Raw genomic sequence first — 144,179 nt, 5'->3', positions numbered from 1 at the left:
CCATTTCACCAAATTATGCATTACTTCTAAACAGGAAATAATTATGCTCTCTAATAGTCTAATACTGCTATACCATAAAACAATCTGCTGCTAGGATCCCTGATGACATGTCATGTTTAAAAAATTTGTCCAAAACCACTGACCACTTGCTTTGATCTCAAAATGAGTTTTCTAAGTCCATTCCTGTATTGACCTCATTTTTAGAAACTTTTTCATCATTCTGGTGTGATACTTGGCCACAAGGAAGTGTGGTCTCCTGCTAGCATTGTTTGTCTTACTCAGAGCTGATCTGAGAACATCGAATCAACATCTAATTGAGCAGACAAGCTGTCTCTATTTGACCCTTTATACCCATTTGTGGTTTTCCATCCCCTTGTAGAGACTTTCTCATAATAAGCCTCTCGTTAGATTGCAAGCTCTTTAGGTCAGGTATTGTCTACAAACTGTGTGTACAGATCAGCTTTAAAAAGATCTCAAAACTTGTTTGGTCAGTTCTGTGATGCCAACAGATGACAAGTTTATCCAGCACCTGACTTTCAGTACTCCTTTTTTCTGCCTGCAACATACTACTGCTGCATTTCTCTCTACTGTAATTGCTTTCTCCTGCTTATACCTAGTGAATAATATATGTTCACATTAGAGTGTTTGTCCCCGTGGGAGGACCTTTCAGTCACCTCAGTGTTTTTTCAAACATCTGACTGTGCGTGACACTATGAGATAAAGAAAGTAAACAATCAGATTGCAGCCTGAATGGCTGCCACAGCTCAGATCTAAAAACATCTAAATAGAATAAAATATCCTTTCTGGTTAGCACTGTATATATGATAATTGGAACAGTACCTTGCACTTTGAGTCTTTTGATTTAAGGAATTCATAAGATAATGAAATCAGGAATATTAATGTTCTCTAGGTATTTTGCACATGAGCAAAGCAAGGTCTTATGAGGTAAGATGACTCATTCAAGGTCACATAACAAAACTGTAGTAAAATAGGAAGTAGATTTTGGATTGCATTTCTATCTAGATCTAGCTATACAATACAGATGAAATTCCAGTGAAGTCAATAGCACCAAGATTTTACTTGCAGAGCATGTTACAAAACATCTGCCATTTTGTCAAAGTGTAACACCTTTTAAAAAAAATAGGTGGAATGACTACATGCTGCCTATGAAGGAAGAAATGCATGCTTAGGCCTAGAAGAATGAAGACTCACGATTGCTAATACTCAGAACACAGAGTGTGTGGCACTTAGGTGAGCAACTTTCCCTTCTGTCATGCACAGTATTTGCCCATCACCGGAGGAAATACACCCAAGGACAAAGAGAGCAATGAGTAAGCCACTTGGAAATCTTACCATGTAGCTTCTGCAAAATATTTCCTGCAGTGCAGGATTGTTCAAAGTTACACATGCTGTGTGTTGCTTGCTGAGCAAGAAAACTAGCTGCTGCTCACGGAGATAGATAGAAAAGTGGATGAAACTTGGTGACCTGCTAACAGACGTGCTGTGCGTGGTCTCTCCTGACTTTAAGTCAATATATTAGTGATCAAACATATCCTTTTCAAAAAAAGATGCTATTTACATTTTTACTGATTAGTGCAACGGTTTTTAAATGTTTCCCAGTAGCAAGTGACTCCTGCACGTACCAACATGAATGATTTTCTTCCTGTTTTATTCCCTCTTTTCGTTCTTCACAGTGAAAGTACATAAACATTCAGATAATTAAACCAAATGCAGTACTCCAGCCAGTTTTTGGTTTTATTTTTTTTTTTTTTGTTTTTACCTCCAATGCTATAAATAATGAAACTTAAATTTGAACTTAAGATTATTTTTGTCAGATATATAGCACCTCATATCCCTTAAACTGCCTAGATTTTTGATTGTACTGAAAAATATTGTTTCCACTAAAATTAGGTTGGATACAATAGAACTGTGCTCTCTCTACAACTTCTAAAAATAGAAAATCACAAACACAAACCTCTAGAAAAAAAAAAAATCAAAAACAAAAACCTGGAGCTGGTACTTTACTCAGGCACACACTCTGAGACCATCCAAGAGAATTACAAAGGATCACAAGAAATATCCACCTGTAGACCTGTTATTAGGACCTCAACTTACTAGTGCTTGGTTTTCTTATCAGTCTGAAAGGCTATCAGAGAATACAATGATGTGTGCAAAGTGCTGTTGGCTACGCTACAGAAATATCTTCAGAGTAATAGCTAGAGAAAATACTTCACTGCCTCAAAGATTTATTTTGGTCCTTTTTTGTTTCAATTTGGACAGTTGTTTAAGTGGAAAAATAAACTAAATTTTAAAATGGAAATATAAAAAAAACTAACTGGGACATTGTAGATTGACAAAAAATATTTTTTAGCAGTAGATTAAATGCATTTCTAAATTATTAAAATATATAGTTCAGTGAATATAGAGAAAACAATGGATTAAAGGATACATTTTGAACAGAAAGATATATCACTGTCTATTTTTTCGATGCAAAGAAGTCACACAAAATACCTGGCAATATGTCATGAAGTGCCAGCTACAATTGTACAAAAAGCACCAAGAAAAGCACAAACAAGACGGCTTTTTGATATATGACATCAGTACAAAAACTTAGAGCCATCTGTCTTTCCTCTCCAAATTACAAGGATCTCACACTTTAAATACTCTTCATATTTTTTATGGCAGAAGCAACTCTGGTTGCTTGGGGAAGACAGCACAGCACAGTATGAAAAATAACATCCTGTGACATGCTAATGGAGAGTACATTTAGCATTTATACCTTTATTAATGAGCCATAGTCGTTTCCTGTTTTGCTCATTTCAATGTCGCATCATAGAATTTTATGAATGTTTTTCATAAAATAATGTGGGGCATTTTTGATATTTTTAATAATAGTGTGCTGAATTTGGATAGTTTCATTTGCAATTTAAGTAATGCTTTGTTCTGATGAGATCTCTGGAGGTGGTTTTGACATTTAAAAGTGATGTGAAGAGATTCAAAGTGATTAAAGCTGTCAAATGTTACCCTAATTGTGTAACTGCAATCTTTTCAGCCTCTTTCAATGAGTGTATACATTATACACGCTGCACGGCACTTCTGTTTAGATTGAGGTTTTTTATTAATACCATCCTGATTGACAGAAATTATTGCAAGATCACAAGTGGAACTAAATTAGTTTGCCACTGCATTCAAGCAACATGCATAGCCATGAACTTTCAAGATGCAGTTATCTACTTAACATAGTCCTTCTTCCTTCCTCCACTCCTACCCCCCCAGTAAATGTTACGGCACAGACACATTATATCCTTCGCATTTATACAAAGCCATACTTGCTTATAAGAATAGGTTTTGCCTATATTAGAAATATTGTGATGTTCAGTTTATGTTTAAAATTATGCTTGACAAGTCACATTTTTTTTTAAGGTTTTAACTATGAAAAGTATAAATTAATGGTGAATAAATCAGATTTTCATCAATGATTTTATTAATGCTTTGCCATATATACATAGAAGCTACAACACTTGTTGATACCATTTTTTCTATTGGAAATAAGAAAGCTTCTAAATCATGGAAGTCCTCAGATACTCATGTCATAGCTATCTGGATAGGAGAAATGGGAGTGGAAATACTCCTAATTTTTGGGAGTTTAGTGTTGAGTATCATGTATTTTGTTTTTTTGTTGCCGTTGTTTTTAATTTTCTCTTTTTAGAGTAACCTTGTTCAAATTCAGTGCTGTCTTCATAGATATGTCTCCATGCACTCACAGGAATAAAGGATATAAATGAGGGAATAAGGAATAAAGTCTGTCCTCAAATGAAAATGCCTAATGATTTTTTTTCTCTTGCAGAACAGTTAACAGTGTTATTGGTGTAGTTTTAAAAAGAACATGTAAATTTGAACAAACAGAATAAAAATGCACTGTACTTGCACACATCAAAATGGTCTGTAAAACAGAGCAAAACTTAGATAGCTATGAAGATAATTAGAAGTTTTCTTGTTAGATACACTGCAATGGTAGTTATGTTTACAATTTTTAGACAAGGAATGAAACATCTGCTAGCTCCCAGATTTCAAATGGCCACACAAATCGCGGAAGCTCAGATCTCAAATAGCCTGATTAGACATGCTGCTAGAAGAGCTAAGCAAACATGTGGATTCAAAAAGAAATCAAACTGAACCTTAATACTGATGATGACAGTGGCAATTACTGTGACAAGATTATCTCAGCTGAAAATACAGTAGAAGGTGCATCAAACTATGGAGAAGACTTTAACGACCTCCAAACTCTAGATCAAACACTTACAGTAAGGAAACAGCAATGTTTGTTAATACCACAAAAAAGAAAGAAATTAAATATGAGAACAAGTACTGCAGAAGAAAGATGCAAAGATGCAAATACATCTACCCTAGATAAACACTCAGTTTTACTTATGAAGAGTTAAAGGAAATTAGGCTGCACTTCAAACGAGCACTTTCTAGTAGGTAGGATGACCATAATGAACACGTGTAAAGGTCATCATCTCTCTCTTTTTTTTTTTAATTATTTCTTTTTTCATTTAAAAAGACCAGATAGATCATTATGTAGTGTTATCCTCAGTAGCACTAATTCATAAGCTAAATAACATTTTAAAAATTGCCCAACAACTGCTACAAAGAGATAGGAGGTAAATTCTCCAAAGAAACTGTTTTTCCCTTGTGTTGCCCAGTTAGATTTGCTTGCAGCTTTCTCAAGCTACGTGAATCATTGTTATCAGGGCTGTGGAGAATAAATGAATTAACATTTGAAATGTTAATTGTTTTAGTAGCAAATTACTATATTTCTCACCCATTGTCAATGATTTATTTTCAGCCTATTTTAAAGCCTTGTTTTGCATTGAGGGAATTATTTGTGTTACTGATACTTTTGGAATATCACACACTTTTTAGTCATGTAGCAGTCTCTTGACAACAGTGTTAAGAATTAATTATAATTCATAATTATAATGGTTAACAATAAAGCTCAAGTTTTGATGGCTTTAATGCCTGATGAGGCTAAGTAATAGAGTTGGGTGAATAATTCATAGTCAATAATTTATTCAGTGAATTTGCCAAATCATGTCTGCAAATAATTCCTCAGCTTGTTTGCAAGCAGTTCATTGTGAGTATTCCCATATTTGAAATCGAGCTCATTAAAATGGACACACGGTCTTTATGATGTTCTTCTGCTCACTGGTAGTAAGTCTAGATTACAGTTTTCTCATTTACAGAACTCATCATTTGCTTTTTATAAAATGTTATAAAATGTTTCGCCATTAAAATAAAAAAAAAACAACAAAAACATTAAAAGAGAAGTAATAGAGAAGTAATGTGATATTAATGTGATCAGTATTTTCAGACTGCATTTTTTTTTTCTTGTTTAAGTGTTAGAGAATTACTCTGGGTTTTTCAAAGCACAGTTTACTCAGATAGTTCTACTTTACAGTAGACAATAAAATTGTTTTTGGCTGCATTTAACTTCAACTGTGGTTGCAAGCAATATCAGAAAATTTTCAAAATTGATCATTCATCTGCTAGATTTTATTGCATTGTATAGAACACAAATCAGACCAATAATCCAATGTGATTCAGCTAAACTCACACAAACGGTGTCTTTGACCAATATTTAAGTAAACTCTTCACTCAGCTGCTTGTTATGGTGGCCATCCTTTCACATTATTTCATGCTATTGTGGCAAATAACTTGTGTTACCCTTGCATATGCTAATTTATTTCTGTCACTCAGCCTGCAGCACTGCCATTATGTTATTTGTTCCAAAGTGACTTTTGAACTCAGCTCGTATGCAGGTGATGGATGCTGTGCACAAACAAAGCTGTACACAGCTCTCCTGAGGAAGAAGCTGCCTAGCAGTTTCATAGCAGAAACTTATATTTGGTGGCCAGGGGCAGGAGTGAGAGATGGACGGTGAGAAATCCTCAGATTTTCCCTCAATTTTCTTTTAAATGAACATATATCCACAGTGGAGTTCTATGTAACTCTGCAGTGACAGATCTTGTGTTTACCAGACACAGAAAAATGTAAGAACTACACTGTGTCAGATCAAAGGTCCACCTTGCTTAACATTCTGTCCTAAACAACACTAATAGCAGATATTCAGGGAAGAATATAGAAAACGTAAGTACAAACAAATTAATCCCTTCTCTCATAAATCATCTTCTTCCACAATTTCCTGAGCTGAAAGTCCACTGAAAACTGCCATTTCATAATTATTTTATTAAATAATTTCCCAGTCTGCCAAATGACACATTTATGCAGTGACAACTGTTCAGTGTTCAATGAAATTACATCCTCTCTCAAGTTTACAAATCACTAAAATTGGTTAAGTATTTTTCACTCATATATGTCTGTTGCAGATCACAGAATCATAAAATCATAGAATGGCTTGGATTGTAAGGGACCTTAAAGATCAGCTCATACCAAGCCCCTGCTGCAGGCAGGGTTGCCAACCAATAAATCAGGCACTAGATTAGGTTGCCTGGCCACAAACAACTTCAGGAACTGGGCATCACAACTTTTCCATGCATTTTACAATGCATTTACTTGGAACACGAAGTCAATGAACACAGAACAAACTCACAGGACTTTGCTAAAGTAGAAACAGCATGTTTAAGTTTTGGGAGCATCCTTCAAAAGAGAAATGAGAACATTAAAAGTTCAACTTTTGTCAGTCATTGAGAGATATTCAGATTTTAGCATTGTCCATCACATAGAAGTTTAACATATCTTATATTGTGCTCTTTCTAAAGAAGAGAAGATCCATCAAATAAAACACTAGTGTGGGCTGAAACCTGACTTGGGAAAAAAAAAAAAAAAAAAGGAAAAAAAGAGTCTATATACTTCAAAGCATAATGCCTTGGAAAAATGAGAAAGGAATAACTGAACAATGACCAATAAAGTCCTTTTAATCTACCCAGAATTACATAGAAAATTTGATTTTTTCTAATAAGGAACTAGCATAGCCCCTTGTCACTCACAGCACAGATGGCTTCAAGAATGTGAAATCTATTAATTTGTACATTTAAAGCCAAATCACTTCATTATAACCATACCACAGAAAAGGGGAAGAAAGCATATACTGTATATTAAACTACTCTTTCCCAGAAATATTGTGTTTCTCTGCAAAAAAAAACCCAGTTAAGTCTCAGATTATCTGAATACTTAGACATCTTTAAATTCTAGCTTGTTTAAAAATGATAGCATTTTTTGTGTATCTCACAGAGATCTTCTCTTAACTCTTCTACTGCAATGAACCAGCCCTTTCCAAAATCTTTGGGGAGAAGAATTTTCTTATACTTTAAGCAAGAATCTAATATTTGGGAGCAGTAAATTGTTCCCAAAGTTACTTTAACGATTAACATAATTTTTAAAATGAGATATTCTCTGTGACTCTCAACTATCAAAATGTGTGATTTAAATAAATAACATTTAACCTAGACTCAACTTGACACATGAATTTTCATGGCTGGAGGTTACACAAGGCCTTAGCCTTCATTAGCATCTCCCCGACTATTACCTGCTTTGTCAATTTCTTTTTGTTACCTGTGCCTTTCTTCAGCTCTGCTTCACATGTCACTCTCACATACCTTGGCTCACTCCTTCTGGCAAGTAACAGAATTATTCTCTCCTGCACGGACTGGGAAATGGTTGAGGATGCTGCTCTCTATCTCTCAGTCCTCTTTAGATTCTATTCACAAGAGGAAGTTGTGAGCAGGAAAAGGGCAATGATAGGTATGACGATTAAGGCACTGAGTGTCTTAGAATCTCTTAAGATAAGGTTTTCAAGATATTCTTGCAGATAGGGAAGAGGCAATGATCTTAGGCTCTTTCTTTTCAAAGGAAGGAGATAGTAGCTTCTCATGATAAGGATCATGAAGAGAGCGAATGGACTCTAAAAAACAAAGATTTGTGCTGTAAGTCTCCAGTAACTCTGAGGAAGGATCCAGATTGAATGCAACAGTATTATTTCTGCTTATTTAGTGGTAGAAAAGCAGTCTGTTAGCCTGGGATGAACATATGTACAAAGCCAGGCTCACAGGTAACTATGAGTCAGCCTTGCGGTGTAGAGTAGGTGTTTTTCAGATTAATTTTGTGATAGTGGGAAGGAAAGCTTTGGAAAGGAATTATTTTTGGGGGAGTCTTTGTTAACAAATCACAGTCTAAAAAAAAAAGAAAGAAAATTAAATATTTCTCAAAACAACAGATTTTGCATCTTGTCAAAAGTAAACTCACTGCAGGTGGGAATCTTGGTATGCTGTCCAGGTATGCCCCAAATACATACTCCAAAGTTAGAGTAATACAAAGAGAAAAAATAAGAATAGGCTGTAAGGCTGGAGGAGGAGAACAAGTCAGTGAAAATATACCTAAAACTTACAGGCAGCGTTTCACTTTCAATGCACTTCACAAATTTTGACTGATTAATAAATAATCTCACAGCAGTACGCTAAGGCAGGTAGTATTTCCCCTTCCTATTATTATCCCCAGTAGAAAGCAGGGAATGTATACAACTAAATGGTAATGGAGAGGACACACTGAAAGCTGTTTGAATCCTCAGTAGCATCCCATAGGATTTTTTCCTTATTATTTTGATTTAAGCAAATTCAAGCTTTTAAAATAAGGGTCCAGAGAGTGCCTTATTAACAACACTTTGTTGACAGCACTTCCATTTTTTCATTTCCAATTACATGGCAACAAGTGATTTCTTTGTGTACAACAGACATGCCAGTCATCCAAGGTTGCAATATATCTGTTGTTGTTTCTGCTGGTGGGGATAAGGAAAGAGGCACTGAGAATGGCAGTGAGTGGTGTGCTCCCAGCAGCTGTCACTGCTGTCAATTACTTGGTTTTCATTTATAAAAGGCAATATGGGATCTTTAGCTTTTATAGTACCCAAGGAAGGCAGGTTGGTGATTATTGATTTTGTTTAGTCCAGGGGAGCTGCTCACACACAGACTATAGTAAGTTGTGCGCTTCCTGCTGCTGGCTCTCTTGCCACTTATTGTTTTCAATTATTTATAAAATCCAAGTCACATCACAGAGCAGTTCAGCACAATCTCTGAGACAAGCTGCTATTACAGTGCTCCATCCGTGTGCCTACCACTTTTATAACAGGAATTGACATGAGCAAATTGCCCTAACGAGGTCTGATGCATTATGAAGGCCTGGACAGTCAAAAACTATACAAAAACTAGTGTAACCATCATAAACTGCAAATGCTATAGTCATCACTTTCCCCAGTTACCACCACTATGTCACTTGCTATCAGCTATTTAATGTGCTGTTCTGCAAATGACCACATCCATTTTCTGTTTGTCCTAGCTTCTGTAAGTGCCTTGTGTGGATAACTATATGAATAGACTTGTTTTCTTCAGTGAGAGAGACTACTTTGAGTCTCCTTGCTAAAAATGGCACAGAAAAGTAAAGAAACACTGCCTGCCTCCACTCAAAAGATCCATGAAAAAAATGCTAGTAAAGGCTTCAGAAGTAACTTAATTTTAGGCATATACTAGAAGGGGAGGTGGAGCAGGAAGTGCTTATGAGGGAAAAGAATAAGAAGGCATTCTTGGTCATAACTGTTAATCACTCAAAATAGATTAGAATTCTCATATTACTACCACCACATGTACATTCTAATATTCTAATAAGATTCTAATATATCACATTTAGCAGTGATAATGCTGAAAAGTGAGCACAATATGTTTTTCTCACGTGATACTACTAAAATGTCTTCTTAAAGTATATGACAAATAACTTTTTTTTGTTTTGTATTTTGTCAGAATTGTAATGTAATAACATAATTTAATTCCCAGAAATGTATATAGCCAAGTGCTTAACTATTTTTCTCCCCAAAGTTTGCACTTTGATTAATATAGATTTATTAATTTAAACACTATTTCTACTTTTTTGCCTTAGTATTTCTGTATCAGAAGTAATGCAACATTTAACTACGTTTATATGAAAATTTCTGGAATTTTGTTTAAATGATATTTTTTTGCCTGTCAATTGGAAGTTAGTTTTTCTCTTTCCACTTTCAGGATAGCCTCTGTGGCTTTTGTGAAGATTCACACCTAATAAGCATGGTCAAACTGATGCCAGGAGATCTGATAAGTAAGGTTTTCTTTAAGCAATCTCCTGTTCTGTACAGGTAGACCGTACATTTAATTTTTACCTTTATCTTCATAGACTGAATAAAATTTAAACAATCAGCTTCATGTCAAATTTACCACTTTTCCAAAATACTTAAAAACATACGAAGACCAAAAGCTGCAGTTCTATTAGAAGCATAAGAGAGTGGCCATAAAACGAGGGCTGAGAACAAACAGAAAATGCTCTACATTTCTATGTGTGATTTTTATTTGTATAGTATTTGGGTTATTGTGTTTGAGATAATAATCTTACAGGACATAAGGGATTTTTTTTGATCCATTTTATAGCACTTGTAGCAAGTGAGTCAGTCAAAATATCTGTTTCGTATTGCAGTTTACTATTACTTCAGCTTCTATAGCTGGATATGTGATTCATAAAGTAAATAATTTCTTTATTTTTCCCATAGTGCACTAGTACACTTAAAAAAGATAAAGTAAAATGATTCTTTTCCTTTGAAGAATGGTTTGAGCACAGGGACATATAATATTGCAAATGTTTTGAGGCTAAAATAAAAATGAAGTAAAGGAAATATAAAATCATTTGAGAATAATTAATAAAAATAGCTTCAGTCATTAGCACATTTGTGCACTGCAACACACACATATTCTCATTAGCACAAGCACAGAAGACTCAACCATGAATGCACTACACAGAGCCACATGTACTTGTGGGGATTCAGCTGTAAACTGTAGTCTATCTACAAGATAGATGCAACAACATGCACAGAACAAACACAAAGTTTTAGGCACAATGGAAAATGGAAGCGATGCACTTTCTACTAATAAAGAAATACAGTAGTGAAAACATTTCCCACCCCAACAAACAATCTTTCAGCCTAATGTTTACTTGATCTTCTTCTAGACATTCAGAAAATGTTTTCCACTCCATTTAGGCTTATTTCTTGTACAATCAACAAACCCACAGTTAGCAGAGCAGCGTGGTTTTGACAGTATTTTACAGGTTGCATAAGGAAAAAGACTATAGTGGTGGAAAGAAATAATCAAAGATAAACAAAATACTCACCCATACCCTAGGCTTACAGTAGAAAACTCCAAAAGAAGCAATCTCCAGAAAGAGATTCCTCCCCCATGGCAGTCAGCCTTTAAGTGGGGGTCTAGGAGAGGTGCAGCCAAGCTCCACCCTTTCTGGTTACAGAGGTGAATTGCCTTCACCTGTGCTCCTGAAGCTGACTCAGTGCTTGCCTCAGGTGATCAATCAGTGGTTCAGACCTTGACTCAACAGTTCCCATACACTTCTTTACTCCTAACATATAATCAGAGAATCCAGAGGAATTCTCTGTATATCAGCAAAATTTATGTAGAGATTTCATGTAGACGTAGAAAAATAATACTTGGATGGCAGCCAAGTTTTTTAATAGTGTTCTAGAAGTAGTTTTAGAAGAATCAACCTAGACATCTATGATACTTAGACATCATAAAGTTAGTCGTCCTTGATGAGCAAAAATGCCCTATTATCTGATTTTAGAGTACACTGAGTACATTAAAAATGAAATTCTTATCCTGTCAAAGTCGATGGGAAAGTCATTGAACAAAGATTTCATCCTAATAACTGAATCTGTGTCACATTAAGCTATTACATGAGAAAGATATTTTATCTGAGTTTTTCACTGAGACAAGAACGTGAGCCATACAAATGCCTTGGTCATTTGGAAAGTGCTTTTTCCATATTATAGAGGTGAAAGCTTATTTTGATAACTCTGTTTTTGTTTTCACCCTGAATTCAATCAAATTATCATTTCCAAACATCTTGAACGTGATTAGTCTTTGACCATAAAATTGACCACACTTTCATGCTCAGGCCCATAATCGAATAATACCTGCAGAACCTATATTTAATTCAGTATGTATGGTTTCTTTTTGAGGTTAATTATTTCTACAGATTGAAAAGCTGTTTTTAAATAACCAGCCATGGACAGAGATTAGAAAAGTCATCAGTAGGAATGATCATTGTAAATATCAGCTTTGATGGATAGACAAAGTTTAATGGAAGTTGTTTCCTATAAGCTCTCCACTTGCAGACAACAAATTTTTAACACCTTTCAGACAGAAGCTTTGTAACAGGTGACTAATGAATTCTGTTGAGTTCTAAAATTTTCATAAATTAAATGTGGTATTCCAGTCATCCTTTATATAAGGAATTATATGGCACATGATTAGCATATCCTCCTGAGAGAAATGATTGAGTACATAGCTAAGCAGGACACCTTTTGTTTCATATATATACTATAATAAAAGTTTAGGTAAGCTATATATACACTGACAGGTGAAACAGTATACTCACATAAAATCCAAAATATTAACTTTTGATTTAATTTTACTGGTAAAATTATTACACCAAGTTCAAGTTTAGGATTTTATTTTAAAATCAGAAAACTTCTCAACTCTTGTAAACTGATGAACTGAGGTCAGTGTCAATGTGCATTGGAGAAAGCCTGGTTGCTAATAACCATATAGCTAAAGTGATTTTTTTTTTTTTCACTCATCTGACATTCTTATTCAGGAAATGAAGTAGGAAACATTTCATTAACAATGAAAGAGAATAAACCTAGTAATAAACAAACCAGGCACAGTCATGGGGTCAGTCATTAAGTGGGTGAAAATTGGTATAATTCCATTAAAACTAATGCCACTTTACACCGGCTGAGGATCTGGACATTACTTCTTTAATTAAAGTTAATTCCAAGATATTAAACAAGGACTGTTATCAGGTTGTTTGGATTATTGCATGACTCTTACCTACACTGTTTTAATCAACTGAGACCAAATTGGTCTTATTAAAAATAGATTAGCATTTATCAATATAAGGAAAGAGATTAACATAGGACAAACATACCCTTGAAGCACAAAACTTCACTACATGCAAAGGCAATGTTCAACCAAGTTAGATGTTCTATTTAAACACTGGCGTGATAGTGAAAGTTCAGAATACTAAAAAATGCTTTTATTAAGACTGTTGTAAAATCCTTTCAGCAACTGGGAACGAGAGCCACATTTGTTATAAATAGAAGCGGATATCTGGGGCCTTCCCTTGTTCCCTTTCCCCTTCCATTTCCTCAATCAAAACTCTGATATTAAGCCTTTTAGCACAATGGAGCAAGCTGTTGGAGCCTGCCACAAAGAAGGCATCTGTTGAGTAATGGCCATGCATACTTTTCTGCAGCCCAATGTCCACTTCCTTAACTGGCTTGAGTTATATCTTCCTCCCTGCCAACTGGATGTTTCACACTTTATTGGCAGTCATTTGTGTGAACACTCCAATGTATGTTAACAATAAAATTAGTCCCGTTAACTCAGACCATCTACTTAATCAGTTTAAATAGCACAGTTATTTTTGGAACCTACTCCATGGTGCAATAGTGAAAGCAGTGGTCTTCCTTAACAGGACAACAATCAGTAGCTACAGTTGGTAACATACTAAAACACAGCAGATGCTGGCAGAATAAACATTTCTCCATGCTTAGCCTTCTGTGGCCTCCTGCTTTTCTCAGATCAGTGGCTACAATGGACCTGAGGCCTATGAGCTTCCCAAACAATTAAACAAATTACACAATTTTATTTTATTTTTTTTTTTAAGGATAAATGGAGAGATATAATGCAAACTTTCTTTTGAGTTGTTCAGGATCTAAAGTACAGAATTTATATGGAGTATGCCTACTGAGGTGATTTCACTGTAAATGCTGAGAAAACTATCTGGCCTGGTTCTGAATCTCATTAGAGAGGCTTTCAACCAGTTTGTAATTAAAACCAGTCTGTTCATTTGTTTTTAAAGCAATGCACACACAGACTATTTTGACCTAGGAAAAGATCTAGACAAAGAGTACAATAAGTTATCTGTATCTGGAAAAAGACTACCATGAAAGACTACATAAAAGTTAACTAAGGATAACTGAGATTTACAAGGGAGAATTGTAATCTCAAACTGTATCCTAAATTCTTTCAGAACCTGTTCAGGATATTACATCTGCAATCTATTGCTTTTATTTTCCTTGTCCCTTGCTTTGCCTGATGCAGTTTTAAGGTATGGAATTTGGCATTATATTGAAGTCTACAGGAATTTTGCTTTTAAATACAGGAACCTTGATTTGCTGTAACTTACAAGCTCTTCCAGACTGAAACATACAGAATCACCGTTTTTATCCTTGACAGAACATAGATGGAATATTTTTTCTATTTGTACTCTGCATTACAGAAAATAGCCTATTCATTCCATTCAGAGAGTGAGAGCTACTGCAAAGTAATGGTTTAGGGAGCAGGAAGGTTTTTTTTTGTTTTTTTGTTTTTGTTTTTTTGGGTTTTTTTTTGCTAAAGTGAACACTTAGGTATCATCCTCCAATGATAAAGGAATAAATGAAACTTTCTCTTCATTTTACTGAACAAGAAGATTTTCATACCAATGTATATCTTCCCATAAATTTAATGTAGCAGATATCACGAATGCTCCCAATAAAACAGCTGTTTTTCAGATAGAAAACTACTTGTCACAATTTATATGGTTCAAATAAGAGGTGAACTTGGCAAAGGCCTAGCAATCCAATTTTAGCCACAGGTAGATCTAATGCTGGAAATGTATGTTTTTTCATTAAATGACCTTGAGGGTCAAAGTCGTACAGAGCACCTCAAGATGTGCTAAGACACAACTTGTGATAATAATAAAACTATTCCTTGGCATCTCGTAACCTCTAATGTTAATATGACATAGATCATAGACAAAAGAGTAAGCCCTGAAAAATTAATACATGAATATGATCTGGTAAGCTGGAAATTTTGATTTTTTTCCCTTTCTTCAATATTCCCACTTAAACAAGTAAACAAACAAAAAACCCTATGAATAGATTTCAGTCATTCTTTTTTATTTATTTATTTTTTTTCCCTAAATAGTTAAATAAAGAAGTGAAATTATAATGGATCTTTTAGCATTCACTTAATTTGTGTTGTTAAACCATCTTTCAATACAGACAAGATAATTCATTCACAGGAATAGAACAATATTTTATCCCTACTTAGCTATCAGATATTGCAGTCACAGACTTAGAGTACATTTCAGCAGATCTCCATTTGAAAGTATATTAATAAATCTGAAGAAAAATATAGATTCTTTTCCTATAAAATAACTTATTATCTTGCACTGTGGAATCTGAAATGTGATTTAAATAATAAAAACCAGCTGCTAATCTGCCCATGATAAAAGCCTAAGAAATACCTGTTCTTTCTCTTTTTGCCAGCATACAGAAGGCTGATAAGGCCACAAAGAAAAGTAAGAATTGCTTCACCTATAGAATAATTTACTGCATTTGCCTTTGCATAAACATCAGTGGTACCCATGTATTCACCTCCTATAATTAATTCACAGCTTCAAAACCATTAGGAAAAATATCATAAGATCAAGATGCTGGGGGGAGATGAAAAACACACAGATCAGAACAAGAAATTAAGTAAAAAATAACTAGTGATTCTGGGTTCAAGGGGACTTTAAAAGCTGAAAACCATTTTTTTTTTTTTTAATTAATGCTCAGAAAAGTGCTAAGAAACATTCTCTTTTTCTTCTTACAGAAATTGCACCACTTTTTAAATCCCTGATTTGAAAAAATGACTTTTCATAATCATTCTGCTTTAACATTCTTGTGGAAGAAGACAGAAGATGTAAATTTCTGGAGAAGGGAGAAATCCTAATGCCATACTTGGCCAGAACCCTAATAAAGAAATCAAACTGGTTGAAGAATAGGCATAACACTACTTCTAAACTAAAGCAAATCTTTCTATTTTTATACATTAGTTTAGAATTTAACAGTTTTTAAGATAGCACAGTTTACCATTCAAAGATGGAAATATATTAACTTCTCTGTGCTATAATAAATATATAACTGTAAAGTCAAACAGGCTCTGCTACGTTTCTTTTTTAAATCTGGCCTTTCACAGTTAAATATGCCTCTTGTCTGTGACACTAGATAAGACACTAAACACAAATCTTCCAAAAAGAAGTAAAATAAATGAGTATTACAAGGACAGTTTTCACAAACTATGTGATGGCTGACATAAATTATGTGCCATGATCTGTAGGTACCAAGAGGTATACTACATTAATTAACATAGCATAAACATTACTGTTGTGTTTGTTAATAATGCTTATTAATGAAAAAATCTTAAATTACTGTTAATAATTTGACCTATAAGGGAGATAAAAACATAGAGCTTGATGAAGCACCTTGACATTTAAAGTGATGATTAAGATGAAACACAATTGATGTTTTCCTTTGAAGCAAATGAATAACCATTTCACTTCAAGTGAAATTATATCAAATCACAAAGGTAATCTCAAAATATAAAATATTTGTCATACCATATAGTTAGCTTTGTCCCAGAACAGGCATGGATATATTTTGAACCAAATAACACTCTAATTTTAATGAGATTACATGGGAATAACCTAACAAAATTTTTCTTCAATATCAAATATTCTTAAATTGCTTCTTGTCCTGATCTGCGTTAGAAGTATATATTTGTATTTTCTGAATGGATTCCCTGCAGCGTCTCCCCCAAATTACTATATTTTAGAGACAGTTAATGTGCAAGCATGAATTACTGTGCATATACACTATCACATATTTGCTAGTTCAGAACTGTCCAAATTTAAGCTCTGAATCCATGCTGACACTCACTGGCACTCGGACAACCATATTCAAGCACATGTATTATAATAGCACCCAATTTGGCTTTAACTTTGCATGTCTCCTCATGTAAATTCCCTCCTATGGATCAGATTCTATGAACAGAAGGAAAGAGCATAACAGGGATATTTCATTGTTACCCTTGTGCGTATACATTATTAAAACAAAATGCAGGATAGATTATTTGCTTAGCTTTACTTGCTAATGTACAATATATTTTCCCATCTCCTCCCATTTAGTGAAATTACTCCAAAAGAAAAATATCCCTTTTTATTGAAGTATACCGGATTGAAGTGAATTATTAAAATGCATAAAACAAGACAGTAATGTATAATGCGGTTTGTGACAAAATGTACTGTAACCTTAACTGTAATTATATCAAATATATTGATTTAAATTTCATAATCAAATTGTGCAGGTAACGATCCATATCTTTGGTAATTGAGTTGTGTGTGCAAATGTAATTATAGTAATGGTATAAAAATTTGATGATGCCATCTAGATTAGATTGAACTTTGGGTGTACTTTAAAGAATATGCAGGGATTCATAAAAAATCAGTTTATGTGGAACTATATCATAACACAGGACTGATGTGTTCCTGAGAATAGAGCTTAATCCCTGTTAAAAATATGGCAGAAAAAGTTTCCAACAGAAAAACATTTTGAAGTTTTATGTTCCTATTCAAATACGGGACACAATTGATGCATGTCGTTTTGGAATACAACAAGTCTGCTTTGCATTGTTGCAATATTAAGTTGTTTCTGGGTGAACTTTTGAGTCTAGCAATGTTTCCTAGAGATGCCAAGAGTCTCAGTGTTTAAAAGTATTCTAAACTTTTAAAACAATATCCAGTAAGATCATATTTTGCAGGATATCTGGGGGATACATTTAATTTTACTGCACAACTTTTTAAGAAAGAAAAGAAAAGAAAGAAAAAGAAAGATATTCTTTGACGTAGAACCAAGTTGTCAGCTACCTGAAATGATATACAAAGTTTGACATCAAATTCATTCTTCTGATTGCTGTTGTAATGGAAAGAACTGCTTATCACCTATCAATTTACCGTAGTCACACATCTTTGCTTCAAACTGAAGGATAAAAGTTCTAATAAAAACTGTAAGGACAGAAGAACAACATATAGGAAAAAAAAATAAATCCTGTTTCTTGGGAAAATTCTTTCCTTAGCTATGTTTCCAGATCTCACAGAAATTACTAATATCACAGAATCATAGAATCGTCAAGGTTGGAAGTGACCTCTAAGATCATCCGGGCAAACTGTCCATTTATCACCACTATTTCCCACTGAACGATGATCCTCACTACAACACCTAGATGTTTCTTAAACACCTCCAGTGTCAATGACTCCACCACCACTCCAGGCAGCCTATTTCAGTGTCTGACCACTTTCTTGGAGAAGAATTATTTCCTAATATCCAAACTGAATCTACCCTGGCACAGCTTGAAGCCATTCTTTCTATTCCTATTGCTAGTTACATGGAAGAAGAGGCCAACTCACAGCAACCTCATTTCAGGTAGTTGGAGAGAATGATAAGGTCACCCCTAAGCCTCCCCTTCCCCAGACTGAATATCAAGAGACTCTTTACATAAGGTTTTAAAGAGCAGACTGTGATTAAAAAATTAAAATTTTTATGAAGGCACATACCTGCATGCTTTTTCATTCACTTAGTGGGAATTGTCTGCAAGTATAAGACAACAAATATTTATTTTCTAGAATAAAAATATTTCAACCAAAAAAATGAACAGCAATAGTATTACCTTTACTGAAAAAGAAAATCCAGAAATATGTGAAAACTGTGCCATATTTATGTCTTACTTTTCCAGTTGTGCATGATTCTCACATTGAAATCCTGTATCACTTTAGCTGTTGCTAGGATAATATATTTAGCAGAAATTTAGTTGCAGTATTGAAAATGTAAGTCTAGTTTATCTCAATACTTGAGAATGTGAATTTAAAAAGTCTGTCATGCAGACTTTTAGATTAATTTAAAAAAATAAGGATTTGGGATACAGATGTGGACAAAATTTGAATACGTCTTCAGATAGCAGCATGTGGTTATTGTAGGTTCAGCTAATTAGTTTTCTTGTATCAAGCATTGGCACAGAAATAGTATGTTTCTGTCACATCTGATCATGCATAACATTCAAAAGTGTCAAGAAGAACTATTCATCAGAACAATTTTCCACGTTGTAAGATAAAGAATGATTATATACCAATAGTAAGACATGAGGAAAAAAAGAAGAAAAATAGATGTTTTATTTATTTATTCAGATTATTTACTGGGATAAGATGTTTTGAGTATAGGAGGCAGAGGCACATGAGTGCTTCATTTTGTTTCTTTATCTTCTCTAGTTCATATCTCAAAGAATGGTAAATGAAGAAGTTTACTAGAAAAGTCACTGTTCCTTAAGGAAAAAGTGTTACTTTTATAACAAAAGTTCAGTGATGAAAACAAGCAATAACCTTTTCCTGAAAGAGCAGAGCAGTAGAAGGGAAAGTGACAAGAAACCACATCACACATTATTAGTGTGCTGAAAACTGCAATCATGTGTCACAATGGTTTTTTTAAGCTTTTTTTTTTTTTTTTTTAAGGTTCAAATAATGCCACACAAACCACTAAGAATAACTACTAATATAATATAAATGCATCCCATACAAATTAATGTCACACAGTTTAGTATGGCATGGCAGCATATCTACTCAATTTCATGAACATGCTTTTACCACACAAATCTACCTGTAACAGGAGGCAAATTCTATAATAGTGATATATTCTATAATAGTCACTTTCATGTCATGGGTCAAAAATATTCCTGAATAAGTCAGCGTGTATATGCCTGTTTACTTCAAGCCCTTCAGTTTAAGGTCAGAGCTAGAGGTTTCAGCAAGGGAAAAAAAAAAATAGATCTCAGTGCCTGTTTCCCCAACTACTGGCTGTGAGGAGAGAAAACATGGGGTTACAGAGCCAGACAAAATCCCCTGAGCTGCCCAGGAAGCAGAGCAGATGACACAGGTGTCACACTGCAGGTTGACTCCTGCTCCCATCACTGATAGCTCAGCACTGCCTGAGGAATGTACAGACAGACATAGGGCAATAAAGCTGTTGAGTCACTCTGTTGTCAAGATCTTCAGATCAACATGAAAATGCTCTACTGTTACCTCTCCTTTCACTTAGGATGTTTATTGTCTTGGTCAAAGAGAGCAACAGTAACCCACTGAGGAAAAAAATTCATATAATACATTCACTTGTATCACTACAGAAAAGTAAAGCACAATTCCAGGCACAGAACATACTTCTGCCATACATAAACTGTGTAGTTAGTATTATACTGTAGTGTTTGAATTTGTTTTTTCCTGACTGTGTGCTTTTAATTATGCTCAATAGTTCGATACATGCTAATACTTTTCAGTTCAAAGTACTCAAAGGAGAAAAATATTCCCAGTTACAATCCCTCCGAGTTCTGACACAAGAAATATTAATATCACATAAATCCAAATCACTATAAGTCTGGGTTGCTTGAATCTTGCCATAGTTGATTCTCCTCACCACAGCACCCACAAGGAGGAGAGACATTAATTCACCTGATGATCTCTTTGTTTATATTAATACATATCCAGAATCTGTAATTGTTATGTAGACATGAAAGATAATCATATCATCTAATAAATGCCAGAAAATGGGGGGGAGGAAATGCATGCACAATATACTCAGAAACACCTGTTAAATATTTCATAAAATACTAATAAATAAGCAATCAATAATTTTCCTCAGTGCACAAAAAGTCTAGAGAATAAATATGTTTTTTTTAAAGTGACCAAGAAACAAGTTTATGTTTTTAATGGACATTTATAATTAGGCTTTTAAGCTCATATCAGTGACATAATAGTATTAAGTAGGAAAAAAATTATCTTATTTCTTTGATATGCTTCCTAGCAAAATGAAATTTTACCTTTGATATTTCTTAAATATTATTTCTAGTTATATGCTAAGAAAATAAATAGCTCGTGAATCCTTGTGAATAAATCCTACTTTTTTTAAAAAAATAATATATATATATATATATGTGTATATATAAACACTCAGAATAAATAAAAATTTCCATTAGGAACATAGAATCAGTATTTGTAATTTAACAAGACTGATGACATTCAGAAGATTATCTTATTCTGATTATCAAAATAATTCTGTTTCGGAATTGATTTTTCAGCAAAATGAGTGTATTTGTCCAGAATTTCCTTTTAACTTTAACCAGTTCATTTAATCTTCACTGCCTTTGTAAGTCAGCAGTTGTCAGAAGCAGAAAGTGTTTTTCTTGTGACATAATACATCTGAATTTATTAGTTTCTCTTTATTGATCTACTTATGAGTCTTAATGATGTTGAATTATCCAAATTTCTGTGTGAAGTAGGGCTCTTTCTCTCTCTCTCTCTCTCTTTTTTTTTTTTTTTTGGTAGAAATGCATTCATTCTGTAAGCCAAATGCACAAACACTGAGAATAAAACTAATTGAAACTTAAAGTTATCAGGGAAAAGAATTATGACAGAGAGCAAGCTGGCCCTCCAATGCTCAGAGGGAGGAAATGACATTTAAATGTAAAACTTTACATGAAAAGTATTGATCTCCTTCTTATTAAATATGTTTTGTGTGTGAAGCAACTGTGCAAGTCAAAATAGAGCTTTTGCAGCTTATCCTAGAAAGAAAATCTTTCATTTAGGAATAAAAGTATCGCTCTTAATTTCTCCAGTCCAAAGCTTTCTGAATGAAATTCAAGATTAGCTCTTCTTTTGTGCTGAAGCAGTTAAATGATTTAGCTGTTAGTGATGCAGTCGTCTCCTAATTATACGTTAAATAAAAGATTATTTTAAATGTCCTGCGTGCAAATAAAAACAAACCAAATTATCTCAAATATCTTGCTGATCTTTCAGTTTCATGAGCTTTTTTTAACAGTAAGCTAAAATAGAAGTTACAAATGCTACCTTTTCCTTTCTGTGAGATGTTTAAATTAGTTTCAAACTCTTATTGCCCATTCAGTAGAAATATTGTTCTGCTTTGCACACCCTGTAAGTTTAAAGCTTTTGAAGAAGCTATTCTTCAGAATACTATCATCAGCTAAAAGACCTGGTTTCTAAAATCCACAGGTGTCATTCTCAGTTTTGAATTCTACTTTTAAAAAGGTTAATCTAAATTAAACAATTTAGTAGATATTTGCACTTACTTATAATTGGAGGTACTCATTTCTTTCTACCTTTTATCTCTTTAGCCCCAGCTCAATAGTTCAATAAAATATGTAAACACATAAGCGATCATCAACTTAATGGACCAACAAACAGACAAATAAGTAAAAGGAAGAGACTACAATTGCGCCCGAAGAGTATGAGCATGAAATCACTTCCCTATTTAAACTTTTGGGGATTGAGTCAAAAATCTAGAAAGTGAAAGATTCTTTCATATGGGATGTTTTGTGTTCAGGGCTGTCAGTATAATGACTCAACATGTGAAACATGTTTTGTTGCTATATACACAGTCATAAACATTTTTACAGCTCAAAAGTATGATTGCATATGAAATATTAACACTGAGGGAGTCTGAAAGAAACTGAGGGCCATTACAATGCTATCAACAAAAATTATCTAAGGTACTTTCTAGAAATAGTGAGAGAAGATAAACCTGGGATATGAATATTGAGTTGTTATGTGTTCAGTCATGTGCATGCTTACAGAGTCCTAGGCAAAGGCTAACAGACAACTCCTAAATCATTATCTTAATAAAAGATACATATGCTTATATCCACAAGATATTTTGCAGGATATGCCTCCTGTACAATGATTTAACAACACTGTTTATAAGCATTTGGGGTTTTGTTCCCATTTGAAAACTTGATTTCCATCTGCCAGTAAGAAAAATCCTGGTCTGTAATAGCTTTAGTCAGTTACTAATTTGGTTCAAGCTGCTGCCACAGGAGAGTCCCTAGTCATGACTAGTGGGAGTTTCCTGATAATTAGGGGTAATAGCTGCCATAAAAGTATTGAAATTACAGGAACAGAAATGGAAGCCTGGGTTTTAAATATTGTTCCCAATTGCATATGTTACATTTTTATTTTTCTTTAATTGTCACAGATTTCAGAAAATTCTTTATAGTACTAATCTGAATCCTCACATACCACATACTCTGCCCAATTTCTGCATGATATTGCATGTTTATCAAAGGACACCCAACTGGAATTAATCTGAAGATTGAAGGATTAAAAGTTTATTTGATCATTCTTTTGAGACATCAATCATTTTGTGATTACAACACATAGATTAAAAAAAAAAAAAAAAAAGATTAAGTAGTTGTGAAAGAATGTCAGATTTTACAAGCTAACATTGATTTCCAGGGTATAAATAACAATAAATATTTAGTTAAACAAAAAAGACTCAAGGAGATAAAAAAGTGATAGTATGATCAAATGCAATGACCAAATCCACCTATTTAAAACTCTAGCCCATTAAATTTAATCAGGAGATTTCTGTGCTTCAAAACATTCTGATTCAACAGAAAACCAGAAAATTTCTGTTGCACCATGTGAAATCTCTCCAGTTCTTCCAGTAGAATTGTGAAAAAAGGCCATGGCGACAAATTTCAGACCAGCAGTTGAATATTATTTATCTACTTAATTAGATAAAATCTTAAAAAAATTCTTCAGTGCTTCAGAAATTAAGTTGGATGGAGTTTTCTTATGCATGTCATATGAAATTACAAAAAATAAAAATTTAAAAAAAAAATAAAAATATATATATATAATTACAAATGGAAAATATATACACTTTTTTTTTTATATTGACAAGAAGTAAAAATGATCAATTTTAACATTGTGATTGCCTTTTAGAATATGACAGGCTTTTAGAAACAGAAGGTCTTATAGAAGAAAATAAAAAAATTGATGAAATGAATCCGCTCTAATACCATTTTTCAAATAGCTGGATAAGTAAAACACAATTTTGCTATGGAAATGGGAATTACTGCTGTAGGAACAGTATCGTTTCAGCAAAAACCTACCAATGAGTTACCATAGAGTTTAATTCACTGGTAAGTATTTTGAGGCTTTGCTAGAATGAAAGGCTGAGACAGCTGTAAAAATTGAGTCTCTACTAGTCTACCTGATTCAGCAAGCAATTAGCCATGCTCAGGAAGTCCTTTATAAAATGCTGCATTCCTAGGCATCAAACCATAAAAATACGTGGAGCTACTGTAATTGAGCAGTGCAAAACACATGTCCACACATTAAATACTGTAGAACAAAATCTCTGCCTCACATAGATGGCTTTGTGGATTGTGTTCCAATTGTCTTTAATGTATCTGTCTTCACAGGCTAGTTGAAAGAAAAGCCGTGATTTTGAAAATGTATGCAATGTCTCAGTGATGTTCAGTGATATTTTGAGAACACACTAAAAGGTCATTTTCTGGCCTTGCAATGGTACAAATAATAGGATGACCCTTCTTGAGGGTGCTTATACAGAAAATGCAAATCTCACATTCCTTCTTCTTCTGAAGTGCTTAACCTTCTCTTCGCAGTTTGGCTCCAACATGTAATTATATATAATTATCAGCACTTTGATTGTAGCGTCCTCAATTATAGCATGAAAAAAATTCTAACCTTCACTGTCCTGGGTAATAAAACTAGAATGTGTGAATGTGAAATGAAAAGCTGATAAGAAGAACTTAAACGCTATTTAAGTCATTATTGTTTATTCAGCTTCAGGAATTATGTATGTATGAACTCATGGTTTTTAATACTTGGAAAGTAAATAGCCAATAGACCACCAGACAAGTCATTTCTGTTAACACCAATACATTACTTTTCTGCACAATACCACCACAACAACAAGCAAATCCAAATCCTCTTGCACACTGTGCTGTCTAGAAGTCTAGAAGTTCTAGGTCCTAGTGTGTATGATAAATTTTGAATGTGGAGAGCTATGTTTCTATCATCACTTGTACTGTAGTCTTCATACTTTCAGAACTGGTAGTATGCTTCAACATCATCTATCCAAAAGATCTGACTATTACACACATTATTTCATCAACATGTTACTCATTTGATTATCTTCACACTATAGATTCTGTGAAGTTAAATTCTTGGCTTAGTATCTGTAGGTAAAATAAATATGAGGGCATGTTTGGAAAAGGCAGTTTTCATCCAGGAGAAGCAGGGAGAGAAGTATAAAACAGACCTCATTTTATAACTCATAAAGTATTTATTCTACATATTTTTGTTCAACAGCTGAAATAAGATGGGGAAAAAAACCAAAACCTCTTCCTCATCTTTCTCTGACATCTGTGCAGGACTGTTCACAAAATAAATGTTATTCCTGCTTGTTAGCGGGCTGTGAAAGTAAGGCTTGAAATGGCTCCCTGATACAACCTTAACACCAACACCTCCTTAATCGGTACTGTTTAACTCCCTTCAAATAAGCTCTGTATGATGTTATGATTTATTATGTTGACTATGGCTTTTTTCCATTCTGCTTTTTAGGATTTCTAAGAAAGTTGTAATTTAGTTTCTTCCCACCCCCTGGATCCCTCTCAGTGAAGTGGCTGCCTTTGATTAGATTTGCTAGGATTTAGTTCAGAGGGAATTCATTTTTATTCAACTCCAGGAAAAAAAAAAGTCAAAAAGAATGGGCATTAATAGGTTCACTGCCAAAACAAACCAAAACAAAATCCACAGTATTAGATCTCTGATATCATTTCCTTTAATAATTTGCTTTCTACATAAAAAAGATAGGAAAAGAATTTTCTTCTCTCCTAGTCTCACAATTTACTTTTTGAGGAAAATATTGAATCAAAAAGATAAGACTTTCTAGAGTTTTGAAGCAGAAGAGGCAATTTATTCACTACAGTACTTTTCAGAATGAACAACTATTTCTCAGGAGTTTTCAACCAATTATAGAATGAAACATGTCTTCTTATTTTGAACAATATATTCTCCCTATGTGGAGGAGATTACTTATACTAAAGGACATGATTCTATTAATACCTAGTAGAGCCTCAGCTGAGCTCTCCAGTACTTCAAAGTACTATTTTAAAAATACTATTTTTGAAATCAGAACATAATCAGAAAATATTCCAGACAATTACAGACTTCTGCAATACATTATTAGTTGCAACCTTGATCTCTGACTCTGTCATATAAAAATTTTAGCTGGTGGGCATATTACCAGCTATCATTCTATAGGGCAATTTCACAACATCCCCCTTCATCCCCCACTCGGATACCACTGCGTAATTGTTTTGATGTTTTTGAAACAGATACACAGTCAGGCAAAACAATTATCATTTTCCTTGCCTGCTAAGGATTAAAAATATGTTTTGAATCTCAGCCTATAGTTTATTCACAACATAGTTACTTAAACATAGGAAAGAAGTTCTAACAACTTTTTGCTATTTTTTATAACCATCAACATGATAAAAAAATAATAATTGTACTTTGCTGAAAAATTGCTAGTGTTATACTGTAGTCATACTCAAAACTGGTATTTCACTTGAGAAATCAGCTTTATCTAAGCGTCTTAAAATTTGAAGTGACAAATACAGTTAAAGAAACAATTAAAATAAACTGTATAACACGATGTGCTGTTCTATTAGAACAATTTTTAACTGAAAGATAACATTATGATCTGTTCTTCGAAACAGCTTCCAGCAACTACACTTAAGCATTTTCACACTTACTACTTTGTCTGAAGTGTCTGATTGTCTGGCTTTAAGGAAGCTGAAAGGTAAAAGTTCAACAAGACGCACAACCTCATTGTGAGCCAATGATGAACTGGCTGGTTCCAATTGCTTTCACAATTGCTTTTAAATTATTTGCTTTGATAATTATTCTGTTCATGAAGCCATCCCTGAAGTCTTTGGCTTCAAAGGCATATTTGAACAGGGCAATGCATTAGAAAGAGATTTACTTCCCCATGGGTTTATGGCTTGACCTGGCTAACTACACTGGCAACCTTCAAAACAAACAACAACCTTCTACAATAACTTAACACAACTGGAATATTTTCCTTCAAGTATCAGTTCAAATCCGTAAGGAGGAAAAAATAAGCAAACAGACAAACACCCCTATTTATATGAATATTTCTTCTCTGTTTCTTTTCACAACAGTCTGAAGTGAGTCAGTTCCTCTAAGCAGAAAAAGAAGTCCCCTACAATAACCATTTATTAGAGTAGTTACGCATCTGCCTGTAGGTAATCTTCCTACATAAACATTTGCATTCATCATCTTATTTGCAGTTACTAACACTTCTAAGTTCCTTGTTAAATACGTACACTCTCTGTCCATTCTCATGTTTATATAGTTAAATATATGTTTATTAGAGAGCTCTTCTGATACTGCATAGACTATTTTGTTAAGTCAGTACAAAAATCCCTGAAAAACAACATAGTGGGTGTGCTTATTTAGCATTTAGAGTTAGAAAAGTGTGTGCGTTCATTTTCATTGAAACCTTAAAAAGTATGCAGTCTTTGGGAATAAGAAATTACTGAAAATGAAGGAAGTATGAAATACTTTAGGCTTGATTTCATTTGTACAAAATTCTTTTTGCATTGTCCTAATATATGGGTCTTTCCAGGAATCTGTAATAGTTTCAGTGCCATGTAATAATAGTCTAATCCTTCAGCCTCTTTCACACAGTATTTGAACATGTTGCATTTGATCCTTTTTGCTCAACCTTCTCTGGAGTTTGCGAGTTTGCCTACCCTTTATATATAAGCTATGGAAAGGGTTTAATAAATTACAAATCAGAAATATTTATAATGCAGAAAAGAAAGATACTTGAAGCTTTCCTGGGTAAATTATATGCAAATGGGTCAACTTCACATATTAGGAATAACAGTAATAACAGAAAAGAGAAACCTTCTCAATCAGGTTGTCATACAAGACACCAAAGACACAAAAGCTATAAAATTCAAAGGTACAGCACAATCAAGATAGAGCAATGATAAAGCCATCAGACATTTAGGATTAAACTGCAGTCACATGTCTCCTTTTGAAAATTCACTCTCCAGATTCCTAGTCATTCACTTTTATGAGCTCCCCATTAATACAGCAGTCACTGTAACAAGGACTAGTTCCCATTCATGACAACTTCATTTGTAAACTATTAACAGTCTGTTCCACAGTGGAGATGAATTTCATTGCCAAATGCAAAGATTCAGCTAAAATACTACATAAGAAAGAATGAGATAAAATGCTATCTTGGGTGGAATGATCATAACAAATAGCTGTTAACGGTATAGGTAAAAATGAAAACAGCCTACATATTAATATACTAACCCCATAAAAGAGTCCTCCAAAATCTTTCTTTTCCCCTGAAAAGGAGGAGAGATTGTTTTTCCAAGGAGAAGGCTAAGATTATTTAAGGATTTGATATTGAGAGATTGAACAGAAGAATGGAGATTAGCGTTTCTTCTTAAAAAAACTGACATTTCCTCCTCTCAGGAAAAGTAAGAGCCAGAAAAAAAAAAAAAAAGGAAAAAAGCCACTGGAAAGATTTTAGGATACTGAAATGAATTCTAATCAATACTGAATCTTGAGAATAACTTTTCTGGTGAAAAGGTCTGTTAGCTTTTTTTCTTTCATCCTTGAAATCTTAATGAAGAGAAATTAATAAATAAGGAAAAGAAAATGGATTACCTGAATGTGCAGTTCTTTTACTTTAATACAGCAAATAAAGAATACCATTGTATTTTCTTTCTTCTTGAGTAAGTCTACAAATCCATACTATATATAGATACAGAATCACAGAATGACGAGGGAATATTTGTACTCGCTTATTAATCATAGTAACTACGTAGATGGAGAAAGCTTATAATTAATTTAGAAATTTCTGTTTTAGTATTTTATATTAATTGGGAACAAAACAAGGTTTCTTTCGCCAGCATAACAAATTACTGATTGCTACATGCTCACTATTATCAATAGGATTTCAAAATCATATAACGAATGCTATGTTATGTAAAAGATCTAAATGCACTTTTTGAGAAGAATACGATATCCTACTCATCATTTATTCACTTAGTAGGCCAGATTGCAGTGCTGAAGGCACCCTTAATTCAATTTTTTTTTTCAAAAACAGAAATCAGGGCATAAGATAAAAATCTGTCCTTAATCAGTCTAAGATGATACTTGTACTGTTGGTTGAATTGGTGAGGAAGACTTTAGTATTTGTAGTGCCATGTCTGGAATACCACTTCTAAACTACTGCAAGTGGTCCCCATAATTTGCATATGACTGCTATTTAGGATGGAAAAAAAAAAAAAAAAAGACAGCATTCCAGAAGCTAAGTCAGCAAATTCTATCTAGGATGCCAGAATTGGTACATCACCATATTTTTAGCAGTTTAGTACCATGTGTATTTTGCTTCTTAGCCCCGCACATCAACCCATGACAGACTATGGACTGCTGAAGAAAAAGAACATGGATAGAAGTTGGAATCTCATTCTGAACACCCACCCAACACAACTCCTAAGTGAGAATTTTTGACATCTGGCATGAAGTACATCATTCTAAATGGAAGGTTTTCTATGATTTTTTTTTTTTCTTTTTGAAACCATTGACATCTGCACTGTTTGCAGTTTTCTCAGATGATGCATTGGTGTAGTCTTTTATAGATTTTTCTATATTGTAGCTATATAGAAAAATAAAGATGGTATAATGTGAGTAAGGAAACAGACAAAAAACATTGTCACGTGATTAACTATGATGTGAATTTACTTAGAGCATGAGGTACTTTTAACTTGAAGCTTTAACAAATAGTTTGAGATTAAGGTACTTATTTTATATTATCTGTGTATTTATGCTAATCATTATTTAACAAGGTTTGAATAATTTTGATAATTACTAAAAAAAATTATCATCTGGAAAAAAACCAAAAAAAAAATGTGATGGTACCCACAATCTTTACCTGTAATGGTGCAAATGCTCTCTATACATGACAAGATTGTAAACTCAGCACCTTTTACAGGGAGCAGCTTTTTCCCCATGGTAAATGAATTAAGTCAAAACATAAAATAGTCAAATTTCTTTAAAAACAAACAAAAAGATAATACAATGCCTGAAACCTTGTGCACTCAGATTTAGCCTGAATTTTTACTGCTAAGATATAAACAACCGAAAATAGGAAGTTACATAATAAAAGTGCTGACACTATCTTAACTACATCCTAGATTGCAAACAGCAGTGCTATCTATAATGAGTCAGACCCATTTTGTGTTTCACAGAGATGGTTTCATTTTTAGAAGTACTTTATCAATGACGGCCCACATTTGTATTACATAAAATTTCATGATGAAACACCATACCAGTTCATCTGCAATGCATGGAACAGAGATCACCTTTGTTTAATTAGTTCTGTGTTTGCCTAAAGGCTTTAGGAACTACAAAATTTGCAAACTTGTTTTTTCAAATCAGTTGTGAAGTAAAATCTGTTTTTTTCTGTTCCTCCATCAAGGTAATTTTTTTTTACCCTCCCCTTAAGAGCTGTTTCTGATAGTCAGCTGCTTTTTCTGCTCTATAGTTCACTGAGGGCACCGTATTATCTGCATTATTCATTACTGGAGCTGCGGTATACCTTAGTTAGATTGTAAACACAAAACAGTTTCTAGGCATAACGCAATGTCTTCCACAAAAAATCATGAATTATGTAATGCACAGATCTCTCCACAGTAACCTCACCTTTTTCTCTGGAATGTTGGTTGGCTGTTTTTATTAAATACTGCTCATCTGCCATATGGACTCCAATATTCAAGTTAATTATGAAACTGAAATAAGGCAATACCTTATGAAACTGTAAAATCATTTTCAAATTGAAACCATTTTAGAACAGTACACATACAAAATAATTTCATATAACTATGCATATCAAGAACTAGGGTGGTTTTTTTTTTTTTTAATTGCCAAAACATTATACAAATACTTAATTTGTAGTCACATAAAGCGCTCTATGTAGAATTGTACATGCCTCAGTGAACAAATTCTATCAGTTTAAAGAAACCAAAGCAAGTGCAGTAACTACAAAACAAACATCAAACAGAGCTCCTTATTCCTGTTTGCTTGTTGTAGTATTCTGGGATTATTTTTAATGCTACATATTTATGCTCTGTACAGCTGAAATGAGTAGCATGCCAAAAAATGTTTTGAACTTTACTTTTAGATTTCTCTGTTCTGTGATCAACATTGCTGAAGTCAAGAAAGAAATCAATTCTTTTCATATAAGCAGGATGATTTGCCTCTGAGAAGAAAATGTTTCTATGGCTAGGCAGGTGTTAGGAAAGATGAATTAGAGAATTCCTCTATGATGGCACCTAGCACACTTTATGCTGAAGCAGAGGAGCAAGAAATGTAGACTACTGAAGACCAGCGTAAGCAATAATGGGTAAACAGCTAGTGCTTGTTGGTTTGTTATTCTTTTGCTGAATAGTATATATGCTTCTTTGTATTATAATAGTGCTCCCCAATATAAAAAGAAAAGAAAAAAAAAAAAAAAAAAAAAAAAAGAAAAAAAAAAAAAAAAAAAAAGACAAACAGAGTTGAGTTGCCTTCAGAAATTTTCTCCACAGGGCACTGTTTCTATTGTGTGTAAAATTCAGTTATCAACTGCATTTCACATAGATTGCTAATTCAAAGTGACAGGAGAAGTCTTATAAAAACAAGATTTTGCAGTAGACTGGTCACAAACAGTGATGTGCTAATTAAGCACAAAATTGTCCTTCTGCTTTCCTTTAACAACATAAAAACGTGCATACACAACAGATCCTCACTGTTCCGAAAAAATCCTAGATAGTAGGAAAATAAACAATGATATATAAAACTATATTTTCACAGTGTCTGATAGTTAGTTAGAAATTAAGCTGCACTCTCTACCAAGTTTTCTTCACAAAATTGCCTACTCAAGGTAAGACAAGAAGAGTGTAAAATGTAATGAGTGAGAGGATCACAGGGAAAAGGCTGGTATTTCTGGTACCTAACAATGACACCACTACTTTTCTTCATGATTCTCACAATGCTGCTAACTGAATGTAGCTATAACTGGGATAACTTCCTTTTCCTCTCTTGGGAATCCAAGGAAGAATATAATTTTAAAGTATCTTGTAAGAAATGATCTAGGGAGTAAAGGAATGTAGATTAAATGAGAAAGGTCTGAAATAAGTGGTGCGGATATAATGCATTTGGTGATTTATAAGACACAATTTTATCATTTTGATCAAGGGGTACAGAATGAACACATATAAACATTGCTGTTGGGCTGCAAGCATTACTACACATTTCTAGTGAGATGCTTATCACTGTTATTAAAACACTTGACCAATGATGTAAGAAAAAAATATCCAAAAAACTTCCACAAATGATCTTAAGAGAATTTTTAAATGAAGTCACTGACGCCATGTGTTCCTATTGGCTCTGGAAACTGGGTATAAATAGTTAATACACACTTCAATAATATGCACTTTAATAACACCACATATTAACAAAGAAGCATATCTAGGAGAAAGATTAGCTATCCTCTAAGTAGTCACTATAATAAAAAAAAAAAATTAGGCATTATGACAGATAAGCATCTGTACTTGATTTCACATAACAAAAGGCAAATGCAGTTCATACAGAAAGGAGATCCTTTGAACAGCATAGGAAGTTATTTGGCACTAGTCTTACTCCTTCAGAAACACTTTTTTTTGTCAGCATCTTCATCTTTAACATCTTCAGGATGTTAAAGACTGCAAATAGCACAGAGAAAACATGTAAATGTTGCTTTACCATAGTAAGCAGAAATAATAGTTTAATGTCTTTACTGAAGATGAGAAAAAAATGCACCCTTACCAAATATACAGCCATCAAACTGCATACAGCTTGGCAATACACTGAAGGTAAGGCTGCTTTAGAGAGAGTCCTTGACTAAAGAAGTGGGATGGCACTTCATGCAAAGACTTACCCCAGAAAGAGAATGAATTATGTATTGGTACAGTCTGGATATCTACTGGATAGAAAGCAACTTTGGAGTTTTAGAGGAAAAGCAGCGCAAATCCCTATAGTCAGTGAGATAGATATTAATCTATTATGTGCCTTTATGTCAAAGTCCAACCACACACTCTGATGTATTAGCAAAAGCATTGCCAGCAGGTAAAGAGAAGTTAACATTCCCCTTACACACATACAACCTGAATTACTTGAGAAGATACTGATCAGGAAACAGTTGACCTATTTCATCTCTTGTAAAGCCTGTAAGAAGACATCGTGAAAAAGGGATAAGACTTGGAAAAGAATGGCAGGTAACAACAAAATACATCATAGATTCAAGTTCATGGTCAAAAATTTAATTTATCTGTTTCTTATCTGAAGCCAATGAACAAAATATTAATCTGTTTTAATTAGAATTTCTTTACATGAGAAAGTTCATGTAAAGTTCAAATGCAACGCAGTTTCAAATAAATAAAACTGGAAGTCCACCAAGCTGGAAATCCCTTTGTTAATCTTCACCATTCCAAAAGGGCTTGTGTTATCAGGTCTTTATGTTTTGAGCTAATACTAGAGCAAAGCAACCGTGGAAGAATACAGAGTCCCCTGTGGCTGCAATTGAAGCTCTAAAAGCCTGTTTTTCATTTTTAAACTGTTCCTCTGGGCATAGGTAATGTTCAAAGAAGCATTTTAAAGAGAAAACGAAACTTTAAAAGCTTCAAAATGCCACTGTAGGAAATCCAAGATGCAGTCTGTGACATCTCCTGTCTTACTGATAGCCTTATGGGAAACAACAACATTCAGGGCTTCTCTTGCTGCATCATAACACTTTAGAAAAGATTGGCCGTGTTTTTCTTGAGGATCATCACAACTTTGCAAAATCAAATTCCTTCCTATTAAAAAAAAATGAAAAAAATAAAAATTGGAAGAAGTATGTTTCGGTGGAAAGATTATACTTCTATAAAGAAGAAAAAAACAAAACAAAACAAAAAAACAACCCTGATTACATTGAACATGTACAGCAAGTGAAAAAGAGAAAGAACCATGTGTTCTGATTGTGTATTCTGTATCGTGTGAAGACAGGACACAAGCTAGTGTCTCCCTACTTCCTCTTATCTTAAATTAAGTCTTATCTGAATTAAATTTGCATAGCCTAAAAGGTGAGAATGAGTTCCTGCTTAAATCCAAAAGCCAGAAACAGCCACTCCAGAAGAGCTGGCCCTATCACTTTGGACTATGAGTTCGTAATGCTATTGAAGGAGTTGTCCACTGAACAACATAACCTCCCATGACACATAACTAATGAAGATCATCATCTGACACTAGGAGCAGCGATGGAACTATGGTGGTGACTATATATTTTGCCTTCTACAATGGCTCCTTGTGTTAACTTCCTATCTTACTCCTATCACCTGTCTTCCCTTCCCCATCCCCACTAAGTGACTAGGATTTGTATTAAACTGGTCCAGCACACATTTGACCTGTTGCGTTTTAGTCTCACTATCAGATATACAAATATATCAAAGAATCTCCTCTCCTTTCAATAACTGGATCAAGACACTTGGTCTAGTAAGAGGTATCCCTGCCTATAGCAGGGGGCTAGAACTAAATAATCTTAAAGATCCCTTCCAAAACACCAGTCTATGATTCTGTGACGTATTAATGGTAGGACTATAGATACCTCAATTGTGATCACCTAAACTGTAAAGTGGTTTCAAGGCAAATTCCGTTGAAAAATCCTCTAAAATTCCTTATGAGGTGATCTTTGAATACTTTTTCTTCCTAAATATATTGTAATCTAATACCTTTTTAGCTCTAGGTGTGTAAATGAGTTAGTCATATACATTTGAAATGGAAAGTTACCAGTGAAACTGAAGGACTAGACACAAAGAAGCAGAAAGCTGGGAGTTGAAAGGAGTTTCTGCAAGGACACACCATTATAGGATAAGAATTTCAAAATGAGATAGAGGGGAAAAATCCTCTGAAATACATTTATCAGCAAATTACCCTGATCAGCTGTGTTCCATCTGAGGAAGATCATTACTGTAGATGTCAAGGTAGTACACGAGACAGGTTAAAAATGTTTTTTAGATTACTGACACTTACTTTAAGTTTGTTTACAGCTAGGGATAAGAAAACATAGGCCTGATGGAACTTTTAAAAACTCCAGAGACTGTATCTTTGAAAATGTTTGAAAATTTTGTAAAGTTTCTATTTCTTGCATTAAACCTCTCTGAATGAATATCTTTCAAATGCAGTGCTCTAATTCTTTCAAGTTTCTATATTTTAATGTATTTTCATTTATGATTTGTTTTCTGCTGATACTCCTATCAAAGACTGAGTCTTTCCTGAGTAAAACACATAATTAAAGGCATTGCTGGATAGGGATAAAATTAAATAAGTGTAATCGTTTAAGTTCTCTGTGCAGTCAGGATTTAAATGTTATATACAGTACATAGCTACCTGTCTAAAGGACAGACCCAAATGGAAATGGGATGAGGCTAGATGGGGCTTTGAGCATCCTTGTCTAGAGGGAGGTGTCCCTGTCTATAGCAGGGGGTTTGGAACCAAAACTTAAGAGTCCCTTCTAACCCAAACCATTCCATGATTCTATAAACACACTTTTAATCTTATGGGCCATCTGCAACTATTTTCTTTTCCTTCATTACCCTGACCCTACACTGATGATTGATGCCTAAAGATGCAGTTATAACACACCTTCCTGTATTTCTGTAGGAACATTCTTCTCTAAACAATTAGAAAAGATAAAAAAAGTTCATAAAGCTTTAGTTTCTTCAAAGTAGTTCTTTCTTTTGGAGAGAAAACAGAATTTATTTACCCTTAGATTAGGCACTAAGAAACACAAAAGATCATTTCTGATGGCTACTGATTCAGTAAGGAATCAGAAAGGGAAGCTGTACTTATTTCTGGTGGAATTTCTCTGCCATCTGCAGCTGAGAATTATGTCCCAAGCTCATTTTCTTCATTAAAGAAAATTCGGGTGAAAAAAAATGTCCAGGTGCAGAAACATTTCTTTTCTGAAGAACTGATGTAAGAACACACACTTTTTTTTTTTTTTTTAATCACTTCTGAAGACTGTTAAGAGCTAATGATGCAAGATCACTCAAAACCAGATGTACTTATACAATACTGTTAATCGCAGTAACGCACTTATATCACTACCCTTGTTCCGAGCTTTCCAGTTGCAACTTCTTTTACAGTAGATAACGCTTTGTAACTTGCATATACTTTTACCGAAAAGTTTTTCTGTTACTATTCTCAATTAGTTATACACGTAGAAAGAAACTGTCAAGTCTGTCAAAATATGACCACAAAGGCAAGAAGATGTAGAGTATAGCTATATATAAACAGAAATTCAGTCTGAATTTTCAGACTAGGGTTCCTATTCAAAGCAGGTAGTTTCTTTACCTTACTACGTAATTTTGTTGATGAATATAGATTCTCCATTCTGAGCTCTCATGTAACCATGAGAACTTTTGCAAATACTGGAAAAACAACAACAACAAAAAACCACCAACATACCTCCTTAAATATTAGACAACTCAATACTGAGTTTCAGCTTCTGCACTCCTTCCCTTGGAAGGCAGTTCCAGAAATACATTATCTTAATAGTTTAGAACTGTCTCATTTCCAGTTAAATACATTAACAGCCATCACTATTTTATCCTTTTGACAGCAATGTCCTTTAGCTTACAATATCATTGCTCAATATTTACTCCTGCAAAATGTTTTTTAGACAGCAGTCATATATGCTCACTGACTTCAATAGCTTTACTCTGCCAAACAATTCAGACTCTTAGAATTTCTTCTTGCAAAACACGTTCCCAGTCCTTTAATCATCCTAGCAGCCCTGCTATATACTTTTTCTTATTTGAGGTCAGTTTTTTGTACATTAGTGTCCATTCAGAACCTAGTGTAGAACTATGTCTCACTACATTCTCATGCTATGGTAACAGAGTCGTAATGGTTGTGGAAACACTCTTAATCTCCAACAGTCAGCATCCCAAAGCTTGTGGATATAAGGTTATCAGGTAAAGAAGTAGAGAAGGTTATAATTTTAAAGAGATATAGGAACCTCAACAGGGAGAACACAGCATCATTGCTGCAGTTGTATCTGAGGTGAACATACAATGTTTAAAATTTGAAGCAATGTTTCATACCATTTTGTTTCAACATATGCAGAAGAACTGCAAATTTAAAGGGAATTCATTAATTAAAAGGGAATTTAAAGTTAAAAGAGAAGATTATTTGGGAAGACAAAAAATAGAACATCAAAATCTGACACTTACTTTAGTGGATTTATGTCCATGGGAAGAATTTTTGTTCTCCTATGGAGAGGAAGACATTAGAGTAGTGTAGATCAGGCCTATACACAGTGAACCACTGTTTGATAAAGCATATCAACATGTTCTTAAATAATTTTAAGGAAATAGAGTGACTCTCCCCCCCCCCCCCCCCAAAAATAAAATACACTATTCAGTTCATAAATGTTGGTAAGTACTGATCTGGCATTTTAACTATGATTTGTCTTTTAAGGTAAACAGTTTCAGAGGTATATTAAACTATGCAGCTGAGATCAATGTTTTTTGCAGAGAGATGAAGGGAATAATTTTGATCCATTTCAAGCATTACTTGACACATTTCTGAATCAAGAAGAGGCAGCTGAGTTCTAAACTTCTCAGCTCGTGCTTCCTACCAAATGAGAACAGGGAGTTGCTTATATCTTCTTGAATTCCTTTTTCATATCTAACCAATGGCTTAACTTATGTGGCAGGACACAGATCAATATTTTTCATGATGATAATGTATCAAAAATCTTCTGTGAATATTATCTTCCCACTCTTTTTTGTTTTTACAAGCAAGTTTTTGCCTTAAGCAGATTTCTTTTATTATTTTCATCGATTTTCTTTTTCTTTTAAATCTCTTTAATTGCAGAATCTCTTTTGGAGAGCACTGCTTGTTTATTTGCTTGGTAAGCTAGTTGGTAAGCATAGGTATTGTGTCAATAAGAGCCAGGAACACTCTCCTGGCATACTGCCTCAGCAGTGCACAGAAACTTCTGAGATGCTGAAGGCCAGATCTTTACTTAGAATAAATTGTCATAGCACCAACATAAATGTTACAGTGACAATACCCGAGTTGTTGTTTTGTTTTTCTTCCTCCTATATACATCATACCACGTATTTAGTGTTATTGCCTACATTGTAAATTTTTCTTGTCTTCTCACTGCTCCTAAGACTGCACAGTTTCAGTATTCACAGAATCAAGGTCACTACATATACTGTACATATGCCTATATTCCACTTTTCATCCTTTGTCATCATTATTACTTATCCTTTAGTTCAACCAGGCTGCTAATGACAAGGTTAGGTGTGTGGATCCTCAAGTTGCTCATGACCAAATACTTCGAGCAGGTCGAGATGAAGAGAAGAACAAATGGGTTTGGTGGGATCTGACAAAGCCATTAAGAAGTCTTTTTTGAGTTGTCCTTTGTTGCTGAATGTATTGCTCTTTGACAGCTATTGCTCTTGTGAATCATGCAGATAGCCATGACCAGATGATATGGGATTCCTGCATTTAACAGCTTTCACTAAACAGCTTGGAGGACTTCTTTGTTATTCAAACTGTGAGATGAAAGACTAGCAGCAAACCACCTGCCCACCAGCCACGGACACCTTCAAGAGACAATGGGCTGGTGTCAAAGGCTGCACTAAATGACCTTTGTGCATTTAGGACAATGCTTTCACAAATGACTCAATACATACCAAAACCAGGGTCTGTGTCGATGTAGCTGATTTATTATAATGTAAGTGTTAAAAATGTTATTTGTCAATATGGATATAAAGAGGTATGCGACAGGTTGATTAAAAAGAAACATAATACAAAAATAAAATGTATTGCTAAAATAGGCTACTAGTTTCAGCAGCATCTGATTTATTGCTTAGGTCTAAACCAGTAGACAAACAAGAGAGAACATATATTGAAAGAAAAAACATGATATAATGACAAGGAAAATGTTTGCTCTGCTAAACTCTGTAAAGCTCATTATATTACAGGGAAATTGTTTCTCACCAGTCTTGATCAATGCTATTCTCTTTAAGGGCCTCCAGACTTACCCCTGGCAAAAATTTCTTCGCAGTTAATCTATTTAAAGAAAACCACTGAGAGTTTTCTTCATCATAGGACTTGAATGAGCTTTAAGGCAGCTCCCTGAAAGCCAAAGGATAATAATTTCACTTTCCAGTACCATATTTCAATTATAGTATAATTAAAGCAAACATTGAATCCATATCTTAAAATTGGTACAATGATTGCCTTGGAAATCTCAATCAGAAGGTTATCAGACATTTCAAATTACAGTCCAAAAGTTAGGGCACAATTCTAGACTCAAATCTGGTACTATAAGTAAAGTTGATGTTACTGCTGTTAGAATCCAGTAGTGGAAAGATTTCCTGAAGAGATCTCAGCACTACTTCTGTGAATCACTGAGTGCCTATTCAAGTAAGCCAAACTTCCAATGATTTCTCAAAATGACATGTGAGAAACACTACTAATGGATGTAAAATATCTATGAGCTACCATATTTCATCTTCCTGCAGAAAAGCCTGCTAATAGACTTGATGAAAGAGAAAACACTCTCATAAATACACCAGTGGAAGTTTTCTTCAACAGGGTTGGTGGCAAAGTTTATGTGATCAGAACTGATGCACGAACAAACACACACACACACACAAAACCACCAAAACCCATGTGACAAAGACTCAGATTGATTTTTAAAAAAAATAAAAAAGTTCATTTCTGAAGAAATGTCCTACTATTAGGAGGTACAACACCAAATGTATGTATAACACAAATTCAATTAACTCTTCATTTACAGAAATATTTAATGGACTTAGAATCAACCAGCTTCTTATAGTTATTAGAAATAAATTACATACTGTCACTCATACTGTCAAAGCAATTTCAGGTTTTACAGTTATTCTCTGATTGCTTACTTCAGTTTTTAAATCACATTCAGTAGAGGATTATGGTCCTGTATCTTTATAATTTATACTAAAAAGGAATAATTACTTCTGCAGGTAAAGTTTTACTATTTGAAAAAGTTAAAATAAACATGTTTCTAAAGCAGCATTAGAAAATAACTGAGAAATTGCTAAATGTATCATAAAAAGCAATAATAATAAAAATACAGCCATAAACTGTCTTAAGTATGTTGTGTACTTTTGTGTGCCTACCTATCCTGCTTAATTATCTACAAAAACAAACAAACAAAAAACTGAGAACAGAAAGCCAAAACCTTTTGGATAATCAGATAGGCCCCCAAGCAATAAACAGGAAAAAGTACTGACATGTAATTTATCAAGCTGTATGTTTCCATTGTTATGAACAAAACCTAGTAAAACAAAGATAAATTAATAATATGAGTACATTTTTGGGAAAAGTTGCTTAAAGAAAAAAAGATTTAGCATCCTTTAAGCACAAACATCAACGACACTTGCATTACATCAGCAGAATAGTCCTAAATGCACACAGATGAACAATCAAAGAAAATAAAGATTTTCTCATATGTTCACAATCTACTCTAATGAGAATTTTTTGTTTGACCTCACATTTTCTTTGGCAAAGGTTTTATAAGCATTAACATCTACTCATTTATACGCATCTGTGAAAATGCCAGTCTTATTCCAGAATGTGAATGTTGTGTTGACACCTTGTTCTAAACACCTTGCAATACCACAGAATTATAAAGAACAAGGCTGCTCACATTTTTCAGGTATTTCTTTTCCACAGTATGTATAAATATTCACTTTTTTCCATACCTCGATGCTACTTGCGCCTTGTTGAAAAGGACAATAAACATAGGAAAATTTGCCCAATCTTATATACTACCCTAGATATAGAGAACACATATATAGAATGAAGCACAGTAAGCACAACTTGTGTTCTTGTTTACAAAATCTTTCAAGGACAATCCTCTATACCCAATAATCACACCTCTCACTACATGAACATTTATGCCTTTTACAGATTTTCCCTTCATCTTTCATCAAGATAATAAGTTTTGCTTGGTTTGTGCATTAAGACCCTGTAAGGATGCAAAATTTGCATGTCTACTTCAGATTTAGATAAATTTATCCTACTATTGCAAAATCACTCAAGTTATTTTCCCTGTAAGAAAAATATGCATATTGGTTCTCTCTGAGAGAAAAGAGCTTCAATAAATTCTGGTTTATTCTGAAAATAAACTTAAGTGTAACTCCCCCTGCCCTGCCTTTTGCACATGCTCTAACTTACATACATCTTCTTGAGTCAAAACAGAAAGGGAAAGGTGTTTCCTAGCAATGCTAAAGGAAGGTTTTCTTTTACATTCTTAAGAATAAGTGGAATAAGATTTTACTGATGAAGGTTCCTGTGGAAGAATTTTTGGACTAACTATAATTGTGTGACATGCCACCCCTTCAAGCTAATTGTCAAATTATGTGTTTTGGTATCTAGCTGTTTCTGCTCTAGTAGCACTGAAAGTCACTTAGATTTTCTCTTTACGAAACAAGTTTGCACTGATAACCATCTTTGTGTAAAGGCTGTTTGTTCTTTTTGGTTTTCTTTTTGGTTTTTTTTTTTTAATTATTACTTTTCCTTCACATCTGAAGTTGGTTGTTCAAGGTTGTGGTCTCACATTCTTACAAATACAGCCAAAGGACTCATCATGTGCAATGACATGTCTTCCGAGAATTGTGCGTTTAGAGTTTCAAATAGTTTGCATCTCATCAAACTAAGGCCTGCGACAGCTGTCATTCAAGAATACACTTACTGACAAAGAGGTATGTATAAACTCAAAGATCAGCCTTTATTATTTGTATTTAATTATCCTTCAGCAGGAAATAACTGTAGTTTTCCTCAAGCCTTTTATTTTGTTATTGCAAAGTCTGAAGCTTGAATCTAGTCTTTTATTTTTTTTCCCCTCCCTCCCCTCCTCAGCTTTTGAAGCCCTGACGTAAATTGCACTCTTCCACAACTGATTTAGACAGTTACAGTTTCCTACCAAAATACTTAGTTAACATATGGAAATTATTTCTGTAATAAAATAGGTATATGCATAAATAAGGTTCTTGTAAAATCAATAACATTGATCTTGACTTCTCTGGACATCAAATTCCAAGGTAGCAATTTCTTTTGAGTTGGAATTTCACCTCTAGAAGGGAACTGAATTTTCTTTTTTTGGTCAAACATTGTACTTTGAATAACTATATTTTGTGACACTTAAATGTTGAGGGAATTGGAAAAATGAAACGAATCTACGTATTTAGTTTTCAATCTTTCTGATGAAGATGCATAATAGAATTGAGAAGGAATAGATTTTATGGATGTACTGCCAGAAAATAGCTTCCTATTCATTAATGTTGGCTTCAGATGACTGTCATACCCAACCTCCTTGACCTTGTTACCTTTTTAGACCTAAAGTTCTTAGGGCTGTGTTTAAGACAACACATTAAGACACTGAAATATAACCTGCTCTTTTCCAGTTGGAGCTGCAGCTGCTGACATGTTCTTGGCACTGTTGCTGCTCTCTTGTTGAAGAATTGCTCCCAAGAGGAAATGACATTTAATTGTAGGCTACGATTACCTGAGCTGGGTTTGATGCACTCACTCTCCCTGCTAGCTGAACACATTCTTTTATAACTTTTTGAAGGTTTTAGTGACAACAGGTGTTTGTTCATTAGCATGAAAACTGTACTTCTGTCTTTGCAAAAATCAAAGCTTTATTTGACACTCATTAATATCAGTCTGCTCTACCTTCTAGCTGAAGAAGTTCACGCGCCTGTTAGAATGTCCCTCTGGGGACATTATTTTTTCCACATCAGAACTATCAGTAATCATTGGTGCATATGCCATTAAAGAGCGTACCTAAAATAAACTTAAAGTTACACGACCCTCATAGCAAATAAACACTCATCTTCAATACCCAATAGAAGTTGTCAGGCATCTACTGCAAAGTCACAGACACTGTCAGATCGCTAAGGAACTTGATTAAAGAAATGCGATTAGAAACACAAAAGTGTCACTATGTCTTAATGTCTTTAATATGTTTTTAAGTCATTTTATGTACTAATAAGTGAGGAATCTTTCTCCCCTAAAAGCAACAGTAACACCATCTTTGTGACTTTAAGTATCCAATTACTATAACTTTCTCCAAATGTGTAGAACTGAATACACAAGCTTTTTTTTCCACTGCTGTCTGAAGAATAGGCCTCCTCCTTGATCCACAGTCTGTAAGTTTAATATTCATGTTTTATCAGAAACAGCTTCCAAACCCTAGTGCAATGTTTGGAGAGTCATTGCTCTAAAATGAAGACATACACTTCAGTAGTGCACTCATATTTGTGTGGCAGAATGCAATGCCTGAATGGGAACTCTTCTCAAAAGCTAAGTAAAAGCAAAGTTCTTAATGTATTCCAGCCTTGGCAGATGACAGACACTATTCAACTCTGTTAGAAAAACCCATGTCAATACTCTAACTTGGAATCTCGAGTAGTAACAGTATCTATTTTTAACTGGAAAAAAAAAAATAAGTAGACAAGTTTCTGAAAAAAGTAACCAAAGAATACAAGATTGTTCCTCTAACAAGATACTAACTGAAAGCACCATTTCTACCTTTTTATATACAAATTAGTAAGAGCTATTAGCCAGTCAAGAAATTAAAATCTTAATACCACCATCCTGTACTGCCACCAGCCTTTTAGGGCTTTTAAAGCAGTAGTACAAATGCTTGTTTTTGAATGCAAAGCTTATTGTGGGAGTCATACAAAGGAAACTATTATGTGTTGCAAGATATATGGCACTTTCCCAAATTAGTTTTATCTGATTTTCCTAGGTTGCTGTTATTATTTTATATGCATGTATGTCTAACGCACAAAATAAGAACTGAAATTAATCACTGTCAATATGTGTATGCTTGAGTATGTAAGTATATATAGTTATACTTTATACATAATATATATTGAAAACTGTATAAGTAATATATAGCATTCAGCAGACTATTACTTGAATTTGCAATATGTCTCCAGTAGCAATCACTTTGACAGATTGCAGGGTCAATACAAATCAAAGCTATGGTGGTTAAGAAGAGGAAATAGGACAGAGCAGTTGTTCAAAGAGCATCTTAAAGTGATGGAATGAGTTCATACAGTAGTATAGGGCAATAGTAATGCTGCCATTATGCTATCCTGTTAAAGGCATTAAATCACAATAGCCACAGTAAAGCAGAATTCTAACATCTGTCTTTTTTACTTAAAGGATTTAAACAACATTGCATTCCAAGAACATAGTTCCTGAGAGTTTCCTTGGAATAGGCACATTTTCTAATTTTTGTAGAGAAACCTACTTTTTAGTTATTTTGGTTTAGAAATATAACAATGCATGTATATGCTTTTCAGTCCTTATATATGGCTGGCAAGAAGATAAATCCACTTAAGAATAATTAACGCTCTCAAGTCTGTATCAAACAATTGGCTTTCTCAAGCAATATTTTACATAGATTTGAAAACATTCTAAATTATGCTACACAAAAGGAGTCAAGCAGAGTTGGAAAAGCATAATAATGCCCTAAAATATCTATAATTTCAACAACATTTTTATCACTTTTAATTTTGACACCATCATAAATCAAGTAATGAAGGAAGAGCATCAATCTTATTCAGAATTCAAGCCTTACATAGAATACATAGATCAAAATGTAAATTCACCTCTCTAAATTCATAGTAAAATAACAAATGCATTAGCTGAAGAACTGATGAACATTAAGATTAAAACAATTTTAAAATTAATCAGTAAAGCGCTGATTAATTTCTCACTGGTATATAATCACATGCATGACTTGGGGGTCTATTTTGAAAGAAAATAGGCAAAAGAAGGCAGAACGGTTTATGCCTCTTTCCTTCTTCCTGAACTTCCCCTCATTTTGATTCATTTCCCTACCACAACCTATTTCTCAACCACTTCATAACACAGAGTTCATTAGAGGTTCATAACCCAGTTCATGATGCACTATGTTGCATAAATGTGGTATTTCCTATCCTTTTACAAGAAAATTCACCCAGTCTGTCACTGTTTAATGTTTCTCTGCTGTAATATCTTTCTTTCTTGTGCTGATGAATTCAACTGTGACCATTCATCAACAACCAAGAAGGCAGTTACTTTATTTACTCAACCATTTACTTATTCCTTTTCTTGACCTTTTACTTTTCTCTTTGCTTTTTTTAATAAAAAACAAAACACCCACATATGAACTAGTTCACTTTCCTAGCTCTTACTGTCTGCATCCTGTCTATTCTCATGTAGCAACTTATTTACAAACAAGCTTTCTTTTTCCATGTAATTATTTGCATATAGATAAAATTAATTTGAAACATTTGCAATACTAATGCATAAACAACACTTACTGTAGTTTTTTTCTCAGTTTCTTAATGAAAACTCTTCAATAATGTTGTTTTACTGGAATAAAATATTACTGATGTTTGCGAGATGGCCTTACTCGATTCTATTTCTTTAGAATAGACAAGTTAAAAAAAAAACACAAAATGAAACAAACAAAAAAAAACCAACAAAAAACCACCAAACCAAACAAAAAAATAAACAAAACAAAACAAAAAACCACAACAAGACTTCAGTAAGGAATTACTCCAACTGGAATTCACATTTCTTCTAGGCAGACAGATCTTCATTTACTTTGATACTGACTCAGTGAAAAGTAAAGTCCCATTTAACCTCCCCTGGAACTCACTTATTGCAGCTTGGTCAGTTTGTTTTCATGGTGTTGGGTCTCATCAAGCAGGATTTAGGTACGCTTAGGTATCATGTTGATGAACTGAGAGGGCTGCTCTGAAAGCAGTGCTTCCTATTTTATTACGTTTGTCTGCAACATCAGAAGCAGATGTCAGTGGTACAGATTGAACCTTACTATCTACATTCCATTACATTTTGTTGCCATGTGACAGATGGCAGCAGAGGAGTGGTCTGACAAAATGGCATGTGACATAAAAGAGCATATGAAGTAAAGTCGTGTCATTGAATTCATCCATGTGGAAAAAAATGGCACTCATTGACACTCATCAATGCTTGCTGAACTGGTATGGAAATGAAATTGTGGATGTCAGCATAATGAGGCAGTGGGTGGTGGGTTTTAGCAGTGGTAACATCATGGAACACAAGCCACATTCCAGATGGCCACACACAGCTGTGTCACTATGGAATGAAAAGTGCCTTGATCAGCTCACCCCTGTGAATTGACTGATGGTTGTGACTATCTTGAGAAATAGTATTACACAGTTGAGAACTGGCTCTATCAAATAGTGTTCTTCTGCTCTTTGTATTTTCCATGTCAATAAACAGAGTACACTACTTCTGGAGACACCTCGCCACTGTTTTCTAATTTTTGTCCCCATGCTAATGACGTATACCCATCAAACTTGATTAAATAACGTTCCTCATCACAGCAATTTGAGAGAAGAAAGCACTGGGGACTGTACTGATTTTTGCTCTCAGTGTGCTGAGCATGTACTGGAAGTCCCTAGAAGAGTTCACTTACTACATACATACCATACAATTTAAGCAAGTCAGATTATAGGTAGAGTTAGTCAAGCAAGTAATTTTCAGGATTAAATAGAATAAATGAGATACGCAACTCAGCATGATATATACAAATGTATTTTCCTTAAAATAAATAAATAAATAAAAATTAAGACATTCTCTAAAATACCAAGGAAGAAGCTCATAACAGGAGCAGAGGTAAATTAGCAAACTTAGCAAAGACATTTACTCAGAAACACAAAGTTATTAACTGAAGCTACAAATATCAGCCTCAATTAAAAGCCTGCATGATATAAATGGCACATACCAGAACAAATGCAAGAAACATTTTATGTAGTACACAAGTGTGAGCATAAAATAATTATAGCTTACAAGAAAACTTATGATCCACTGATTTTGCTTGAATAATTTAACTTACGTTAAACACTTCAAATCAGGGGGAAAAGTAACAATAATTTAAAAAGCAATATGTTTTTTTAAAAAAATCACGTCTAAACAACAGAACAACATATCAGAAAGTATCAAAAAATGTGAATCTTTACTCCAACATTTTCTTTTTTCCCCTAAATGCTGTCAAGATACAACCACAAGTTAACAACAGCGAGATATATATATATGTACGTATGTATATGTATATATGTGTGTGTGTGTGTGTGTGTGTATATATATATACATATATATGTATGTATGTATATGTACATATAGGACAAAAGCACACAAGAAAGCCAGGTGATAAGGCTATAGTCTTCCAAGGTTGTACATAAAATGATTAAGAGAGTTCTTCTGAGAGTTCAGGTCTGGATTTTGTGATTAAAATATTCCACCAATTTAAATACACAGCACAACAACTATCACATTCAGATTACACTGGGAAGGAAAACCTGAGCCAGAAAGCAGCTGCAGTAGGAATCCCTCTTGCATGCCATCCACTACTAAAACATTTATGCTGTCATTCTTGGCTAGATCTTTGCTATCTCACTGTTACAAAATGGAATAGCACCCAAGAATTCTGAGAAGGTAGGACTAAGCAGACACTGAAAAGAGTTGGAGTAAACATGTTACACCCACATGCCAAAATAAACATGTGGGAGAACGAATAGAATTGAAGAACAGCAGAACTACTGAGTCTAGATCAGGAAACTTAAAGACAAAAGAGCTATTGAGCTTATTTTCCACTGTGAGCTTCTCAAACAAACATAGGAGACCTTTGGTTCCTAATTTGACCTAGAGAGTCCATCCAGGCCAGCAACAATCAAATCTCAACCAGGTAGCTCCACTTTTTCCCTCTACATTTGCTAAATAAATAAAAAAAAACCAGCACTGCCTTGTGTCACTATAAACTAAGATAACAGATTCATTTGACAGAGAAGCATATTAAAGAATGAACCCTGAATATTACATACACCAACAAAGACTTTTAAGTTACTACTGCACTGAAGCAATGATTTACACGCAAGGCTTAGATGCCACTTTTTCATGGCTTAACCTAGTTGGCAATTAAACAGCACATACCTACACATGCATTCCACTCTCCCATAGCAAAAAGAACAGAGAAGAGAATTTGAAACACAACAGAAATCATGGGTTAACATAAAAACAGCTTACTAAGACAAAAACAACAGAAAAAAAAAAAATCCAAACAAAAAAAACAAATGATTAGAACTATGTACATGTGTATGCACACACACCTGCGAGATGGTTACTCACCATCAACCAGCTGATGTCCAGTTAATAAAACAACTGCTTATTGCTGCTCTGCTAGCAACCAAAGATCTCTCCACCAGCCAAATAACAGCTAATCGCTAAGCAGTACTACCTTTGCCCAACCTCCCATGGCTTTATGGCCTTCCTCACAGTGTCACCTGGTATGGAATAATTACCTGCCTAATTCAGGCCACCTGTCCTGGTTCTGCCCCACCCTTGCTGCTGTGCTATAAAGGCAGTGGCTCATTCACTACCCCCAGGTGTGCTATCATCTTTCACTACAGGCTGAAGTGTTACTATATTACTAACATTAGGATATGGTTTTTACATACTATACTTATAATGCATCCTGTACCATGTTGATGCTCAAGTAGTGGGAACCCAAATATTAATAGTAAGGTGAACATGAAGAAAACAGATTTTTCTTATAGCTACTTAAAAATCTCAAGCTAAATAGACTATAAATAATTTGGTGAGAATGTATTATATAAATGTGTTTTCCATTTTTTTTACATGTATTTTGCCTTTTTTCAACACATAAATTCATTTAATTCTTGAACAATAAGTTTATGAAAGTTCATGTTTATGTGCATATTTCAATGTAGGCTGAAATTGTCAGAAGTAACAGCTAATCTTCTTTATGTAGCAGGGTGCTGAGTAGGCTTAAAAGTCCTTTGCTTCTAGAATGCAATGTAATTATAAGACGTGATTACAACTGATTATAATCAATCAGCATAGTCTTAAGTGTAATTTATATTGCTGCAGCTGCGGTTAGATTAAATCATCATATAAAATACAATTTCTCCAAGATATGTAAAATTATTTGAACAAACCCAAATACAGTGAACTCATAATACCGTAAATATAGTGTAAATGATGCCAATTACATAATGGGTTTGGGGCTTTGTGTACTGCAAAATAACTTTCCCCACACAGGATATTTCTGATTCAATACACAGAAGTATCCTTTTGTTATAGTGACAAGACAATCTTTCTGGCCTTCTGAACTGTTCCTTACACCATCTGTCAAGTATAACGTGTCACTACCAGCACCGGAACTACCATAGGTAGTAAGAGCTATTTGAAATAATAATAGAAGCTAGCTATAGGGGTTTACTGAACAGCATGTTTTAGTAGGATAAGACCCATGCTAGCTGTCAAAAACTGCTGAGTTCTCATTGCAAATCTGCTAAATGGCTTTGTTCAGTTTCTACCCTCCATCTGGAAGTCCATGCTGCAGCTGGGAAGGATAACTGCAAACATGCATCAGCCAGCTTTGCTGCAGCTTGACTGGAGCCTCAGCAGCTATCCAGGCAGATATGGCTGAAGGCAAGCTGCAGAGGGCTGCCTGGTCTGTGGGCCAAAATGAGCAGAGCACAAGTTGCTATGGCTGCGTTGTAATCTGTACCCAAGCATCTTTACTGTCTGCATTTCAGTTCTATTTCTGATCTTCATGAAGTGTTGAACTCACTTTTCATTTTTCAAAGTGGCAATAACAATGCTTACTGTCTTCTTAAGGGACATGCATTGAGGGTTAGTAGAGTGGTTTCTCACTTCTTTCATTTTTCCACATAGTTTTTGGTCAAAAAAATCTCTCCAAAGAATACCTTGTCTTGGCATCTGAACTTCTGAGCTTACAGCAGGAAAAATATCATTTAAAATTATATACATATATATAAATATACACATATATATATTTATACACACACACACATATATATACACATATGTATATGAAGACTCACTCACTGTTATTGAGAAATACATTATAGTTTATGGCTTCAGTGTGAGGAGAAAATAATGAAGTGTTTCTTCCCCAGAATGGTAGAGTATAAAATTTACAATAATTTAAATAACTGTTGCTCAGAAATGACATTTCACTGTCAATGCCTACAATTCTGAATTCTTCCTTGCAATGCACTTTACTCAGTTTACAGTTTAAAATGAAAGTGTTGTTCTGTACGTAAACCTGATTCAGATCTATCTGAATTAAAGTATACTTCCCCAAAACTTTTCTCAGTGAAAAGTAAGACAAAGCACAATTACTACCATTATGGGGAAAATAATAATTAATAATAAATAATAAAAATAATAAAAATTTAGAAAACAATAAAATTCAGGCCTCCAGTAGGAGAAAATTTACTTGCATACTTTCCTCAAGAACTAATAAATCATGACAGCAGTAGAAGACTGTAGAGCAATAGGTTAGTTAAGATATAATCCAACCATCTACTAAAATTCAGGTATTTAATAATTTGGGTATGAGCTCAAAATTTCTCTAGCAATTATGTTATTTAAAAATAGATGACTATTCTTAAAATTATGATACCTCATTAAGAATTTGTACCCTAATTTTTCATGTTTAATGAAGGCACACTGAAAGACAGTTTACAAAAATGTGCGTTTAATATCATGGAAACTGAGACCATTTAACTCAATATTTCTTAACAGAAGTATACAGAGACTGTGAACTGTGAAAGGTATACAATTCTATAAAAATATAAAAGGTACATATAATTTTTTCAAACATTATAGTTCATAAACAGGTAGTGTATTTCCTCTGTAATTATGTCAGTAATCTCTCGGTCCACATAAGCTTATCACTGACATCCATTTTTCATGGGTTTGATCTTCACAGTAAATTAATGTGTTAAATAATAATTTTCTTTTAAACTTAGTGATGGCTTTAATTCTCTGTTGTTCTGTTTTAATCCTTATGTAAGTTTTTCTAGAGTAACAATATTGTTGCTAGAAGCAAAAGAAGATATGTTTGACATGCCCATTAAAATCCTAAATACTGCAGAAAAAAAAAAACAGATACAAAATTAGAATGTATGTACTAAACTAGAACTGCTTTTAAAATAACAAAATGTTATTAAGAGCATATATTCAGTCAAAAATAATTTGTGTGTCAAGTACGTTTGGTTCACACTCAAATGGTATTTTTCATCCAAATGAAGTATTATTCTAAATTCCACAAATTTTATGACCACCAGCCTCCCACTATGATCATGTTTTATAGTTTAAATATTTTTAACCTGCCACTTTCAAACCCAAATGCCTAAATATGTTTATTTTTAATTTAACTACACTGTACCAAATATGGCATAATTTCAACGTTCAAATTTGAGTGTTCTTCAAATTTCCAGTTATAAAAGTTGTTTTTCTTATTCAGTAATGAGTCTGTGTTTGAGCCAAGCAGCTGCATATGAAGGCTGCCAGAGTTCCTCTTCACACACTTTTCAGTTAGCTAACTTTAATTACTTTAGGTATGGAAAAATCTATTTTACTTCTTTAAAAGGGGAGGTCAGAATAATGTCAGCCAATAGACAGACTCCTTACATATGTAAATACTTTTTGATATTTTGTATTTTTGATATTTATGGGGTTTTTTTTGTTTGTTTGTTTAATATGTTTACTTTTCTAAGAGCCTAAACATACACAAATTCAAAAATGTCTCTCAGTTCCTACGAAAGTTATTTCTAACCTCTTTACCTGTGATTTTCAAATAATTTCTGGTCCAAATAAAGAACTTCAAAGTGCATACTCCAGATAATCTCTTAAAATTATAAATTTATCAAAAGTTGTAAACTAGATGTTATCTTTAAAAATGCACTTTTGAGACAGGGACAAACTGAAATTCTAAGGCACGTGAGTTTTGTAGTTAATGTAGGTAGGTAAGAATGCACCTAGACTGTTAGGAACACCTTCAAGAGCAACTGTCAGACATGGTGTATAAGCAGCCATGGGTGCTCTATTGATAAAAATGATAATGCCCAGACTAAAACATGTAGGAATAGCCTACTTTGTTTTACCCATTTGAATCTTCAGGTGCTGAAACATCTATGAAATCCTTTATAAAGAGTTGTATTGCTGACTTGGAGCTGGATTTATTCTTGACTAACAATGCTCAAATATTTATCAAAATTCAGCCAGGAAATGACATTCACTAAATCTATTTGTAAATAATCAACCAATTCTTTAGATGAGGATATATTTATAAAGGCTATTTATTAAGCTGCTTGTTTTTGTTTTATTTCATTTTGTTTTTAAATAGCCCAAATCCACTATTAAATAATGAATCTCAGATTTGGGCCTAATAGTATGCCTAATAGTAACATGCACAGTGGATTAACTCAGTAGTTTCTTTTCTAAATGAATAAAAAAAGATCAAAAAAATAGTTATTTCTGATGTTTAAAAAGGATAAATGATAAATGGTGACACTAAAATAAAAGAGGAGGAGAGTATACTTCTACAGTTGATGAAACACTTTATACTGAAAGTATGTCTTCAGTAATTTTAAAAAAATACTCCTATTTATAAATACCTGATACTCTGGTTAACCTATATGTAGAAATCTCTTTATAATTACTATTCCAGATTACAATCCTTCATGTAAATTTGGTAATGGCTCGGTGATTTAACTGTGACTTTGAATACTTGGTGTGGACAGCTGCAAATCAGTGGGCTTTTCATTAATTTAAATATTTATGCATACTCTACCTCTAACAAATATAGAATAAAAAAGAACATGGATACTTCAAAATGTTCTATTAACCACAGAAATACTTGTGTTTCTGTGAGAGAAAATTTTAGGGTAAATATTAAATAATGGAAATATGTAAAAATATGAGATTTTAAAAACTGATATTAGTTTTCCCTCTCAACACTAAGTATTGTGAGATTTCATTTAATTCAATGAATTGTGTTCATTATCTTATGTTTTAGCTTGATGATAGTTATTCTATGTCAATTATCCTCTAAATCTAAGAAAATCTATCTATAGGGATTATCATGGCATAACAGTAGAAATTGCAAATTCTAGAAATGAGCATCTTCTATGCCGAATGTACAAAATTAAGAGATTTAGTCATCAATTTGTTTTCAGTGTTATTGAAACTTTTCCCCTTTTAGAAAAAAAATAAACACAATCTTTCACATCAGGAAATCCAATTATATAAAAAAGTTGTAAAATATAATGCATTAGAGAAAAAAAATGATAACTCATTTTGTGATATTTAATGATAAATGGTGAAACGGTGACAAGATCCTAATTGTATTAGGCAGTTTTATTTTCTTGAACATGAATATGAAGGTGATGGTTGACAATAATTGAAATCATAAGGATCAAAAGTACTATGCATTCCTTTGTATGAAGGATCTGATTACTGTTTCAACTTAATAGCAAGCTTCCTCATTTCATTTACAGACACCATCTAGTACACAAACATGATATAAAGGAGAATAAGATATTGATTACATTTCACTTCCTAATTAATTTTCAGATCGGCATCCCAATGCTTTTCTGAAGAATGTATGCAAGTAACACAACATTTTGGCTGGAGGAGACACTGAAATATCAGAGAAGGTGGTACTGAACTGCCAGTGTCTTCCCAGAGTTTGTATAAACAAGAAGGCTAAATAAGGCTGCAAGTTTATGGGACTTATATTAGAGATTTTTAAAAGTTCTTTGTTAAGAGGTAAGGCATGAAGGTTAGCAGTATGCTAATAAATAAATAATTGGCAAATTGTTTTACTTCTGTTTCTTAGAAACCTTTCCACTGCTGTCCAAACTTTTCCTGGTTGAAGAGCTCAGTTTTTCCCTAATGCACAAACATCTCTGTCATCTTCACTTTATGTCTGCCAACATTCATATTGATGCCAATATTGATGCCAGCCTGTTCCTGAGATGGAAACATTTTATAGCTCAATGTGCTGAATTACAGAACTAAATTATTTTGTGGAAAGGTTTCACATTAACTCTGTATGTTAACATTTCATTGAGGAATATTGGAAATCTACATAAGAGTGAACATTTCTGCATGACAGTATGTTTTAGTAGCCACACCAACCATTTCAGGAGATTTTGTCTCAGCAGCTTTCTTTTCTGAAAATGAACGGTGAGGTCAGTAATTGCTGGAGTAGCAGCAGGTTCCTGAATCTTAGGGTATGAAATTAAGGGTTGCATGTGGGAGGAAATGAATCATGCAAAATTAAATGAAAACTTTTTTTGTTTGTTTGTTTTCAAGCGGTTTTTGTCCACAGAGTAATTCTAGAATATCAACTTGATGTCTCAAAGCTCTATGTTTGAAGACTGGTATCATGTCTTTGAAGATATCTGAATCAATAGCTATTAATTTAAAGAAAGATTGCACTTGAAAAAATATAAATAGTGAAACTGAATTAAAGCTCTATTACTAGCTATTGAGAATGCAGCCTGAGTCAGATGTATAATCATAACATCAGTTCAGCATTGTGAGTAGCAACAGAATTTATGTTTTTTAAATGTGGCATTTCTGCAGGAGAGTCTTCCTCCCCCCATCCCCTCCCCCTTAAAAAGCACTTTCTGACTCATCTCTTTTCTTCCTGCTCTATTTCCACATGGAAATCTCTCTGGTAGGCACTAACTGGAAAAATAATGTTAAAAAGTTCAGACTTATCAGACACACAGTTTAAGAACACAGTGAAGGGGGTTGAAAACTCAAGGTTGCCTTGATTTGCCCTCTGCTAATTGTGTTACAAAACTATTTACAGTAGTTATCAGCAAGATAACCTTGTTCCATGGTAGAACTGTTTTTAAGAATAGATTTGTCTTAGAGAATTAAATGTAAAGGATATGGCTTAGCTATTAAATATCACAATATTTTGTATCTTCTTCCTTAACAAAATGTGGATGTATTAAAGTGAACAAAAAACTGTTACAGAAACTGCAAACAGTAAGCAAATATCAACTACAGAGACTAACTCAAATACCAAGCCAAAGATAGTGCACTCTCATAATTACAGAAACGGGTGGTTATATGACATGGTGGAGGGTCTAGAAGGCAAGCTATAGGAGATATGGCTAAGGACCCTGGGTTTGTTCAGCCCAGAGCTGAGCAGGCTGAGGAGGCCTCATGGCGTACAGCTCTCCAAAGGGAAGGGGGGAGCACTGCTGAGCTCTACTGTGATTAGATTTCTGCAGTTCATGAACATGTCATCACCTTACCAGATTCGATCACTGAGTAAATGGGAAAGGAGCAGTGTGTAATAATAAGTACCTAGAAACAGGTAGGCAGCACAGTGAGAATATGCATGCCCTATGTGAATATACTTTAACATAATCTCAGAGCTTTGGGATTCTTTGAAATGTTTGAAGAGAGATCTGTGGCAGAGGTGCTATAATCCACAGCCACCTGAGATGGCTCATGTGTTTAAGAAATGCAACCCCTGACCAAAGAAGTAATCCCTATTTCCAAAAAGTCAAGTGCAAAAAAAGTAAAAAAAAAAAAAAAAAAAAAAAAAAAAAAAANAAAAAAAAAAAAAGCAAAAATTATTCTATTAATCGGTACAGATAAAACAAATGAGTGGGGTCTATTATTTTCCATAAGTTACTAAGGCATTGTCAGTTTTTGATTTCTGACCCTCAAAAGAAACAGACAGCAAATGCTGACTGTGTACAATTTTAACATTAAACTTATTTTCGGTGACATATTTGTAAATAACAGAGGGCTATTAATAGAAGTATCTTGCTCTGAAAATTAAATATTTTGCTGCAGCTGTAATTCGGTTTGAGAATACTCTCTAGAGGCTGTCTGTGATATTTCTGGATGATGCATTTAGTTGCCTGATTTGACCAGTGATTCTGATGTAAACAAAGCAGCACCATTCATTAGTAGCAGCTCTCTTTGCAACTCCGGCAGTTAATTTTCCAGCAGACAAAAAACTGGGTGTTTTTAGGCATCAAACAACATTCTGTCAACAGAGGAGAATATCCAAAAGGCTTAAAACATTTCCAAAGACATTGAGAATGTCATATATGATGCTAAATTTTGATGTGAATTGTGCTGTAGTCACACATTTTGTTTAGATTAATATTAATATAAATTGCAAAATAGCATGGACACTAACATTTAATTTATAGTTATGCTATTTTAATTTATTTAAAATTACCTGAGTTTAACAGACAGACATAGCGATGTAAATTATCTGAGGTGGAAAACAAAACAAAAAGCAACCAAGAAAACACTCCCCAAAATACTTAGAAAAAAGCGTTCAGCAATTAAAATGTTTCATCTTATTATTTTTGGATAAGATAGCATTTCAAAGGAAACATGAAAATATCTCTATGGGCTAGTATGCTAAAGTAAGAAGACAGTTGCTCTTTATTTCTAGTGCCTGAAGTCAGGTCAGGAATACCAGCTGTGATAAATTGTAAAGCAAGTATGTACAGTTTGACAAGCCAAGCAAAGGTTTGCTTTCTGGAGTGTTTTAAATCTTTTGTTCTTTAGTTCCGTCCCTCAAAATCTTAAAGATACCTAAACAGAGCCCAAGATCAGGCATTTGGACTGCAGCAACACTAGAGCTTGCACTTCACTTTGTATTCATCCTAAATCTTTAGCTGCTGAAGCTAAACAGAAACTCTTGAACTCTGTAATCCTGATTAGGGAGGAGGAATATGAATGCAACTCAGCAGTAACACTATATTACCAGTAACTAGAACGCTATTTCCTCTCAAAAATGTTTTTAATATCTAAAGATAGATTATAATAATTACAGTCTATTAGTTTTCCTTTATTATTTAAATCTTGCACTGATAAAAGAATAGAATCATTAAATGTAATTATGAAGACTCCAGATAAAGAAATTATTTGGAAGCTATCATGTGCTTCTGAGAGCAAAAACTGTAGTTTATCTGAGAATTTTCCATATGAAAAGAAAGCATTTGTGTTATTACTGTTTTTAGTAATGTTACACCTTATTATTACCAGTGCTACTTCTAATTCTGTATTGTAGTGTAATGCTACCACTTCCTTTTGAAAGTATTATATGTTAGGGAAGTCAGCTTATAAAAAGTTTAAAAATGAATATAAAGTTGCAACAAAAAAAATAAAAAAATTTAAAAAAATCCCTCCTTCTCATGGGAAGTCAATAGAACTAGATAGGGTGAATTGTTTGTTACATTAACCAGACCAGTGTCCAAGCACTCAGTGAGTATATCATCCCAATAGAAAGGGCCACAACTGATGGTCTGTTCTAGTATGCTGTGGAGAGAGGATGTGTTCCCTGTACAGGCACTTAATGTCCCACACATCACTTCTGGGCAAAACCACAGTCCCAAAGACCAGCTACTCAAAAAGAAGAGAAAGCTCTGAAAGATCTCCTAAGTAATCTTAGGCAATCTTTATATAAGAATGCCTGAACAAAGCTTTGAATTATATCAGATATACACAGGATTCTAAAGGTCTTCCTAATTTTAGCATCAGGTTTTTACTGCTGAACATTGACATTAATCTAGGAAAAAAAGCTCTGAAAACCCCTTCATCAAATATATTCTTTTAAAAATTCACTCATAAATCTGTAGGAAAAACAAAGTCATCATGTAATTAGTCAGCTTTCATGACACAGCTATTTCTGTAACATAGGGTTTTAAAAAATAATATCATGAAGTCTGTCAAAACTATAATGTCTGGGTTAAACCTGGACTTTTAAAGTCAGTGACAAGAAAGTATTATCTTCTTGATGGTACCTTAACTTGAGTCAAGTCTGAGAAAACGCTCTACAACTCTATATTTTAATATCAAAATAAAGGTTTTTACAAAAATATACAGAAAAATATAAAAATGAGATATTCAAGTTTTGCCCAAGAAATGGAACAACTTCTGGAAGACAGAAATAAGTAATTCACTTCTCCTGCCTACTGCATTGTCTTTCATGCTTAAGCTATGTTCTCAGCTAAATAATTTTTAAAATGAATGCACTTTATCCTTCTTTGTATTTATCATCCATTATGCAACGCAAACAGCTGAATATTTTAACAGACCATTTTTAATGACAGAGTGCTTGCACAGCTCTGGTAAAGCATTTATAACATTTTACATGTGTTATTACATTTGGAAAACCTTTAAAAAATCATTTTGAAAAGGCTACAAAGATCTGGGACCTGAGATACGTTCATGAAATATTGTTTCTTGCAGAGTCAGGTCATCTTTTTCCGTGCCTTATTAATTCCTTTGTTTCATTCATTTAATCCCTTTAGAGGTTGTTTTCTTGATTCTTTCATACTTGATATCAAATTTTATCCCTGATTTTTCATCTTTTCCTGTAGTATCACTTGTTTTAATAACAAGATATATTATAGTTAGTTTTATATTAGTCAGGGATCTACCAAAAACCTATGAAATAAGGCTTCATTAAAACTGACCTTCTCCTCCCAAATTTCAGCTGTTAATTTTTTTTTGTGTGTGTGTGTCCATTCTACCAGGATTAACAGTTACCACCGCATTCCCTGACACAGTCTCTCAGTACAGTCATGTGAATAAGGAGACTGTGGTGTGTGCGCAGAGAACACAGCATCGTGGTCTTTAAAAACATTGGTCTTTTTTTTTTTTTTTTTTTCAGTGCATCTTATTGATAGGTGAAAAGTGGAAAGATACAGATTGTAAAGCATCGCTTTCAGGACCTCTTGACACTTTCTAAACCTGAGGTCTTTGGAGCTCTGCACCTCCCTGCAGCAGTCTCTGTCCCAGACAGTACTGCCTTCCATCTGGCTCACCCTGCTACAGGGCTTCCCTTTCTGTTCACCTTCCTACACACGAGTCAAATAAAACGTTGTTCACAGGTGGACCTGCTGTTGTAGCTCCTGCTTCTGCCATCACCCTCTGACAAACTTTGAGGTCATTTCAAGATGACCACTTCTCCACAATGCATGTGTCAGCTATTTTTGTGACTGATTTGCCAAAATTAAAAGACAAATTTTCCTTCAAGAAGAAAAGGCTAGGATATCTTTTTGCCCAGAGACTAGAGATAGCTTAAAGTATGTAAGAAGATTACACTAGACTGAGGAAAGCACAGAGTAGTGCTAGCTAGAAATACCTGGCATCCATAGTCAGCTTTAGTTTCCATTCAACGTAAATTGAATGCCTCGGGAGCATTTCAGTGTTTACCTCTGGAGTGCTTCAGTGAACTTGGGAGTGGTCTGGAGGAAATTCCTGGAGTCTTAAGATCACTGTAAATCAGAGGTAAAGGTGCTTTATTAGTGAGGCTGGCATAAGTAAGTAAAGCATGGGGCCTACGGCTTGGCTAGCTATCACAAGGTAAAATCCTTTTGTCCTTACCTAGATGAACACTTCTTCTGCAATCAGCTGGACTTTTTTTTTTTTTTTTTTTCCTCCATGTGTGCTTAGTATTGCATTTAGTTTTGTAATGCTTAAATCCATGCCCATAAGCACATTTGGAAGCTCCCTATAGCAATGCAGCATTCTGCCACCTTTATTTCCATGCTGTTTTGCTTGTGTTACTATGATTGCTTTCTTAAAGATCAGTCATTCTTAATCAACTGTATTTATATGATTATTCAAATGATACCTAGTTATGCAATTACTAAAAGTGTTCAGTCATCATCTGTTTTGAGCACTGAATTACAATTTGAGAACTGAACTTGTTTATCCTATAGATATTTAAACAACTTTCTGAGGTACATACATGTCTCCCCCTTGCCCCCCCCCCCTTTTTTTTTCCTGCTAGAACAAGGGAAATAAAAGAACAAAACGAATACACTGTCTTGAGGGAGTTATGGTGAAAATACTAGAAATACTGTTAACAAACTTAGAGAATTAGGGCTGAGTCTCATTGCTTGGATGTACATTGTACTTCTTATTTAGACAACACGATACAAAATCAGGATGCAGGAACTCCTGCCAAATTGATTTTTTCAGAACTGCATAGAAGTGCCCTTATAATGACTCAAAATTTAAAGTCTAAATATTTTGATGAGGGTAGTCTCATTACATTAGGTACAGTTTAACTTGTCCTACTGAACGGAAATGAGACTAGGATAAATGAAGATGAACCCAGTTTATTTCCACTGTTTATTATAGCGTTGAATCTGATAAAATACTTAGCATTGATCACTGGGGATGCTGAAAAGCACACAAAGGAATACAGGCAGTAAATGCTAAATGATTAGAATTTTTTCAGCAAATGTATTACATTTCAGAGGTTAACTGGTAAGGGAAAAAAAAAATAAAAAAAATGCACTGAATATTCACCTGTGAGAGTAGATTGCAAATTTACTTCTCAATGCAATCATGTCCAAAACTCATTTTATTTTCACAGCTGCATGCCACCATATACCATTTTAAACTGCATACTTTGGCAATGGGGAGGAGCAGAAAGTTGAAACGTGTGTAACAAAGATTCTCTCACTTCCTTACCAATATCAGAACTGAAAGAGGTCTCACAGAGACTGGACTGAAAATTAAATTAAGCATCTTTTTAAAAAGAAACCTTAAGTGAGAAGAATTTCCTGTCTATTGCTGTGGCAATTTCTTAGAGAACAGTCATTAAATACTGGTTGAGAGAGGAAGCAAGCTGGGAGAGCAGGTATGGATGTGTAGCCTCATTCTTGCTACTTGCTGACCATATCATCCAACCCTGAGGATTAAAAGGAGAGAAAAAGTATTTTATTGGTGGTATAACTCAGCTTCAAATAACTATTACCCAGAAATCAGAGGGAAGTTGGAATGATTCATATCCAGAGCTCTTCTTAGGACTGCTTCTACAATGATGTAGGCCAAATCTGTGATCTTTATTACTGGTCTGAAAGTCTCAGCCTAACCCTAAACCACAACTGATAAGTAAATCTGACAGCAAAGAAGTCACTGTTTCTGAGTTGGCCATGGTTCTCAAGGAAGAACTGTCAAGGTCTTAGAAAGATTAGCACATATACATCGGATAAAAACAAGTTTTGTTGTTGTTGTTATTGTTTTTTTCTTTCCCCCTACTGTTCCAAAGACCAGCTGACAAAATAATCACTTCTTTTCAACTTTATTTCCAGCAATATTTTTTGAGTCAACTAGACCATTTCCCCTTTTGATATGAAAGTAATTCTGCAAGCAGAATTCACTGAACCAGAAAACATACATTTGGTCTCTCTGATTTCTAGTATTCACGAACAATTGAATGCTTATAGTAGTCAGTAAAAAAAAGTAATCTCATTTGATTCACTCCTTCTTTTAAGTTATTTACAATACAGACTATGCTGACTAGCATTTTCCTGTCCTGCATGTAAATATTAGGTTTTAACTCACAAAGATATGGGGAAAAAAAAGTTGTAAATATTACTGAAAATATTCATCTTTATTCCTTTTCAAAGAAATAATTTAGTCTACACTAGAAATAACACATTCTTCCATTTATTTATTTATTTATTTTTTACTTTATTTCACCAAAACCTAAGATATTTACAGTCACAGTTGGAAAGACTGCAGTTGCAAAGATCATGAAGAATTTTTTTTATACTCAGTCATGTTCTGCACTTATTGATGTATTTTCTTAGTATATCATTTTCTATGCTTCTTTTGTATGCTTTGTGTGGATGACTCTGTTTATCAACCTAATAATTTTAAAGGATTTTTTTCCCCATTGCAATTGCAGAATTAATAACTCTAATATCCCCTTAAGAAACCAGGATTTTGGAAAATACCTGTCAGAATTGACTTGACAGTAATAATCATGATAAGCCACAAAGCAAAATATTTAAGGAAACGTAAATTAAAGTAAGGAAAACTTGAAAAACCTGCCCACCAAGCCAATATTTAACTTTCAGAACTCATAAACTCAAGTAGGAACTTAAAGAGAATTCCACAGTTTTGTATTTCCTCTTGAATGTTAGTTTTACTTGTCTAGTTTTAAACTAGCAACAACACTGAGCCAATTTGTTTCCTCTGCAAATGAAAATCATCTGCTCCATGACATCAGTGTACATCAGATGAAGATCTGTCAGTTATCTTAATGAAGTCTGAACAGTTAATCCTAGGAAGTCTCCTAACAAATAGGCATGAGAGGTTTGTGGCGATTTTTTTCCTGTATGTTTTATATACGAATGGACTAAACCAGCATATTTATTATATTTATATAAAATTTTGAAGATCTACTTATATATTATCACTGTGAAGTTTAAAACTGTATATTTTTCATTTATCTTGTGCTTGTTCAGTATTTTACCATTGATGGCTTTCTTAAAGCTGCTGTAAATTTGGAAAAACATGGAAAGAAGTTCAAATACTCACATGGAAAAAAGTTCAAATACTCAGAAAAAGCTTCTTTTCTCTCTCTCTCTTTTTTTTTGTGTGCATTTGATGAAAATATATCCACTATGTAAAAACTTAAAATAGTCCTATTTGTAACAAGAAGTTTTGCTTACGATACTATACTGAGTTTAGCATCACTTGAAATGTGATGTAGAACTGCTGCACTTACTGACATAGGGATAATACTGTTTCTCTTTTTTTTTTTTTTAAATCTGCAACGGGCCCAGTATCAGCTTCATGACACTGGGAGGATGATCACCTTAAAGCTGATTGCCTTTAGGATAACTATGACAACTATAATGCCAAAATAAGCTGGAGAAAGAGTGCAATAGCATTGCTCTTTACAGAGATTAAGCATGTTTTCCTTCAGTTATTTGCTGATTTCTGTCTTCTCTCCTTCCTCTCACACCCCCCACCCCAAAATTTACTACCTATAGAGATATAATTAATAATAGATTGGTTATGAAAGCAAAATAAATCATCCACAGATGTGTAAATAACAATGGCTAAAAACATTTTGGGGAAAATCAAGTTTAGGTCAGGCAGAAGGAAATGCAAATTGTTGAATTCTGGATGAAACAGAAGCTAGATGTATTTCAGTGGTATTCATTTTTTAAAATTTTATTAAGTTTATAAAACATTCCTATCTCTTTTCAAATTTAAACAGAATTATATAGTCATGGTCCTATTTGCCAAAATCAATAAAACCATAAATAGATAAAAAAATAAATTTAACTCATTTCAGTTTCTTTCAACAGCATGACACATCCAGTTGCTACCACTGTTTTCCAAAACACCAGTTTTCTTGCTTCATTTAGTCCAGAGAAGTGAGGAATCATTTATCCTGGTTCAGGGAACCTGCTTTTATTGCCAGATTTTGATGACTGCAGTACTGAAGGACTACCAGGTGCAGATTCATTACTTATGAAAGGCATTTAGAAATTGGAGAGGTGAAAAAATGGCAGAACAACAAAATCTTTAGAAATGCTTGTTAAAAAGAATAAAATTGAAGTCACATAAGAAAATATCCTTAGAGCTCTCTTTAACGCGTCCTTTCCTGTATCAGCTTGATGAATAATATGAGAAACAATGCAAAGTGGGTCATGTCAAGATGCCAGTGGTCTAAATACTGTACTTGACTTGACTGTGCTCAGCAAAATGCAGTCCTAAAAGATCCTGAAGTACATACATCGAGTTTTAATAATGACTAAAGAAAAGCTTCTGGAGGTTGAAAGACCTTCTGATGCACTGGTCCTGAAGAGAACTGGGGAACATCAAAGTAGGTTTAAAAGCCTAGAGCTTAAAACTTAACATATAGACTTCACAAAGACTTAGCAGCTTAAAACCTCATGCACTCAAACACATAAGATCTATACACAGAAACTGAGCGAAGATTCTCTGCAACAGAAGTGAGGCTGGGTCTGTACAATGAAACTTTATGTTGGCTGTGATGGAATCAGGCTGATCCCAGACCCTGCCCTGTTAATTGAACCACTCAACTTCAATCCTCTCTGAAAGAAGCATCTATTTTTGTATTAAAAAATAAATGATATCCTTTACAATTCCTGATAACTCAGGGACTAAATTACTTCAATAAAAGAGTTTACCTTAAATGCAATCTGGAAACTTAATACAGAAAACCTCCATTTGTGTTCCTTAGATATGACAAACAACATTATATTGATGAATTAATTTGGGATTAAAAATTTTTAGCTGTTTATGTGTAGAGGTGAATTTACTTTTTGAAGAAATAAATGCTGTTCAGAACACTTAGAAAAAGGCAATATAATTCTCATAGTATTTTCCTTTCATCTTTAAAAGAGTTGCAGGAAGACTTGCCAACTTTTTTTTTTGTTTGTTTGTTTTTGTACCATATGCCTTATTTTGTTCTGCCTTAATTCAGTGGATAATGTATCAACCACTCTTCATCCACAACTATAAACTATATATGGAAAATAGGTTTATCAACTTTCTGACTTTCACAGTATTATTAATGGCAGTGGCTGCACATTTCCACAGCTAGTAGACGAGTCCTAAAATCGCTAAGAAGCAAAGAAATAGCTGGCTATAGTGTCAACACACGGAGGTTTGTGATGAAAACGCATTCTCTTTACTGTTGTATCTAAATTCTTCAGATCAATATGTGATTTGTGGTTCTTCAAATACTCAATTATCTCAAGTTTTGAAGATCTTGGCTGTAGATAGCAGAGAGAGTATTGATTTGTCTTTAATATAATACTTTTTGAAAGTGGTGCTTGAAACAATTTCAACTTTAAATGTCATGTTTTCCTATAATTATTTTGATCAAATAAGTATAGCATTTGATTGTTATAGGCATGGGTAATTTTGCCAGTTTTACAGAAAACATTGTAGGAACTTTGAAGAAAACACTTGTTTAATCCTTTCTATTTTCTTTCTAGCTTACAAGGAAAGACAAGTGATAGTTAAAGTAAAATGATCTAATATAACCCTTACATACAGACACATTTTGAACTTCTGTGTTGTATGTTTAACTCTAGCAAAGGTTAGAGTGATGAAATGTTGCCAAGTACATCAATAGAAGACACTAAAAAAAGGGTATTAAATCACAGATAGTTGTTAAATACATAGCTGTGCTTATTGTTTCCTTTTTGAGAATGAGAAATACTACGTATGTCACAGTAAATGGAAACATACATGCTGTGATAAATAGCCATTTTTCAGTTCTGCTTACTCCACTACAAATCCAGTCAAAAAATACTCTGAGTTATTTTAAGATTACTAGGGAGATGGAGGATCTGAAGATGAAACAGTATTTCATTATTTCTTACTTCAAATACAACATACAGAGGTAACAAACCTAACTGAAATTATAACCTCGATAGACAACAGAATTCATTTTAAGCAAGCACGTGTAGAAGACTGCTGCTATTTTTTAAATATATCTTGCCTTTGAACCTATATTGATTCTTAATTGGGGGAAAGGAAAAAAAGAAAACAAAAAACAAAAACAAACAAACAAAAAACAAACAAACAACAACAACAAAAAAAAAAAAAAAAAAAAAAAAAAAGGAAAGTTTTAAAGAGCCTTAAGAGTTTCCCACAATTTTGCTTAATAGCTGTGCTGTCTGCCCAGGGTTTAATGAGGTAAGAGAAAAAAGCTGTTGGGAACTTCTGCTTGTTTTATACTGTACAGTGACAATAACATAAAGATAGTAGTAAAAATCCAAAAGGCTATTTACAGGAAAAACTCACCCATATGGAAGCCTTCAGCCTGCTAGGAAACCCTGAGGCAATCTCCACCAAGGGGCAATCTCCAAGAGATGCTGTCTTAGTGGTCAGCCCTTAAATGAAGTTTAGAGAAGGTGGATCAAGCTCCACCCCTTCCGGGAGCACAGCTAAATTACTCTCACCTGTGCACCCACAGCTGACCGACAATTGCCTCAGCTGATTAATCAGAGGTTCAGGCTGTGATTACCAATTTCCCATACATACACCAACAATTAACCTCCATGGCTCTTTATCTATGGGAATGGGATGAATCTTCAGAACTTAAAGGCATCCTTATTAGGCAGGAATGTTTGATACATGCTATTTGTTTCTTTCCATGCTGAACAGGGGTTATTTGCAAACATGCTTCTTTCTACTTTGCATCTTATGTACCTAAAATATGAACTCCACACACTCCACATTACTATGTATTTCTATCTATCTTGACAGAATGCTGGGGAAGCTCCATTGCTTCTCATTGCTGGAGGGCTAGTTCTACTGGAGATGCTAAAATGATTTAACTGCTATACATAGAATTCATTGAAATGCTTGTAATGGTCAAATAGAAATGAGAAAGTGAGCTATATGTTCTAGACACAGTAAGTATAAGAATATTACCTTTTTTCTCTTATTGATGGTGCCATTTTTTTTTCTTTTTTTTTTTTTTTTACCCTCCTATACAGAGATTATGGCTGCAAGAATCTTAGTTTCCAGATTTGATTGCTTCCATTCCTAATCAAATCTTTATTAAATAAACAGTGAATGCAGCTTATTTAATCACAAGCAGCTAGATCCATCAATGGGCTCATGTGCCACAACACTGAAAGCTACAGCACAGAGCAGTTAAGCATCTGCTCCACTTTGCTGCGGGATGCCAGGGCTCCTGCTACAATTTATGGGGACAGTTGGATATTTTGTAGCGAGGCTTGTAATAGCAACCCAACTGCTAAGGAGGAACAAGCCAATGCTAGCAGTAAGAGATTGGTTGGGACTCTACAATGAATCCGAAGTCAGTTGCCTCTTATGCAGATCCTAGTAGAGGAATAAATATAACATTACATACAGTATGAGGCATTGCAGTGACCCTTCAGACACAGAATGGAATCTAATGACATCTGCTTGAGAACCAATCTTGCTCCTCTTTGTACAGTGTAGATAGTAAAAATAAAAATTTTTAGTAAATACAAATAATTTTTGCTTCAATGTATACCACACGCATATGATAAGAAAATGGGGTCATGGATTTAAGTCAGTAATCCCATTATGACTATGGTTGATTTGGCCTATGGTTTTGTCCTGCAAAAGCGTAGGCCTTCTGCTTGAAATTAAACACTTGCTGAAGTAATTTGCAAAATGTGAGCTGAATTTCAACAAACTCATAAAATTTTAAAATTGAGAAAGTTGTGCAAACACAAGACCTCACCCCACTGAAAAGCAAACATTTCAGTAAGCTGTTTTTTTTTTCTTTTTTAAATTTTTTATCAGAGGGATACTTGAGAATATAAACCACAACTGTGTAAACAACTGTTTTCATATGAGTAATTGCATTTTGCTGAGTGGAAATGTTTGTGTTAATGTGACAAGAATTTGTGGAGTTACATCTAACGTTGAAATATTCTGTATTTTTAGCACTGTGAATATCAGCATAAAATATTAAACACCAAACAGTGAACGTACTGCCAGATGTGAAGAGTAGTAAAATCAAAACCTGCATGTTCCATTAACCCTCTTTGTTGGAAAATTGAACCTGTTGTCTGAATATCAATTTCTTGTAATATATAAATAATTAAAAGTAACAAAAGCAAACAATACAAAACAACATTTTTAAGTAATGATAACTTATTCTACAGCAAGGTGATAAAGAATGATTATATGATTAGAAACTGATGTGGCTATGGGTCTAACATGAGTCAAATTCTCACAAAAAATAACAACAAAAAAGCTCTTATAAGAATATTTCACAATAAAAATATAAAAGCCCCTCTAAATATATATATTATTAATAGAAATAGGTACCAATATAATAGATGAAAGAATCACAACATGTAATCACAAGCTCTATTATTGCTAGGGGTGTTATACTACCACAAAAAGGAAAAGCAATATGCACACAAGCACAGCTCTAAAATTTATCTTTCTAATCTAGTGACTGGGAAAGGAAGTAAAGGTCATATTGCAAAGGAAACATGATTATAATAGTTGAGTTTTTTTTTTTAGGAAATGGGATGAAATAATATTCTGCCTTTCATTTCTCATTTATATATGGCTTATGATAAAGCTGATGAAGTTGATCCAGAAAACTTCAGTTTGCATTTGCCTATAGATCATAATATTTATATATATTACATAATATTTATTAAAGAAAAAAAAAATAAAAAAAGCAGCTGCCATTTTCTAATCCAAAGGAGATGCCAGAATAGGACTTGTCCTGAATCCAGAAGACCCCTGGAGCTCCGAGCTCCAGGACAACAAAAAGGTGCCTTCCTGCCTGCAGCTAGGGAAGCCTTATGCCCTGCCATCCCTCCAGGCTCTCCCTCTGTCCACAGAGGCAGGAACAGCAGCACTACCAGGCCTGCCATACCACTTTAGAAAACAAAACAAAATAAACCAAAACCCCACCACTGTTAGTTGCTGACAGTGAGAAAAGCAGCAGCACCAGCTTATACAGATTTTGCTTGCTATCTTGTAATTGCTTTATGAACAGAAATATGCAGAAATGCAAATACAGATTTGAGTGCAATTGTAGTATCAAGAGACAGTGGATAGTCATGAAACTCTCTTAGGTGATGAAAAGGCTAATAGCAGAAAAGGATTTTGAACAAAATTCTACTACATAAAATTCTAAACTATCAGGACTATACTGAATGAATTTAAATAAAGAGTAGGCTAACGTTACTGGAATTTGAAACAGTTTGTCAATAAAAGGGAAAATGAAGTAAGGTTCAAGTAAAAGAGCATAAACAAAGCTGAGGCAGCTTCCCTTGAAAAATATTTAACTACAGTTTTACAGGGATCAGTTGCTAGGATGTGATCAAAAGTTACCAACCGTTTGGATCAAATATTTATGAAGAATGTTAATAAAAGTATTTCTGTTTCTTCAACTCACGGTGGAAAGTTTCAGGTTTGTTTCTTTTTATGTAGTTCCTCACTCCTATCTGTTGTTCAGTCTTGCAGATGTATTTTTAATGATGAGGAATTGTCAAAACACTTCCAGAAAGCATAATCTCAGCAAAGTATTCCTTCAAAATAATATCAGTCCACATGGACTGCATTAGTCTGAATGAGTCTGAGTATTCTCCAGTACTCTCATAAGGCTGAGGGGGGAGTCATGTGTTTCACCAGTGACATGTGGAAAAGCAATCAGACACTGGATTACATGGCTGTCACTGTCCATTTGCCTTCTTTATCTGCACACTGTAAGCTCTTGCAAGGCCTCACTGGCAAATGATACTGCTGCAGAGAACCAGACAAAGATGTGCAAGAAATAAACGTTTTGACATACTTCAATTTTATGTTTTCTATTTATTTGCAAAGCAGCTGACTTTTAAAAAATTTGTAATTTATTATATATTTGAAGACATATTTGCTAAGTATAACAATTAAGTAGTTGGAAGCTTTAGTTAATTAATTAACTACTCTTCATTGAAGATGTCGGGTCTCCTATAAATACCCCAGTACTTTATTTTCCAATCAGTCTCCTGTCTCTGTATACAGACCTTGTATTTTTAAATGTGAGGGACATCTTAATAATTTGGAGAAGCTTGGATGTTTGAAGAAGAAACTGGGGAACACAGGCTTGCCTGAACATGCTTTGCTGCAGAGCCTAAACAAGCCAAAACAATTAGTATTGCCTTATGCACAAGAAAAAGCACTGTTATGACTATACTTTTAGATCTTGAATAAATAATGATAGGATCTTTTCTTATTGAAGGAAAGCATAAACCTCGAAACGCTAAATTTGGAAAAGATTTTTCCTCCCAGTCATAATTGTATTATATAATCATGTTTTGTTTTGTCGTTGTTTTTTTTTTTCCTAACAGCAGATACAAAGAAACAAAATGGGTTGAATTTTAGCATTTTGAGGACAGAATTCTTCCATAATTTCTCATTACTTCAAGCAAGCAAGGGGCATTGCACTGTATTCTTGAGAGAACACGGCAAAAAGGCTTTTGTTTTGTTTTACTTCAGCCATAAACAACTACAAATAGGCTCAATTTTTCTTTAGAACATAATAAAAATCCATACATCATTCTGTAATTAATTTAGATTCTGTGAGTTGCTTTACATTAATTTTATGTACTGCAGTGCCCTCCAAGGTAGTAACAAATTCAATGGTAGATAAGGAAACTAACATGTCTGTGACATGCAAAATCTGTTATGACTTTGTTTTCTTTACTAAGCTTGTAAGATGCTCATTAGAATGACTTTAATTCTCATAAAATTGCATATACAAACACAAAAAATAATTCCATAAATACCCAGATGCTTCTTTTAACCTGTTATATAAAAAATATCACAAGCTGCAAACACTATTTGGCAAATGCTGCAGCTTAAGAGTCAAACAACTGACCTTTCTCAAAGGTTTTCCCATTGACAGCATAGAATTTGATGGAATAAGTCATAATGATTTTAGCTTTATATTCATGAAGGAGTAAAAGATTATTACTTTCTGTGAAAATAAGCAGATAAGCATTGAGTGTCCTCTGCAGCTGATGAGCAACCCCGAGAACTGTATAGCACTCTGGGTACTGTAAGAAAAAAAAAAAAAAAAAAAAAAAAAAAAGGATTATCTGTTTCAATGTGCTTCTTATTCCTTCTTCTGACTCTTAACTAGTAAGGACCTTTGGCTGCAATATAGGAAGCAGCTTAGTTATGTGTCTTTCTGAGCCAAATTGTCTACTTTGACCGTTTTCATTTTTGCTTTGCAAGTTCAAGGTAACTGTTTCCTTCAACAAAATTCTTCAACAAACACTTTTGGGAAGGTATTCAAATTGTAGAAGTCCGGCTTAATAGAATGTGGGTTTTTTTTAGTTGGAATTGAATCAAACCTGTATTCCCAAATGTCATATCACATTATTAATCTTTCTCCTGAAAATTTTAATTTTTCTAACATTTGCAAGACCACTCTGTAGTTCATCCTCAGCAAAGACCTTTTGTTCATGAGCATCTTCACAGGAAAATACCTGCTGTCATTCTAAATACAGTCCTTAGCTGATAGTGTGGAAGACAGTGTGGCAACAAATTAACAACCTAGAAGTTGTTTTTTGAGCTGTGTACATCTTTAGTATCGTCTAAGTTATTTGGTCTGTAGTTTACATGATTAGAAGGCTTGTTAAAAAAAAAAAAAGAATTAAAGTAATTGTCATCTGTAATTATGTAGGAGAACATGCACTCAGGAAAACTTCAAACTCGCTTTGTGATAACAGCATTGGCAACACGATGATGAAGAGGAAGTCTTTCACAACCAGACATTACCCCATCAATCAGTTTGCAGTCAGGAGAAAAATTGACTTTGTCATGATATGGTTCTTAAAGCAAAAGTAATAAATTCTATACAAACGGCAAGCCTACAGCGTAGCTAATTTATTCATTATCCACCCCAGAAAAATAATTAAGTCATGCTTTCTTTCCTGGTGCTTCATTACAGTTTAGCCTTTTTCTGCAGCAGTCAGTGACTGAATGCTTATTAAAATAAATTAACTGCAAAACTTTTAACTCTGTCTTAAAGAAAAACTAATCCATTTTTTCTAGTGGAAGCAACATTGATTAAATAAATCTAGTTTCATGCCGAGCAGACTAATTCCTTTAGCCATAGTTTCCAATCTTAAATCATGTTGTATCTGTATTAGCTTGAGGAGTATATAATGAGCTGCAAGTTTATAATTAGCATTAACCTCTTTCTGTATGCGTTTCATATTTTTTTTTAGATTGTGATTTTAGTGATGGAACCAAATCACTGTGCAACCTATAAGTAGTATTGTACATGTGATTTTTTTTTACAGCATATGCACATGCATTCATTCAGAAACACCATGCTATTCCTCTGATCCAGTTCAGTCAGGCAGGCTGCCTTCAACTAACTTCATTTGTATTGAACTGCTTCACTGTTACTAAACAGGAAGATCACTTTAAGAAAAACTGTGTTTACATGCATACTTGCATCTCATGTCAGAAATGCAGGATGCTGGCTTTTAAATTTGTATTTGAACCTGATCCACAGACCAGCAGAACTGATTTAAACACTCTCTCAAACTCTCAGGGTTTCACATAAGAACAAAATTGTACAAGGCCAAAATCTGCAAAATAGGCAAATGAAGATTACCACTGTTTGATCTACATAGAATTTCCTACATCAGTGATTTTCAAAACATACAGGTACATATAGATATATATATATAATTAAATGTTTTCTTTAATGCGACAAGCAGAAGAAGCCAACAGATCAGTGCATACAGCAATCTGGTGACAGGTCATTCAGATCACATCCTCAGCAGTTCCCATAACAAAAGGGGTAACAACAATCTGATGTGATAAAGTGATTACAATTAATATAAGAATTAAGACAGGGAGGAATCCATCACCCCCTTCCCAAGACCAACCTTGTTCTACGGCAGCAGAGGGGCTGGCTGGTGCCAGAGCCCAGCACAGCAAAACTGCAGCCTGAGGCGCCGACATCCTCTGCTCCTGTGATAATCCCCTGTGTACTCGTGCACTTCCAGGGGCTCTGAATATTTATAAAACCCTCAGTCTCATCTTCAGCACCCCATTCAGCTCCTCTGCACTATGAAGCGTATTTTTCTAAAGAAGCCACATACTCCATGGATCTTAGTCCCTGTAGTCCCTCATTACCAGTGCCAAAGAACCTTCGGATGGCACGATGCTGTTGCACACAGCAGCCAAACAACCTGCTGTCTGGGGCTGGCCTTTGTCCCAGTGCACAAGAACAATTTTGACAAAACAGAGAAAATAAAATACAAAAATATCTTTGGCTGCACATATCAATGGGACCAATTGCACTGGAAGGGAAGAGTCACACTGTATGGGGCAACTCAGATTTGGAACAGCATTCACCACACAAAGACACATGCCATGTCCATACTTCCCACTTGAGTTCCCAGAGCTCTGAGAAGCCCGGATGTAGCCAGTTCATTAGTACAGTGCAAATACCTGATGGGCTTCAGCAACTGTCATGTCTCCTGGGCTGCTTGGAACTCTGGGAACTCAAGAGGGAAGTACGGACGTGGCATGTGTCTTTGTGTCTCCCCATGGGGGCACGAGTCTCCAATGCTGTCCCACTGCTTGACAATTAGTCATTATCTCCCAGAGCTGGCAGCTGCCACTCTTCCTGCCATGATATGCAGACTACAGTGCTCCAGACAACAGATCCTCAAACTTCCTATTTAAAAACTCACAGGTGCTACAAGGCTGTCAGAACAGAAGGAGGAAATATTTTCTGTCAGTTCCCCCCTCATCTTCCATTCTTCTCCCTTCCCTTTTTCTGTTCAATTTGTTTTATCTTGTCCATGCTGCAAGCACAAGACTGGGAAGAGAATATGCCTGGTCAGAAAAAAAGCTTCTCTCCTGTAGATGGGAACACACTGAGGGACTCTGGCTAGGAAGGTGTTCTACGTCTTGTACTGATAATAGGTTTGGTCTTTCCTTTACATCATGGCTATGTCTGTTTCATGAAACACTCAGCTGCAAATATATGTATATTTCTTTTACTTAGCAGCATCAGAGAATTCAAACACTAAAAAAGAGCAAAAGAGTGTTTGCAATAAATTACATTTTTATATATTGTAGCAAGCATATTCATTGGCTGACTAAGCACCATCTATATTCAAGAATTTATTTTGCTTCTTTTTTTGTATCTATTTGGCTATTCTAAAAATTGCTAAATTGGTTTATTTTAACAACAGTGGATTATTTTGTGAATACAACTTACCTATTTCTGTCCACAAGCTGGGTTCTGTCACAGAACTTTTTCGTAATTTTTATTATAGCAATAAGTTTAATTCATTTATGAGCTCAATTGGCACAAAGCACATTTGTATTTTATATGGTAAAGTGATGAAGCAATTCATAGTTTTCTAGAATTAATTTGATGTTAATATTTGTAGTAGTTGTAGTGAAGCTTACTCTTTAGCTGTACATATATTTCCATGAGGATACTTAATATTTATTCCTATTATATTTATTAATTTAATATTTATTCCAGTGACAACTGGAAACCTTTGTCAAACTAAACAAAACAAAAATTATGCAATTTATATAAATTCTCATAGAGATTCATCTCTACATCAACAACATCTCATTTAATTTGATATGTAGCTGTAGTTTTCTGCTCCTTAGTAAATAATCTTACAGGTAATTTGATTTCATGTTGCAAAAAAAAAAAAAGGAAAAATTATTCTGTGTAGAAGCAGATGTTATGGAGAGAAAAGTATGGGGTAGCATGGATTGTATGCTTCAGCCTTCTGTCAGAATCAGGCATTGAATGAGAACTGGTTCTAACAGCTTTGTTAATGACATTGGAATGAATGTCCTGGAAGAAAGGATTACTCTGCATTTTAAGTGTCACATTTTGTCTTTTGCTAGTTTATACACCTGAATAAGGCAAATTACTCTTAAAGTATATGCAGAGTTTGCAACACAGATTCCCAGGAAATGTCCTATTGAATGACCTTTTATGTCCTAGGAAATTCAGCAAGGCTTGAGTTTTGGCAGCTGATTTAGAAAAAATGAACTGTGCTGCTCAACCAATAAATCAGAGGAAGTAAAACAAATATCTTCAAACACTCAAAACTGCAGAATCACAGAACTGTAGGTGTTGGAAGGGACCTCTGGAGGTCAACAAGTTCAACACCCCTGCTGAAGCAGTGGGATGCACAGAAAAGCATTTAGGTGAGTTTTGAATATCTCCACAGAAGGAAACTCCATAACATCTCTGATTAACTAAACTCTGCAGTTGGATTCTAGCTAAGACACAAATTTGCTAAAAATATTCACAGAATTGAGCCCCAAGTGGTTTAGCAAAGTTTAAGAAAATGTAAATGCATGTGTGGGCATATTTATAAATACATATGTAGAGATACACACGCACTGCACGTGAAGTATGAGAGCTGATCTGAAATTAACGCCACCTATTTAATTAAGTTGGCCCATGATTTCAGAGGTTGGTGGTATGGCAGTAGATGACAAACCTTCGCACCAATTGCATTTTATTTATTTATTTATTTATTTTTCTGTGAGACAGATGGCAGTAGATTGGCACTCTGACAAAATGGCATCTGACAGAGCCCTATGTATGAAGCAAAGGAGTGTCACTGAATACTTTCCTGTGGAAAAACTGTAGCCATTGACATTCATTGACTCTTACTCAACATTTCTAGAGACCAAACAGAAGATGTGAGCACAGTGAGGTGGTGGGTGCTCTGTTTCAGCACAGAGGGTCACCTCTGCTGGTGGAGATTTCTACAAGTGCAGCGGGGAGGCTCTTTTTCATGTCTGACAAAAATAAATGGTAGCTAAATGGTGGTGACTGTATTGAAGAATAGTAGTTTGTATCTGAGAATTTAATCTATCAAATAGTGTTCCTGTGCTGTTTGTATCTGTTGTAGTTTCCATGAAAGTAAATAGGAGATATTATTTTTGGAATGACCTCTGATGTACCTACTGTGGATGATAAAGTATGTTCTTCAGGCCACAATTTAGGGCTCCATGATATCTTGAGGAGCTGAAGTTGTCTTCTTACAGACAGAAGTGAGCTATGAGCTTACAGAAACAAGGGATAACATAATCGTTTTCAGCATTTTGTTATTCATAGGGCCCACAAATTACCAGAGTACTTTACATTAGAATATAAAGTTCTCCCTTCTAAGCTTTGTATTCAAATTGAGCAAGACATGAATCTTTGAGGTGCTGTAATAAAATAGGGATTTATTGTATATTATGTATTCTAAATCTGACAATTTTCAACAGATAACATTTCTGAACAGTTCAAATTTGCCTATAGATTTTGCCAAGATTTTTTGTGCCTCTTTTTCAAGAATATATTATATTTAATTACCTTTTCTGTCCCTACATGTAGTCTTTCTCCCTCAGTTAACAAAGCAATTAAAATGTTATTATTGTTATGCAGAAACTGGAAATCAATAATTAGCTATGAAGAAGTTAGGGGAGGGACCATGCACAGTCGATTTAAAATACATAACACGATTCCACTGATTACACAGATTTTACCAAAATAACAGAGAACAAAACAGAATTTGCATCCATACATGGTATTTTTGTGTTATGCTTATTTTCACTGTGAAGCTAAACACGTTTTTTTCAAATCATTTATTCATAAGAAATACTACATCTACTACAATTTTTGAAGAGAGAAGCAGAGTTATCTGTCACATATTTCCATATCCATATCTATTGAAGAATACTCCTGAGCAACATTATGAGGAGTAAGATCTGATGTGCTGAAATTATAGCCCTGAAATATAAACTTTCCTGTAATTCTTTTATAGTCAATGGACAGATATTGGTCATACCACAGACTCAGATTTGAAAAGCCCAGAGTTCTGGAGATTCTGGAGACTGCTTTGACTAGGAGAGAAACATATGGAGACTAGCTCTCCAAATTAGACACTTCAGACAGAATGACTCACTCTTATTATGACTCAAATTTTGTGTGAACACAATCTCAGGAGTTTCAATATTATGATTACCAAATCATAATAGCAGTTACTTCACATAGAATAAAGTCTCATCTATGATTCTAAAAGCCTCCAGTAATTTACTATCTTTGGTTCCCAATACACAATGCTTAGAAGGCCCTAACTTTATCATATGTCCATCTAGGGTTTTAAAGAAAAAATGCAAACTCTTCTACCTTAGCACCCTTTTTAAAATTTTCACAGCACTTTATTGCTTCTGTATGCCAGAAAAAATGATAAAATATGTGTTTGAGAACTACCCCATCCGTCTCCCAGCAGGTGTTGCTTGTTTTCTCCTAACGTTGGGAACTTCTTGTTCAAGTGGATGCAAATTCCCTAGCTTCATATCTATCTAGCTGAGGTAATCCCAATGCTTCGATGTGCCTGTCCATCATAGTCTTATACTAGTATGGACTTAATTTCATTATATCCAAAATAGAAAGGATTTTCTGATTCTGAATGTTATTAGAAACTTGGAATTATCTGGTTTGATACTGTAACTGAAAATTCTAAATATATTCAAATTAAGAGACATGCTGTACATTTTCAGTGGACTAATGTGTGATTTGTAACAAGTGAAATATATCAGAAGAAAATGATTTTGCAGTGATATAAAACCAATTAACCTCAAAGAATGCTATATGAATAGAGACTGTGAAAGATTTTAATTATAGCTGGAAATGCTATGCAATTATTGACCAAGTTTGGCAGAAACATTCTATGTTGCCTACTGTTCCTACATACTGTTAGCTTTTTAATGTGGTTGCAGAAAAAAAATGAATATCAAATCAGAATGTTAATTTGAGGAGTCACTGAGTGAATACTTGTTGACCACTTGAAATAACAGGCAGTCTTTCAAAAAAAGAAATTATTTTAAAAAAATGAAAGAAACCATACTTATTAAGGTTATGTGTTCAAAACAAAATTAAATAAAAATAGGTTAGTAAAAGAAAAGATAACAAGAAGTGCCAATTGCTGTTTCTAATTATGAAAATGTTTGCTACTAATCCCATAAGTCTACTTAAAAGTCTTCAGTCTCACAGAGATCTCTTGAAGTTTCAGAAAAATTGTGACCTTATGTATTTGAAATATTTATGTAGCAACTGGAAAAAGTGCAAGAGTATCTTACACAGAGACAAAAAACTGGAGTGCAAGTGTAAATACATTTGCAATGTCTTCGTTCCATTTTGAGGTTCAAACGGATAATGGAAATTATTTTCATATAGTGGATAGCTATAGAGCTATTATAGCTCTAGCTATAATAAAACCAAATACTATAAAAAAAGTGCTTTTGTTTGTTTGTTTGTTTGTTTCCAGAAGATACACACCCCTTCTCTGCTTTGATTTTCTGCTTAAGCACTTGGAGGTGTACAATAATTTTCCCATTACACAGTGAAAAATGAAGTAAAGAGAAATTTAAGCATTTGCATAAAGGATTTGCTTAGGGATTCACAAAATATGGTGTTCTTTATATTAGGAAGCTGTGAACATAGCACATACTTTGAGCTTTCATGTTATACAAAGCTCTTCTTGGACTGCAGAAGGTAATGCTGCATTTGACACAGAAACAGAATAATTTAAGTTGTAAGGGACCCCTTGAGATCATTTGGTCCAACCTTCCTCTCAGAGCAAAGCCAGCTTTGAAGTTAGAGCCAATTTCAAAGTTAGACCAGGTTGCTCAAGGTCATATTTGGTTGAGTTTTTAATATTTCTAAGGACAGAGATTCCACAACCTCTTCAGGCATCCTGTTCCAGTATTTGACCACCCTTATTTTGAAAAAAATAAAATAATATTTTTATTCTTGTATTTTATTTGTTTTGTTTTCATTTATTTTTAACTCAAAGCTAAATTAGACTGAGTATAAAGGACTCAGGAGAGGATATAAATAACTGGACAGAGAGTGCTATTAATGTGCAACATGCTGCCACTTGGAGTCCAGGCACTTTAGCCAGAAATTTTGTAGGGTTTCTATTGCCATTATCCATTTATTCTTGCAATTTCACATTAATTAAATCCAGGAAATAGCATTCAGAAGTGAGCTTGAAAATATATTCATAAAGATGCGTTCTTTTACCCAGCAAATTTTTGTTCTTGAAGTTAAATAAGAATGGTGTCCTAATGATCACAGATAGCTAGTTGTCTGCAGGGCACAAGGTTTGATCAGTGTAAAATCATCAGCAGAGTAGAAACAATGGAAGAGATGTTAAGAACTTCAGCTGAAAAAAGGAGCAAGCATGATCAATGGGCAAATCTTTTAACTACCAGAATTAAACACTTTGGTATCACAGGGAAAGACCTGAGCCTGAGGGCTGGACAGAAAAGACCACAGGAAGAAACCAGGACCCAAGAAAGGACTGATCACAAACTAAAGCATCCTGTGAATGATTAAAAGTAAGAAAGTTGCTTTCAGGTTTCTGTTTTCCCTCCTCTGATTTATCTCTCATGTTTTGCCTATGAATGAAATATTAACTGGTTAAAAGTTTTCATGCAAATTTTTACATTTTGCTTAGTTCACCAATCTATAAAGAACAAATAATTCCTCAGGGTGGAATATTGCAAAGAGGGTACTTCTGTTGCAAAGATGACACATAATATGTGTCTACGATCTATGGTGGCTGGAAAAAGAAAATTCTGGCACAGAACAACTTTCCTAAATGCCCAGGCAGTACTTAGGAGAGTGTGTCTACTTAGGAGAGAGTATGAGACTGTGTCTTCATCCCATTTGAGATATTAATCAATAAATTATAATTGTAATCTGATATTACAATTATCAAAAAATAATTATCAAAAAACAAAAAAATTGTATGTCTGTATCTGACATACAAACTGACTGGCAGATATGCAAATAATACCATTAAGCCCATTGCATGGTCTCGAGAAGATTTCTGACACTCAAGAATTGGAGTTCCAAACTATTTGCCTAGTGAGGGTCTCAGTACTCAAACGTACTTCTGCAAAAGGAGGCATGCTTAATCTGCGCTGCCTTTTCTGTTCTGAATCTCCCTAATTTTGAGATTCCCATCTCCACTTTATTTTGGATACCGTGTCAGTCATAGGATCTTCTATATGATGCTTTAATTACTTCTGAACTTGGTATCTTGAGCTCTCCTTAAGAGAGATATAAAATTATATGATATAACACAGTTCTTGGTTTGGGGTTTGTTTTCTATTCTCACTTTTCAGTAGGTGCTTGGATAATTTACAACATTTTTACCCATACTTATTCCATCACTGAAGCAATTAAAGCTGCTCAGACAGTTTTGCTCATATATCCTTAGAGTGTAAGGTTTAGGACCTTAATTTGCTTTTGACAGATTAGCTTAAATTTTACTTTGAAGAACAGGAAAAACCAACAACTAATAACAAAACAAACAACAACAACAACAACAAACTGTATGAGCATTATAATAAATAACCTTGAAGAGGCAACTTAATTAGTATTTAAAGGATTCTGAATTACAGTGAAATTCCTATGGAAAGGTGAACACGCACCTGCATATCAAATAAAGTCACAAGATCATTGCCTTTACAGTAAATGTAATATCAGTTCATAACAACTGGATTTCTTAAAGAATATATCATCAAAAGGTAATACATCATTTCAAAGATCTAACCACACAAGAATGCATGCATGATGCAGTGGCTTCTAGGACAGACAGGGTTAGCTGAGTTCACACAGAATGACATTGGAAAAGTCATTTTCACCTGTTTGTGGTTCAGTCAGACCAGCTGGAATACTGCATAAAAAGCAAAAGCCACTTGATAAGCAGATGCTGCCTTTAGGCTAAGCTTTCCTGGCCATTAAGTGACACACATGAATTTCTAATGGGGACAATTTCACACTGAAGTCAGAAAGGGATTTTTATTTTGATCTCTCCTGCTTTTGTTGTTTTTTGAATATGAGGGCTACTTCAAAAGTAATGAGGAGGTCTGTAATTGAATTACTCTGTATGGAAAAGAAATGGCCCTCACTGAAATTCATCAGCGCTTGCTGAACATTATAAAGGAACAAACAGTGGATGTGAGCAGAGTGAGGCAGTGAGTGATGCATTTCAGCAGTGGCAGCAGTGAGTCACCTCCACTCGTTCAGATATTTATGAATGTGCCATGCAGGCCACCCTTCATTACTGGTCAAAAAGCATAGCTAATGGTAGTGACTGAGCTAAAAAAATAATGTTTTGTAGCTGAGAATTTGCTCTAGCAAATAGTGTCCTTGTGCTCTTTGTATCTGTTGTAGTTTCCATGGAAATAAATAGAAGGCATTGCTACTGCAGTGACCTATGTATAATATGGTTAAGAACAAGTTAAAAACTGTTTAATGGAGAGCTGTTATTCAGTGTTCTATGTATTCATCTTTCTTTACCTCTGTCATAAAGTGCTTTGCTAACTACGGGGAAACAAAATTCTCTCAATGTCAGGCTGAGCCTGGGAAGCATCCTGATGTTAGCACAAGCACAATGAAGCCTTGCTGCCCAAGGGACTCTTGCTGTTTTCTCTTTTCCTGAGATACCTCAATGACAAGAATGCAATGAACTCTTAAGAGAAAGTCTGAGAAACAAAAATAAACCTCCAGAACTGAAAAGCTGTTAGAGACATAAACCTAAACTTCCCAGGTGCTTTTGGGAGGCTCTGCAAAGAACCAAGTGTCTGCCTTTTGACCATACTTCACTATGATCATATACTTCATCAATTATAAAGCAAAGTAAATCATAGCCTACGTATTTGAAAAAGAAGAAATGTAAAATACACAATATATTTCTATAAGTGAATATATATAGGTATTATATTATATTATATAAATAGTATATGCATATATATACTATTTTAATGTTTTGGTGAAGTAAGAAATCTTCTCCTCCTCCTTGAAATATGCAGGTAAGAGGCAGCTGCAATGGCAGAAAGGAATAAGGAACATGAGGGTGACAGGGACCTGGAAAAGGACCATCTGAACGTGAGGCAAGTGTTTTGGGGTGAGATATTTGAAACAAAACCAAAGAGAATTTAACAAATTGATTCCAGAACAGAATGTACTTTAGTTTAGTAAGGGTAAAATGCATTGTTGATTCTCTAAGCACAGCAAAAACAAGGAATGAGAAAAGGTAACAAGACATATGGCCCTTCCTGTTGGCATGGGAAATGATCTTTTAATATGTAGAAAAGCAAAGTTGATCCCAAAGAATGTGTGCTATAGGTCTCTGTGAAAAGATAGAAAGATAATCAAATAGATGTGATAGAAAGTCTCTGACAATTGGCATAAAATGCACACAACAGTCTTTCTCCAAATTTGAATTAAAATAATAATGAATGCATAATCGGCCCATTAAAAAATAAACATAAAAAGAAAAATATGACAGTGGAAAGAAGGCAATAATTGTCAGGCCTGAAAAGAAGCATACTGAGTTCAAACCTACCATGACTAATTTATCTGTGGTAAGATACATTATTAATATGAATTTTAAATAAGAACTGAAACTTCATGTGTTGTTTCTTGATAACAAATAACAAGAACAAAAATCCAAGTCATTTTAAATAATACATTTCCAAAAAATGCAGGGATCAAAATACCTGGTGTCTGTCAATACCTCTATGATAACTGAGAGCATTTTCCACATTTCCAATTCCATACCTTTGGGCTGTGATGTAAAACAATTTTATTTCTAATGACAATTTTTGCAATTATCTCACAGGAGCTGCCAGCAGCTCCTTTCTGCTGCTGTGATGTAGCAAAAACTAGCATTACCTACAGTAGGCATGAATCATTTAATAACTGGAACAATGTTGTGGCCTGCCCCAGTTATTCATATCATGAATTGATAATGGTGATCATGATGACAACAGCTGCAATGATGATGATGATGCAGAGCAGACCTGGTGGGTTTTCCTCACATATTCATACAAGATTATTTTCAATTACAGTGATCTAAATTAGGAAAATTCTGTTCATATTGTTGTAAAATGACAGCTCTACAGGAGCACTAGGGTCTATATCTAGAGCTTTCTGAATATGCTAAAATTTCTTTTAGATGTGATATATAGCACAGTGCAAACTGTTGATGAAAAACAATCAAATGCTTAACTTTAAGATACTATCCTCACTGAGCAAAGTATTAATATGTGATTAACGCAATATAAATGGGACAAAGTATAACCATGTGCTTAAAATTTAAGTTAGAAGAACTTAAATACTTACTTGAGAGTAGAGCCTATAATTCATTTCCTTAAAAGAATGATATTTCAAATTCTTGGCTGAACTGTGTTGCTATATTTGAAACAATGTTGTGTATAGAATCTTACATCAGTTGAATAGGAAGTGCTATTTCTCAGCAAAATACAAAAATGTCTTGTCTTATAAAAAATGAACAAATGGATAGGCTCATAGCCTATGTTAGGCTCATAGCCTAACACTCTGAGAGACTATACAGAATCACACTTAAGAAATAGTGTTTTTTCAATAATGAAAAATTGTGCTAAATTTTGTTGATTAGAGAGATGGAGTAAGAGCTCAAAAACACTCATGTCAGATAATGACATGTAACCATAATGTTTCTCTACTAAAACTATAAGTTTGTCAGTACAATTAATTATTGTTCTCTAGGTTTTAAAGAGAAATGCTGTGTTATCAGATCCAGACTTAAACATTAGATACCCTCAGGTCTCTACATCCATTTATTTTTATTTTTATTTATTTTTATTTTTATTTTTATTTTTATTTTTATTTTTATTTTTATTTTTATTTTTATTTTTATTTTTTGCCTTGGAATATCCACTCCTAAATAAGGAAAATTTGGCATATAATCCTGTGAAGAATTGTCCTAATTGTGCTCACAGCATTCTGTAAACAGAATGTTCAATTGGAAAATATTATTTTATGGATTTATATTTTTTTTTATTCTGTATGCTAAATAATATTCATTGCAAAAGCTCAGTTCTAGCTGAACTGGTCCTACATTTTCCCTAATTTAATATATATGCATGAGTGAGAAGACTAAGGGAAATGCAACATGTATCTGCTACCACGATCCTAAGACTCTTAAAATGTGCATCCACTTGTCTTGTAACTACTCTGTGCAGCAGTTCCAAAGATAAAATTTGGGTGCTTACCACTTAGAGTATGTCTAAGTAATTGGGTCCACCCAATTATCCTTTCATTTGAAATCTGCAGCACTACTTCAGCACCTCCATTGTGTTTCAAGACTCCAGCTCCTTTTGTGCTGAAGCTTAATTGCACTCCCAATACCGTGATTGCTCTCACATTTTATTATTATGCAAAATAAAATAGACAAAGTACAGCTAGTATTTTAAAAGAAACAAATGAATAACAGGCGATTGTGGAGTTTTTTTTCTTTCACTACATGGTGATCAAGCATTCTTAGAATGTATTTTCTTATTGTGAATTCTGTTTGAAGTCTTTCTTATTTATTTATTTTTTTCAGTTCATTACAGTCCAAACCCACCTCACTTTGAAATATGGATGTGCTTTAAAATTAATACCAGAGTTGTTCTATGTATGTGAATGTTTACAGGTATATACATACGTGTCCAAATTACAGTAAGTAACATCAATAATTCTTAGAACTCCCATTTAGAATTGGAATTGTCTGAATAATAAACCTTATTTTCTTAGTGCAAGAAAAAATAATAATAATAAATTAAAAAAAAAAAATCAAACATTTATATTCCATCCTTCCTTATTAGAATACAACTATGCTACAAAGAGCTACAGATTTCTGGAACACAGTATGATTTAGAATAATGCATCTATACAGTCTGCAGCATTAAACTGTCATTCCCAGTGGACAGAAGATTGTTTTTCCAAAGATTACAAACACTGAGAAGTAACAGTTTGATATTTATCCTAGAAAAGAAGATATGTTTATTTGCTTGAATACTGGAAAATCTTCAGTCTGTCATTCCTTAACATTCTAAATAACCCTATTATAGCTATACTTAAAAAAAATTAAAATAATAATAATAAAAAAACCCACATATATTATTCTTTACCCAGTGGAAAGTGGAACAATATCAGATTGAAGCACTGTCTATTCAAAATTTCCCTTTATTTTAGGGGTGGGAAAGGTTCATTGTCCAAATCCTACATAATAGTCTAACAGACATGCTTCAGGGAACACAGTGGGCTGGGAGACATGTATGCAATACACTGGTCACTCGTGTATAACTAAGCAGTCCAGAACTATAGCTTGCTTCAGGTCTGCCAGACAAACAAATGGTAGGCTGGGAACTGCAGTGCATCCGGTACCTTTAGGAATTTCCAAAGAAACTTTTCCCATGTTTTAAGTAACAATGGTAGATAAAGACTGTCAACTTAATGTCATGGAGGATTGGAGGTGTCTATTGTTCTGCTTGCAGACAGGCCTGGCTAGTCCAGCTGTGGAGCTGCTTAATCTCTCTATGATACAGCTTTGTTTTTCTCCATGATATAAACACATTATCATGTACAGACCTTGGCATCTGTCAACCATAATAGGAGCATCTCAGAGGCACCATTATGTTTAATTCAGACATTTGTTAAAGCTGCAGAAGTGAAGAGACTAAGTTTTTTAGTCTTATGCTCTCTGTAGTCTTGAAAATTAGTATTTCAAATATACTCAAAGGTCTTCAGTTTGTTTTTTTTAACCTGGTCCCACAGACTCAAACACTGAACTGGTTAAAAAGAAAAGTATTTCTAAAAGAAAGAATTCTTAAGAAAGCACTAGAACTGAAATGGCCAAGGTTAGCACAACTCTAATTGCAATCATTGCACGGCAGGTTGCTGATTATTTTAGACTGATTTGTATGAAACACAGGGAAATTCTGAATATATTGAGAACTGTGATTGATATAATAAATTGATTGATATAATAAGGGATTGCATCTGCTTCTATGAAAGAAATAGTATCCAACTAGTTTCCAAAATTACTCAACATACTGAAAAATATGCAAAATAAGATTAAGAAGAAAAGTTTTTGTAAACTAACAAATAATTATGTCATCTTACTTGAAGAATAACTGAAATGGACCTTTCATTTTCTTGTCAGTTTCATTAAACATCTATGGATGAGAGCACACAACATAGCACATGACTCAGGACTTGGAAACATCTAAGAAAAAAAGCTTGAGACACTCAGTTCTTTCTTTATATCTTTTCTCTATATAGGTGTTTTTTTCCAAGACCCCTAAATGTAATGCCCTATTTTATAACCTCTTGTGATTTTTAGAATTACTTTTCCTTCTTTATCTCATTCCTGAAGATGTACTGAATCTTGCAGGACAATTTGTTTCTCCCTAATGTAGGAATACTACCCAATGTCCTGAATGAATGTAGCCCCACCAGCTCCCCAAGCTAACTAAACCTTTCCTCATCTTTGACAAGCCTGAGGCAAGTCTGTTATATGACTCTGAAGCTGAAAGCATCTTCGGTGCAAATCAAATTGGAGTCTGCATATGTACCCAGGGTTTCTGCTCCTGATTGTGAGGTGCCATCTGCTTACATTAGGCCAATAATTTTGTCCAGAGCTTATGCATGATAAATTCAAACTTCACTGAATATCTAAAGTTAGAAAAGTCAGTATAAAAATACCCACCATTTTCTTATCTTTTACAAAGGAATTTAGGATAGCTGCAGCCTTATGCTCTGCATAATTGCCCATAAAAAAAAAACAAAACACTCAAATGTTTTCATGCTATATGGACATCTTTATTATTTTTTTAATTTTATTTATTTACTTTTTTAATAAGGGAAAAGTTAAGTTATGCTCAGCTGTTCTTTCCAAAGGGGACTGAAAAAGAAAAAGCTTCCTCTTTCATCCCTTAAAGCTATAATAGCGTAGATTTTCCTGTCAGTCAGTCAGTATTCCCCAAAACTGCTCTGCCAGCACTTACATCTGCTCATCAAGTATTTACAAAATGCCAGAACTCTCTTCCTTTCAATACATATGAGTAAGTCAGAAAGTTTGTTGCTGATAAAAGAGGAAATCTTCAGTGGTAACCAACAGGACTAGTTATCTTCCAGCATGGGAGCCAGAATATGTGTCTTTCATCCCTGCAGAGTTGATGTAATGACTGTCTTACAAAGATATGTACTTCATATTTTATATTAGTTCTTATCTTTTGGAAAGATGCCAATAGATGGCACATTTTGAGATAGAGTCTAACAACATGCATGAGAAATCCTCAGCAGATATCCATGTTAAAACTAACTGGTTCTGTGCTGGTGAACCATGTGTACCACAGTGCAAACATCAGTCACAGCTGCATTTCTCAAATGCATCAAGAGTTTTGTCTTCTACAGAAGTGGCTTCCCAAGGGGATGGTAAGCTCTAGTCCTAGTTCGCCCAAGAGATCAGATCACAGGAGCTGCACCAGACCTAAACAGTGCTAAATGGGCATATAAAAATGCCCCTGTAGTCCCATCACTGGGACTACAGGTGATTTAATTGCCTATAAGCCCTTCAGTATCCCCTGCTAAAAATGTAACTTCAGAATGAGCAAACTACTTTTTATTTATTTCAGTTGAGAAAACAACAAAAAACTTTTAAGAATAGCATGAATCTTTTAATAGCGCCGAAACTAGCAGTTATTTCCCCTGGATTGATTCAATTGGATCATTAAATTTCTTTTGTTGGGTTTAATAGAGAATGATTGAAAAATCATTGTATACATGCTTGAGATCATGAAAATGATGATATGTCAAAATGTCAGAGGGGCTGAAGGGGTAATGATAGAGTGTGGAAGAAAAGTCTCCCTTTGACTTCTGTACTTGGAAACTGAAAGTTTCTCACTAAACACTGTCTTTTAGTTTTTGAAGAATTTGACATTCATTGTGACTCAGTACACCTTTTTTTTTTTTTTTTTTTTTTTTTAAAAAAAAAAAGAAAGCACTCTCCAAAGAATTCTCAGAAGTGATTATTCCACATATAAATGAGAGTGACAATAACATGTTAATTGTTCTGAGCATATGAAATCACATATTATAGCTAATAAATTCAATGATGAATGGAAAAAAAAAGCAGATTTTACATAGTGGTTGCTGCCAATTGTAGGCAATTTTAAAAGAAGAAGGTGTATTTTGTACTGCAGATTTATAAAAGACGTATGTATGTCTAACATAGTTACAAAAATATTTCTCCTCCTAAACTAAGACAGCTTAAGTTTTTAGTAAGATTTCTCTTGGAAAATGAAAAGCAGATTATTTCTGATCATTTTTCTTTTGTTTCTAGCTCGTTCTTTTTACTTTGCAGCATAATTCCAGAAGATATGCTAAAATACTAGCAATTCAGAAATTCTGATATTAATTTACCAGAGCTTAGGCAAATATTAGAACCTTCTTAATATTTATTTTCTGACACCAGCATGCTTTTTTACTTCAAGGTGCTGGTGCCAGCCACCTAAATTGTGGATAACAAATACTACAAAGGAGCTTCAGATGCTCTTGTAAGGTACTTCAAATTTCCTTTATATCTCCAAAAAGAAGAAATGAATGAAAGAAGAAATGAGTGCAAATTATTTCACACATAAACTCAGATTCCACTGTTAATAGTATATACAACATTTTGAACCAAAATACAAACAAACAACCCCACCCCCCCTCCAAAAAAAAAACAAAAAACAAAAAAACCCCACCTCTTTATACATATAAATATGCACATATTAATGTACTTTAAGGACTTACAAAGTTTGGATGACCAGCTCTAGTTTAATTGACAAACTGGCAACTGATTCCAACAGACAATTGTCCAAAATATGGTTTGAAATACTATTTCAGTACTACTTCTATAGAAATATTGAAAAATGAACAAAGATAAGGGACTTGTTTTATCAGTCTAAGCATATTCCCTTCATACAGCTTTGTACAAAAAAGAAAAAAAAAACCAAACGTTATTTAGTATCCCCCCCTTCATGAACATCCAACACGTATATCTATATTTGAAAAAACACATTTCCTTTAATTTTGTAAGCAGAAAGTTTCACCTTGTCCTACTTCTTATAGTTTGTATTACAGTAACAGGTAGAGATCTTAGTCATGAGTCACTATGCTGTGAAATAAAGAAAGAATAAATTAAATGTGATTTGCTTACAAGAAATAAGAAGTTGCTTAATGACAAAAAGGGCAAAGATTATCTAATTTTCAAAGTCAGCATAGTCTGTAATTCCAGCAAGACTGGTTTCTAGACATAGATTTTGTAGCCAGATTAATTTTTCTGCTGAATATAGAATTTACTGATAAATTTATGGGTTAAACAGACTAGTTCTTCCTGTCAACTAAAACATGGATGAGGATTAGAAATTAATAAAAGTTTTCAGGTTTATATTTATAAAGTAAACCCTTTAAGCTTATTTGGTAACAACATTCCATTGTTTAAGTGTTGATATCAATGAAAACAATCTGAAGTATCCAAATGAAAAGTGAAGCCTTCTCTACATTTACCTTTTGCTGAAAAATTACAAGTACTTTATTTCATACAAATCTTTATTTCGTATTTATTTATAATTATGTTTGACCTCAATCCAAAACTCCCTCCTTCATTTTCTTCTACTGACCACCAGAGCTTTAAGAAAAGATTAAGAAAGTCCTATGGTACTGGCCAAGAAAAATAAGATTGAAGTTTAATAGCCAGATAATTTAGTCCTTACTTACTGCCACTGTGATTGGCCTGAGTGGAAAAACAATGCAGCTGAATACCTAGAATTGTATTTCTTCACGAGAATACTGTAAAGCCCCCTTGTTGGCCATTGTGGCTATTTGCTCAGAACAGCGTGATGGTGAGCTATGGAAGATACTAAAAAACAGGATGTACCTATCAGCTCTGGCACAAAGAACCACTGAGAGCTTGTCTAGCAAAATAGCAGACGATCCTTTCCAGCGGCATTAAAGAAACACACAAAAATATTTAAGTAATATGTACTGAGTTAGGTGACAATGAAAATGAGATTGTATTTTTATCTGATGTGGTTATGAAGACCTGGTAAGAGAAATGGGATACAGAAAAATTGCAGATTTGAATTATCTGCATATAAGGATGAGAAAGATAATATGAATGTGGGTATTATTTCAATTCAAGACATAAAGTCTTTTGAAAAAACAGATGAGGAAAGATACGTTTCCAGCCTGGAGGGCTGTGTTGGATTTAAATCTGCAGCTTCAGATTATATTTATCCAACTACAATGGTTCCAGGATATTTTCAGGAAGTATGTCATCTGACTTCACTGATGCTGCACTTTCTCATGTGGTTTGGTTCTTTATTTGTAGGCTTTTTCACTCTGCTCCAGAGGACAGAAGGAATTCAGATATCTTTCAGACTCAAAATAATGAATCACTTCTGTCAGAATCAAAATAAGGCTCAGTTCTACATCTAACCCAAATTCACATCTGCATGTGAACATTTCTCTGTCCACTGCTTATTAAAATTCAGACCTCTTCCATCCTGGGTCAGTGAACATGGTTAGAAATCCCCACTTATCTCAAATTATAGAGATAAAATGTTTAAACTGAAGCTGTTGCTACTCAAACTATTTTATTCCAGGATGTGGTTGTTCAGTCTCAGTTGTGACAAACATTGGAGCTAATAACATATTCTCTAATTCTTGACAGATTTAATATGAAGGTATGATTAACTTTCGCAATACCTCTTTGTGGTTTTTGGTTTTTTTTTAATTGTTATTTTTTTCCACACAAGGTTCAAATACATGCATAATTAGTCCTTTAGACTCTTGATGGATTTATTTTAGAGTGATTTTATCAGGTGTCTACCCTTCACGAACTTCCAGTGTGTCTTTTTAACGCTACATTTTATTTTCTTCAGAAGCATTATTACATTACCCTGACTTGCTGTTTTGATGATCAATGCACACATGCATCAGTACTGTAGACTAGGAAGGTTTTCTATACTGTCAAAGTTGTATTAGTCTCAGCCATTATCTGATCTCATGGAAAAGTATCTACAGCCCTGCAAGCTTCTTTTTTAAAGGCATGCAGCTGACAAATTCATAACACATGACCCAGCTCTTTTTATGTCTTTGGCAATCTTACCATTGATTTCAATGAGAACAAGACCAAACTTTGAGGTCTTATGTCTTGTTCCTGGACATCTAAATGCAAATAAAATTAGATGATATTTTCAGTGAGACACCGATTGTAACTTTCTTTATATAAAGCAGCTCAGATTACTTTAAAAGTGCAATCAATTCTCATCCAAATGAAGAGAATGAATAACTAAAGTTTAGGAAAGCGACCACGATCAAAGGGGAAAATTGCATTTGGTCCTTCTTAAACTCAGTGAATCTTTTAATATCTTGAGGAAGAGAATTTACGGTCATGTAAGGTAGAGCTAAATTTGTCCACTTCAGTATAAATAATGTTTTCTTTTAAAAAGCCTAGAACATTAACTGAGTTGTTCAAGTGGGTTTTTCCATAGCTCCTTCAAGTATTAGAATCTTTTTAATTTGATGATTTTCTCACTTAGAAATGGTTCAAAATATTCTTAAAAGGTCCTTTGGGCTGCAGTCCAAAAAAACCTTTAAAAACACCTTCTATTTTCCCTTCTTTAGTACTCAATCAGACCTGTGAGTTGTCATCATGTCTAAACATTTGCAACTTATCTCACATTTTGCACTCAGCAGTAAGTCTTCACAAAAGACTCAAGAGCTCAGATCTTGGACAAGCATAATTGAAAGCCACAGCCCTGATTTGATTACTGTTGCTGACAAAAAAAAAAAAAAAAAAAAAAGAGAGAAGGAAAAAAAAAAAGGTTAGCTTTTAATGTGCACTGTTAAACTGGAGTTCAAATTCAAGTAATTGAATGCTAACACAGTTCGTTTATCAGACTTTTTAATGGCACCAGTTTTTTTGTTTTGTTTTGTTTTTTGAAAAATGTTTTTAAAGATAAAATTTTCTTAAGCTTAATACCAACAATGTCTAACAAGAATTTGTGCTACCATGGGCTTCCTTTTGGGGAACATGCTACACAAGCTGTAAGTTGCCCCCAAAAAACAGAGTTCATAGCAACCCATGTCAAATTCATACTGCTGTATGCAGCCCTAAGGTGACAATTATTTTTGAATTCCATAACAAATAGAAGCCTAGTAGAATAGGGGCTAACACAGAATTGCTGTTTTTTCTCTCCTCACAGCCTGGAGAAGTCCTCATGGCTGATAACAGTACGTCACCTCTAATCTTATTCCCTATTCTTAAACTATATTATCCTCAAGATTTTTCTTACTTTATTCTACATTATGCAATCTCACACAGACCTAGCTTTTCCCAGAAAAAAACAAACAAACAAAAAAAAACCACCCTAAAACTCAAAACCTGGATATGTTTAGCAGCTCATTTGTATTACAAAAATTGAATAATAATAAAAGAAAAAGGCAACTTGAATACTCTGGTTACAAAGAAATGTTAATGTAACAAGTGAATATTTAATTAAAAAAAAAAAAACCACAAACAACAACAACAACAACAACAAAAAAAAAACAGAAAAAAACCAACCAATCAAACAAAAAACATTTCCCTGCCTGAATTGTCTAAGTTCTGTCTTAGGGCTGATATGGAGAGCAAGACATAGAAGTGTTGCTCACAAGCTGACCTGGACTTTTACTGGTCTGAGTCGCAGTCTAAAAGGGATACTTGACCCTCCAGGTCAATTCTGAATGCCTAGCAGATCTAATCAAACATGTGGTTCTCTACTTTTCTTTTGAAATTCCATCATGGAACAGCTGCATACCTTGACATAATACGACTCATAGAAAGGCACTGAAAGAGCATGAACTTTCACTTTCTCTCATGAGTAGAAACAAAGAGAAGTTGAAAGCCCTTAAACAGGTAGATTCTCCTTGATAGTTTCATTTTTAACATTGAAAAAGTATTCAGTTTTGTACAAGGTATAATATGAAGGTAATCCTGACCCTAAATTCCTTAAAAGAGAAGGTAAGGCACCTTATAAATAGAATTATTATTCTTGAATTTTTGTGTTAAGGTATTTGCAAAGATTGCAGAAATGTGTCATCATGAAACAGTAGTTGCAGAAACCTCTATATTCATTACTGCTAACACAAGCCATTTGTAAATGCGTAAATAGTATAGCTATATACATTTTTGTGCAGCCTCTGAACCTATCAGGAACCGCATCCTTGGTTAGAATAAATTGTCACAGCACTGCAGGTTTGATGCCCACTCGCCAGAAAGTTTGAAAAATAAACAATTAAAAGAAAGATAAGGTGTCAGCGATGTGCTCTGTCACAGTTCAGAAAAATCTGAGCCAGCACTGTAACTTCAGAAAATTTGCAGAGTCTCATTTATGACTTTCAAAAGCAGAGCTTTAAATTTCTGTTCTCTTAGGATTGACTAAAATAGAGTTGAATTACTTGAATGCTCATGGAAGCTTATTTTTAATCAGTGCATAGAAATAATCATATCAAACACCTTCTACAGTTATGTGGGGTCTATATTTGTGACTGTTTGCTTGTTTCTGCACAGTTGAGTTGTAAATGGAATTTTATGTCTCTGAGAAGCCACAAGAAATTATTAATAACTTAAGAGTACAGGTGGAAATTTAAATTTTCCCTATGTACTAGTTAGTGCAGATAGCACAAACTGACAGCAAATAACTGTTTCTTTCTCCGGAACAAGAAGTCAGTTATGCACTAGAGAAGTGTATTGGCACCGCTCATAAAAATAAGGACACTGAAGAAAGTAGATAGTTTAAGACTTTAACAAAGGCACTCACTGAATCAGTCACTACTAACAATAGTTAGTTGATAAAGCAATTAGTTACTCCTTCTCGCTTTTGGTCAATCGATAAAATTAAGGACTTTAATAAAAGTATATTAAGCAACTGTAGGTAATGCATTCAATTAGGAAATACCAGTCTCCCCCTAGATATGCTGGCTTAGAGAATCATAGAATCATTAAGGTTGGAAAAGACCTCAAGATCATCTAGTCCAACCACTAAATGATGTATGTTGTAGCTGTCCAGTGTAGTACCAATTGCAAGTACCTCATTATGAAATTGCTGACTCAATTTACCTAGCAGTGCAGATTTCTGTCTAGATATACTGCAGCTGGAAAATGATGCAGAGATACACAGATGGAGATGACTTTATTTACTAAGTCACATCTGATCTGACTTATAGGGGAATGATTTCTCCTTAGATCATCACAGTTTTATCAGTGCTCCCATTTAGCTACTGTAGAAGGGAGTTTTGGAAAGCCTGCAGTCTCAGCTTGACCCAAAACTGATTTCTTGGTGACTCATACTTCGTTCAGCAAAAATTCCCAAAGACAGCTGAAAAACTGAGCAACATCCTGAGCTGCATACCAGCTTTCACTGTGCACGAAGGGAATTTGTGATAGCCCTGTATAGTAAGCCGGCATTATATATGCTAAATTTCAATGGTATTCCTGTGGTATCACATATTATACTCACATTAAAACCAAATGAGCTCATCATGATTAATGTTACTACAGTGAACATTGAAGGAATTAAAAACGATTATCCACTCACTGTAAAGGGTTGCAGATAATTAGGGCTATTACACAAAAAGGTACATTTTAAGCAATCACCATAGTTAATTCATTCAGCATTATATTATTCATTGCTGATAACAGTGAGTTCTCTTGGCACTCCTGTGGTTCCACATGTGTGTCCATCAGTAACCCATTGTACTGTACCTTCACTAGTTGAACATCAAGTCACAAACACTTTGATAATGTGCTACCTGTTGGGAGCATTTATAATGCTTTTTTAAAGTTATTTTCTAACCATTAGCAAAACACAGATGTAGAAACCATTTTTAGTGTTTGGATCATGGTGTGAAAATAACATAAATAAATGTTTTTTTGTTGTTTTTTTTTTCTTTCATGTATCACTATGTCTCCCTCCCCTCAAAATGTAAAAACTAAAACTCTCATCTAATTCCTGATGTAATGTAGAATTCATGCACCTGCACTGCAAGTTCTTCCAAGGAAGATAAATCTATTATTATTTAAATTTCCACATATGCTTAATCACTTTGCTGAATCAGGTCTTTAGTAGTTAGACAAAAATTGTAATACATTCAAAAAGCCACCTCCCCCCTGCCCCAGAGACTGCAGGATTTGCCCTTTAGGTAGGGCTTCTTTGTTACTTACTGAAAGTATAAATCACTTTTACAAATGTCCTTTCACTTGCATAACTGTCATATATTTCTTTCTTCCTTTGTATTTTTGACAGTTTAAACTTGCATAAAGCATCTAGAAATCATGTTTTCAACAAATGTATTCACCTGTGGTTGTTAAAATGAAAGAGGTGGAGGCTAATAGTGCTGAATTATAGGGTGGCAATTCAAAGCTATGAAAAGAAAGCCTTGAGGTCTGCTGAGTGCCGTACCTATTAAAATGTCTGCTTTCAGTAACTGATAAGAAGTGGAATGTTGGCAACTCTGTTTTCTCTTGTCCTCGTGGATGCTGACAAAGATACACCTTATTGGCATTAAGAGTAGAATACCCACATTCAGAGACTAGCTTGTTTACTGGAAATAGTAGCTCCTTGTGAAAGAAAACATCACTACTAATTTAAACATAAAGCAAACTCCTGATATTTTTCATTAAAAAAAAATAATTGCATTCCTTACTGCTAAAAATGTTCAATGTCCTCATTCTAAATGGTATATTTATTTTCCTGTTAGCAAAGAAAATCTAGCTTAGATCTCACTTGTAAAATATTGTTATGTTCTTACTATAAAACTAACTAGTAAAAAGTTCCAATGCATGAAATAGATTTTCTGGTGATGCAGTTTATTATTTCTCACACAGACATTTATCTGTGTAATCTGCATACTATTCAATTAAAATCAAAACATAGACTTCCTATGAACTTCAGATTTTAGGCAAATCCTTGGTTTTAGAAAGTATAGATTTGTGTCTCCTTTTTCTATACTAGTCAAAGTTTCCACTAAAACCAGAGGCAGATATCACAATAGCAAGGAATGGTTTCAAGTTCACTACATGTCAGAAAGAGCTGCTCATTATTTTTGTTGGTCTTTTGTGTATACCAATATTAAAATAAAAGCAGAATCCTAAAGAACTCCACCATTTCCCACACTGCTCACCCAATAATCTTCCTGAAGTCATCACAACTGGCCTCTTGTTCTGTACACTCAGCACTACTATAGACATCACCTCAGCATTTATTTGCATTTTTCTTCAGTCAATGTCTCATCTGCTGTTTGTTGGAATCAATGGAGTCAATGGCTAAAAGAGGATGCCATTTTCTAAGCCTTGGAGCACTTCAAAAAACAATGTTGAAGCTGTGAAGGTGTGAAAATTGTTTGAAGGCTTTTGTTTTCACTTTGTTAAGATGATCTAAAGGGAAGAACGGAGACTGGCCATTTCTTTAGCCTGAGTATCCGATATGCTACATTATGCTCAGGACCCCTGTGCCCTACTTAAGTAATTGAAAGGTGGTTTACAACTACTGCAGTTAGGTTAGAGTGAAGTAAAGATATCTGCTTAGTGCTAATGAAAGTTGCACAGTATTCAATAAATAAGTTTCTAGACTTCTAAATTAAATAGAAACAACATTCTGATGTAGCAATATTTGAAAACAGGTCATTTATAAATACATACTTGCAGCACATCCAACTTTGGGAAATACTACAATTTCCTCATTAATGATGCTTTGTCATTGTGTGCTTAAATGCTCAGACCTTTACTTTTCTCACAGTATGTTGTTTTTAAGATAAATTCATTCCAATATTTCAGATTTCAAGTGAAGACATTTTTGAGGCATTTGAGTGCAAATTAAGTGTCTGCAAAATGACAGCAAATGAGAACAGTACTTCATCCTGCTTCAATAAATTTATAAATGAGTGAATACAAATTTTGCCAACATTTACATATACATACCCACTCAAGCACACACAATTGCCTTCAGTGTAAGAATATGTATGAGCAATTTCAACGCAAATAATAGTTTATTCTGGAAAATAACAAATTCTTGAAATGAAAAGTTCTGAGAGAAAACATTTCACCTCCAAATAAAGGGACCTCCTGTTCTGACCACTTATTCATCACTAACTATTTGTGTAAGTCAAATTTCTGTTTGGGCTATGGATTTTCAGCAGTGGATATTGAAACAATGCCACCCACCACTCCTGAGCTGATAGGCTTTTTATAAAGCAGCACACAGAAAACTTTGAAAAATCCCTTCAGAAAGAAATCCTTTTGCTTATGATGTTTTCTTCTTTTTCATAACTAAAGGCATTTGCATGAGAACAAGGTCTTCATGTTAGAAGAATCTAGCTACTCCTACTGTTTATTCCCCCCTTGAAGTCATAATCCCTACTTTGTGACATCATAGTTCGTTATAATGAAAATGGCTATTATTGAGAAGACAGAGGGATTAACTGCAGCCCTACTGGCTTCAGGGAGTGGGGGAAAGAAGATGTAACTTCCTAGTCAGTATACTTTTTCACTACACAGCATTTCCATACTGCTTTTTCTTTTACAACATTGTCTCCTGCATTCTTTTCAGACTCCTTTAAATTAAAATTCTTTTGTATCTATAGGTGAGAAGCAAACAATGGAAATTATGTACAAGGAAAACTATGTGTTCCTAACTTTCCATTGTTTATCAAAATATGTATGCAGCTTTGCTCACTTTTCATCCTAGGCAAAATGAGATAAACAAAGAAAACACAGATCAAGCACAGACAGTAGTGATGAGTTCGGCCATAATTCTGGATGTCAAGCAAGTTTAATGAGAGATTGTCTCAACAAGAGTTGATCTAGACTTTCATTTAATTTATCTGATTAATATTGTCTTCTTAACTCTCTCTTTTTCCAGGTTTCAATTTTTTTTGAAGCTGTTTCCAACATGTTTAAATTATGCTTGTCATGAACAAGTCCCTCCATTCTGATGACAGTGACAATCTGATGAAAGCAAAAATCCTTATAAACTAAAAGTTTTTCTTATTTAAAAACATAGATATCCATTCAACATACTCGATATTACTCAAAACACATTTGTAGGAATAGAGTAAATTGTTAAATGCTTGTATACAGTCTACTTTAAGCTGTATTTTGGCCTATTCTTAGTGTTTAGCAAGGCAAATACTTCTTGCTTCTTACTTTTATTAACAGCATGTACAAAGTAATCTCTGAACTACAGGAAGAGCTGTCCCAGATCCAGTTATTTCAAGCATCAAGATGATGTAATCTCATTTGTAAATGTGTCACGTTCTACCTGAAAATTAGTTATTTGTCCTTTACTCTTCTTAGCAGAAAACAGATCAAAAATAAGAAGGCTATAAACCTTTCTATTTCTCTTCTACTGAAATTCTCATTTAGTGGAAATAGTTCATTCCCTACCATTTACCTTTCAGGTAGACTCAGTGAGGGCAATTGCACTGCTGCTGCCTCATTTATTTCACAAAGCTAGGTATGATCCTGTGGGCCAGTGCATCAGCTGTAGTGTCCTGTGGAGATCCCCAGTGAGCATGGTTAGTATCTGTTCCAGAGATGGAATCAGTGTCGCCACTCAGTGCTTTACACAGGTTAATGAATCCTTTCTCAGAGACAGGCTACCCAACTCAGGTAAAATTCCATGCTATATTACTTTTCAGATCAAAGTTATTACACTTAGATGGAACTGCATCATGATATGTGAAACTATCAGTTTGGATAGGGACAGAGACTGTGTCAATTCTACTTCATTTTACTGGGTAGACATGCCATCAATCTTCTTTCATGGATTCTCTTTTTCCCCAGGCAACCATTAGTTCTTCTTTATGCCTGTTTTACTTTAAATTCATGTGTCTTCACTGATATTATGAATACTTCCAGAATACCATGAATGAGCAGTTTGTGCAAAGGCATGTACTTATTTAGTAGAAATGCCTGTCCTGATGCATCCTAGAATCGTATTTACCTTTTTTCCCCACAGCTATACCACAACTCTCATGACTAATCTGTTATGAACAGTCTTCCTGTGAACATGATTGATTACTCCAAAACCAAATTATGATTGCAGAGGGCTGATTTTGATTTTAAAATATTGAATCAATGCCATCATCAGTGAAGGCACATCTTTGGCAAAACTATTGAAGGTAGTCCCAAAGCTATACACAATGACATGCAGGATACTTAGTAGTTAATGTATTAACTTGAGAAAGCATTTTAAAGTGCTCTGAGATGCAGCAACATAATAGTACCATTCTTGCATGCTTGCAGTAAAAGATTATCTTCGTTAGGAAAATGTAACAAGCAGGAAACTGGAAAAGGGAGTAAACATTCCTGGCAGAGCTAATAGGAAGCCCATGTATTTTACCTGCTCCATTGCTGCTTAGTGAATACATTAGATATGGGTGATTTTCCAGGGAGGTTTGTGTTACTTGTCAGTCTCACTTCATCAATCAGTGACAAATTTTTCACAAATCCTTAATCCAGACTCCCATGTTAATTCTAATAATTTTGCAAGAAGCTGCCAAAAATTACTCATTGTTCTGTTAATCGTTACTAATAGGAACAGAGGACTGCCTCGAGTTTCTTCATGAAAACCATACTAATTAGAAATGTCTGAATACATACAAGTCCTCAGAGATTAATTTATTCATCATAATCAGTTAATCACTTTTCCTTTACATAATTAGACAGCTCCTAGTGGAGAGGAAGACCTCCTTTTTTTTTTTTTTTTTTTTTTTTTTTTTAATTCTACTGTAAGCTGAAATTAGCAGAATTATCATGTTTTTCTGTGCCTTCAGATTAGTGCAGGTGGGTTTGTTTTTTTTTCCCCCATTCACCACAAATGAAATCTCAAACAAGAAGCACGTTTTAAAAATATATTTCCTAAGGCTTCATCAGAAGTTCTTTCTATAGTCTTGTCCTTCAACTGTCCACTGAGACTAGGCTCAAAGGTTGCTAAAGAAACTGTAGTTTCAGTATTGACATGCCCAAACAGAAAACTGCTTACTTTGCATGTAGAACAGCACAGATTCAGTCCAAATATTTAACCCCCTTGTATACTTCACAAGCTCAGCTTTTCTTTCCCCCACGTGAGAATTTTGTCTGCCCTTCAAAATGGTAAAGAAAGTGTCACCATCATTTAACTGAATTAATCACTTCTTAGAACCCTAATAATCCTTTCTGAGAACACATACATAACACAGGTGTGGATTTACTAAGAAACAAACAGAAGTAACAAGAAGGCCAACCTATTAGCGCTGTCTGTTAGAGAATTCTACATCTTTTTAAGTGAGAGAAAAAATGCAGCTAAAAGAAATTACACAAGAAACCTACCTGTCTGGGTGGCAAGTAGATTTTAACATCCTTTATTACACATTGACGTATCTAATTATGCTGACCTGCTATAAGCCACTGAGAGAATAAAAACACTTATTAGTTCTGGGGATGAGTGATCCTCTAATTTTTCTACATTCTCCTAACAACCCAGCTGGACTGTAGAACAGTCCCAGAGTATCATTCCTCCTCTCTCTGCTATACAAGAAAAGCACACTATCCTCTCTTATATTAATTTTTTTAAAAGATAACTACTACAGTATGTCTTAGTTCTGCCAACCACTGAAATGAACTGCAAAATAGAGCCACTGCAATATAATTCTGACAGATGTGTACTGTAGATACTTGTTTAAATTGAGATCTTATCCCAAAATGGGGAATTATTTTTTAGCAACTGTGATGCTACTAACGTTTTCTAAATAATTCCTTACCAATTACAACAAGAAAATAAACCCTCAGGTTTTGTACATAATATCTTGCCTCCGGGACAAGTATGAGAGTGGCCAATCAAGCACAATGTCTGCTGTCTGATGAAACTCATTTTGCCCCACCTTAGCTGTTTCAGTATTTTTTCCTTGAAAGAAGACCAAAGGAGAGGTAAAGATGGGAGTTCTGTGGAGAAAATTCAAACAATGATTTGTGATTTGTTATTGATCATAATTTCCTAAACTTTTCTCATGTGAACTTAAGCAGGGGAAAAGGTTGTGCATACATATATCAGGCCCTGTAACAGCCCAGCTGGAATTATACAGGTCAAAAATGGCAGAACTTTGCTGTTAGCAACTGATGAAGAGTGGAATGCATTTAAAGCTGATGCATCAAAAGCCTCTCAGTTTCCTGAATGTCTGAGGCCTCTTCAAGTTTTAGTTACTCATATAATATTATTAGGCATTTAGAAAATAAAAATATGGAACAAAACTTCATGACAAAAGTAAGGAATTCATTTTTATTTTTATTTCTTTTCTTAGTAATAAATAAAATAACAATGTATTTCCTGGCTACAGCTATAAGCTTTATAAAGCCAGTAAAAGTCAACAAGTCAACAAAGCTTCTTATTTGGGTCAACAGTATGTATGTGGGACCATAGAAATCTCAAAACCTGTTTATAGAAGAAGCAAATGAAGAAAAGAGGATCTTCCTAATCACTAGAATATCTACGTTCAGAAAGCTTCCATGGATATTTCAAAATATCCTCTCTTTATACAATATCTGTTTTGTAAAGCAATAGGAAACAATTCAGATCAGATAGTTGTCATTGTTGAAATGATAGCTAGTAGACAGAGAAAAAGGCTTCAGGACTTTCCCTGTCTGCTCTCTTTCACTAAGAGCATATTAAATCAACTTTCCTTCTAGACAAACTTGATATGAAAGTATGGAAACAAAAAGATGCAAAGAAGATACCTACAAGGAAGCTTTTCAAATGATGAGTACATAAACCATTAGAACAATCAGGGAAATTTTGATAGAATTATAAATTACAGTGATATCAAACAATTTTTTTTCTTTGTTTGATCACTTTTTTTACTTGTAAGACAGGTAAGTTAATTAATAGTGCTTATCCTACACCCCCACAAAATAAGTTAAAAAGGGCTATTTTTCCATCCTGCTTTCATTTTAATTCCATTTATTTACTTGTTCTCATGTAAGTTAGTTTCATGAATAGCTGTTCTTGTCATTCAGTGTTTCAGTTTATAAATGTTAGATATCTGATTACTCAGATAAGGATAGGTATGTACCCAAGTAACAGTATGGTCATTCAAGACAAATAAAAGTCATAACATTTGGAATTTAGAGATCCTGAAGATGATCTAGAAATGGAAGCATTGTGTGCCTATGGTTAATAACAATCTTTTGACATGGCTGATTTTGGGTTTGGGACATTTAATCATGAATTGTGCAGTATTTGTTCCTATCTTTATTCCCTTTCTGGATAAGAAATTACAGTGCAAGGTTATCATAATACTCCCTAAGAAAAAATAGTTACCCGAATAGCCTAAGAGCTATTATTACCCATCCCGCTTATCTTTCTAACAACTTACTTTAAAATATTTCATTTACTTTCATTTTCCATGAATGTGTAACATTTTCTGTGCTTGGAGAAAAATAACTAAAACTGACCTAAATATTTCATTTATTGGCTTATTGTATACTGTCTATAACTTGCTACAACTTTTTCTATGTATTTTAAAAATAAGGGTTTTATAGATCTTCCTTATAATCATACTATTTGCCTTCCATTTGCTGTGACTGATTTGCACTTATCCCGGTCTTCACCAGGACAGAGTGGATTTTTTCCTCTTTATAGTGTTTGGTATGACACTACGTTTTGGTGTTAAGAGAAAAACAGTGCTGATAGCACACTAAGGGTTTCATTGAGCATCGAGCAGTGCTGTATAGAGTCATGGATTTTTCAGTTTCTCAACTTATCATACTGTCCTGCCAGTGAGAAGGGCTGAGCAGCACATAGAGCAAGGAGAGGACAGAACCAGAACAGCTAGGCTAAACTAGCCAAAGGAATATTCCATGACAAGACAACACATGAATAATACTTGAAAAAACATTGAGAAGCTGGCCAGAAGGATGGCCTCCGTTTGGGGATTAGGCAGACATTGTTCAGCAGTAGCTTGTGTGTATCACATGTTTGTGAGTATGTGTGTGCATGTAATTATCATTACTATTATTCTTACCCACTTCATTATCCGTCTTAGTAAATAAAAGTAATCTCAATGCATGAATTCTACTTTGTTGGTTTAAACCACAGCAGCACTGTGAAATTTCTGGACAGAACTATAAACTAACTCCAAGGCTGATACAGAAACTTTGCAAAGCAACACCAAAATTGAGGTACACATATTAAAAGCAGTAATATAGACTCCTTATAAGCTTCACATTGGTAATTCAATGTATCATTAGCAAACTTAAATTTCTCAAGTTAAAAATATCTAGTTGAAAGATCAGCAAGGGGTAATCTATACAGCAGTATGTTGAACAGTTTTCCTCAGTGGACCAATATGAATGCAATCCAAACTCCATTTCAGAGTTTACTTGGCTAGAATCTATTACCTTGAAAAACCTTCGCATTTCAGCATCTTAACATGATCAGATGTTCTTCAGATAATTACATTTACAGTAAAGTTTCTGTCTCTAAAATATTAGACTTATTGTTTGAGGTAGAGTACTTATTTAAAAGGTAAAAAATGTCATTGTGCTTAATGGGTATTGACCTCAAAGTCTTTTAATATGAATTAGAACAGTTAATTTAAAATGCTGCATATATTAAATTGCTATACTTTAAAATATACATTAAAATATTGTTTAAAATTTGAAGAACTCCCTCTGGTTCTGGTATAATTTTGGATTAGAGAACCAATTCTAAAAGACATTCAAATACCTTATCCTTCGTGGAAACCTTCAGCATTTTTCATCTCATTTTTATCATTTTATGGAAGAGAATGGTTACATGAAAAGATTTTTTCAGATCTCCTTGAGCTTAGTCTACCATCAACATAAATTAACACTAATTATTAATTTCTGCAACTAACAGTTTGCCCTATCTACATTCAGAAACAAACTTTTCACTCCAAACTTGTTTCTGGTGAATATCAACACTAAATACCAGAGGCATGAAAGGAGACTCTTGGCATTAAAAACCACATGGTGCAAAGATTTAAAAAAACAAACAAACAACAACAACAACAAAAAAAACCAAAACTACCAGCTAAGCACAATTTATTCTCTGTCTTTGTAATATGTAAACTGAGATAAAAATCAGTGTTTCCTGGATAATACTTTTAATCTTAATCACTAGTTCACAGAGACATAGTTCCTGAAGTTTTCTTCTAACTTTCAGACCTTAGTAGTCAGGGAAAGTAAGAAGTGAAAAGGATGCAAAATTTAATTCTATTTTACTGCTTTTGTGAACAGCAAGGACAACGTATTCCTCAGGCTGTGGAAGACCCTGTAACATGATATTTTCATAATGACCATAATTATTTGTTTGCTACACATGCAAATATTTTGCAAACATTACCACTATCTTATATTCTTTTAGAAATCTTTTCAAATAAAGTAATAGAACTAAGCAATGGTAGAAAGCAAGCAATCAGCAAAAAGCAGCAGATAACCAGACTGAAACATCCAAATTGAAATCAGAAGTAGCAATTCAGCCTGTTTTCAGCAGCTCCTCTGTCAGTCTACTCTCATCTATGCCTGATAGCTCTGGTTCTCTCCTAGCTGATAATCTCTCTAATCACCTCTCCCGAGCATGTGTACTTGTCTGGAAAAGGTTTTCTTAAACTTATGGTCAGGTGCCTACTTTCTCAGTATTTCTCTGGATATAGGTTTCAGTTGCTCTACAAAGGTCACATGTCAACTACAAAAAAAGCACAAAATAACAAGATCTCTGGGTGACAATGCTCTGCTCTGATTTTTACACTACAATTCCTGAGATAAATACATGGCAAATCAGTAACTCCTTTAATAGTAAAGATATCGTAGATGTTCTCCTCTTCACTCCTGTTCATGATCTTCATTACAGAAGCAAAGATTGAACAATTGTGTTTGCTTCTTTCCCTCCTTGGAATAATAATTACACATTGTCATTTTCCCTTGCAGCATGTTATGTTAGGTCTACCCTTTATACTTTGACACTACATCTTATATTTGTCTCAGTCTGCAGAAGCCTGGTGTTCCTAATGCTAGTTTAGATTTCAATTAACATCCTTAAATAGAACTAAAAATAGCAGCTGTCATGTTACATTCTTTTCCACCAGGAACCAAACGTCCTCCGCCATCTCTGAACCATAGTTTGTAGGACAATAATCACATGCCTTATTTCTCAGTGAAAGAACAGCCACAGCTCTTTGCTTCTTCCTGCATTACTTAATTGGCATTAGTATTTTTTGCAGGTTTATTTTATTTTTTTAATAGTAGTTTGTGTGACTGATATAATAATATACTTCCAGAGATCTGAAAGTTCCTAGTTCTACCTAGGATCTCAAAGCATTTAACCCAAGGTACTGAGCTGCTGTCTGTGCAATTCTTACAGACATTAAGCTCCCAGGAACAGATTTCTCTTTAGGTATAATTATGTTTCATTCTCATATGAGAAAAATGAACTAAGATCATGACAACGGGGTCATTATCACCCATTCAAACTCTGTGACAAATCTTTTATATGTAGTTAAAACAAGGATATTTTAACATTTTTCACACTGATAATCTTGCCTCATAGAAGAAAATAGGTTCAGCAGTCTTTGCCTTTATTGCATAAGAACAGAAACAATGCAGCTGAGAAAGAACATTTTTGTGGAGAAAAAAAGAAAAAAAAAAGCTACAACCAAACAACCACACTATGTTTTCCTTGAATAATCCATGAGCCACAGTATCCATTACTTATTCATGCCACAAGCTCATTTCCTTCTGAGATTATAAAAGTTAAGCATAATGCTTTACAAGAAGCCTCACAAAACATCATTTTTTATTTTTACCCCAGTTAAAAACAAAAATTGAAGCAATATCTGAAAGAAAAACAAACAAAAAACAATAGGGATTAAATAATCTTGTCTTAAATGTCTTAAATAAGACATGTTAGCTTTTGGGATATACAGATGATTCATTTATATCCAAACTTTTAGCCTCCACAAGTTCTTAATGGATTATTTCATGAGAAATAAGTGTGTCTAGGTGGCCAAGAAGGCCAATGGCATCCTGGCTTGTATCAGAAATAGCGATGCTAACAGGAACAGAGAAGTACTTGTATATCCGTACTCAGTACTGGTGAGGCACCTCAAGTACTGTGACCAGTTTCAGTCCCTTGACTTCAAAAAGGACATTGAGGCCCTGGAGCATGTTCAAAGAAGGGCAACAAAGCTGGTGAGTGGTCTGGAACACGTACCTCATGAGGAACAGCTGAGGAAGTTGGGATTATTCAGCCTGGAGAAGAGGAGGCTCAGAGGAGAACTTAATGTTCTCTATAACTACCTGAAGAGAGACTGTGGTGAGCTGGGGGTCAGCCACTTCTCTAGTGTAACTGGTGATAGGACTAGAGGGAATGGCCTTAAGTTGCACCAGGGAGATTCAGTTTGGATGTTAGGTAATAACATTGTAATTCCCTTAAACTATGAACTTAGGATCACAAAGAACACGACTGGACAGATAACCATGAAAAGTGAAATATCTATCAGGCAGGTGTTGCAGTGCCAGCATCCTTCAGCTTGAGTGGGACCAGTGTCTCCAAACAAAGAGGCAGTCACCTTAGCTCAGGGAGGCTGTGAAAAACTGTACATTTTAAAAGGCAGGAAATATCAGCACAGGGAGAACAGAAATTTGAAGATTGTTCTGAAGTGTTTTTTTCCTCTTTACCTTAGCTTTTAAAATCATACACACAAAAAAATAATACTTAAACAATAAAACCCTTAGTTTTATATACTCATATACTAAGTTTCCAGTAGCTAGTTCACTACCACTGCAGAACTACGTAACATAATTATAGAAACATTAGAGATGGCTTTTCAACTGCAAATATTTAATCAGAAAATCTGATACATATCAGTGCATAAGATGCTAATCAAAGTTCCCTAAATTCAGCTGAAAGGTTCCTTTGCCTGCACAAGTTTTGGATTATATCCTTGCATAGATACGTGCACACATACAGAAACAGGTAGGATATTGTCTATGTGTCTGTTGTCTGTTGTGAAGATAGCTTCTGTATAAATTCATAGGACATTTTGTGCCCTCTAACACTACTCCTGGACAGGTGAAATGATCAAGATTTACTGACATTTTTGAAGTCTAGAAATATACTGCAGCTTTTTCAAATGTCTTTCTTCTGGGAGCAGCCGTGCACTCAATTAGACCAGGAAATGTAGAGGTTTAAAACAGTCCAGTTCCTGTTTCTGACAGTAACCAAAGAAGTCTATAAAAAAAAAAAAAGTATGGGAAAAGAGAGTAGGAAGAGGGAGAGAGAGAGACAGAAAGAGGCAGAGGAAGGAGGAGGGAAATAAATGTGCCTACTGTGGCTTAAAGCACAATAATTTAATTGTCACTATGCAATCAATAAAAATGTAACAATGTGAAGGAAGCATGACAAACATAGATTTGCTTTGTCTTAAATGGTATGTACTAAATGAACGTTCCCCAAACTGAACAAGATTGACTAGTAAATTAGAAGAAAAATTGGTGTTATTTTACATTTTCTGCTTACCTACAGAAAAGAAACTCATTTGCAAGAAGAAAACTGGAAAATTGCTTCTTTTTCTCTGGCAGTCATTTGTTGAGGTCATTCCAAACAGAGGCAATAGTTATATTCTAAAGTAACACTACATTTCAGTAGGTGTGCTGTCCTGGGGAATCACAGTGAAGTGGTCTTCACATTGATGTGAACGTTTTTCTAAAGATCATTGTCCTACTATTTAATGACCACTTTAAAACAAATAGAGAAATATTTAAAATATAAAGCAGAATATGCTCTAATGCTGCACAGACAGAACCTCATATCCTTATATAAGTATGATAAAGTTAACAGGGAACCACAAAAACAAAAGTATTCCAACTCTCATGAGCACTGAAAACTCAAATTTTGTAATTAGTTCTAATGATACAGGCAACCTGCAGTATGAAGGTTTCCATATGAATTTTGAGTGAAAATGGTCAAACACGACTCTTTAGAGGCAAAAAAAATTCCTTGAGACAACAATACAGTCTCACTGCTATTCTAGACCTCTAGGGGCTTGTCTATTTACCAAACTGGTTTTTCCTCAGTTGAGGCCAGTTCCCTTCCTATTAATATGGCAGATGAAATAAAATCGAACATTTACACTCAAAACCTTTGTTACTTCATATTCTTCTTGTCATCAAGACATCATTGCTTAAATAATTAAGCAACTATTCTGTGAGTTGTCCCAACTTTTGCTTTTAGAAAAAGAATAAACAAAACCTTTAAAATTTCCTTTTATGACAGTATCACCAACCCGGTTGACCAGAATAACTCAGTTGAAGATCTTTTTGGTTTTCAGTAAAGCTTTTGATACTGCTTCTCACATTTTGCTGGACAAAATGTCCAGCATACATCCCAATAAAAACATAATGTAATGGGTGAGTAATTGGCTGATGGGTTGGGCCCAGCAGGTTATATAAAATGGGTTTACATCAAGCTGATATCTGGTCAATACTAAAGATCTCCATTGCTCTGTTTTAGAGCCAGTTCTCTATAACATTTTCGTAAAAAGCATGGACATAGCACTAGAAGATGTTTTGAGCAAGTTCAATACTAAATTAGGAAGAGCTATTTGCTTCATCGAGGGTGAAGAGTCCTCGCTCTACACTGTGCTTATGCAAGCTCACTTTGAGTACTGTGGAAAGTTTGGACTCCAGAGTAGGAAAAGGTCAAAGCTATTGAAGAGCATCTAAAGGAAGGCCACAAAGATGGTGGAGGGTCTGTAGCGCAATATTTGTGAGGAGCAGTTGAAGTTTAGTTTGTCTAGCCCAGAGCAGAGGAGACTGAGGAGAGGACACATGATGGTTTACAGCTCCCTCATCAAGAGAGGTGGTCAAGCACTCAAACAGGCTCCCTACAATAAGGGCATGGTCTTGCTTGCCAGAATTCAAGAAATGACTGAGAAAATCATCCAGACACATGGTCTGATTTTAGGGTAGCCCTGTATGGTGCCAGAAGTTTGGCTCAGTGACCCTTCTGGGTCCCTTTCAACTTGGAAGCACAGAATATCCCAACAGTAAGATGTACAAAAACCACAGAGCAATGTAAACAATATGCTAGCTGACAGAATCATCTTTTAAATAGAGGGTTGATTGTATATGTGTATATATATATATATATATATATATATATATATATATATTTAGCACCCCTTAGAAAGTATTGGAATGTGTTCTTTCTCACATCAGCTTAAAATGCTAGGGAAGTAACTTTTCTCTAGAAATGCCTTTAGATATAAGAACAATATTTGTTGAACATTTCTTTTTAGGGTACAGCTACCAATTGTGTTTCTCAGAAAAGCCAAGTAATATGGTATGTGCATTTTTTGATTGGCAAGGAACTCAGGATGACTTGAAATCTGCTGTACAGGTTATGATACAGTATGATTGAAAGCTCTATCAATCTGGTTTGGCATAACTTTTTGAGATGCCTTATCAATATACTTTAGCATCATTTAGCTTAATGTTTTGAAAGGGCTTTCAAGTGAATACTTCTGGATTTTTTTGTGTTTTTTTTTTTATGTGTACTTTACATGGAGTGGACTATATTTCACATGCTTTCAGTTCACAGTCCTGCTTCTAAAATACAGCTGCAAGTATTTATTAAACTTAATGGAAATTAGAAAGTGAGAAATAACAGACTGTAGAATAATCGGATGTGTTTACAGATTTGTTTCTCATTTTTAAGATGGATTCTTTGAACAAGGGAGAGTGTGTGCTGGCTACATTTTGAGAATTCCTTTCCCCCCCAAAAAAAACAGTAAAACATTGTGTCCAAAATTATAGTATTCTTTAGAAAGTCTGAAACAACAACAGCTATTACAGATAGTTCAAAGACTTGAATGTAAACTTGCTAATGGGACATAGTTCACAGTATTCAAGGCTTACTATAGAAATTTCATGTCATACCTGTAAATAAACAAAGCTCATAGGAAAATTCATATGTAGACCTCTAGATTCATATGTAGACCATATGTAGACCAAGTCTCTTCCACATTTCTGTAAATCTCAGCAGCTAGAGAAGCTTAAAATATCCCCAATAATGCTAAGTTATTCACTTGCTTGTCAAGTTACAGCAGTGAATCTGAAATAAGATCTCTAACCAAAAAAAAAAAAAAAAAAAAGAAAACACATGTATTTTCAAGTGTATGCATGTCAGCTTCTCTTGTAATAGGCACAGCACATGTACATAAAAAATAATTCCAATGTTTCCTCGTAGTATATTGATTTCTGACAGGGGTCATGTTATTATATGTAGACACTGTTGATGTGCATATCTAAACGTAGATAAGGATAACAGATGTTGTGTTTTGTATGGGAAATATGATGCAACTGTATTTTGTTCAGCAGCGTACAGAATTAACTGTGTTAAAATAGGCTGCAAACAGAATGGAAATGCTAGTGAAGATAAAGCATCTCCAGAGACAACACCAAAGGTCCTTCAGACCATGAACCAGTCACTCAAAATTCCCAAGATACCTGTCTCTGGTACGCTTAGCATGCATTTTTCCCCCAGAGGTCAGTAACTTAGGTTAAAAGCAAACAATGATAATTTGCAAAGAGAAAAGTGCTCAAAAGGTGCCAAAAGACAAACAGAGGGTAGGTTCATTCTCTCAGTCAGAATCACCCTCAGTACTGGCTTGATCTTCCATTTGCAAAAACTCATCCAAGAACGAATTAAAATACTGCCTTTAGCCTGTGAAATTGAGACCTAGTGCATCTCAAATGCACAGGAACTATCGTAGAATAGTTTTCCAATATCTTTAAAACACTTCCAAGAATGATCTTGCTCAAACTTTCACACTCAAACTATGGAACTCTTCCTGAACACTGAAGAATAGGTCAGATTCAGTACCATGTACAGCTATACTCATGATGCCTCCCTGGGAAAGAGCACACCTTACTCCTACACTTTATGAACAGCTCCTCTTTTGGGACAACCATGCCCCTCTGATGCTGCCATTCTTTTCATTGGCTGTTCAAGATCCTGAGGGGAAGAGGTAAGGGATGATATAAATCATTAACAGCTGGGTCTATTTATTGTTAAGATCTGTGTCAGATTGTGACTAATGTAGGACCTAGTAGAAACATTTGTCCCTCTGGATTTGGAGATAAGTCCTCTGGATCAGATTCATGGCTGATGTCTCCAACAGCAGCAGTGGAACTAACAAAAAAAGCTGCTCTCATAAGCATGAGAAGTAGCTCTGGTTTGAATTACAAAAGCCTTTTACAAGAGGAAAAACCTATACATGTAAGGAAGGACAACATGTATCTGCAGCTTTTCCTTTTGTTTTTTGGCAGTCCCCAATCACCACATGAGTCTCTAAAAAGACTGAGACTGCCAGGAGAAATTAGAAGAGCAAAGAGGATATCTTAGACATGATGTAGGGTCTGTCTGAACTCTACCCATACAGCTTGCAAATATCGCGTCTGGGAGCAATGTTCCCAGGAATCTGAAACCAGATTTCTAAGAAATCTGTGGAAAATGTATTACTGGGAACAATTATGTGCTACTAGAGGATTGGATTAGGTGATCTAGCGGGACTTTACCATTTCTGATTTCTTTGATTCTTTGACTTACATTTCCAAATGCTTTATTCCCTGAGGGAGAATACTGAAATGAAGTTGACATGATCAAATCATTAGTAACATGGTGTTTTTAAGTTTTAGCAGAATATTTTTTTCACTAACTGTTTGCTAGATATGTTAAAAATGCCACAGAATTATGCATATTACATAGTGAAATATTAATGCTGGCTGGAAATGCAAGGCTGATGTTGGAACTAAGTAAAAAACTGTGCAATTGACTGTGCCAGTAAAAGCCAAGATGACAGGTTTTATTTTAATTTAATAAAATCTGAAGGTAGTACTGTGGAAATCTTGCCAGAGCTGCCTGGCAGACTGCCTTGAAGGGAGTCATTGATAGTCCCCTTCCCTTTTACTTTATTAGGTTTGCCATTTTCTCCCCATTTAACATAAAAAAGTAATTTCCCAAATAGCGGGATTCCTCAGTTGTTTTATCCTGCTCATCTAGCATCTACATTTTATAAAGCATTTCGCTGAAATTAGGGTCCCTAAAACTCACAGTACGAACAATCTGCATTTTACTAAGAACTTTCCTAAATTCAATATGATATTGAAAGTCAGGAGCAACATTTAATTACATGCTACTATGGAGAAGTAAATGGAGAGTAGTAAATACCCTTGAAACCTTAAGGGGACATGTATAAAAAAAGCATTTTTTAAGATTTTTTTTTTTTCCCCCCTCTGTAAGGTTGTAGAAATGGAAGTCTATCAAACTAAAGGGTGGACTAAGAATTGTTTTATTTAAACCAGTGTTTTAATTGACTACTCGTTGATGTTTTGCAATCATTTCAGATAAAAAAAAAATCAGTACAAATCAGTAAGGATATTAATTCAGTATAATCAAGGCCATCCAAAATAAGCTTTTGATCCCAGTACATCCTTCTCTTTTTACGTTTCACCTAATGAAAGGCTTATAGCACCTTCTCATCCAGTGTCACTAATGCTACTCATAATCTTATCCGAGAGATTCACAGATTCCTGCAACCTTCAGCTCTGTTAATTTCTTTTATTTTAAGAGTCAGCAGTTTCTCCATCTCATACACAAAATATTCACCCCAATATTTGCTCTATTAGGTTTCACATCTTAGAATACACATGTTCTTCCTCTGTTTCCAGACAGAAGCATTGTTTCCCTACAATAAGTAAGTTCATACAAACATGCTTAAGAAAATCATCTACCTTTTCGAGTATTTTATCCTAGAAGGTCTTAAAAATCATATAAGATGGTGAAATATTCAGAAAAGTCAATATTGAGATGATCTCTTAGGCCTTTATATCACACTATCACTCTTATGAGTATCCTTTGGCAAATGTTCTATCAAATCTGTTCAAGGATCCTATGTTTACCTAAACCTTGAGAAGGTGTAAATTACAGCCTTCATTTAAGCAGGTTCTATTAGTTGGAAACTATATGCCACTTCTTTCTAAAGGCTGTAGACAGAGCAGAAGCAGCAGCAAATCTGTACTCTGCAACCTAGCATATTGTTCAAGTCACTTGTTTAGCAACTATTGTAAATCGAGTAACTGCAATGGCATAATCAACTTGTCCATACTTTTAATTCATTGCATCTCAGAGTATAGCCTAAGGGCAGGGCTCTCAGTTCTGTGAGGTATGTGTTTATTCATACTGATGGATCCACCAACAGTGAGCAATTCTAATATTCACTATAACTGTTTTCTGTAATAATAATAATAGAACCTTATTTCCTCAGATCTTTCACTTTTTTTTCAGTTACCCAGAACATGGGGATTTTATAACCATTTACAACATTGATTCCAGTCTGGATGGAAATTCTTAAAACCAAAATTGAACTGTTGTGTGGCATTATCTTTCTGACATCATGATACATGCTGTATTGAACAGTGCAATTCTTCATAGCCAATATAACGGGAGGACACAACCAAAACTGAATAAGAAACTGTCTTACTGTAATTAAATTGCAGCTCTCATTGTGAATATCATATATCAACAGCACCTAAAGTGAATAGAAGCATGCAAATGTCTGTAATGTTTACAGCAAACCAATTAAGACTTCAGGTTTCCTATTCAGGGATATCACTTATCTATTCAAGCCATCAGTAACATCCTTTGGTGTCCTCTCTCCCTATTACTCACAAGATGGGAGTATCCCTCTAGCTTTGACTATATCAGCTGACAGCAAATAATTCCAAAGACATTTAATTCCTTTGTATCTAAACTCTAGATATTGTACTTTACCTTCCAGTAGTCTAAAGGAAATAGACAAACCCTTAGTATAAATTGCTGTAACTTTACTGATACTAGTAATTATTCCTACTATATGAGAACTTAGCTAAATTTTTTAAATTATACATTTTAGACAAATGTAGCCAGATTAGAGTATACAAAGAGATAAGGAAATGCAAAATATAATAAGGTGAAAATAATATGATCCACATTATAGTATGCTGTGCACATTATCAAACACTATAGCAGCAAAGTGATATAGATCTGTCACCACTACAGCCAAAATTCAACTTATCTGAAAAGGATAACATTTCTTACTGTGAGAGCCAGCATTTAGTGCAGTTTCTGGAATATTTTATTATTCCTCTATCTAGACAATTTTATTTATCTGTCCATATGACCCAAGAGAAGACTATTCATTCTCTCACCTTTACTCCACTACCCCTTATATAATCAGTGACAGTCTCTCTAAGAATCATGATTTTAAAAAAAAAAGAGAATTCTTAAAAAAAAAAGTCAATCCTAATGATTTTTAAATTGTTTTACATTATAAACTTGCATTCTTGATAAACACAATGTTTTAATAAACTAATAAGGATGTTTGAGCTATATATAGAACATTAAAAATGTGGCATGTATTTAATGATTATTGCTGTGGCTTTTTCCAAGTTTTTCCCCTTTAAAATGTGAGACTCATGCTGTAAACTTTAGCCTGAGGAGCTTTATTAAACTCAAACAAATTAAAAGCATGTACATTATGTTGTCTGGGTTGGATACTTCAGACATTACAACAATAGGAGTGACATGATATGCTGAAGTGGGCATTCATCGGTTCATTTTAATGTGAGGTCCTCAGCTTCAATAGCTTAGAGATATCCAGCTATTGAGGAGTCTCTATTCTTGAACAGAGACAGAGGGAGGCCTTTTATGAAGTCAAGGCTCAGAAGAGCTTAATCAGACTTGCCTGTCAATCCAGACTATCCTCACTATGAGTTTTATTTTACTTAAAACCTTTATAAATTCACTATTATCCATATGGAACAATCATCACTGAGGAAAATGGGCAATTCCACCCTAGTGTTATCTTTGGATATACTAAGCTGATCTCCCAGCTGGTGCAAGTTAAGTTATGGCAGTTATATTAAGCGATGCCAATATACACTAATTTAGAATGAGTTTCTTCATCATTAACACGGGTATTTTAGGAAACCAATTTGGAACTATACATTATGTAGATTCCTCTCTCTATTCACCATCTCCCATCTGATATTTCATTAGGATATTGATTTCCTCTTATTTATATTAAAAAAAATTAAAATCATCCCACTCACCTCATTTTGCCCTCCAAATTCTACAGCTGCAGAATCCCACCTGGATTAGCAAATTGATTTATTGATAATAAACACATTGATCTTCTTTGCCCTTCTCCAATCTGTTCAGCTCAAATTTCTCTATTCCCAGTTTTTACCTCCGCTGCATTTTTTAATTTTAGCTCCCCTCCACTACCAGTTCAATTCTCATGGGTGCCCTCTTCAAAGATTCATCTACTGTTTTTCAAAGTTAAATTCTACCAAATGGCTTTCCAGCTAGGAACAAGAACATAAGTGCCAGTGCTAGTGTCAGCAGCAGTCTCCTTGCTGCTGAAGTGCTAAGATAAACAGGTCAATGCAAAAGGAGATATGATCCACTAGTAGACTTTGAGACACATTTGAAAGGGCAGGATTAGCTTAAAATAAAATCCCTGCAGCCCAGCTCTAGGCAGCTGTGTTGATAAATTGCTCTCTATATGGTTTTACTTGTGTGCAAGACTTATTATACATCCAGCCAAGTGGTATTCACTGATGATGATGACAAAATAAATTACTAGAAAGTTACTTTACTATAAAAAAAAACACTAAAAATCAAACTCAGACAATAGAATTAAACACTCCATTAGAAAGACAGATTGTATACAAAGCACTTAATATCTCAAAGCATTGTGTTTCTAATGCTGATCATCAAGATTAAACATTCATATCTCTGCAGCACCTAGAGATCAACTAGGTTACAATTCCAGTTTTAGTAAAAAGTGATAGTCCCTTGACAAAGGCCTAACTTAAAAGCTCCTTCATAGCAATTTCTGAGGTTTCATAGTTTCCCACTCTGTGTGGGAACAGAGTGAGAACAAGAGAATGGCACTACAATCAAGATGTCCACTGAATGAGTAGAGATACTGAGGCAGATGTGGGCACTGCATTTTAATATTCAAGGATCTTATCAATTTTGATCAATAACCCCCTCCAGCCCAGCAGTGCTGCCCAGCAATGGCATAAGGGACAAAAAAATAAAATTAATGCTCCTACATCAGATTGATGTTCAGTCAATAGTGGCATTCCTCCGAGCTCCAGTTTTTGTTCTCCTTTATATTTTCATAAAGGACTTGGATATTGGATCTAGAATGTGTTTTTATTAGGTTTGTTGATGATACTGAATAGAGAGGACCTGTTAACAACTTTGAGTGTGGAGAGGCCTTATAGAGAGACTTAGACAAATTAGAGATCTGGGCAGTCATCAACTTCATGAAGTTTAGCAAGAACAAGTGCTGAATTCTGCACCTAGGAAGGGACAATCCTGCTAAACATACAGACTGGTTTCCCTTCCCTGGCTCTCACCCCACCTGTGCCTGGACCTGCTCCTTTTGCCAGAAGTTCTGATACTCATCAGACCCCTCAAGGTTCAGAACAATGCAGTGAAGATCACCAACTCAGTGGAATCCTGCCTGTTTGACCTTTGCTGGTTGACCAAGTAGAAGAAAGGTAACACTGCACACTGGGTCAGACACATGCCACTGAGGAATAGGAAATAGAAGTGGACAACATTCCTGCTTCAAGCTGCAGGAAATTATTAAGAATGTCTTGCACTACTCAACTGATATCTGAGGACACCATGAGCAAATGCTGTCAAACTGCCCGAGGTCTCAAGCAATACTTAGTATGAGGCATTTTTACACAGTTTTGTGATCCACTATTACATTAACCATATACATGCTTTCCTTGATTTATTAAGATCTTAAGATTAAATTTAAGAACTCAACATCGAGATCTGAGCTTTATCACTTGGCAACATTATCAGGGGAAACTAGAAAACTACAGGACAGATCTAAGGTAAGAGTGTAAGCTACTATAGCTCATGCAGTATTGCTTCCTGGATGAAAGCTTATTAAAAAACAAAATAAAATCAAAATAAGATGCACAACAAAATGAATAAAATTGAGTTACCTGAGTCTTAAAATGCTTTCATGAAAGAATTTTCATTAGAAAACAATGTACAGATCATTAATTTCTGGAAGGGTGTGAAAGTTCACAAATTCACCAAGGTCGAACAAGATCATCCAGTCCAATCATCCACCAGTCACCAGTAGTTCTCACTAGACCATGTCAACACAATGCCCAAACATTCCTTGAATGCCTCCAGGGTTGGTGGCTCCACCACCTCCCTGGGCAGCCCATTCCACTGCCTGACCACTCTTTCAGAGGAGTAGTATTGTCCACTGAAGAAAGAGCTCATCTTTCTACACATGATGAACTGGACATAGCCAAATTGCCATTTTTTTAAATTTTTTTTTAATTTTTTTTTTTTTTCAGGCAAAAGCAGCATCACCACAATCTACCTAAAGAAGATAATCTCTACAGAGAATAAATCCTGAGTGCATTGGAACTACCCATGTTCCCTGAACAATCTCAGCATCAAAGGACTAAGGCTACATTTACAGAGAGAGAGATAGCCATTGTGTAGGAAGATCCTTCACATTTATCACTGCACATAAAGATTGTGGAAATTACATATCCATAGAATACCATTACATGCAGTAAATTGGGGTGTAATTCAAACACCCATAGCCTAAAAAAATAAAAATCCAGGGAAGCCTATGAAAATGATGTCACAGTGCGTAAAGACGGGAAGCTCCTGTTTCTTCTGGCACAAAGTACTGAAATGGATATTGCAGCCACTTCAGGATTATGTTTCTTTCCCCAAAGTTTAATGTTAAATGGGATGAGGGATAAGTGTGTTCTGTGAGTGTTATCAAAAAACCTGTGGATAACTAGGAAAAAAAAACAACAAAACTTTCTTCCTTTGGATAAGACAATAGCTTATAGTAAGCTTGAGGTGAAGCAGTGAGGTTTGCACAGAACTAGTAAGTGAGATGTTTTATTTAAGGCTAGAGAAATTCTACAAAAAATCTCACATCTCATCAAATTTTAGCTTCTCCCCAAAAATACACACAGCATAGTCTTTAAAATGTTTTGTATGAATCAAATAATTATACCCTACAGGCTACCTTAGAGTTAAAACAGAACTACACACTAATTAAAGATTCAATATACTTCTTGATTTGTTTTCAGTATAGTTCATGATTTGCATGATGTGTCTAAATTTTCACATTGTCTATACTATTACAGAAATGGACTCTCTAGCTGGTCCATAAGTTCAGCTTGTGATTTCATCAAGGAAATTATGAAGATATCACTTTGTTACTGTTTAGAGATTCTCATGCACATTGAAGTGCTGTTAAAAAATATAATGTTGCATCACTGAGCAAGTTGGATGGATACTTTCAGCAAAAGAAAAACAACAAAAAACACGGGCATTGCAGAACTCTAGTTATGGTTTTAATACAATAACTACAGGCTAATCAGCTGGTGACAAATGTCAGAAGTTTAGGAAGTCTAAACTTCTGATCAAACAAAAATTTACCTGAAAATTATTACAGAAACTGACAATATCTGGTGAACCTGGAATGCTTCCTTTTCTAATGCCTCTGAGCTCAGTTCTTCTACTTACAATACAGAAATTCTTATATATATATATATTTAGATCTAAACTCCTTGTTACATATTGATCGACTATGCAGTATTTATTAACTCCTGCATCCAGTGCAATGCATCCGCAGAAATATCTTTGTCACTAGAGGGCAGCGATCATCTTCTAGAGAGCCAAGAGAGTTCATCATGAAAATCAAATTCTGACAGTAGTCACAGAGGACATGATTCTGGATCAGTAGACTGTGTCTCAGCTGTACTAATTTTCAATAGAAGTAATTAGCAGCTTTCTGAGTTTTTATCTAGGGATCAAATTATGACTGGCTGCTTTGAAGGCAGAATTTGCAGGCTTGTTGGTGTGGACTGACCAGTGATGTTAAGAAACAACATTTGGATGTTACTAATGCACTTGAGCCAAGAAGAGATCCACCTAAATTTTTCAGTGAAAGAAGTCTCAGAACGGACTGATGAAACAGGAGTACTAAGTATGCTCACAATGCCACTGAAAGCCCAGTCCCGTTTTATGTCTCTTGCATTATGGACAAAGGTGCGTGCTCCCTGCTAAATGCCTTTTGATGACCATGTCTGGGAATAAGTTTGTGGGTAAGGCAGAGAAGCAATCAAGTTCAGCTTTGGAACACTCACCCCCTTCCTGGTATTCCCACTCAGAGCAGATGATCATTGTGTCCCTTACTGCAGAAATGATGGTGAGGTGAACAGACAAAGCTCAGTAACTAAACAGTAAGCAGATTTCCCTTCTACACAAAGCTTCATACTGATTGTGGGCAACCTGCAAGGTTTGACAATTGAAAGGAGAAACTGAAATAAAAAGAAATTCCTGCACAATTAGCAAGGGTGCATTTGGCCTTACTTATTTTTGAGTTAAGCTTCCTTAGCTTATCTGTAACAAAACAGCCCTCAGTTTCTCATGTACCTGTTTTGAATATACTAATAAGAATGAAAAAGGACACTTCATTGGAAATCTGTTCTCAACCACTCCCTTGCTTTGTGCTACTGACAATTTCGTGTATTACAAACATTTTGCAATGTGTAAAACAGCTTTACTAGTATATTCTGTATCAGATTGCCCAAATTCCACTGCATGGACAATAGAGATCTTAACAAGATAAACAGACACACATGCTGTAAGGATAGGAGCAGCAGATACAGTTGCCTTAAACCACTTTCAGATCACCAAAGAAAATGAGCATTCACAGTCCAGTAATAAAGAAGGAATTGCTTACCTCTTCCTGAAGAACAGGATTCACCAAACACTCCAAAAGAGGCAATCTCCAAAAAGAGAGACAACCTATATTGTTGCCAGCCCTTAAGTAAAGTTAAGGAGCAAAGGAGCCAGGGTCCACCCCTTCCAGTCACACAGGTGAATTGTTTCCACCTGTGCTCCCAGAGCTGGCCACACCTCTTCACCAGGTGCTCAATCACTGGTTCAGGCCATGAACCAGTATTTTATTATACCAGTAATAAGCAAAGCCTAAAAATCTGCAAATCTTGAGAACTAAGAACAAAACCTATTTGAAATCAAATAAGGTAAAAATGAAAAGAGAATAATAGCATAACATATGTGGACAGACACAAATGGAAAAGGAGAAGGCATGATCCAATGTTTTTGATGTATTTATTTATCTACATATGCACCTTTCATTCAGATGGAAATACTAGTGGAGTATATTATACTGAAAGTGAACGCTAACATTTTTGATCTAGGAAAGGGTGGTAGGTAACACATGCAGAGGAAGATGTAGCATTTGTTTCTGTATACGTTTCATTCATATTAATCAGCAAGAAATCAGAATTTCATATGGGTGAATATGAGGAAGGAGAAGACTTAACACCCTGTTCATATTACCTTTCTTTACTATGCAGACAACCTGGAGACATAGTGATAACTGGCACTCACACATTTCTATAGGGTAAAAAAACCAGTAAGTTTCCCAGAAGTAACAGCAATTTTCTCTGTGTAGGAAAATCTAAACCTCACTAAGTCCTTGATTCTTTGGGTTCAATTCCCTGCAAGCAGCAGCCCCAGCTCCAAAGGAAACCACTGCTGCACAGCTATGTTAGGTAGCTCATGTCCCATCTCAGAGCATATCGGGCATGATCACAACTGGGGAGAATGGAGAAATGTCTCCCTAGGGTATTTTTGTGAAAACCTCACATCCCTCCTTAGTGCACCAGCAGCTTTCTCCAGGAGAGCAGCTGGGGAAATGTCCCAGTACCAAAGTGACATACAGCTACACTTTTCTCTTTCACATCTTTTAGGAGGGGGAGGGTGCTTCCCTCTCACCCGGGCAGGGTTCCTTTATGCCAAGCTCTACATTAATTCCTGACATGGTTCAAAGTAATGGATAGTAGATGACAAATACAAATAATTCAGAGAAAGAGTTCTTTTGAGGACTTGGAGAAAGAATTCTACAGGAGTGGAGGATGAAGTCCTTACTCAAAATAAAAGCACAAAGAAAAAAAAGATTACTTGATAAATATTTTAACTGACAAGGATGGGAAAGAAACTTTCATATTCTCAGTTCCAGCATTGAAAGGTTTTTTCCTGATTAGAAAAAAAAATAAATGCTTAGGCAAAAATGCAAAGAAATAAAAATGTCTCTCTTTGGGAGCATGGGGAAAAGGTATCACATTAATTTTTGCTACTGCAGGAAAACAAGTATTATTTGGTTCCATGACATAATAGTATTTGCATTCTTTTCTTCTTTTTTTCATTGATATATTATTAAAACATTTTTTTATTGTTCTAGATTTTCACATCTCATGCACTGAAATTTCAGTACTTAATATAAAAACACAAAAAAAGAATCCTGTTAGCTTAGCTTTTTTTATTTTTTAATGTGAACCAAATCTTAGATATAATGACAAAAAGCAAGGTTTCAGTGTTATTGCATTTTCTATCCAACTGTCACTTTAAAAATAATTTAGAGAGCTATATTTTATTTATAATAAGGTGAGCAATTCATGATGCTTTCTGTATGAAATCTTTTATTATCTTTTTACCCCAGGGTTGCCTAATTTAAAAGAAAAGCAAAGAAAAATTTTAAAGAATTATCTTTATGTCCAGATGCTTAATGACATTTCATTCTGGCTTCTTAGAAAAGAATGTGCTTAAGAAGCAGATTTTAAAGTGAAGGAACAACCAAAGTGTGCTTTATTACATCATCGTAATGATTTTTTAGTCTGTCTTTAATCCTTCCATTCAACTAATAAACTAACTCAAACAAAGAAAAACCCTTCAACATGAGCTTCTGTTGATTTCAAAGCCATGTGGCACAATAGACGGTACCTAAATATGAACTACAAACTTGTGGTAAATTCGGAAAATCAATGAAGTACTTGTAAAATGCATTTCATAAACCACTTGGCCAGCACAAGACTACAACATGTTCCTACCTGTCTGTTATGTAAGTGTACTTTTCTATACATTTTTACTAGGTGCAGATTAGATGCAATTGTCCATGCTACTTGTATCTTGCTATTTGTATCCATTTGTGGTCCACAACTTATTACAGTAAATAGTAAATAGTATTATGTTATAGCAGATAGTAACTGCTTTTCTCTACTGAGATGGAGAAAGAGAATGCTGTAACTTACATGAACATTTTGTGAACATTGTGGAATTTGTGGAATTACCATTCAACATTTACTTCCCTTGAAAATATCGAACTTATTTTACGGTGCCAAAACTTATTCCTTGACATTTGATTGTTAACTAAAACATGCAGATCTTGAGGATTATTTTTTTTCTCCAAATGGACAAATATTTGATAGATTTTAATATGATCTGCAATTGGAGACCACTTAGGTTTGCAATAAAATTCAATTTCATTTGAATAGTGTTTAATTGTATTTGTACAAAAATATGTTTAGTGGCAGTACTGGTACAACATCAACAGAAATTCAAGCCTTTGAGACAGATAGAATTAATATTCTGTTTCCCAAAAACAAAAAATGACAAAAGGAGCATGATTTAGCTCAATGGATTTTTAAAAGTATTCTAATGAAATGCTTGAATTTGGGTCAGTTATAGGCAAAATGTTTGATAGACTAAGCCGCTTCAAAAATAGTTCCTCCTATCTTATTATGTTAGCCCACAATCAGAGGCAGATATTGGTGGCATGGCAGTAAAGGTTGAACCTTGTGGGGACCAAACAGTGGATGTCAGCACTGTGAGGCACCACATTTCAACAGTGGTGACAGTGACAGTGAGTCACCTCCAGTGGTTCAGATATTCATGTGTGTGTCATGCAGGCTTTTGTTTATTGATGACAAAAATACACAGCTACTAGTGATGATCATGTTAGAAAATGGTGTTTTATAGACAGGAATTTGCTCTATCATACAGTGTTCTCATGCTGTTTGTATCTATAGTAGTTTCCATGGAAATAAATAGGAGACACTACTTTTGGAGCAAACTACATATAAATAGCTATACAGTCAAATAAGCATCACATCACATTACCATATAGATTTCTTTGGGTTTTAAGTGATCAGCATTTTTGTGGTAACATTAATAGTTATTACATATTTAAATGGGCACTCATTGTCTGTAACTGATTGACAAGATCAATAATTTTGAGATCAAATACTAACAGCAGTCTGTTTTTTTCTTTAATCACTGTCTTTTTGTTTTATACCCATGCCTACAGCAAGATCCTGTTTTCTGTATGTAGACAGAGCTTCCTGCTGCGTGCTGTCGAAGGAATGAGAAGACAAGATGGAGAATCAATTTAAGAAAAAAAAGCATTAGTTGACAAAGCTTTGCTGTAGATCAATGGAGTCTACTTAGTTAAAATATCTTTGGTAGCAGAGATTTTTACAGTCATGAGCTTGGACACGATAAGTTTATACTTACAGACAGTATTTTGCCAGATGAAAAAAAAATTTGCATGCAAATACTATTAGTGTTTTGACAGCTGAATATCTTTTGGCTTTGTTGTGAAACAATAAAAGTGGCTTTAGAATATATTTTCTTGATATACAGAAAGTCTAGATATTATTGGCACAATTATTCTAAAAGAGATAGCATTTACTTAAGAGGGAGCTTGTCCATTAGAGTAGAGCAGGCAAGAACATTTACCAGTGGAGAGACCAAACAACACACAGTTCACAACTCTGTACTTAGGGGATTTTTTCATTGACTCATTTGGTATTTTATCACTTATTTGTTTAAACAGGTTTCATAACAAACAAGGGATGTGTACAAGCCGATATAAAGCACATAGCTTTGCCAGCAGATTTATCCATATATCTGAAATACATTTAATTGTGTTTCACTCAATTTGCATACCAACTGTAATTAGTTGTTTCAAAATTCCTGAAAGCACAGAGTGAAAATATGATTTTTTTCTTTTTCTTCAATACTAAACAGCCTTGCACAGCACTAACTGAAATACTCCTAAATGCATTATAGGTATCAGAGCCTTAGATATTTAGGAAGTGTGCCTGAATTAAAATATTGCCTATTGATTTTATCTGCTCTAGCAGCAGGTATAAATTTGTGATTCATAGCATGATAGCTTCAAAACTGGAGCAAGGAAATGGATTTTTAAGAAATCAGAAAATTAAATACATCTGCTGTGGATAATAAGATTGCTTAATTCCAGACAAGTTTTCCAGAAGTAACTGCTGATTTTAAGTGTGTTCAGTGGGGGATACTAAAACAGAGATAATTTAAAAGGGTCAAGTTCCCAGGAAAGTGAGACTATTTCTCTTCTGAAAATCAATCTCTTACAGACCTTTTTTTAAAAAAACTAAAATCACTAATGCCTTCCAAAACCTTGGTTAGCAATTTGTGTTAATCACTGCAGGCTATATGCCACTGGTCTCTGACTGTTACAGAGTTTACTGCATCTATGGAAATTTTGTCTTTTGAATGAAAAAGGGTGCTGTAGCCTCTTAAATGTTGGATTTATTGCATACTAAATTACTTCAGATTGACTTCTGTTTCTGTAAATATGAAGGCAATGATATTTAAAAGAACTACAATTTAGAGTGAAAATCTGTAATTCCACTGGAAAGGCAACTGAAATTATAGAAGGAACCCAAAACTATAAAAGTATAAATACTTGCATAGAAAATATTGCCACTATTGTCACTAGTTATTGCAATTCGATATATTAGTATGTAAAACCCTCAACACTCCAATCGCATATGCCAGAACATGCCTAAGTGCACATTTGTATATGTGTACTGAAATAGTTACAGGTTATTTTCCTTTCCTTATGTCCTTATCTCACAGTAACCATGTCTTGCCTGGGATTCTCTGTACCTCATGCTTATATGGCTTCTAGTATGGAAACAAAAACAGTGGCAGTGAGGTGTCATGCAAACAGACTATGTTAGCACGCACAAGTACCTGAAATTATATTGTTTGATGAATACACGCAAATTACTGGAGCATTCTCTGCTTTCCTTCATCAGCTTAATTTGGATCATGTTTTCCTTGGAAAGATACATGAAAGTTCCACTTAACAAAAATCATATGTTTGTACATAATATGTATTTTCTTTTCTTTTTTTTTTTTTTTTTTTTTTAAGTATGGGAGATAGAGGAAAAACAATCAAGCCACTTACACTAAGTTTTACTCTTAAAAGCACAACTGTGATTCTGCCTCTAGGTGGGCTTCAGATTTTTACTCATTTTAATACTGAATGCAAATATGGCCATGAGGGAAACATCTGTTTTTATTTCCTTATATGGGAAGAGCTTTGTTCTCAGTGAGTGCACTTTTATGGGAGTGCACCTGTATATGATAGGTAATTTTGAGTAATAATATTTCTCATAAGTCATTAAATTTAACATTGCAAATTGTGGGTGCAAAAAGATCATGAGTCCCTTGATGTTTTGGTCTTTACATTGAAAAAAGTTTTTCTACAGTATCAGTTTCATTAAAAATACAATCACTAGTCATTTCTTTTACAAAGAGACTTCCGTATATAAATTAATGATGCACTCTTGTTCCCTGTAAGCCTGCCCTCCAGAAACAGAAGGAGCCTGCAAGCCACTCAGCATAGAAGCAACATTGCCACTCAGCATAGAAGCAACATTAAAGGTGCAAACTATATCCTCTGTTCATCTTAATGAGGTGTTAACTTCTAATCCTAGTTGGGACCATTATACTAGCTTCATTAAATGGAGCAGTTGAAGAGCTACTTAACTCTTTCATTGCATATAGAATCATAGAATCATAAGACTTGGAAGGGACCTTTAAAGGTCAGCAGGTCCAACTCCCCTGAAATCAGCAGGGGCAAACTACAGCTCAGAGCCCTGTGCAGCCTTGAATGTCTCCAGGGAAGGGGCATGCACCACCTGCTCCAATACTTCACTATGCTTATCACAGAAAAACTTTACACAATCTAAATCCAAATTTATATCCAATCTAAATCTCCCCGGTTTCAGTCTGAATCCATTTCCCTTGTCCTGTCACAGCAGATCTTGCTAAACAATCTGTTCCCATTTTTCTGATAGCCCTCCTTTAGATATTCAAAGGCTGTTAAAGGGTCTCTCTAGAACTTTCTCTTCTCCAGTCTGAACAGCCCCAGCTCTCCCAGCCTGTCCTGGTAGGGAATATATTTCATGCCTTGGATCATTTCTATGGCCCTCCTCTGGGTGCACTCCAACTGGTCCGTGTCTCTCCTGTACTGAGGACTCCACATCTGGATGCAGTAATCTATGGGAGGTCTTAGCAGCACAGAGCGGAGGGGCAGAATCGCTTCCCTTGCCCTTCTGGCCATGCTGTTTTTGATGCAGCCCAGAATGGTTTTCAGGGCTGTGAGGACACATTGCTGGCTCATGTCCATTTTGCCAATGGATCTTTGAATAACTTCTAGGGACCAAAATGCAGGATCAGATTTTGTTTGGAAAATGTGTATGAGAAGAAATCTGTTTCTGAAAAATCATGTGCAACATAGTAGAAATTTTAGGTGCTGTTAATTTACTCGCTCCCGGAAACAAGCATCTGCTTATGACCTTGGGAAGGACACCTGAACCCTCCTGCCCTCAATTAAGCCTGAGTTCATAATAAAAAGAATCAAAATATGAAATACTCTACTCAATATTAAGTGTGCTGTGAAAAAAAATGAAGGCTTGCTAGTTGAAGAGTGCTGCAGCAAAGTTCATAGATAAAAGAAACTGTAAAAATTTTAATGTCTAAGTAATTCTAGGTGACATTGGCAAAGGAATTTCAAATATATTTTAAAGGTAGAGAGGTGTAATAATGTGAGTTAAATAAGTTGATTATATATTGAGATATTTGTGGGTTAAACATGAGATTCTTTCTTATGCATAAGTGTTCTCTTGCTCAAGGCCATAAGAATATACACTAACACAAGATAAATTCTTCAGTAGCACTGATGAGAAATTATCAGATATTGATCTCTCTTCATTCCCTTAACACAAGAAACTTCACTGAGCATTGAAGAACATTATTAAATAAGAAGGCAAAGCAAATTTCTGATAGCAACGGTTATCAAAATATAACTCAAAATTTCAAATTATAAAATAATATCAAAATATAAATTTAGCCGAATGTTCTGAAACTACTGATGCTTTCCTGTTAGCAACATGTTTATGATTTAGTTCCAGTGAAAATTAATCTAAGTCTTTAGGATAAGATTTTCAGGTTGAGTTTAGGAATGCGACTCCCACAACCAGAATCCTGAAAGTATAAAGTACATTCCATACTTACTATGTGTTCCTAAATTAAGAACCAGAACATGGTTGAGTAGCAGCAGTAGGCAACAAAGGGATAAATGTTTAAATACTGCATCTGATCAAAATAAATACATAAATAAATATGGTTATAGATTTGGTGTCTTCAGATAGTTGATATGGCTTGATTATTTAGCAATCAAATACTGTTTATCACCACAGATCCTAAAGTCAGGGAGGTATTATTTCTTCATCTGGAAGCAATAATATCAGCAATTTCTATGTCCAAACTGCTTCCTTCATTACGCAACTTTTTGCTTTACCTGACTGTCCTTTACTATTTCTATAAAGTGGCTTAGTTCATTTAGATATGTTCTTTTAATTAATTCTTTAAGGGTTTAATTCCCACCAGCCATGTTGTAATCAAAGTTTGACACCTAGCTTGGGTCTGAAAATTCCCCTAGGGATCAGTTCTTACAAGAATTTGAATCTGGATGTGTATGCAAGATTCAGCAAAAATTCAATTATTGCTCATTCTGGTAAATAGAATTGACATATGGAAATGGAACTCTTTTCATAAGTTCCTACCATCAGTTAGAAAATAAGCATAGGATATGTTCCTTGAATCTGTTCTTCCTTGCCTCATTACATCTGATATGCAGAGATTATTTCTAACATGCATTGTGCTTGCCCCTTTCTTCTGTTTTCCTTTGAACTTGCTGTGTTCTTCTGCATAAAAGTAAAAAAAAAAATAAAAAATCATTCACCTTTAAGACTGTCTAGCCAGGACATGGGATGAGATCCACAAAAAAATTATTCAGGCCGCACAGTTGGAGGAAACTTCTTTTACCGCTAACATTGATTATGGCTTTATTATTTGAGAGATTTACTGAAAACCTCTATTGTGTTAAAGCTATCCTGGCTTATTTATCCTCATTTTATAGTTAAAAGACAATCTTGGGCTGGCCCTCATTAATGATGGGCAGGAACATTTCCACTAGTTAAAAACACTGGCCATTGTATTGCAGGTATAAATAAAACTGGGATCTGTTCTTTGAAGACATGACTTATGACTTCTTGAACGATTTATTATTTCCCACAAAACTGTTGTGGTTTCCAGTAGGTGTAAAGATCATAAAGATCATTTTTGTCACCTGGAAAACATTTTAATAACCTAATCCTTCTCATTTCAACTACTGACATCTTGGCAGGGTACGAATCATAGAATCATTGAATGGCCTGAGTTGAAAAGAATCATAATGATCATCTGGTTTCAAACCCTTGCCACAGTCAAGGTTGCCAGCCACTAGACCAGGCTGCCCAGAGCCACATCCAGCCTGGCCTTGAATACCTCCAGGGACTGAGGCATCCATAACCTCCTCGAGCAACCTGTTCCAGTGCATCATCACCCTCTGAGTGAAAAACTTCTTCCTAATATCTAACCTAAACCTGCCCTGTCTCAGTTTAAAACCATTCCCCCTTGTCCTATCATTATCCACCCTTGTAAATAGCCATTCCCTCTCCTGTTTATATGCTCGCTACAGAAGGGGAATAGCTACTTACATGGGTGGATTCATGGAGACTACATTTTTTCTCTTCCTTTTAACATTCTCTTTAGTATGCTCTTTTTTTCTTGGAATCACTGAAAAACAGCACTTTCACTATTATTAACTATGATTGAGAATTCTATTACAGTTTGGCAGGTAGATGCAACTCTAAGGCTGTACTTAAAACAGTTTTATCTACCCACTAATGTGTAGTAATGAAAGAAGTAATGATTAACTTGTTTGCTCATTCTGAGACCTGACTTTCAACTGACACAAGACTGACAAAGCTGTGCCTTGTATAAAAAAAATTAGTTTGATTAGTATTAAGTAAATTAATCTTTTTTAAAACTTTCAGAACGTACTCCAACAAAATATTTATTATATACGTAAAGACCTGCTGGATTTAAAGAAGCTTCTTAGTGTTTGAGTAGTTGCACAAATTGCTCAAGTTTTTTTTTCTGTTTTAGTCATTTTCCACATTTTATGTTTATTTTTGATACAAACTAGTGTTTGGTTTCAGTTGAGGAAATATGCCCATATTCAATCTGTTAGCATGGAAGTTCCCAAAGCAGGCGTCTCCACTCACTTGAAGTAGTATACATGCTATTTTCAAATAGATTATATCCCAGCCAAGATTTAGGCAAGCTCAGAATTATTATTTTTTCCTTTAATTTCCTTTTTGCTTCTGAGGTTAAAATAATAATAATAATAAAAAAATATAATTAAATAAAGTTATTGTTTGGATTTACTCACCCCTCAGTAAGCATGAAGACAATTCCCAACTCCTCTTTGTGATTAATTTTGTCACAGTGATTAGGCTGCAATTTTAACAAAAAGATTTTAACCCTTTTTGATAGAAGGTATTTTTGTGCTTAAGCACAAGTAACAAAGCAAAATCATTTCAAAGAGAAATTACTTAACACCAAGAGTAAAAAGTCCTGAACCAGAAGTAACTACCCAGATTTTATTTACCATTTTAGGGTTTTATCTTTTTTTTTTTCTATTGTATCAAATGATTGTGTGCCAGGAAAAGATAGAGTACATTTCAATGCTTACAAGATAATGCTTTATGTAACTGCAAACTAATTAATTGCACAAGAATTATACAAACAAAGGATTAAACATAATCTGTAAGCTTGAAATATGTTCTCAAATTCCTTTTGAAGAATGTTCTTTTCTTCATAACGTTAATCTAGAAATTTGGAAAAAAAAAAATCCACTTGTTCTCATATGAAATTTTCTGATTATGATCTTAGAACTATTTCACTAACATAACTCTATCTGATTAAGAATTACACTTAAAATTTTTCAGGAGCAAAATTAAGCCTGCAAGTCATCTCCCTTTACAGAATGATGTCTCTCAGGGTTTTTAAAACTGCTCTTCTAAAAAATCTTTAGACAGTATCTTTCAGTAAATAAAAGCTCAAGTGCCCACGCTTTCCAGTTATTGCTTCAGGTGTCTAGACACCCCCTTGGAGGCTTTTGCCACTCTGTCTAGTACAACTCAGTTCAAATCAGTAAAGCAATCACAGAAAACATAGTAAGAAAATAAATCACATATCCAAGGCATGCTCACTTTAACACCTTAACACACAATCCAGTGGTGGGAGTTCAGTGTGAACACATTTGCTATGTATTACTTTGTTATATCAAAATATTTTCAGTTACAGAAGAACCAGAATAATTCTGGGCATTGTTTTTTAAGTTCAATACTTGACAATTCTTGTGGGTTTTTTTGTTGTTTTTTTTTTTTCAAAAAAGTTATGAAAATGCCAGTGCTATGCTTTCTCTCTCTCTTTTTTTTTCTTTTTTTCTTTTTTTTTTTCATTTTTTACTGAAAATGTCTTTTTAACAATGTTTTAACATACTATTTTACTATTAGTTTCCACAAATGCTTAGGATTAAAGCAATTTTTACATGACAGAAGGAATCCACCTCGATCTCATGAGATTTACAATGTATGCATGGGTAAAAGAAAGTTTACATTTGAATCTTTACACTTCAAGAAAAAAAAAATCTGAATAGGGAGGCACAACATTATAGACATTAAAAAATGTTGGCTTCAGTAAAAAGATTTGAAAAAATCAAAAGAGAATTTCAGGATGATCATCAACTTGAATGTGCTAACAGGTATGTCCCTAGTGAGCATTTCTGAGAAACACACTCAGTTTATTTACTCTTAGCATAGGCAAGTTATTTCACACTGTAAACAGCGTGAATCCTTCCACTGACTTCAATGGCAACTGACAAAGATTTTTACTCACATTAAAAGATAAACTTTTCAAGCCTTGAAAACAGAAAGGTCTGTGTTTCTGTGCTCTTGCAGACCACCCGGCAAACTCAGAATGTTCCCAAGACCAGCTTCTGCTGTTTGATTTTGCTTCCTGAGACTCATATCACCTCATTACCACGGGTTGTTTGATTTAAAAATAAGTAGGACTTGCAAGTTCTGGCTAGTGACAACTGTGTCAGGCTTGAATTTACTTTTCTCTTAGAACTGAGGAGTCACTTTTCTTTTGATAGCTGCCTATAGATATTTGCCAGATTGATTTATTGATTTCATTTTCTTTTGCTACAAAGTAAAAAAAAAAAAAAAAAAAAAAAAAAAAGAGTATGACCTACCAGTAGACAAAGGTGAAGCTTCTGGGATTTTTTATTCTTTCATTTTATCAAGATGTCAGTTTTGGGATAAATTTCCAATATGTATATAAAATGGAAATCAATTCAGAAATGAGCAGAGAGTGACAACGTGGAAATAACTGTTATATTCAACTGCAGTAGTATCTTTCAGGAAATCAGGATGTTGTCATTTTTTACTGATTGAACTCAGTTATAACCAGTCATTCAATGCTGTAGATCAATACTTAAAAAAGATATCTCAGATAATGAAAAATTTTGCAAGTTTTGGTAAACCTTTTCTTTCTTTCTCCCCCCCCCCCCCAAATCATTTTTTATTCACGTCTTCTTTATTTTTGAAAATATATCTTCTTTAGACCAGATATTTTAAGTCTAAGCTTTTGGTTTTGTTTTTCTAAGAGCAATTGTTGAGCCTTAAACCATATTTTGAAGGTGAGCTACAGATGATTTTTCAGCTATAGATTTCTTCTCAAACTTATTTTCCAAACAAAATCTGATCCTGCATTTTGGTCCCTAGAAGTTATTCAAAGATCCATTGGCAAAATGGACATGAGCCAGCAATGTGTCCTCACAGCCCTGAAAACCAACTGTATCCTGGGCTGAGTGAAAAACAGCATGGCCAGAAGGGCAAGGGAAGCGATTCTGCCCCTCCACTCTGTGCTGCTAAGACCTCCCATAGATTACTGCATCCAGATGTGGAGTCCTCAGTACAGAAGAGACACAGATGAGTTGGAGTGCACCCAGAGGAGGGCCATAGAAATGATCCAAGGCATGAAATATATTCCCTACCAGGACAGGCTGAGAGAGCTGGGGCTGTTCAGACTGGAGAAGAGAAAGCTCTAGAGAGACCCTTTAACCTTTGAATATCTAAAGGAGGGCTATCAGAAAAATCGGAACATGCACACCTGTAAACTCTCAGATAAAAATAAATTAGGAAATCAATAACAATAGATTAATAAAAATTAGATGAGATATTCTGCAAAATATAAAGCCATGCAGTGCTTTTTAGGATACTGCCACAGTGATCAAAGGAATTATGTTGGTAATTGGGTTGTTTAGTTGTTGGTAGGCTTTTTAAACAATTACAGCAGTTGATAAGGATTAATATCTGATTATTACCAAGTCTATGGCAGAGCAAACTCCAAGTCTCTGGATTTTTAATAACACATACCCTGTTGCTGGAGGACATCTATGACTGTAGAAAGCCATAAAGCAAAAAAGATATTAATGCGTTTAGATAGAAGCTAAGTACAAGAGATACCACAGTGAGGTAACAAACTTCACAATGACAAAAAAAAGAAGGTAAAATCTGAAACTAAATGTTCCTTCTGGAGTTAAGAATGTGTATGACTGCATACTGCTTTGCTATAAAAAAATTTTTTTGCTATATTTATGTGCAACTTTTGTTCCAGAGATAATATGCTCATATGCTCGTTGAAAAAAAAGGACTAGCAATACACTTTTAAATATTGCTAAATAATCAGTCTTTCTCGACAGAAAAAGAAATTCATTTAAAAAACTCTAATCCTTTCTGATTGCCTAGAGCAGTTTTAGTGAGCAGCTTATTAAAAAACAAACAAACAAACAAACACACATAGTTTTGGCTTAAGAAGTCCTTCTTCCTCTATCTTCAAATAATAAACCTGGCAATTAAAAAAAAAATCATTTCTTTCCTTACGTCAATAAGAGCAACAATATTTTTGCAAAACAGTTAATTTCTAAATAGTACACTTCAGTAAATGATAAGAACAAGGCCAGCTGAGTTTATATCAAACTGACTGTCTTCATGGTGCTCAAACCACAGAGTAAGAGGGAAGTAAAAGGACTTTTGCTAATCATCAGTAATTTACTTCTTCATTTACTTTAGCTGGGGATATGTTCAGGTGGTTTCAGTCTTGGTGTATAAAAATCCCAGATTGGGTCTTTTATTGCCTAATTTCACTGATGTTTCCCTTAGCAGGGCATGGTGCCAGCATGCTTGAACTGGGAGGATTACAAACTTTAGGTATAAATAACTCTCCTGGTACTGGGAACACTTTTATTAATATTGTTTACTTTGACCATCTTTGGGGTAAAACTAGTAAACCAAAACAAAGGATTTGTCACCTAGATGCCTTCATAGCCTTTTTTAAAAATTTATTTATTTATTCATTTATTTATTCATGTCTGGCATGTTTTACTTACTGGCTATTGATCACATTATTATTTGCACGCTTTGTTTAATTATGGTCAGTATAGACTTTTGCCAGAGCACTGTGTTTGAATTTTATTTTAAGGTTTTTTTAAAGCCTCTGCATTTGAGTACATATTTTGTTTTTCTTGTTAACTTAAATTGTCAAACTGGATCAAATACTGATCACTGTTTAACTGATCTCTTAATTATTTACCACTCCACTGACTGAGATGTTGCTTGTAAATTTGCTCAGTAGTCATTCCAGTCAGAAATTAGTTTCAAAACTAGAAGAATAAGTATGAATAAGCTTGTTTCTTATATCCCAGCCAGGGTTTTTTTTGTTTTGTTTTGTTTTTGTTTTTATGCAATGTGCATGTGATTGATGTAAATGCAGCTAACATTTGAAGAAAAGTATTGCATTTATTGTAAATGAAATCCTTGCATAATTATAGTCACTCTTTTTCAGCCAGACTTGTAACCTCATATGTCACATATGGCTGCACTCACCTCTGGGTGTGCAATCCACCACCAACATTCTACTCCTTTTTCCCTTCTTCTTCTGTGCGTGATTTTATTTTTTTTTTTTCCACCCAGCAGCAATTTGTGATATTTATGAAATCCGATCACTTTCTTCAACTGTGTAAAAATGTCAGCCTATTGATTAGTCATGGACTGTTGATTGCAAGAATTCACTCAAAAGCTTGGTATTCATCATTCATTATTTGAGTGGTGTGGCGAGTCTTCTCAGTCAAATAACATTTTTACTTTTCCCTGATTGATTAACTGACCTTTTGAATGCTACTTCAAGCTTCTTTCCAAAACAAAATTCTGTACATGAGGGATAAATAGTTTTCTTTTTAATGTCCTTTCTATTTAAGAGAGATGGCTGTGAATAGAACTGTCAGGCCACACCTGAGGTAAATGAGACAATTGTAAGTAATATCTCAAAAAAGGAAAGCATGGTTGCAATGTTTTTTGTTTTTTGTGGGTTTTTTTGTGTAATTTTCAACTTTCTTACATGATGCTTTAAATCAACTGCTTAAGATGGTAGAAATCTCAAGGAGCTTATTCACAGATATATTGTGCACTGCATAAGAACCCATTTTTTCACACTTCTACCTAGCCACAAGCTAGTGAAGAAGATCCATCCTCTGGATATTGTCTCACACACATGAAAGGGCCAAATAAATATAGGATTTCTGAGAAAACACTTTCTTTACAGTCACATCTGATTAAGTCACTTAGTTAAAGCTAATACATAATGAAAATGAGGCAGCCATCAAACTGTTAAGTACATCCCCAAAGTATTTTTTTTTTCTTCACAAGTTCCTTTTACATACCCACTAAATTGTGTCAAATGGATATACATGTTCACCAATCTTAGGACAGAGTTTAAGGTGCTAGCATCCTGAAAAATCATTACTTCCCTGGGATTCTCTGTCTTCTATGGACTGCTTTTCTATCCTGCTCTGCATTGGTGATAGAAAAGGAGCTCTTGAATCACTCATAACAAAATACGGCAAGTCCTGCCATATCTAAGATTGTAAGGCACTACAACAATACCCTATCTTGGCACAAAATAATACACATTTTGGGTCCCTCTACATGCACAGTTAGGCAGAGGTTCTGGGAGAAAAGAAAAGAAAAGAAAAGAAAAGAAAAGAAAAGAAAAGAAAAGAAAAGAAAAGAAAAGAAAAGAAAAGAAAAGAAAAGAAAAAGAAAAGAAAAGAAAAAAAGAAAAGAAAAAAAGAAAAATAAAAAAAGAAAAGAAAAGCAGATCCCATAGTTATGATAGGATATAAAGCTAGAGAGAATGTTTAAATGCACTTTGGCTTACTTCTTTGAAAACAGTTGATAAGAAGGCTTATGGGTACATTTTATTACTTAAATTTACATAAATAGCAAAACAATATGTATAATAATGCATTATAAATCCCCAGAGTTCCCACCTACATTCTAGCTCTCACATTTATTCCCATTTTCTGACTGCCTGGGGAAAAGTAAGTCTTGTCGTATCAGTAATCTGAAGACATGAAAGCAACATCTCTATTGCAGACAACAGAAGCAGATTATCCAGGGACAAACCTGAATTATCACATCTTAAAAATAGCAAACCTAATTCTTACTAATTCATCAATTAGTTTAAGTGCTAAGGAAGGTAAATCAATTGAGCCTTTCCTTTGCACTGTTTACATAATGGTGTAAGATTCTCCTGTGGAAACTGCCATGCATCAAGAAGGAGAGCCTAAGTAACTAACTCTAGATGCAAGATGCTCTAACTTTCCTCCTAATTTTTGGCATCTCTTTTTCCCTACCCCACAAAAGCTTTCTTGTATTTCTGAGATCATTTTCTTCTTATTTTAGGGAAAAAAATCCATATATGTAGGCTGATGTATGTTTACTTGTAAGACCCTTCTGCTGCTATAAGGACAGTTAAATGTTTAGGTATGTTTAATGGTAAAGCAAGTCATCATAAAAGGTCATTACAAGTATTCTAACTTAAAAGCAATTGTAAATGCTACAAAAGTCGAGCCAGAGACAATTTATGGCACTAATGTTTATAATGCTGCACTGAATTCCTAGGAAGGATACATTAAAATGGACAGTTTACATAATGTTCTGTTATTATTCAGAATTTTTTGTACAAGAGGAACTGTCTATCTTCGAGAATTATTCACAGAATCTTGGCTAATCATTTATCAATTAAGATAGAATGTTCAGAAATGAAAACAATTCTAGATAGAATCCATTTATAGCATGTTGGAAACATTTTTAAAAACTTGTTTACTACTGACCATAGCTAAGATATTGTTCTTGAACTTCTTCAGAGATGCAAAGGGAGACAGAAAGTCTGATAATTCAATTTCTTACGCGAGTCTCTCATTACAGAAGGCACGTGCAAGGACTAAGTCTGATTTCCAGATGCCACTGTAGAGTAACTAGATATAACTTTAAAAAGATCTGCAGTTACTTAAATTGTTCTCTGGAGTTCAATTTCATGCAAGTAATCTTCATAACTGGAGGGGGGTGGGAAGGTAGGGGGGCGGAGTTATTCCGTAATCAATATCTTAACAAGGGAAAAAAAGAATCAAAATCCCAGACTTATTATATGTTCCAAATTTTCTCAGAAATATGAGTGGTAGACCTGCAGGTAAACTGTTGCTGTTACTTCAGATATCTTCTTGAGGATGCATTCATTAAGATAAATGGTTTGTTATGTTTCTAGGAGTGTTTATATCTGCTATAAGAGAACATCTGTTTTCTGATAAATGTCCTTGCTTATACTTGTGGGCAGGTTATTTTATTTATGCATTTAAGCTTTGCTTCATTGTGTTTTTCAAAAGCATTTTAGTTAACATCATAACAAATTACCACAATCTAAATGGACAGCAGCTTTTATTTATTTTTTTTTTTTTATTTCTTCATTTTACATTGCTTTCTTTTTTTTTTTTTTTATTTTATTTCTTCCACATTTCTGGATAGAGAAGAAAGAATGCTTTGTCTCTTCCAGAGTAATCCATGAGCTCACTCTCTGCCTGTGGTTATATCCCCAGTTAAGGTTTCTAACTTTGAAATTCCTATGAAGTTGTTGAGGAAGCTGATTGGATTGTCGATGAGCATGGAACAGCCATTTAGTACAACAGTCACAGTGCAGGGATAGTATGGAAGTAAACATACATGGGAAAAGACCACCCAAATTTTCATGACAGATAGGTGAGAGAGGAGACTTGACATTTTTTGCTGTCCAAACTCAGGGCCCCAAGATGAAAAATGGTACAAGTTACTGTTGCTTGCTATATGAATGAATCACATTTTGCACAAGGAGTTTAAGAATGATTTGTTAAGGCCATTGATTCCACTTACTAAGGATTTCTTTCTATGAGCACCACAAGCACGTATAACACACACAATCAAAAAGACTGATTTGTGAATTTAACTTCTCCCTGGTTAAGTTTACAGCAGAACCATATAACCTGCAGAGGGAGAAACACAAGTAGAGAAATACATACAATATCTACAATCATCAGTTGATAGGAATCACTACAGAATTCACTACATTTTGAGTGTTAAGAAAATATCTTACTTGGCACATTACAGTTAAGCAGCTCATTGCTAGCAAAATCTGTTATTTTCCCTCGTGTTAACTATAATTGGATAAAACATTTTTGTTCTCTAAGATGATAACCATAACTCATAACTAAATGAATATTCTCTAATGGCTCTAATATTTATGAGTTTAAAATTTACAATATAAGAATGTCTTCCAAAATCCTCCTTAAAATTAGCATTTCAGCAAACATTCCTGTGAGAATGATAAACCCAATGAACATTTACAAAAAGTAAACACAAAAGGAGTAAACACAGCCAATTCAAGTTCATTATGAGAACACTGTAAGTGCTTATCAAACAAACAAACAAACTTACTTACTGTTTCTATTATTATAACAAACATTCTGGAACTTTTCTGAGGTATTCTTCCAGATCCATATGTCCTGCATAAATACATAAAATTTCTGAGGAAATATACACAAACTCTATTTCTTTTGTTTTGAAATGAAATTCTGTAAAATTTTTAAGACCTTTCATGTTTTAGAAGAGAAATTTATTTTATTTTATTTCTTGTAAACTCCTTTAGACAACCTCACACTCCTACTTCAGACATCTGAAATTTTGCAAGGAAAAATACCTCTAAGAGATTATTATGTTTCTTCAGTGAGATGAAAATTAGAAAACTGCAATTCCTATGCTGCCACACAGACTTTACAGGAAAATACTGTTAAGATCCAAAACATTAAGTAAATAGGAATGCATAAATCCAGTCTCACCTGAATTAAAGGCTGTATTTTATTGCATATATAAAGAACAGCAATGGCCAAAGGAAATGCTAAACTTTGTATCATTCAGTCCTGCAATTTAATCTCATTAAAACTCAAACTTATTACATGAAAGAAAATTTACTCATGAAGCCTTGTTCTTCATATGTACCAATGACATGTTAGTGCAGTATATATATGGCTGAGTAATTGAGAGGTTAGAACAGAGCAGTTTCATGCCACTGTGTACTCAGATGTCAAAACTACCAAGGGGGTTCACAGTATTATTCTGCACAGCTGCCTCTTGAATCTAAATTACGTAGACTTCAACTCTCCCAGTTTCAGATAATATTCATTTTTTAAAAAAACTCGGTTAAGCTGTTGTAACTGTCCTTTCTTTAACTTCCTTTGCATGCCATCCAGAACATCCAGACAAATCTTTAGGGACTGATGATAGCTGTCTCTTTGTCAACAAGTCCTCATTTTCAAGTACTAATGTTAAAGAGAAGTATTTTCTAAGCCCTGGAAACAGTAGCAAAGCAGCAAAAAGAGAAAGAACAAGAGAAGTAGCATAACTTTCACTGTTTACTTGAACTAGGACAAAACATCCCTGGACCAAAAGCAAACCACTCAAAATACAGTCTCAATGGATTTGGGGTGGCCAGATCACATTAAATATGCTATTTTCACACTCCTGTAGATTTCTAATTATTTGGTATGACCAATCCCTCCACTGTGCAGGTCTTAAAAAATTGACTTGTAAACCTGAGTTTTTTCTCCTAGTCCAGTACTCTTGAGAGTTCCTGATTTGCTTTAGTTTGAGGCCAAATAACATGGGGCCACTGAGACTCATTAATTTGAGCTCTAATAAAGAATAGCCCAATGTTTGAATCAAATCATCCATAAGTCAAATACACACTTTTTTTTTTTTAATAATCTCCTATGTTGAACACCAAATCTCAACGTACAGCTTTACTCAGTTGGTTCTGCCTCAAAAAAATCCCTACATTTTAGTAGCTTTGAGCACAAAGACAGATAGACAGATCTGTTTCTTACCTCCTGTTCTTCCATCAGATCAAGTGTATTGATTACTCTTGTTAATGTTATTGAGTGTATACAGAGAAGGGCATACATTGGCAGCATTTTTTTTAAAAAAAATATTTATTATTATTTTTTTAATGAAATAGAGAAGCAGAGAACTGTTTGTAGAAGCTGGTTAACATGCCTCATTCTCAGATCCATTCCTACCTTCACACCATGTCTCCATATTTTTGTTTACCAACTCCTGATGATATTAAATATATTTTAAATATGATTTTTCATTTTTCTTTCAAGGGATATTCCTTGAGGTTCAGAATGTGTTGTATCTCTCACACTTTTCACAGGAACTCCCTAATTCAGTCAAAACATTAAAAAAAAAAAAGAAAAAAAAAAGAATATAGCGACTAATTTTTGACTCAAAGTAAAATACTTGAATGCAATTCTTATGGTATACTTTGCAATTTTGCTATATATTGAAAGCACCGTGTTTCATGAAAACAAACATGGTCCACTGGGTAAAATAAATTAGATCATTTGCTAGCTTGAGAGCCAGCCAGAAACTACAACAATCTATAAACTGAATCTCATAAATATGTTTAAAAAAATAAATGAAGAATACAGGAAAATGAATATAAGAGAAAACCCCAATTAATTTTTCACATCACAAAAAGCTACCTACTTCCATCTGATGAATTCTAAGGTACCAAAATGAATACAGTTAGATTCCTTGGAAAATTTCAGCACTTGTTAACACAACGCTTTGTTTATACTTGAAAAACTATGGAATCTCAAGATGATGCAGTAATATAAGAAGGAAAACTAAGATGTTTCGTTAATCTAATCTACACAATACCTTTTTTTTTTTTCTTCTGTTATTCTTAGAAAAAATTAACTACAGTTCTTCTCTAATTCTGGTGTTTATCTCTGACTTCAAACAAGAAGAAAACTGATTTTATTCATTACTCAAAGACATGTTTTAAAGACACATACCACTATTGTGCTGAAAATAAGCTACCCTAAATTAATTAGTGTCAACAGAGACTAGGAGTACTTCCTTAGAGAAGTTATGTTCTTATTATTGTTATAACTTTTATACATGTCAAAAAAGCAAAACAAAATAAAGCAACAAACAAACAAAGTTTGAAAGTTTTGGTTCATTTTTTTGTTGTCTCAAAAGCACTTATTTTACAAATTTTCACAAATCCTTCAACACTCTTGTCTAACAAGTACTTTGATAATGTAAAAACACTGTCTGTACTACTTGGTGAGAAAAATCAAGTGTTATTAATAAACAGCTGGTTTATCTACAGTACAGAACAACAAAATTGGCCTCAGGTACTCAACTACTGCGAAGGGAATGACAAAACATATAGATGCGGTGAGGGAAAACGCTGTGGCAGCTGTACTGGTGAGAAGGTGCCTTAAGATACAATGACAGAAGACTAAGTAAATAACAACAAAAAAAAATAAATAAAATAAGTTGTGTAGTTATCTGAGGTTCAAAATTAGAGCCTGACAAAAAACTCCCATCCCAAATATCGAGTTATCCCAAATACCCATCCCAAGGTACACAATACAAGTCTAGGATTGAAAAGATTAAAGGAAATCTGCCTTGTCTGGAGCAAACAATTTTTGCAATCAGACTACTCATATTTTTAGTTTTCTTCTCAAATTTGCCATTGGTTTACATGACTGTACTCAGATTCTTGGGTCATATTTTTTTTTAACTCATTGTAACAAAATCAGTCTCTGCGGGTGCTTTGTATCATTCAAATAAGAAGAGTCTCTGTTTTATGATTTTTTATTTATTTTTTTTTATTTAGCAAAAATTAAACAGGTAACCCTCAGATATTTTACTCATTTCACTGAGCTGGATAGCAATTAAGTTATGACCTTAAATATCATTTGTAATGTGGTGAATGGGGAGCTGTAATCCTACAACTGTGAAACTTCAATGTTAATAGCTCTAATATGCATACAATATCTCTATCCTTCTTTATTCAAGTTACAGAAAATTGAAGGAACAAAAGTGTATTTGCTTTGGACAGATCTTACATTGGCATTTATAAATCTGAAATATCAGATTTAGTGTCTGTCCATAGTTTGGCAAAGCTCAAAGCAGTAGATTAGTCCCAGGAAAATGAAAGGCTTTAAGTACAATTAACGCATTAAAGTAGGTCAAAACCAGTCAATGACATGCAATTATGTTTTGTAATTTGGCTTGCATATCCATACAAATTAAAGTGCACATTTGTTCAGAACATCTTTAAGAAAAAAAAAAAAAAAAAAGCCCAACAGAACTCGTGTTCCACTTTGAGCTTAAAAGCAAAAACAACAAAAGTATAGAATTAACAAATTTTGTGTTGTACTCAACACAACTCATGGATCTCACTTACAGATCCCACTTATAATTTGCTAAAGAGAACATGCGCTTGTAACTATTCACTTCCTAATCAGGAAAACAACACTCTGTGCAATACTAAGACCACAGGGGCAACTATATCTAATAAAACTGTAGTAATGGAGGACTTCAACAGTCAGCACATAAACTGGTCATATGTCATATTGGGATGAGGTTTAAGAAGCAATTTCTTGACATTTTAAGCAATTGTTTCTTGCAACAGCTAGTACTAGAGCACACAAGGGGAGAGGTTATGGCTCTAAGTAACACAGAGGGGGTTATTTCAGAAACTATAACTGAAACACCAAGTAATAGTGCCCAAAACACAATTACATTCAGATCCTTGGGGAAGGGAAAGTACAATAACTTGGCATCAAACTTTAAAAAGAAAAAAAAAAAAAGTGTTAAATACAGAGACAGTAAAAAAAAAAAAAAAAAGTAAATGTACCCAAAACCTCACTTCCTAAACTGAAAACGAGGACATTGTTACCCTGGAATTTGCAACAAGGCAGCTACTCAGCCATTTTTGCCTTAAACAAAATTGGAAGCAGGAAGTATAGACACTACTAGAATGAAAGTCTCTATTGCTGTGAAATCAAAGACAATATTTCTTAGCTATAGCCATTTTAAAATGTGGCATGAGATTATTTGTAGGTCTTCGTCCAAATTGAGAAACCTCTACTCATTAGTCTTTAATAATGTATATAACCTGCAAAATTGAGTTACACAGAATATACATTTTATTTTTCTCATTAGTAAACTTCATTAATAAAAAGTGGGATTTTTAACAGCCCTAACAAGAGTTTGACTGACATTTAAAAAAAACATTAAAAAAAAGAAGAAAAAGAAAAAGAAAAAAAGAAAAGAAAAAAAAAAAGGATTTATTTTAAGGGAATTCCTGATCTTGCAACCAAAAAGCACAGCAAGTCATAGTCAAATCTCTCATTCTCTCTGAGTGGGATAGCAGGAAAAATACCTTCCAAAGACTTTATATTTATTTGTTAATTCTTATTTCATAAGAATGAGTTGTCTTAACAAGTAGAAATCTTTGTATTTCATCAATGTATTTCAAAGCAGGCAAAAAAAAATTGAAGGAAGTCATACAGATGGTGCAGTTTGGGTATAGTGATTTTTTAACTTTTTGATGAAAATCAGATTATTTAAAGATGATTAATACATATCATTCTCTAGTTTCGTATTTCCATTACAACTCATTTGAATTATAAAAGCAGATGTGTTTGGTTTTATTATTATTTTCTAATGGACAAAAATACAAACAGACTAATAACTGCATGAAATTAACAAAGCCATCTTTTTTTTTTTTTCCCCCTCCCTGTATTAGTGATGGATTATTTATTGTTCCCTAAATGCTCACATTCAACCCTTATGAGCATCTATGTAAAGTCTAGAACTTCAATTTCTATTTAAAGGTTTAGTATCCAAATCCTAGTATTACCATTTTCTCTTTTTCTATTTAGTTCTTCTCTAATCTTCCTCTAAACTATGGCATTTCTAGTAAGTATGTACTTGAATGATGAGTGGTTCTACAGTAAAGAATATTCCACTTTAAAGGTAATGTTTTTCTTAATAAGAATTTCCTTTTGTGAACTCTTTTTCCAACTAAAGAAATCATTTTAATCACAAATGGAACCACTAAATTTCTGGGGGTAACTAACATGTTACAGATGCTATCCATTTGATATGACAAATTGTTAGTTACCTGCCAGCATCTAACAGCTCAAAAATACTTCCATCAGAACAATTCTGTTCCTCAGAGTTGCTCAAACAGAAAACAAGACAAACCTATAAAACCAGATTGTGAATAAACATCAGGAAAGTGACCTGTAGACTGCCAATACTGATAAACATCCTTCTCCTGAATTTCATCATAATGTAGCTAATATCTACCATGCTACTTTGAAATGTGACAATACACACCGTATTGCAAGGGAAAAACAGAACTATATACTGTATCAAAACGTAGAGGAAAATAAATCCACCCATGTCTCAAGGTACTTTAGTCTTGACCTCTCGAACACTTCATTAGTTTTCAACTGCACACTAGGTGGTAGTTATCTACTGGGAATGTTGGAAAGATGCTCCAGCTTTTGTATTAATATTGCCTTTACAGGTTTAAAGGACAGCCAAAGTCCAAACAAGAAAAGCCTGAATCAGTTTTTCATACTTAATCCTGAATTCAGGTCATGTTGAGAAATATCACAGTACTTATTTTTCCTGGGTCAAAAAAATGTAGAAGGCCTTCTGATGTTTAGGTATGAAAAGGTAAAACAAATGTGATTCAGAGCAAACAAAATTATAACTTTTATATTTTGTATATATTGTTTTATAAAGAGAATGACTTTCACATTCATAAATTCTGATTTAATGACTCCTTTGATTGACATGTACATCATATGTTTACAATTAAAAAACGAATAATAGCCCAAGTGCTGGGTTTTAAATTTGCTACATTTTCTTTAAACTCCATTCAAGGAATTTTTTATTTATTTTTTTTTCCAATCTTAATGTTGCAAAACCACAGTGCTTAACTACACATATATATACATACATATATATATATATATATTTCCCATATTCCAATCAGCACATACATCATATAATAAATCAAAAGTTTATACCAGGTTATGAGTTTAAATGTGTATTCCATGAAGGACCATTAAGTATGGGAATCGAGCTTCTGTATGCAGGTTTAGAACTTATAAAATTAAACATGATATATTGTGGAAAAAAAACAAAACAAAACAGTGAGGTAAATACACAGAATAACTTCTATAAATAAAATCTTCAACTCAAGGTAAGAAAAAGCATAGAACACACTGATTATTCCAATGATCTGCCTCAGGAACACAGTGCAATGAGCATTCAGGCAAGCACAAACTGCCTTTGAACAACTCAACTGAGTTTTTAACATGTAGACTACATAGACAGCCACTACTTCAGATACACAGGAACTGGACCCAATTAAGCCAATCTAAATTAGCTTCTACCTATCCATACAGAAGCAATATGCTGTGTGTTTAAGGTTAACTGAATGGTCACTTGTATGTAGGAGCAGTTTGCAGGTGTAAAAATGAT

This window comes from Coturnix japonica, chromosome 8 (assembly GCF_001577835.2).
Source record: "Coturnix japonica isolate 7356 chromosome 8, Coturnix japonica 2.1, whole genome shotgun sequence".
NCBI lineage: Eukaryota > Metazoa > Chordata > Aves > Galliformes > Phasianidae > Coturnix > Coturnix japonica.
The sequence above is the reverse complement of the archived record's forward strand: the minus strand, read 5'-3'. Positions refer to the sequence as shown.